This window comes from Camelus dromedarius, chromosome 22 (assembly GCF_036321535.1).
Source record: "Camelus dromedarius isolate mCamDro1 chromosome 22, mCamDro1.pat, whole genome shotgun sequence".
Taxonomy (NCBI): domain Eukaryota; kingdom Metazoa; phylum Chordata; class Mammalia; order Artiodactyla; family Camelidae; genus Camelus; species Camelus dromedarius.
This window is the reverse complement of record NC_087457.1, coordinates 7,944,060-8,088,238: the sequence shown is the minus strand read 5'-3', so window position 1 is coordinate 8,088,238 and position 144,179 is coordinate 7,944,060. Positions and strand designations below refer to the sequence as shown.

The 144,179-nt window shown below is 44.2% G+C and overlaps 1 protein-coding gene across 1 annotated transcript; it reads left to right on the top strand.

Annotated features, from left to right (window-relative positions):
* The first annotated feature begins 47,228 nt into the window (after positions 1–47,228).
* On the top strand, positions 47,229–107,080 carry LOC116157885 (trafficking protein particle complex subunit 9-like). The gene is made up of 3 exons (XM_064477378.1): positions 47,229–47,746; positions 83,576–83,976; positions 107,019–107,080. Exons 1-2 carry the CDS (start codon positions 47,532–47,534, stop codon positions 83,751–83,753), a joined length of 393 nt encoding a protein of 130 aa, XP_064333448.1. The 5' UTR covers positions 47,229–47,531; the 3' UTR covers positions 83,754–83,976; positions 107,019–107,080.
* Positions 107,081–144,179: the final 37,099 nt, after the last annotated feature.

Below are 144,179 nucleotides of genomic sequence, written 5' to 3'. Positions count from 1 at the left end.
TCACTGTGTGTGGACATGGCATGGAGTGAGAAATGAGAGATTGGCAGCCCAGAAAGGCCCTTGGGGAGCTTTGTGCCAGGAGGAAGTTTGGATAAGTGGACCCCAGGAAGTGACTTCACTTCCCTGGCAATAGAGCCCAACAGAACTTGGAACCGATGTCACCAGGCACCCACTCTATAGAGAAGTCCCTACTCAGCTCACTTGGTTTGAGACAGAAGCATGTTCTGCTGCATCCCAATATCCCGAGGGCGCAGACCCAGGAAAGCCCGCAGCGAGGGGCTGTACCAATGCTGCCGGCGCTGGGTCAGGTCTCACCCAAGGGGCCTCTGGCCTTTTGACCAGAGAGACCCAAAGGTAACACAGGGAGGCCCAGGGCAGGCCCTCCCAGCCCGGGCCACCACTCAGATCCCACCCAGGTAGAACCACGGCCCCTTCCTGGCTGGTGGACGTAGAGCAGTCACGTTGGGGATGGGTTTCTGCCTCAAGCAAGAGCAGGTCAGAGGCTTGGGGGACCGGTCACACCCACAGCCCAGGTCAAAGCTGGCTGGATGGGATGAGGAGAGCCAGGGAATTGTTCTGCTGCCCGAGGCGGGGCCCATGCTCTCTGGGTATGTCTTTTCCTCCTGGCAGTCTGAGCTGAACATGGTCCCAGTCTGATCTGGCAGCAGAGGGTCGAGTGGACAGAATCAGGAGTGGTCCTGGCCGGGCAGGCCTCTGAGACTTCCAGGCAGGGTCAGCTGCTGGTCACTGTCTTTGCAGAGCCAGATACCACATATTGAACAGAAGCTGATGAATAAGAACACCAACGCCCCCTCCCCAATTGAAGAGCTGCTGTGCCACTCTTCTGAGGGCCAGCGCAGCCCCCAGGTGGGTCTGGATATGGAGGGGTCCCCACCACCATGGCCCACAAATCAGTGGGGCAGGCCTCCGACACAGACATCACCCCGGGCTCTCCCCAGGGACCTGCCCGGTGCTGACGGGTAGCTCAGCACACCCGGCTCTGACCTGGAGCACCGTGCCCACCTCGCTGCAAGTCAGGTGGAGGACCAGGAGCCCCCGAAGCAAAGCCCGAAGGTCAGAAATGCAGGGCTGGTTCACGTGTGTAGATGAGGTAGGGGTGAGGGCTGGGCCACACAGGGAGGTGTCCCCAGAGGCTACTGTTGGGACCAGAGCAAAGAATGGCCTCAGACCACCTGTCTGGAAAAATTCAGTCACAGAACACATCCTGTGGGCACTTTCTGGGTGGGAGCTGTCTGGAAAGCTCTGGAAAGTTTTCTGTCCTTGAAGAGGCACATGGAAAGGGGGGCAGGTGGGTAAATTTTTCCTCTCCCACAACATGAGCTCTTCCACAAGACTTAAAACTCTCTCCACATCCAATAGTTACAGAGGAGGCAGGGGCAGGGGAGGATGTCAGAAACCGAAAAAAGGACGATTTGGATCCAGCAGGAGGCCCCGAGCTCCCTCCTGCCGCTCCTGCAGCTCCTCCTGAACCTGCATCTGCACCTGGACTGCTGGGCAACCGAGAACCAGTTCAGGCATAACCACCCCCTGGGGCAGAGCCCCCTCTGCACCCACCCACATCTTCTTCTCCAAAATCTCCAAAATCCCACCGTCAGACACCTCCCCCTCCCAAACTTGACGACCCTTCCGCTGGAGATGTTTTTGTTTGATTTTCTTTAATTTCCTTTGTTTCACGTCATTTATGGCATCCTTTATTTTTCTTTTTAGAGTTTCATTAATAAAATATAGACTTTTCCCCTTTTAAATTGTGCAACTCAGGAGCATTATGGGCATTCACAATGTTGTGCTACAATCACTACCATCTAGTTTCACACTATTTCTTTCCTCAAAGTGAAACCTTGGATCCAGAGCGTGCACTCCCCTCCCTCCTAACCCAGCCCCTGACAACCCCAAGTCCTCTTTCTCTCTGCGTGTCTTTACCTCTCCTTGTTGTTCCCTGTCAATGAAACTTTAGAAAAGTTTTTTTTTTTTGTCCCTGCCCACATGTTTTAAGCTGGGGCTGGGGATTTTTTGTTGTTTTCACTTGAAACTGCGTTTTTATCATTTTAAGGGGCTATCCAGGGGGATTAAAGATGTGATGTACAAAATGAAGCCCTTTTAGTAACTCTGTGCATAATCTCAGGGTAGACATTGCTGTTCCCCCTGTGACACCACAGCCAGAAGACAGAAGGGGGATGCTTAGCTCTTCCTGTGGCAAAAACAAAACCAAAGAAATAAAAAAAATTAGCAAAAGCCCAGAAAAGCTGCTTGAAAGTGAAACCAGAACCTGTAAAATGCATTCCTCATAACCCAAGGTTGGAGAAAGGTTTCCCATCCCTGAAGTCCAAAGTCCTTTTGAAAAGCAGTGTTCTAAACAGAAACAGAACAGGCATGGACAGTTCCAATGAGAGGCAATGCAGGTGGCCAGTGTGTGTTAGAGATGCTTGACCTCTCAGGTGAGAACACAGGTAGACGGAAACTGCAGAGACGGCACCGGTCACCATCACACTGGTGGGTCTTTAGTCAGGTGACAACCAGCCCTGGTGACAATGTAAGCAGGCAGAGGCTCCAGCAGATCTCCTGGAAGGAAGAGTGAAGGGACGCTCCTCTTCAGGAGAACAGGGGGCAGGACGCATCAAAGGGCCACAGATGCATCTCTTCCCCAGAAGTTCTGATCCTTAGAGTTCATCCCACTAAAATCCTCACACACTTATTCAAAGATGCCTTTTCAAGGGTGTTCATCACAGCACTGGTTGAAACAGTCGGAATTAAAGCAACACTAATGTTGATGGAGAGGAGATGGGGTCCACTCGTTCTGGTTCATGTGGATGAATGAATGCTGTGCAGTTGGAATAGTGGGTGTCTTGTCTCAACCCAATGTCAAGGGAGGCCTCAGGGTGGAAGTATGCAGACCCACTGTCTGCACCCAGGGTCCCATCTTCACGACCACATATGTGTGAAATCAATATAGATGTAAATTGATCTGATTGTGAGTGTGTGAGAGACAGAGATGGAGAGAGACATACTGAGAGACACAGAGACTGAGACATAAGCACCAAAACATTCATGACAGTCACCTCTGTGGGTGGGAATTACAAATCTCTTCTCTTTTAGGCAATATTTCAATTTTTTGTAATGTGTCTGTATTACTCTACTAATTCTAAAAGGATTAAAATCCTATGTTAATGTGACCCATTCATTACTCATCTATGGAGTAATTAAAGTACATTAATCCTATTTTTAAAAGAATTTAAAGCCTTCTTAGGACTCAGTTCCATGTCAACTCCGTGGCAGCAGAGGTTCTCCAGGTGGTCGTGTCTCTTCTGAATCAGCATCCAAAAGAGGTGAGGAAGAAGTACCAGACTTGGACACTGAAGATTACAATAGATGAGAGATTCTGTTGAGAGAAATTAAGACCTACATTCACAGAGAATAATCCCATATTCATGGAGCAGAATGCTTCATTCTACTAAGATGACAATAGTCCACGAATAGATCTAAGGATTCAAAAAAGCCTACCTAAATCCCAAGTGGTGTTTTGCAGGAATTGACAATCAATCTAAAATTCACATGGAAAATCCAGGGGCTCAGAATTCATGAGTGAATCTTGAAAAAGAAAACAAAGTTCGAGGAATGGAAAGTCAGATAAAACTCATGGTTTATACAAAAGCACTTTAAGCTGAAGACACCTGAGATTCAATAGATGTAGAAGAAAACCTGTCATGGAAGCCAATACTCTCCTCCCCCTTTGCCCTATTAAGTTAGGTTGATAAAAAAAAAGCCTTTAACTTTCACCATTTAACATGGTAATTACTTTTCTGGTTGGCTCCTGCGTGTGTATAAATAAACCGTTTCTCTCATTCATCTCCTCTTTACTTCTGTGGGCTCTTTGGGAAGGACTCTGGATGATGGGGACCTGCTCTTTTCTCACCTTCTTTAGTGACATCTTTTGTCCATGGTGAAGTGCTTAAAAAAAAAAGGCTCATTGGTTTTGGTTCAGATTTGGAACATGTATACCTTTGGAGACCCCCTGGAGGAACAAGGGGGTTCAATACTGCTGGGAGAATTTACTTGTCCAAATGTCTAACAAGACGCTATTTCATAGGTTTTTTTTTTTTTTTTAAAGATTCTTACCCTAAAACAAATACTCTATCTAAACCTCTTGGATGATCAAATAGAAAGAAAAAAGGACAATCATGTCTGGCCTAAGAACTCTTCCTTAACAAAACTGAAGGACAGAATCAGATTCAGAGCAAAACTTAAAATCCATTTATACCATCAACCCTCCCACTCTTTTGTGCACTGTCCTCATGTAATCTGCCAAATGGCGCCCTGGAGAAGGCCCTTTGCCCGGAACTCGTGCTCATTTTCAGAGCTCGGCCAAGCAGGAGGTTGGTCCCCAGGGCCTGAAAGGGGCTATTTGTGAAATCTTCTCCACTGAGACCCACCGGACTGAAGGGAACTGTGTGCTCTGAGGGAGGGAGAGCACACTGATCCTCTGTGGAGGCATCTCTGAGATCATCCCAAAGTGACACAGCTCTAACTCTGGACACGGGAATTTTTGATTGGCATCTTAGTTGGAAATCTCCTCCTGGATAGAAAGAAGCAGATTCAAGATGTTGCAATTGTATGGGCAGGTCGGCCTCACGAATTTGTCGATGAGAAGGACACGCAATTCACTGCAGAACTAGGGACACCCATCACTGCTCTGCTGACTTCATCTACACAGGAACAGAGACAAGGCTCTAGGGGGAATTCAACACCCACCAACCCTTCTTACCGACGTTAACGTCCCCACTTTATTCTCCTGTCAGGTCTCTGCACAAAAACTGTGGCTCAGCCCCAAATATCACATACCCATCACCCTGAAACACTCTGTGTCTGTGTCCAACTCGAGCATTAAAGCCTGTGACTGTTACTGTCAAATCGTGTCCCCTTTCAGCCCGTCTCCAGCCATCATCCCAGCCCAACCTCGGTGTCTCTCTCCAGGTCAGCAGCACTCTTCCCACTGGCTTCCCATCAGCTTACCTTGCCCTGCTTCCATTGCTTATTCCCCATATGTTACCCACAGCGGTTTTATTAAATTGTGAATCATATCAAGTTGTTCCCCTTTGCAAAATAGTGTTGTGATTTTCCATTGTATTCAGAAGGATATCCAGAGTCCCTACCAAGGCCCTGTGTGATCCGGTCCCTCACCCGCATCTGTAGCCTCAGTTCTCACCGTTCTGCTCCAGCCCATCTTCACCGCCCAGATGGTCCCCACCAGGAGAGCTGTGTTTGTAACTCCAAGTCTCGTACTTACACTTCTCCCGGCCTGGGAGGCTTTTCTTGTCTGTTACCTACGTGTCTTACACTTCTGCTTCATTCAGGACTTTGTTCAAATTATTTTACCCTCAGAGAGGACTTATCTGACCACATTTTTTAAAATAGCATGCACATATTTCCTATTCAATCATTTTCTCTCCTAATAAGTTTTATGTTTCTTTGTGGCAATTGTTAGTACCTGGCAGTATGTCATATAATTATTTGCTTACTGGTTTATTGTCTGTCTTTCTAAACTAGACCTATATTCATGGAACCACAAATAACTGTTTTAACCAGTAACTTTCAAACCGCCTTTAAATGAATTCTTTTATAAGTTGAGAATTTCAGATGCTTCCACGGGTTGCTTAGGGGAAAAAATATAAAGGATTCAGGTTGAACTAGGTTATTAAGGACCTGGGAGTTGGTTATTTATTTTATACATAGTAGTGTGTATCTGTTAATCCCAAACTCCTAATCTAACAAAAGACCGAGCTGACTACTATTTTTAAAAGATAATTTTTGTATTTTTAAACTTGGGTTGTTTGAGATCTCTTTTCTTATTTGTTATTTTTCTTTTATTTTAAACACTTTTTCTTATTATTTTTTTACATTGATGTACTGCGAATTGAACCCAGCACGTACTCTACCCCTTGAATTATACCATCCCCTCCAAAGACAATTATATTTACACTTTGACAATACCATGTTGAATTAAGATTTTTTGTTCCATTTTCCCTTCATAGAGTTTATAACTGAGGGAGAGAGTCAGAGGAAGCCCTGGGCCATCTCTTCCTTCCCAGCGGGTTACTACACAGCAGAGGAGCTTGGCTGTCACCAGGCCCAGCTCACCTTTCTGCTCTGAGGGCCATCTCAGGCCACTTCTCTAAACAGCGGCGTGTTAGAAGCAGCAGAAAGCCAACTAGCGGACAACAATCACAAAACTGACCCACCTGCAGTTGGACATCATCTGCTCTGAAACGAACCTCTTACATCTCTTCTTCCTATTAGTGGGTGAGTTTCAAAAATATTCCCAAGGAGAGGTATCTCACTCTATTTTTCTGGATTTCTTGGGCCTCTATGACTTTAACTGCAGGCTTGATTTTCTGCCGAACGTCTGCAGGGAAGCCAGGCAGAACACGTGAACAGACCCTGCAGGCCACGGCTGAGGCCTCAGGCCAAAACATCCTTGTTGTGCAGAGCCTACGTTCATGGGACCATTTTCATGACTGCTGTAATTAGTTCTCGTCCAAGTGTCCCACCGACAATGTTTCTAGGAAGAATGTGGCCTGATGCACATGAGCAGTGGTGATGTGGGGTGCAGATGGAAGACAGACTGAAAGGAGAGGCGAGAAATGTTTCTTCAGGCTTCAGTTTGGAAGATTTCTGATTTTTATATGGACATTAAACTTGGTCAGGTTGAAGCACCGCTTGCTGTAATACGGGGTGTTGTACACGTATCCCTACAACTTCTAAAACATATGTTGAAGCTGGATGTGACAGCCTAGGGGACAGACAGCTTAGAGTGACACCTTCTTTCCAGGATGCCTATGATCTCGGGCTCACAAAGAGGAAAAGAAGACACATATTTTTCCTCTGTAGTGCTATGTGAAATTATTTGGACCCTTGCCGGATGTTGTAAGTTCAGAAATCATGTAGTACTTCTTACGTCGCAAATACGACAATTCTTCTTGATGAGTCAGGAGACTTTTTCCGATGGCCCGGGGTCTGTGCCAGACATTAGCTGTCTAGACAAATACCACACAGCCACCCATCCCTCAAGGAGATCACAGTGTGTCGTGGAAGAGACAAATTTAAATAGGTTTTCAAAACAATGCGATAAGAGTCACTTGGCATCATGTATACTGTATGTTCAGAGGGGCTTTTGCACTGCCTGGGGCTGGGTTCTAGAAGGTAGGGAAGGTGTCAGAGAGGAAATGCTTTCTGCCCTGACATCTGAAGGATTCCAGCAAATCTCTAGACCAGGAGAGTCCGTGGTGGGGACGGGATTCTCAGCAGCTTGCGTGTCTTGTGCAGATGCCTGGTTGTGTCTAAGAGCACTTTGCACTTAGGGAAGGGAGGTCAGTGAGGCTAGAGGCTGTGGGGAACTAAGGGAAGCTGAGGCTGAAAAAAAGCAGCAACTAGGTGATGAGAAGGTGTGACGTTAAATCGGGGAGCATGGACTTCCTCACATACACAGCGGGGAATTCTTTGGGGTTTTAAGGAGGAGAGTGACACAGATTAGTCATTAAAAGTGAGCAAAGTGGATTGTTCACTCTAAAGAACAGCACTGGGGAGAATAGCAATGGGTGTGAATTAATGTAGGGGGGAGAGAGGAGCAGGGACTTAGTTTGGGGACATTAAGGAATAGAAATGTAGTACTGACAGGGGTGAGGGTGTGGAAAAGTAATGGAAAACTCCCAGATGTATGGCACGGAATACAGATGGAATAGTGATGCCATTGTTTGAAGAAGTAAACCTACTTCTGAGCGAGTGTAAATCCAAACATACAGAGCTTGAGATTTTTATGGGCTAATAAAATGGGAATGTCTACTTGTCAATTAGAAGTATATTTCTGGGACTGAACTGAGATGTCCATGCTGGAAAAGATTTGACAGTTAATCAGTAGACTGAGAGCAGTTGAAGCCACGGGAATAAATGCCACCCATTGACGGTTTACCAAAGAAAAGGGAAGGAGGGCACTTCTGGTTCAGAAAATATGGCAGACCAGAAACTTGAAGACCCACTCACTGAAGACACATAAAAACGTTGGACAAAATGCCGCCAATCTTTTCCTGTTTTTTTACAGGCACCTTTATTGTGGTATGATTCCTGTACAGTAAAATACACATATTTCACATGTAGTATTTGATGAATTTGATAAATGTCTACACCCAGAAAACCATCACCACGATCCAGATAGCTAACTTTTCCATCACTCCCCAAGAGGGACACTTTTCGAATTCCCATATTTATCCCTTCCCATCCCCTTCTCTCCCTGGTGACTGTAAGTTTGTTTCTCTATGTCTGTGGGTCTGTTTTTCTTTTGTAGTTAAGTTCATTTGTGTCTTTTTTTAGATTCCACATATAAGTCATGTCATATGGCATTTTTCTCTTTTTCTGGCTTACTTCACTTAGAATGACTATCTCTACGTCCATCCATGCTGCTGCAAATGACATTATTTTGTTTTTTTCATGGCTGAGTAGTATTCCATTGTATAAATATACTACTACTTCTTTATCTAGTCAGCTGTCGATGGACATTTGGGTTGTTGCCATGTCCTGGCTATTATAAATAGTGCTGCTCTGAGCATTGAAGTGCATGTGACTTTTTGAATTAGAGTTTTCTTCTGATATATGTCCAGGAGTGGGAAGGCTGGATCATGAGTTAAGTCCATTTTCAGTTTTTAAAGGAACCTCCACACTGTCTTCTCTAGTGGCAATGCAGCCCATTTTGGGAAAGCAGAGCCATGCTCAGAAAGTAACGGGTATTTCTAGGGGCCAGAAATGAAGTGCAGTGAGTGTGGCCTGTTCAAGAATCTGAGGGCAGTCTGCAAGGGCTGGAGGAGAGTGACAAGTGAAGTGTGGTACAGGTAGGATTCAGACCACGTGGGGACCTGACAGGCTGTGATAAGGAGCCTAGACTTTCAGTCATCCCTTGGTAACCATGGGGCACTGTTTCCAGGACTCCCCCCGACGTCAACATCCATGGATGCTGACATCTCTTGTATAAAATGACATAGGACTTGCACGGAAATCATGTACATCCTCCCATGTAATTTTTTATATATATTCAAACTTTTTTTTATTGAGTTATAGTCATTTTACAATGTTGTATCAAATTCCAGCATACAGCACAAGTTTTCAGTTATACATGAATATACACATATATTTGTTGTCACTTTCTCTTTCGCTGTGTCCTCCTGTGTAAAGTATCTCCAGATTACTCATGGTATCTAGTAAAACATGAATGCTATGTAAGCAGTTGCCGGTGTGTGGCAAATTCAAGTGTTGCTTTTTGAAACTTTCTGTTTTTCTGGAATATTTTCAATCCACAGTTAGTTGAATCTGCTGGATAGGGAGCCCCTAAATAAGGAGAACCCCCCAAGCTCCTCCTTCCCACCTCCTAAATTTCCACTGCAAGCACTGAAGGGGTCCAAACATAGAAGAGCACCATCTACCTGCTGGAAACCCTGAGGAATTCCGTCAGCGTATGTAGCGCAAGAGAGAAGGCTTAGGGCCAACTAGTGGGAAAGGGGGGCCTGCCTGGAGGGGAAGGAGGAAGGACAGCAGTGGAAGGCATCTCGTACTCTTACTGGAGCTAGCTGATAGCAGTGAGGGACCCCGAGGAACTGGGGACGCGTCGCGTGGGGGGCAATCCTGGCCGCCTGGTGCAGGGTTTGCATAGCTGGGACACAGTTTGCAAGATCAAAATAACAAGGGGGGAGAGGGGCTGACTCAGCCCCGGGATCCTGACAACGGCCACAGCGCCGTGACCCCAGCTAATGCGGCTCCCCTACTAAGCCAGAAAAAGGAAACTCTGAGCCAAGATATTGCAGATTCCACCTCAGCCACACGGATAACTAGATCTCTAACCTGACAAAATGTAACCACCAGAAACAGGAATCTTTCCTTTTCCCTTCCTTTGGACCTTTGGACAGGGAGTCACACATCTTTGATGGGAACCACATTTAAACCAATAGAGAGCTCACTTTTTCAGGAATAAGCATGGAGAAAATGAGTGGTGTGATGGTTTAAAGCGGAAGTCAAAGTGGAAGCCCATCAGAGAAATGAAAAAAACATGCTTCTCAATGAATTCGAATTATGGCAAAAAGAAGGAGGAAGGTTAAGGAAATCTCTATTAATATCCATTCACCATACAGGACTAGCCAGTCATAAAAAGACAGCAGCTTAAATTAAGAATTTTTTTTTTTTTGGTGATGAAAAAGAATGCCTTAATTTAAAACAAGGCTTAGGCTATCAACAACACGCTGAGTGTTGTTGATGAGGAGAACATAAATCTGCATATAGATATGTAAGTGTTCCAAGTCCACCGCTCGAAAAAAATTAGTCAATCATGTGTCCAGTTGATTGGGAAATCCCGATAAGTAAATAACTCAAAAGTGGGAAAGACATGGGAATAAATAATGGTAGTGAGCAATGAAATCCAAGATGTTTATACCTATATTTTCTTTGTTAATATAACAAACTTAAAGCAACTGTCGAAAAAGTAGCAACTGGAGCACACACACACACACACACACAATTTGGAACAGCAGAGAGGTAAAATATGCTAAATTTATCATTTTTGAGGAACAGGATCTAATAGATTATATCATTTTTGAGACTCATAAGAATACTGGTCCAATTTCATATAATGTTATGAACTCAGAGATGATTTATAAAAATTTAGAGAGAATTTTCATTGAGGCAATATAGCTTCCAAATCACTGAAGAGAAAATTAACAATAAAAAATTAATCTATGCAGGTAATATGGAGGAAAACAGACCATATTTACCACCCCAAAATAAACCACAAAATGGATAAAATATATGAAGCAATGATTTTTAAGACACGTGAAAACGATCATCCACTAGGACCTTGTCCTGCCACCTCTATACCAAGGCTGCTAGGCCTCCTACTGCCATCACGAAGGATGTCCACCTGGAGGCGACATTCCCTTCCTCTGCTCCTACTGCAGAGCCAGTCCTGAGCAGTCCTTTTCCAGGTTTTGGCAGGCAGCTGCCAGAAGTGCTCTCGTGGGCCTTGGTCCCTTTTGGCCACCAGCAAAGGGATCAAGGATGAGCAGTGAGCCTCCTTCCTCATCCAAGACCTAGGAACCTATCTGATTTCTGAGCAGCCCTTCACTCTTGTCTGCTGTCTGGTACTCTCCGCCCGGCTTCCCGAGTCCCCGGCTTGGGCAGCCTTCACGCTGGCCACAGCCCATCAGAATCCGTTCCCCCGCCAAGAGGCCAAGTGTGATCGTGAGCAAGGCTCCAGGCCTCTGGAGCAGCGCGGCTTGGACTGCGTCATGGTCCTGGGCTCGTGAGCTCCATGCCCTTGGTTGAGTCAGTTAACATCTCTAAGCGACAGTTTCCTCATCAGTAAAATGAAGACATAATCAATATGGGAAAAAAATCAGAATCTGAGGGGGACTAAATTTCTGGTTATTGAATATTATTTTAATTTTGAATTATACAGCAAAGGACATCATACAATTTTTACTACTTCATAATTCTAAATGAGAGCTTCTACTATTAAAACTAATGCATGCACGTACACACAAACACAAGTGCAGACACACTGGCTCTGCTCCACATACATCCCCACGCTCACACACACACAGTCATGTACCACACATGTCCAAAGGTGCGCGCGTGCTCACACACACGTCTTACAAACTTTGGCGTTATTCTAAATCAATTTACAATTGAGGGTCACAGTGTCCATTGTTTTATCCACTCAGAAGATCCTGACTTTGGAGCGTGAAGCAGGAGCCCCTCCTCTCTGGAGATGGTCTTTACTACTTACAGTCTCAGTAGAGCCAACATAACTGCTCTGGACCTTTGGAAGTGCAGGGCTAGATCATACCTGGGAGCTCACATCCTATACATGTAAACATGTGAAGTGCAGTAGGTTCTAAACTCCTGCCTTTACAAATATACATTCATTATAAGGGGGAAGGTCAGGTTCAAATTTAGAATTCCCAGACACAGGGGAGTCCGGCAAAGAAAGAGAGCGTGTGGGGAGAGCTGATTCCCAGTCTCTGACCAGTAGCCTGACCCTTTTCTTCCCAATGCTGGGTCCATCCCTTGCCACAAGGGGCCTTGGATGTGCACAGGGGGACACTCAGACCTCACGTCCAGGCTCTGCTCATACCCTCTATGCAAACAGCTGCCCTTTGGCCTCTCTGTGAGTCCTGGGAATCTGAACTCCAGGGAGAGCCAGTGCAGGCACTAGAAATGGGTCAGGGGCTACTGAGGCAGGACATTTGGATTCCTGAGTTTCTAGAGCACGCGATGGAGCCAATGACCGTGTCCCCTTGGGCCTGCTGACTCCACCCCATGGAGGGCATGGCCAGAGGAAGTGTCAGGGCCAGAGGGACCCTCTGTAGTGCAGGACTCATGGCAGCGTGTTGGGGGAGGGCCCCCTTGCCGGGGTCTAAGGTCAGAAGCCCTAAGGAAAGGCCTGAGGAGACTGTAAGCTATCTTCATTCCCATTAATTAAAAAAAATAAAAGTATACCACAGGCGTGGGTGGAAAGGGTTTTGTTAGAACAAGAGAAGGCACTTGCCAAGGTCTGGCCATAGAGGGCTGGTGGGTTTGCCAGGTTGATGAGGAACCAAGAGGCCGTTAGTCTCCACTGGGTCTAAACACCTCCTGAATTCCTCCGGGTGACACTGAACTGCAGTGAGAAACGGAACTCTCTTAAGTTGTTAAAATCTTCACGGTGAGACATTCAAATCTCTCCTCATTCTTGGCTACGAAAGCACGAAAAACACAGGCCAGAAACTCATCAGCCTGTTGGTTGGTTCACTATCCGTCTGGTGCTCCCTCTTGTAGGAGCCTTTATCACATCACCAGGGCTGACCCGGCTCAGGATTATAGCTGATTTTCAGCAGGTGGCATCACTTGCTGGTGACATGAAGCAAGCACGTTAGCCGCCTCCCAAACACTGAGGCTCCTCCTGGGAGGAGCCTGCAGACCCCCAGTCTAGCCTCTGCACCACGATGCTCCTTAGTGCCACTCCCGTCTTGCTGCCCTGGCCTCTATCTCTGGCGGGAACTTCGCCGGATTGTCGATAAATGTCACCCATATACCACGTCTAAGCTTGGGGTCCAGATGTGACCATGGTACTTATTTTCTTCCCATCGATGGATTGTTGGATCTTTGTGTAATCATGTCGGCAGGAAGGCCAGTACCGCCCTCTTGAGGCATCCCCGAGCCGCCTGTCTGTAACTGTCCTAGCGCCCCAGGGGATCGTGTCTAAAGCCTGACACTCAGACACGATGGCAGCTGGAGAGACAAGAATCCACTCCTGCTGTGGCTTCTGCTGAGGCTCAGTGTGGCCATAAAAACGGATCCCACAAGCACTGACGTCACTTGACTCGCTGCAGGGATGCTCCCACATGGCCCCGTTCCCCCCAGAGACCGAGTGCTTTCTGCTTGTTCCCAAAGGCCCCACCCCCTTGGGGGCACTGGGTCCAGTGGAGCATCCAACCTGGTTCCCCGCCAGCCCTTAGGGCTTTGGTGGGGTCTGGAACATCAACTACCCTCCCCTTAGGGGCCCGTTTGTCCTTTCCAGCCAACAGACCTAGGTCATAAGCACTTTAACTCACCTGAGGGTGTTTTCCTCACTTCAGGGGCAGTGAGGACGGGGCTTCTTCACACTCCAAGTGCCCCCGGTCTGGATGGAGACAGTCTGGCTCTCCCCCCAGTCCTGCAGGTCCCGGCCACACCTGCTGCTGGTCACAGTCTGTGCTGTGTTCTCTTCCAGGACACGGGGTGCACTCTGACCCCTGCCATGGCCCCTCCATCAGTGACAGAGGTGGCAGACAGGCAGGTGAGCTGGGGCCTGAGACCGTGCCCGCAGATCAGTGCCCCAGAGGCCGCTGGTGACTAGAGGGGCCACGGGGCAGAAGGCAACATGGGATGGGAGGAGGAGGAAGGTTCAGGATAAGGAGATGAAAGGGGGAACGGATAGCACTGTGAGGACCTCGACCATGAAAGGGAAGAGAAAAGACAGTGACAGCTGGAGCAGTGTTGGCGTTAAAAGATGCGGGCTTTCTCATTTAATTTTATTAATTACCATTAGATATAGTGACATATATTCATTTGATTAAAGATGAGGTGCCATGTCAAATAACAGGATATAGTATGTTATTATTTATTAAATAATACATAATAATAGATATACTAGCATATTGTGCTCTGTTTATTTATTATTAGATAGTATATAATACATATGTAGGTATTTATATACATAATATATAATTCATGCATCTATATAATATATAACACATAACAATGTAGGATTATGATTAATACATTTTATAACAAGAATACATAACAATAATGATGTAATATTACCCATTGTACGTCTTGGTTCATGACACATTCTCACCTTAGGTGCCTGTCAGAGGTATTTATGTATTAAAATCTATATTTTAAGAAACAGTTGTGAACCTTTCACCCAGCATCAGAACAGGAGTATTGACAGTGACATACTGTGTCCTATCCTGCTCTTGGCCTCTTCTCACAGGAAGTAACCAGCATCCTGAATCCTGGCTTACCCTTGCCTTGTGTTACTTTCACACACACAACATTTAATATCAGTTAAAACAAGTGAACAGCAGGTACATGCAACGAAGTGGGTGAATCACACACTCTATGTTAAATTGAAAAAGTAAGCCCTAGAAGGTAGCCGATAGTGTGCTATGCTTTTAACTGTGTATATATATGTCAACTAAACTCACTGAATTAAGAACAACTACAGCTAGCGTCCAGGTGGGAGAGGGACAGAGAAAAGGTGAGGTGAGCAGATTTGCTGCAGGTGAGTGAGTTCCTTTCCAGTGACATGCCATTCTCTCTGAAGCAAGAGGGAAGACCATCTTCTGGGAGTCAGGGAAGCGACAGAGGGAAGCTTAGAGGTGTGCAGAGAGCAGAGAATGTTGACACCACTGAGTGGTAAGTGGGGAAATGTGCTCACTAGAGAAATCCTGGAGGATTGCCTGGCAGTGGCAACACGGTGGGCATTGATTTGCAGTCTTGGAAATCTGTGCCTGGAGAGCCTGCTGCCTGCAGGCTCAGAACAAGTAGAGCTGGGTGAACCGAGATGGAAGTCGGCCTGGTGAGGAACTGAAAAGGTCAAGGCTCAAGGGGGTTTTGTCTGTCATAAAGAGAGTGCTGACTGTGGATGCAGAGCCGGAAGGTGGGGAAGTGGAAGTAAGAGGAACGTGGACAGGCAGGAAAGCAGAGGAGTCAGCACTTGATGCCCCAGTGAGGGTGAAGGAGGACCAGGGAGGCTGGGGGAGAAGCAGCTGGACGGCTAGAGGTGGGCACTTAAAGGAGAGAGGCTGGACCTGTGGTGGAGACAGGCCTGGGTATGAGCCCGGGGGTAGGGTGAATGGGGGGTGGCTGGCTCAGGCTGACGGAGAAGAAGACCCTAAAATGACCATACTGGGTGGAGGAGGGAGAATGAACTTTGGCGTCTTGATGGTAGGAGGCGAGGCAATACAGAGCTGGTGGTCCAGGTGCTCCTGACTGAGGCAGATGAGCAGGGAGGCCAGGGTGGCAGGCACTGCTAGGAAAGGATCTGGGTTTTCCATGTGCTCCCACGAGGGGAGGAGCAATCATCTGAAGGTGGAAAGTGAGCACAAGGAGGCCAACCCAGGCTCCTGATCAAACGGGGGTTGTGAAGGTGCAAAGCGTCAACTCCAGTGATGGTGGCCCAGGAAGCAGGGACCACGGGTGAAGTGAGGGGACACCCAGAGAAGAGAGGGAGAAGAGTCTTCTGGGTGTAGGGGGAAGAGAGGCCCCAGGACAAAGGAGCACAGAGGCACAGTGATGAGGATGGACAGGCTCTATGGTGACACTGCAGGGATGGCTGGATCTTTGTCCTGAGGGCTTAGGTTGGGGGGACTACTGGCCTCATGAGGATCCCCCTCTCAGCAGCCTGGACAGAGGCTCTCGCTCCTGAGAGCTGTGTGGCCACCACTGTTCCCGGAGGGGCTCTGCCTCCATCTTCTATCAGACTTTCCTGCCCAGCCCCTGACTGCCAGCGAGGGAGCCTGGGCCTCGCAGCTGTTTGCCGTGGAGGGACACAGGCTCGTCGGAGAAGCAGGCTGATCTTTCTTTTCTCTGTAATCCAGGGCCTAGCTAAGCGCCAGCCCATGCGTGGGCCAAGCAGGGGCTCGGATACTTACTAAACTAACTAAAAGCAGTAGAATAGCAGAGCTGGAGGAAGTGACCACTGAGCTCACATAGTTCACTGCCCACACCCCCATTCTACAGATGAGGAAACAGAGACCAAGCGATGAAGCAGCCTTACCCAAGGTCACGCTGCTCCTTAATGCTGGCCTGTGTCGGGCATGCCAAGTGATGAGCTGCAGTGAAGGGCCTGAGAGGGGGCTCTGGGGCCAGACAGCTTGTGTTCAAGTCCCAGCTCTGCCATTTACTAGCTGTGTGATTAATGAGTATCCTTCCTGTAAAGTGCAAACTCATTGGGTTCTCATGAACACAGAGTTCCTGGAACAGCAGGACAGAGTTTTTTAAGGGTTTGCTGTTGCTTTAGTTACTATTATTATCACCAAGTGAACCCTGAAATGAAGAACAAAGACAGCAAGAATTTTTATTTTAAAGGATTTTAAAATCCGATGATGAATGTTTGATTTAGTTTATTCAAGTTTGCATTTGACCCTTACTAACAACTACAGAATGGATGACTTTTGAGGAAATGTTGCTTCGTGTCTTTAATTCTCACTAACGACACAGGCTATTCAACAGGAAGCAGTTTCTTTTCCAGGAAGAGGGACAAAATGTTAACAATATATCGGTACCTCTCGGTCCCCAGTGAGTTGGTTGTGACCTGTCAACCCAACTTTGGGGAACTGCCCGCTCCCCCTGGGCTCGCTGTGCTGCCCCGTGGGCTCCAGGACACGCTGTTCCCCCACACAAGCCCAGTCTCTTGGTTCATATCTTTGCTTCAGATCCCTCAAGGACTGCCCATGCCCCAGGGCCCCATCTGCCTCGCCAGCCTCGCCTGCTGGACTCCAGGACACCATCCTGGGTCTCAACCATCCTCTGTTCCTACGCCCTCCCCACTACTCTTCAATTTGTCCTTCAAGTGTGGGCTCCTGTGGCTCGCCACCCAGCAGGGGTCTCGCCGTCCTCCACCTCGGGGAACTGCATTGTCCTGCAAGGTGCCTAGCGAACCCGTGTGGAGGCAGGAAAATTACAGAAGAACAGGTGTTCAGAGGGGCTGCCTTTCCCACTGCAGGGGCCCTGGAGAGCTTTCTCCCAGCTGGTTATTCACAGGCGCTGAAGCTGTGGAATCTCGATCTCACCAATTTAAAGGGCATCATCACTAATTACAAAGGCAATCATTTTTTCAGTAGCAAAAGGAGAAAAGACTTTGTGCCCTGCACCTCCAACTTTCTTCCTCCGCCTACAGAGGTGATTCTCACTCTCTGGGCAAGGGTAGAAAGCAACACACAGAATATTATTTTTCAATGTTTTTTTCCCACTCTGAAGATTGCTTTCCCAGAACCGATGAAGGCTATGATGGTTCGGCTTCCCGGGACTGAGAATACAGAGGCGCAGTGGGGAGGGGGTGGGGAGATAATTCAGCATAATTGAACCAAACAGACACATTAAAAGGTTCTACTCTAAAAAGAAAGGAAGCAGGATGCTATAGAAATGGGAAATCCATAGTTGAAAATGTAATAACGAGTTACAAGAGAATAAACATGAATATGTAAAAAAGAAAAAAGTACATCAAAATACAAAAAGGTGGGAATGGGAGACGGTAGCAAGAAAAGATAGATTTTTTCTCTTTCTTTTTTTTTTTCTCATTATTCTTAGGATGTGTTGGAGCCTACGTAATTACCAGTCTATAGGAAATAGATATAGTAATGGGTTGATATACTTAAAAAATAAGGTAACCCCAAATTGAAAGCATACAATTGAATCACAAAAAAAAAAAAAACCCAAAAAGAAACAAACTCAAAATGGCTTAAAGACTTAAACATTAGACAAGACGCTATAAACCTCTCAGAAGAAAACATAGAAAAACATTATTTGACATACATCTCAGCAACGTTTTCCTAGGGCAATCCACCCAAGAAACAGAAATAAAAGCCAAAATAAACAAATGGGACCTAATTAAACCTATCAACTTTTTCACAGCAATAGAAACCATAAGCAAAACAAAAGGACAACCTATGGAATGGGAGAAAATATTTGCAAAAGATGAGACTGAACATGGCTTAACTTCTAGACTATATAAATAGTTCATACAACTTAATAAGAAAAAAAAAAAAACAACCTAATCCAAAAATGGGCAGAACAACTAAACAGGCAATTCTCCTATGAAGATATACAAATGGCCAATAGGCATATGAAAAAAGGCTCAATATCGCTCATTATCAGAGAAATGCAAATCAAAACTACAATAACTTATCTTCTCACGCAGGTCAGAATGGCCACCATTCAAAAATCCACAAACCATACATGCTGGAGAGGCTGTGGAGAAACGGGAACACTCCTACATTTTTGGTGGGAATGTAATTTGGTGCAGCCACTGTGGAAAACAGTATGGAGATACCTCAAAAGCCTAAAAAAAGACTTATCATTTGATCCAGCAATCCCACTCCTGGGCATATATCCAGAGGGAACCTTAATTCCAAAAGATAACTGCACCCCAATGTTCACAGCAGCATTGTTTACAATGGCCAAGATATAGAATCAACCTAAAAGCCCACTGATAGATGACTGGATAAAGATGTAGTATTTAGATATAAAAGAATATTACTCTAACAAAGAAGGAATTTATGCCATTTACAGCAACATGGATGGACCTGGAGATTATCACAATAAAGTGAAATAACTCAGACAGAGAAAGAAAAGTATCATATGATATCACTTATATGTGGAATTTTTAAAAATGATACAAATGAACTTACTTTCAAAACAAAAACAGGCTCACAGCCTTAGAAAACAAACTTAGGAGTTTGGGATTAACAATTACAAACTACTATATTTAAAACAGACAAACAACAAGGATTCACTTTAGAACAAAGGGGAAATTGTTCAGTATCTTGCAACCTATATGGAAAAGAACCTGAAAAAGAATAGACTATGCATATGTACAACTGAATCACTATGCTGTATACCTGAAACTAACAAAACAGCTGTATATCTAAAACTAACAAAACATGGTAAATCAACCATATTTCAATTAAAAAAAAAAGATAAGCTCTAAATACCTTTATTCAAAGAAAATCTTCAACTCTTACCTGTTACAAAAAGTAAAATGGGAAGCTTGAGCAGGACCAATTTATACTGAATGAGAGGTTACATACCTTCTCCAGCACGTGGCCCATGCTACACACACATCGTGTTTTCCTTCAGCTAAGAATGGCTCTTACTGCCCAGGGAGAGAGTCCTGCTGGGACAAGGCCTCAGTGGCAGTGGCCTCCTTGTCACCGCTCCATCTCACCAGGAGGCCAGGGTTTTAAGAGGGGAGGGAACACAGAGCTCATACACTTCAGATCTATTTCCTGAGAAAAACTATGGAAAGACCAAATTCACCTGCAGTGCGGGAAACATGAGCAGGGCCACTAAGCAGACCAACAAGCCTGAAGCAAGACGGCCCGATGTTCACATCGGAACCAGAACAACAACCGTCTGGCCACAGTTAAACGATCACCATCTTACCTGCAGTGAACTGTTCATACTCAGTGTCAGGGATGTTTCTGTTGAGACTTGAGAGATCAAAAAGTCAGACCAGGGAATCCGGACCTGGTGGATGTCCAGGCTCTGCCAATGGTAGAGGCGGCCCCAAGGGGGTATCACCAGCACCGACTCCTCCATTTTCAGCAGGGTCTTCAGGAGGAAGGCGATGTAGATACAGACGCTCCTACAGAGGCTGAAGCCCTCTAGAGGGTTGACGTCACACAGAAGGTACCTGGCGGGGAGCAAAGGAGAGCGGGTCTTCAGGGCCAGGCCTCTGCACAGGAATCCCGGCTTAGATAGAACAGATAAAACGGGAATCCCTGCACAGCACATGGCCTAGACTCAAGACATGTTCAGCAGCTTCTGGTTTGTATAGTGGAGGCACTGCCCACCCGTCTCCATGTGGCCAATTACTTCGAGTCCAGGAGCACATGCAGAAGACATCTTGGCATCTGTCTAACAATGCTAAGCACCTGACTAGTACCTGAGCACCCGTTCTCCAGGGGCTCTCAAGCTTCTTGGTCTACAGACCCCTGTACACTCTTAATTACTGAGGACTCCAAAAGGCTGCTGTTTATGTGGGTTAAATCTATCAATAATTCCTGTGTTAGAAGTTAAATAAGAACTTTAAAAAATACTTATGAGTTCATTTAAAAATAATAACAACCTACTACCTGTTACCATTAATACTCTTAGGCAAAAAATAAGTATATTTTTCTAAACAAAAATCATTAATGAGAAGAATAGCAGTGATTTTAATTTCTGCAAATCTCTTTTGGACTGGTGAGAGCTGAATTCTTTCTGCTTCTACATTCCCTGTTTTGTGATATCACAGACCAGGTTTTCCCTGGAAAACCCCACAGGAAACTCGAGAGTGCAAGAGTGTGCAAAAGTAAGGTGACATACCGGCGTTTCTACGAAAATAGTCTTGCATCTCAGGGGCCTTGGACACACTTTGATAACTGCTGCCCTACCCTAGGCGAGACTCTCCTACACAAGAGCCAGGCAAGGGTCCTGGCTTCTTTAATGAGTTACGGCAGCCACACCCCTCCCTTCTCGGTGTTAATGTTTCCCACAATCTCCATTACTGCAGATGAGGATGTAATCCTCAACTGGGGCCTCTAATCCCAGAAGACTGTCAACCTTGAGAGGGAGGGCCCATCTACCATCCCTACAGCCCGCACAGTCTATTTTGAGTCAAGCCCTAGATAACTGCTAATCGGCACTGACCCTTGTCTTACTCCTGAGGTTTATTGAAGGAGCCAACATCTGGATGGAACTGAATTTCCCTGCAGATAAGCGAGGCTGATAAACCACCCCATTCCAACATCTGATTCTGGGGCTCTTCAAAACCCGGTTAAGGCCCTGATTCATAAAAGACGGATCCTCCGCCTGCCCTTCCCGGGGGTTCTGGGAGGCCGCTGCCACGCAGGTCTACCTGGACTCGTGGTCCCAGCCCCAGCGCCCGAGGGGGAGGAAAGCCCGAGGCTGTGCCCCAGCCCTGTCCCCCCCACCCCATCCCGCTCCCCGGCACCACGGCCCCTCCCCGGCCACCACACCAACCCGGATCCCACCCTGGCCCGTGTCCACCGGCCCCGGCAAAGGCGAGCAGTACATTTACCGTCTGTGGGACGCCGCCCCAGATAGGATGTCGGCCGCCGACTGACCAGGCCAGAACTAGTCGCCCGGCCGAGCAACCCGCCATCCCCAGCAGCAAGCACCGCCATGGTCCCGGGCAGCTGCACACTTCCGGAGCCCGCTGCCCGCCCCAGAAGCACAGGCCGGCCCGCGCGGAGCGCGGCGCATGTAGCCATGGCAACGCCGCGGGGCCCTCCCCTAGCGCTTGCGTCTGCGCCCTCCCGAGTCTAGATGTGCGAGGGCAAAACTTGCGGAGCCAATGGGAGCCAGGGCGCAGCCAGGACGGGGGTGGGGGGAGGCTTATGGGGCAGCTGGGTGGGGTCGCGGCGGACTGGGCCGCGCGGACATCCTCACCTGCAGGTGGCGCCGTCCGGAGGCTGGGGCGGTGCTGCCACCTGTGGGCGGGGCAGTGTGGCGGCCGGGCGCGGGGCAGCAAGGCAGCAGGGCAGCGGGGCGGGGGCACCCTCACCTGTCCGTTTGCGGGGCTCAGCCTGGGCTCCGCGGCCTCCGCTTGCACCGGACGTGGACCCAGGCTGCCGGTGGGCAAGATAGAAGACTGAGCCCAGGCACGCACGGCTGGCCAGATAGGGCACCTGAAGTGAAGATCTGCCAGGCCCGCTGCCGGCCTTGAGTTCGCGCTGCTGGGAAGTTTCCAAGAAGACGGGATCTGTCCCAAGAGGTGAGGTAGGGCACGGGTGCCAGAGGCCGGGTGCGGTGTGGTCTTACAGGAGAGCCACGGTGAGAGGGTGCAGAGCAGCCCTTGTGTTGGCGGTTCTAGGAATTTGGGGTATGGGGTGGGGATGGTGTGTGCCATGCTCTGGGGTCTCCCCAAGAACTCTCACCCCCAAGCAAGGGACCCTGCTCCTTCCAGCCTTCACTGCATCCTCTACCTTCCCCAGCACCACCGGCCCTGCCCCCGGAGTGTCCCATGACCTCTCCCCACACCGGGCACTGTCCCTGTTACAGGTACTGAGCTCCTGGTGGTTCTAGCCCGAGGGTGGTGGCTGTATGTGACCAGTTATTATGCCTGGAGACTTTGTATGAAACCTCAGACCATAATGCAGGCATGCACAGAGGCCCCTCAAACAGGATTCCCTGCATGGCCCACCCCACCACGCACCCACAGCGCAGCTGCCACACCGGGCAAAGCCTGCCAGAGGACCGCTGGTCCCTCTCCTCCTGTCCCTGATCAAGAGTGCACCGCCCACACTGCTGGGTATTTAGGGGCCTTAGAAGAGCAGCTGGTATTTTCATGGGCAAATATTTGCTCTTTAGGGAAGATTTGAGTGCAAAGGGATGTAGGGTATGCTTTTTTTGTTGCCCTGGAATTGGTGACTAGGATGCAAACTTAAGTCAAAGCAGTTTTTAGAGAGAGCCACAAAATATCTAACCCAAAGATCACTGTTCCCCAACAAAGGCAACACCACCTGGCGGGTGGGGGGCCTGGCCCCTCTTTCTGAAGGTTGGGGTTTGCACCCTCCAGCTGTGACAGAGCCCGAAACAGCTCTGAACACGCTCCAACAGGCTTTTCCAGCACAAACTGCCTTTATTTTGAATCTGGGTAAAGGAACCAGCTGAGAAATCTGCGTAAATCTCACTGGGTGTAACCATGTCATTTATGCTGAATGAAAGAGCGGCTCTCCACATGCTAATATCTTAGGAATGAATGTGTGTCGAAGCCTTCATGCATGTAGCATGTTGGGAACAGCGTTTCATGGTGAGGGGAACTATATAACTTACATGTGTATGGGGAAGCCCTCACTCCAACAGGCTTTTCCCGCGCAAATTGCCTTTATTTCGAAATTGGCTGTTGCTGAGAAATCTTGGTAAGCGTTCCTAGGTGTAACCATGCCCATTACGCTGGATGAAAGAGCGGTTCTACACTTGTTCACATCTCAGAAATGAATGTGTGTGGAAGCCGTCATTCACGTAGCGTGTTGGGAACAGAGTTTCGTGGTGAGAAGGACTATGTAAATTACATGTCTACGATGAAGCACTCGCTCGAACTGGGTATTCCAGCGCATACTGCCTTCATTTCGAAACTGGCTTCTCAGAAGACCTGCGGTCTCCACTGCAGGTCTGTCTCCAAGCCAGGAATGACCTGGGAGAGGTTTTATGAGTCTTTAAGGGAAAAAAACAAACAAATCTTTAGACAAATTACTGAAAGTAACTTCCAGCTTTCCAGGGAAAGTCCTCTTTCCAATGTTTAAGGCAAGTTGACAGGGTGTCAAGTTGCCTAATCACTCACTTCTGAGCAAGTGCTACCTCTCTCTCCAGCTCCCCGCAGCATCCACCTGTGGCAAATTGGCCACAAGACGGCATGAAAGCTCTTTCCCCAGGCCAGCGCCAGCGTGGCTTGAGAAGCAGTGGAGGCTGAGAGAAAGGGCCCAGCCCTGAGGTTTTGGGGGCCTGCAGCCACAGCCAGAGGAGCGGGGGTTTTCAGAATGGCCCAGCAGGGAAACCAGGCAAAGCCGCCTGGCCCAAGTCTTCCCTGCCCAGAGAGCCCCATGAACTGCTTTGGGCCCCACTCCACATTTGGGCCCCCTGCAAAAAGGTACCACGGGATCCACACCTGAGAAGGCAGAAGGACGGCCCTTTGGCCTGGGGTCCCATCAGATGTGTCCTGTGAGACCTGTGGCCACATACCTTCCTTGTCTCTCCAGGTCACTGAAGGGTCTGTGCTGGGCACCTTGGTGGTCAGGGACAATGGGAACAACTCTAAACTCTGAAAAAGGACAGAGAGACTCTTCCGGGAAGCAAGGATTCCAGGGAGACGCCTTGCCCAGAACTGGGGGACTGTGTCCTGAGTAGACCCCTGGAGGCAATGTGGGGCTGTGGGGTCCTCTTCAGAGAAGGGAGCAGGTGTGCTTGCCGGGGTTGGGTCCTGCTTTGTCCAGTTATGTCCTTGTGTAAGACTCATTTACAAACACCTCCCAGTCCACCTAGGGGTGGCCCCAGGGGTGGGGGAAGAGGAGGAGAGTGAAGGGTGCAGACTTAGGGCCCCCTGACCCACACAGGGAGCCAAGGGTCAGTGGGAAAATTTTGGGAGTCCAGTGCAGGTGTAGAGGACGAGCACTAAAAACATGCCAAGTCGTGCAATAAAGTGACCCGTGACCACGAGACACAGGTGACCGTACACCAAAGGAGGGAGATAGAAATTTAGACCCAGGCTCTGAGAATCTTGAGAGGGGCTGGAGGGTCCCAGGAGCCCTCAGGAACAGCTCTTCTAGGGGCACAGACATCCCAATACACACATTTCTCATGGATGCTTTTTGGGGTGCAGAGTGAGTTACCAGGATCCTGAACTTAGTATGGAATCCCACCCCCTTTTTCATCAAGGTTCCTGGCAATAAATTGCTGTCATTAGTCCTTGGACATGCACAGGGGGGCTGACTGCTGTGGGGGTCACTGCAGGACTAGAATCTTCTGGTGTGGGCTCTGTGACCACAGAAACCCAGAGGGATTTCTTAACGGGAGCACCTGGAGACCATGCCTGCAAGGACCACCCTCATGGGATGGCCAAGGAGCCCGTGGTACCCAGGTCACTAGGTGACGAAGTTGTGAGGTTGCCTGGAGTAACCTGGTGGCATGTAGATTTCTGTGGTCAGCACGTGGGCCCAGCACTGCTGGATGGTCTGCACAAAGAGGGGCCTGCCCTCCTGATGATGGCTCCTAACACCTGTAGGGAAACTGCTCCCTGGGCTCCTAGAGGTCCATATTGAGAGCGTCCTGCCAGGCATGTGGGGTCACCTTCCCCTGATGCAGAGGCAGACCTCTCCCCCTTGAGGCCCAGGGGACACGTGGCTCAGGTCCCACCTGTGTGCCCTGGACATGCACAGCCCCAGAGCTCTGGCACAGGCTGGAGTGTGGTCGTGTTGGAGTAGAAAAGGCCCAGAGAGGGGGCTCATTCAGGGACAGAGGCCACTCTGCAGGGATGCTGGACCTGGCAGCGATGCACTGCTTCAGAACTCCCCTGGGCTGGGTTTCCAAGCTGTGGGATGGAAGGGCCCCTCCTTCCAGCGGTGCAGTGGGGGAACTATATCCATCATCAATGTCAGCCCTGAAAATGGAGGCTGTGCTACCTCCATTCCTGGAAAGAAAAATCAGGCCCCTCCAGTCCAGGTGACTCAGAAAGACATTCAGCAATGTTTGGGGTCCCCATTTTAGGCTTTGAATTAGAGCTCAGTGGCTCAGGAGGCCAGATCCCTGTCCGTCGCTCCAGGAGTAGTCTTTCTGCTGGGGAACAGGATCCTCACAAGCATCTGTGTCTTTGTGGGACACTCCCCTCTGACCAGCTTGGAGGCAGGGTGCAGTTGTGGGAAATCATGTTTCCATGAGCAGAGGGCCACCAAGTGTTGGGGGCACAGGAGACTATGAGAATGAGTCCCATAGCCTTTATGAAATCAAAAAACTGGGAAATGTGAAAAAGTGCATAATTTGTTTTATTGAGCAGGCTGCTTGTGTACGTTTGGAGGGCCAGGTTCAAGGACTCTGCATCCCTCCAGGACAACAGCCTCAAGAGAAGAACAGACAGAGCAGGAGGTGATCTGGGGTTTCTCCCAGGAATGAGGCAGGACAGGGATTTCTGCAGATTTGCAAGGAGTCGCCGACCACTGAGCACGAATTTACAACCCCACGTGACCCCTGTCGTATTTGGCTTGGGTCTGGGTCTAGCCTGATCATGTATTCTTCCAGCTGAGTTCCAGAAACTCAGAGGGTGGACTTAGAGGGGCTGCGTTTGGAATCTAGTGAGGAGGTGGCGGGTCCTTTATCTTGAGTCCCTCCAGCCTAATCACCTTAGCTGAAGCTCAACACCCCCCAGGCCCCCAGGGTGGCCGTGGAGGGAGAGCAAGCCTAGCAGGCGACCTAGGGGTCCCACTGCTTTGTCCCTCCCTTGTCTTCATTCCCTTTCACCTCGGAAGGTGTGATTGTCTCGTGTCATGGTGGCCACCGCAGTGTCCCTCCCAGCAATCTCTCTTCTCCATCAGGTGGGGTTCCCACCCCCGCTCAGCCTTCTCTCTGCATGGGTGCTGAAGTACCAGGCCAACATGAATTTCTGAGCTTGAGCAGTAAGGTGGAAACAAAGAAACCAAAGGAAACAAAGAAGCAAGTGATTGTGGCAAAGCTCCCCACCACAGAGAAGCTGCCCTGAGTGGAAGAGAGGGTGTGGGCATGCCCATTTGTTTCCTATCTCCCAGTGCTCTTAGCTTTCTTATTGCAGACCTGCATGGTTACAACAAAATGATCTGCAAAACTGAAAATATTTCCTCTCTCGCTTTTACAGAAAAGGCTGGCCAGCCTCTGGTCCCGGTACCAGGCAAGTGATTGGAGTTCCTTTCCAGTTTGGAAACATCTGGGCAGGCCCAGGTTTGCAAAAGTCTTTAAGAGTAGTTACGGAGTTTTGCTTCTAAAATTTTTTACGGATGTATATAAGTCTGAGATGCGGTTGTGCTGTGTAATTCTGAGCAGGGATTTTCTCAAACTGTTTCTCATTTCTTATACCAGACATTCCTAAATTCCAAGGGGAACTGCATATTAAGGAAGGCATGGAATTTAGGAAAAGGATGCAGATCTCATTTCCTTTTAAGCATCGATGTACCTCCATCATGGCAGTATTGGTTATCTGTTATTAATAAGGGAACTAAGTAGTAACCAGATTAATAGAAAATTGTAGATTTTAGGTACACTGGTTCATCTTTTCAACATTTTTTGTAATGTTTGCAGTTTAAGATGATCATTCCTGGGAAACAGGCAGCCTCTTAGAATGAAATAGCATTTCCTCTGAACCATACTTAATTATTATTTCATAGACAGCAGGAAGGGTAATCACACATCACACATTTGGGGACGTCAAAGAGAAAATGTAACTTTCTGGGCGCACACCCACCTGTCTCCCACTGCTCTTTTCACTGTCCCATTCTCCCTGGAAGTCTCTTTCTTATCTTCTGCTCATGGCTCCAGTAACTCTTTCTTCCTCTTCGTCCCTCAGCTGGTAAGTTTACTTTTCTACTTTGAACAAACAAACAAGCCAACAGAAAAGAAATTTCACAAGCAACTCCCAGCACATCCGCTCGCCTTCTGATGTCTGTGACCTCACTCTCACTGCCCCACCTCTTATTACAAGTGACATCGAAAGCCAGATACTCCAAAAGGCCCCGGGGCCCCATCCCTCCCATCTTCTCTGGTTTATCACTCCCAAAGCCATCCTCTCTGTCACAACCTCATCTATTTTGTTCTGCTAGTTGGCTCCTATCAGTATATAAACGTCCATCCTCTTAAAAGGAACAAACAGCACTCCTTGAACCTAATTCACCCCCACCAACTGCCACCCTGTGTCTTTGCAGCAAATCTTTAAGGAGATGTTTAAACTCACTGTCTGCATCTTCTCTTGAGCCTTCCCCTTTTACACCCAGTCTGGCTTTTCCCCTGATCCCTCGCTCTATGGAAACTGCCCTGTCAAGGCCATCAGTGACCCCACGTTGCTAAATATAGTGGTCAATTTTCGGTCCTCATCATGCTTAGCCCCTCGGCACCATTTGACCCAGCTCTTCCATCACTTCTCCCCCGTGTTCCTGCTTCACTCAACCTCCATCCATCGCTCTGTCTGCTTTCTGCTTTTGCTCTACTGGCTGGTCCTTTGCCAATGTCTCCTCTTTTTTCCAAACATGTACTGTGGGTGTGCCCCAGGGTTGGTTCCTGGGCCTATCCTCTCTCTCTCTGCTATTCCTTTGGTGGAAACAACCCAGCCTTGGAAATTGGCATGCCATCAATTTCTCGATTTCTCCAAAACTCCCTGATTTGCCCTTTCCATCTGGACCTTTATCCCTGAGACTCACATTCTTTTTCTTTCATTCATCTTGCTTTCACATTCATACATATGTTCTACTATGTAATAATTTTGACAAATTTTGAATCAGTACATATATATCATGTAAAATGCTCAAATCTGTATTATTTCCACTAAGATGCTTATTCTACCTTAGAACATTTCTGCATTTCTGTATTTATGTGAATAAAGCGAATAGTATTTTTACAAGCCTCATAGTTAAACAGTGTGTTTGTTTGGGGCTGTTATGCAACATGAAATAATAATACATCAACATAGTCCTTTTTCACTTATTTTTATGTAACACCGAGATGAGGTTTTTGCACTGAAGACTGGTTTTATTGAAATTTTACTTACGTTATAGACAGTCAGTTTATGTGAAAGCCCTCATTTCTCCCCTTTTCTGATATATTTTCCATTTGGCTATATATAACATATATCTTGGCATGAAACAAAATTCCCAAATCATTCACATAATGCAATTAATACATTTAATTTATATTTTTTAAATGTTAAAAATAAAAAGAAAACAGACTCCTCTACCTATTAAGCATTTCTGTGGCAATATGTAATACAACACTTAACCATGACATTGAAGAACTGAGCTGATACCAGCACCTTTCCACCTGCTCAGCCCCACCTTGTCCCATACCCTGTAGATGGAGAGGACATCCCTCCCATTGTCCAGGTCCAGATGTTGGAACCATGTCCTTTCTCTCTCTTTCTCTTACACACACAGACAGAAAATCCAGCTTGTTAGAAAATTCTGGATACTCTGTCTACATTAACCACCTGCTCCCTGCACCCTGCCCTCCTAAGAGCCACCTTCAGCCCTTCCTGGACACCAATAGCCTCCTGTTTCCATCTATGCTTTCCTACAATCTCTCATCCACACAGAGTCAGAGGGAGCCTGTAAAAGCATACATTGAGGGGGGTGGGTGTAGCTCAGTGGTAGGGCGCATGCTTAGCATGCATGAGATCCTGGGTTCAATCCCCAGCACCTACATTAAAATAAATAAATTACCTCCCACAAAAAACACAAACACAAAAGCATAAGTTGGACTACATCACCCCTCCCCTCAAAATTCACTAAACGGGTCACCATTCCATTAGGGGCCAAAGCCGTCACAAAGGCCTTAGGACCCGGCGTGCTCTGCCTCTCCACCCACACTCTCCCCCTCACTCTGTGGGCCTCTGGCTCCGGCTCTTCCTTCTTCCTCTGGATCTATTCTGCTTCAAGTTCACTATTCCGTGAGATCTGCCAGGATTGCCTTATTCACACCTGCTTGCCACCCACCCCACCGCCATCACCCGAATTTGCTCATATCACCCTTATCTTTTAAAATTTTTCCAAGCTCTTGCTACTCCCAACATGCTGCCTGTTTCCTCTGCTAAAACTATGAGCCCCCAGTGATGGGGAGTCATGTCTATTTTGTTGACTGATAAAGCCCGAGAGCCTTGGGAACGGGTCTAGTTAGGAGATTCCCGTACATAGTAGGAGCTTATACATATTTGCTGAATGAATGTAGATGCCCTGGTCAAATCCGATGGAGCACTTCTGTGTCCTGCTCAAAGAATAACTCTCCTTTCCACCTGAGAGGGGGTGACAACTTCCTTGGTGATCAAAGGCAAGATCTTTTTGCTTTATGCTGTTAACCTTAGGCGGGGAGACTGGGGGATCTTCATATATATTTTTAAATTTGGTTCACTCTGCAGTTTTTCTTTAGTCTCTGTGTAATTTTGAGAAACTCTTTATGAGTCATCATTCTTCCATCAGATTGAACAGGGTCCAGGGGGAAGTACCAAGCCTGTCTCATCGGCCATCCTGTGTGTCATGTCCTGGGACCCAGTGGATGCTCAGCACGTAAGTGAATCGACAGGATTGAGTGAAAAGATGGGAGCATATCCTTATTGTGGTGGCTGCTTTCTGTCCGATGCCTTGAGATTTGGGGAAGGGTTTACAAGTGCAGAGGGGAGAGTTCAGGTCCTCTGTGCTCTTCCTGAGTGCCCTGGCCTTACCCATTCCCCCAGCCCCCTCTGGGCAGCCAAGCCAAGGAGCTGGGCCACTGGGGGTTGTGCTGATCAATAATCCACCTTCACCCCAAGTACGGGGGGTAGGTACACGTGGTTGTAGACTCTGGAGTCAGGTCCTTGGAGGAATTCCTCACTGAACTATGTTTTGGACATTTTATTTTTCTCTATAACCTCCAGCTGAAGAAGAAGATTGTCTTAGACACATGAAAGTTGAGGACGCCTACTGTCCCCTCCGAACCCAGGTGGGGCTGGGAGTCTGCTGTTTGTACAGCTGGTGGGCTCGTGTTGCTTTGGACATCTCTATGCCTGAATTCCTGCAGTACACTTGGTGGTAAGGACGGGGGTGCCTGGCAGGGAGGGAAGCGGGTCGGGAGACTGCACAGCTGGGGAGATGTTAACCTGGGGTGAGCGGGAGCCTGCTGATGCGTGGCATCTCAGTGCAGGGAACTCTCCACACTCAGAGGGGTTCCCACTCCCGCAGGGGCCCTTTGATCAGGGTGCTGGGCGGTCAGGGGACCGCAGGGGTCCCAGTGGGGATTAAGGTGCCTTCAGGCAATGGGAAGTGAGGGGTCCAGTGGCACTTAAATTAACTGTGCACCCAAACCCAGCCCCCACCTCTTTCAGCCTGTTTCCTAATCTGCAAAACTGGAATAATATTAACCATCCCGCGGGGTCGTTGATGGGCTGGGACAGACTAGACAGTCAGGAGCTGGAATTCCTCTGTCCCCTGATTGTTTTCCTTCTTTCTAACTATTTGCTCTCACAAGCTCAGTCTCTCTGTCTCTCTTTCTTTCACTTCTAACCTTCATGCTCTGGTTTCATTTGATTTCCAACCACCTCCCCTCCCCCTCGCTAATCGCTAGATGAGTGAACTTGATTTCTGTGTGTCAGTTCCAAATTCTTAGGAAAGATGCTCTGTCTCCCTCTGGATCTGTTGTCCAACCCATCAGTTGTGGCCAGAGGATCGAGTCCCTCTGGGACCAGCGGAGGGTCTCTGCCCAGCCCCCCAGCCACCACTGTGGGAGCACATAGCTCTCCGAGGAGGTACTGGCTGTGACCTTGTGTCAGTCAGTATGAATTTATGTCTCCTCTTGCCCCACCTTCATCCTCCTAAACAAAGATGAAAATTAAACACTCCCCGGATTTGTGTCATGGAACACTCAGGGTGAGGGCTAAGGGGGATGGAATCTCTGCTGCATGTAAGGGGCTACAGTGAATCCCCAACGAAAGCCTGCAAAGGGAACAACACCGGCCCTACCCGGCACTTAGGGCGCTGAGTCTGCATGATGTTGTCCTAGGATTCTTACCACAGCTCGGGGTTCTGGTCTGACCAGTTAGCCTTTGAAATCAACCAGCTTTGTATTCCTCAATACCTCCCTGAGGATTTACCTGAACCACAAGCTTCTGTATCTCTGAAGACAGATGATGGAGACCCTTCACGTAAGCCGTTCGCACAGCCCTTTGCAGGCCTTTGTGCTGCGCGGTCTGCCCGGCGAGCTGACCGAGGTTGGTATTTTACTGATGTTAGAAATAGTCTGGTTTCCCGATGCACTGTTCCACTGAACAAGCAACAGAAGCCACTTCTCGCTGATAAAAGCAAAAAAGGGACTTAATGAGAAGATACTGGGAGGGTGTGTGGGGTGGCCAGGACCAGAGCCAATCCAGGAGCTGTAGGAGGTGTTAGGGAGCCCCAGGCACCAGGCCAGGCAGGGTGCTACCGGGTCCCCTGCCACCCCAGAATGGACCCCCCTCCACCTGACCCTCCACCTCACTCACTGCAGGTTCACGTCCCGGCAGGGCCAGGTCACACTGAAGCCACCAGCACACACCTCAATGGGGGAGTTGGCCCCGTCTCAGCTGAAGGCGTGCCCGGTGTGGGGAGAGGCCCAGTTAGAGGAAGGCGGTTCTCCTACTGTTCTGAGTTAAGGTGCAAGTCAATGCCCATCACTCAGGAGAGCCAGGCTGGTCTGACTTCATTGTGGTGACTAGGCCGTCTGAGTTCACTTATTACTTTCTATGTTTGAAGGCCCTGGAGGGAGAAAAAGTGAAGGTTCTAGTACTTATTCTGTGTTTCCCACATACCAGGTGCGGTAACCAAGCCACTTCAGACAAAGCCCAGAACAACCACGTTAATAGGCCACGGAGCAAGTCGTGCAGTCAGGCCTCTGTGGTCCCAAAACACGTGTCCCCATCGGCTCCGTAGTTACCAGTGGAAACTGGGGGGATTTATGGGACTCTGTGCTCCTGTGGGGGCTGGGATATGTGTGTTTAAATCCACATCTTCAGAAACTCGGCTAGAACCACAGCCACTGATTGCACGGAGGCAGAGGAGGGGAGCTGGTCCACCTCATGTGGAGCTCAGAAGTTGCTCCTTCTGTCCTGAAAACAACACCAGGGCTGAGGGAGCTGCAAACCCACTGCTCTTCTTAGATCCCAGAAAACTAAGGGGAAAATCTGCTCCCAACACAGAGAGGCAGCCGGTCAGTCTTGGAGAGTCACAGCTCCCAGGGCAGAACCCGCTTTTGTAAGAACCCCGGCGGCAGGCAGATTTAACAGGTCCCTGAGGCCAGTGGGAGGCTCAGCATGGGGAAGTCTGAGTGTGACATCTCCAGGGGCCAGTCAGAGGGACCCCATGCTCTTTTTCATGCATTTCACCTCCAGGACCATGCCCTGTTCTCAGAATGAAGGTCAGAGAAAAACCCCTCATGCTTCCTGCCTGGAAAGGAGAAAATAACTCTATTGAAATATACACAGAACATTCTGTTTCATTGGGGGAAGTTGTTTTTTGTTTGTTTGTTTTTTTAATAAGAAATTATTTTACCAGAGCCTAACCAACCTGGGGGAAGGGAAATACCTTCTGTTTCACCCAAATTGGGGTGGAGGGAAAGAGACACACTTGTGGAGGTCACAGCTCAGGGCACAGGCTCAATGAGAACTAATCACAGGACTACAGATGCTCCCCTCTGTCCCACCACCCCATCGCCTTACCTCCATGTCAGTAGGGCCCCTGTGTAACAACAGGAATAAAACTGAAAGAAGTAAATGTCTCAGGAGTGCCTAGGGAAAACCCAAAGACAGCGGGGAGATGAAAACAAGGACACACAGGCTGTTTTAGCCTCTCACACCAATAGCTGTAGCAAATTACACACAACCCAGTCCCAGCAGATAAATAGAAAATCTCACAGAAGAAACTATTTATTTTGGTTCTCTTACCCAGGGCATCCCACGTTGCATGCTCGCCTAGTATTTAATGGAAGCAAGTCCATCTCAGAAGGGACATAACTGAAGAGGGATGGCTTTCCAGACTCTGACCGGCAGAGAGAGCAGCAGCCTGGTGAGAGCATGGTGAGGGGTGGGGTAGGGGCTGGGCTGCCTTCTTCCCCAAAAAAGAAACTTCCTGAGGCCAGCACAGTGGGAAGGAGGGCCATGGGGTGGAAGCATCCAGACTTCTTCCTGAGAACTGATGGGATGCCTCCAAGGGACCATTCAGTTGTCCAAACTGGGCCCTGAGGGTGGGAGCCAGTCTGTCAGACTCAGAGCCCAGGACTGAGGTGGGGGCACAGCAGGTCTTACTTGGCAGGGTCCATTTCACTTCCGTGAAGTCCTGTGTAAAACATGAAGCATGGAAGGCCTTGTGAGCACAGCTCTGCCCTCAAGAGCGGTTTCACCTCCTCTCTTCCTGGAAAACAGTATCTGTGAGCCCGTCCTGGTTGATGTCACAGAGATCACCCTAGTGGCCCGGCCTAGTGGCAGAGAACATATACTTTCTGGCAGGCAACCCCAGAGGTCCACTGATGCGTCATGTGCTGGCAAGGATATGAGTCCCTGCACGCTGATGCAACAGCAGAGGCTCTGCCACAGGCCCAAGAGATGGTGTGTGGGACATGCAGGGGTGCAGGGATGTAGGTGGTGCAAGGTGAAAGTTGTGCCAGTGGTGCACGGGCTGTGGAGGGTGCAGGCAATTCAGGGGCACAGGGAGTGCAGCGGTGCAGGAGTGCAGGGATTGCAGAGGTTCAAGAGTGCATGCAGTGCAGGGGCTGCAGGGGTTGCAGGGGTGTAGGGGTGCAGGGAGGTGCTTAGGCTCGTGGCCAGAATCAGAAGACAGGTGCACATGCTCGCAGTCACCCTGACCCCTGGAGGCAGGTGTGGTGCGTTTGGGGTGGCGCCGGCGGGAGGCGGCTGCCCAGGCAAGCCTGTTGTTTCCTTCTCTTCCCCGCAGCCTGGCCTGGAGGCGGCCTTGGCCGCAGGAGATTCCACGGAAGTCGGACTCCAGGTGAGCTTGCTCCTGGGAGGTGGGGCGGTTCTGTCAGGGGCAGCCGCAGCGGCGGAGGCAGCGGCAGAGGCGGCGGCAGCGGAGGGGAGCGGCACTGCCCCTGGCGAGCTGGTGGATTAGCTCCCGTCTCCCCGGAGGCCGGGCCTGGGTGCGGCCTCTGCTGCCCCAGTTCGCCTGATACACCTGTCCCACTCAGCTTGCTGAGGAGGGGAGCGGGGCAGTGCAATTAGGGTGCGGGGGCGACGTGGGTAGGGGGCCCGCCTCCTGGGAGCCGGCAGTTTGCTCCCCTCCTCCCCGCAGCGTGGCCTGGGGGCGGCCTTTACTGCCCGAGAAGCCGGACGCCCGTCTCCTGGTGAGCTTGCTGCTGGGGGGCTGGCGCGGTGCGGTCAGGGGGCGGGTAAGCTGGCGCAAATAGTTTCTCTCTATGGCTTCTCTTTTCATTTGCTTAGCAGTGTTTTGAAGAGCTTTGAAGAGTCTTCATTTTGATAAAGTTCACTCTATCAGTTACTTTTTAAAATAGATTATACTTTTGGTGTCATAGCAAAGAAATGTTTGCCAAACCCAAGGTCATATTGCTTAAGCCTATGCTTTTCCTCCTAGCTGTTTTATAGTTTTGGATTTCCTATTAAGATCTATGATCCATTTTGAATTAATTTTTCTGTATTTTGTGAGGTATGGGTCAAAGTTCATTTTTCTCTTTTGCATATGGATATCTAATTGTTCCAGCACGACTTGCTGAAAAGATCCTTTCTCCACTGCATCCTTACTGAGATTCAATTGTCCATCTAAGTGTTGATTTAGTTCAGAACATTCTATTCTGTTCCATTATTCTATTTTCCTGTTTTACAACAATACCGTACTTTCTGATTACTGTAGCTTTATTTTTAAAAGTCTGAAAATCAGATAGTGTAAGTCTTCAAAATTTTTCTTGTTCAAAGTTGTTTTGGATATTTGCGATGTTTTGCATTTTTATATGAATTTTAGAATTACTTTTAAAATTCCTTACGTCCTGTTCTGTCAAATTTCCACCCATGTCTTTGGCCATCTTCAAATCTACATTTTCTGAAGAAGTTTCTCTGGATCCCAGGTGAAAGGAATTTTTCTTCTTCTGTGCTCCACACACACTTCATAATATTTGATTGCATTTATTCATATTTAGCTGTATTTGTCTGATCTTTCCTGCCATATAGTAAACCTCTCAAGATTAGAAATCTTGACTTGGTTCCCTCTGTCTGCTGAGAAAACTAGTTCTGTGCTTTGCAGGAGTGAGCCCTGCATTCAGAGGCATCTGCAGCACACATCTATCTCATCCCTTGCATATTGTCAAGGAATCCTGCAGATTTAGAATTGTTTATTATTTGTTATCTCCAAAACAGCTCAGTGTTTATTACTTCTATTGCTACTGCTGCATTTTCAAACAGCAATGGGCTAATTATTTTCCAAATATCGAAACTTGCTACAATTGACTTGTGATGCTGATTATGTACTGCTGTGTCTTAACAACCTGCTCAGTGTTCATAGGCTCCTTCACTCACAAAACTTTTGGTAGGATGTCTGGCTACTTGAGCAGCACTATCTGAACTGACTCCTCCTGTATTTCCAGTGTCCCCTCGATCCCTCCTCCAGCCCTCCCTGGGGGACCAGTAGTTCTGCCCTCAAAAAGCTTGTTGTTTCTCAGGAAGAGTTTCCTGTGAAATATAATCATGTCCCTCTTGTGGGGACGTTCAGTCCAGAGATTTGGCGGCAGGGGAAAATGTTTAGTCTGCTTTTGGTAGAGCCTAAACTGTTCCATAATTATTAGAAGCAAATCCAATGAGGAAACTGTGCTGGCATCTAACAAATCAGCATAAATGTCTGATGAGGAAGATCAGCTTCATCATGTTGATGTGACACTCATCTTGGCTAATGTGTTCTCCTGTGTGCAACGTAAGTTTGAAGACATTATGAATGGCTTTTTGTTTTTCTTCCTTAGTCTTTCCACATTCAGTGTGTCTGGTGAAATTATATGAATCCTACTTATTTGCAGCCCAGCACTAACCTTTTTTTTTTTTTTTTTTAAGAATCGCGTGTTTAAAAGGCTAGTGGACAATTTGTTAGAATATAGAAGTCCTCTTCGATTTTGGTCCTAAATTCAAATCTTGGTTAGTGGTGAATGAATATTCCCCTTAAAATTTAAAATACAGTGATATAAAGTTTTAAAAATAGTTAAATTTTAGTCAATTTCATTAAACACTATAACATTTATTTACCTTTAACCTGTTTCTGGGGCAATTTTGCAATGATTCCCTCTCTTCATTGATTCTCTCTTTGTCAGAGCCCTTGAGAAGCCCCTGTCATCACTGTCAGTATCATCATCATCATCATCATGATGGAACGGATTCCTCTGGAAGATTCTAGGAAAATAAAGAGGTGGATTGGGAGACACGTAGGTGAGTGTGTGTGTATACACTGAGAAGAATTATTAGACGTTAGATGCACAATATCCATTCCATTTAGAGAAGAATGTGGTCATGAAATCCTGATGTGGTGAATGAAGGAAGCAGTGGGAACAGGATGGTCAATGGAAGGGAGAAGGAAGTGAGCAAAGCTGGGAGCATAGATCCTCTGTTAGAGACCAGCACGTTGGTGTGAATGAAGGGACTGTGGTGGCAGAACAATGTGTCCCCCACCCCCACAGGGAAGTCACCTGTGACATGTTACTGTAGACAGTAAAGGGATGACAGGCATTTTAGGACAAAAATCTTAAAAAATCTTAGAGGATTTTCCTTCTAAATTGGCTATTAGCCTTTTAAACCCATAATACGTTGTTAAAGATTAGTGCCAGGTTACAAATAAACAGGATTTGTATAATCTCACCAGACGTACTGAATGTGGAAAGACTAAGGAAGAAAATCAAAAAGCCGTTCACAAGTGTCTTGAACCTTTAATTGCTCACGAGAAGAAATGTTACCCACGGTGAGTGTCACAGCCACATACATAATGCCTGAATGGGATGGGACAAGGGGATCCTGAGATGAGGTGATAGGGAGAGTAGCCTGGATTTTCCAGGTGGGCCCATTGTAATCACAGGTGTCTTTACAAGCATAGGACATTTCCCATCTGAGTTTAGGATCAGAGGGAGGTGCAGCCATGGAGCGATGTTCAGAAAGGCTGCTGGCCATGAAGATGAAGGAAGTCGTGGGGCACAAGCTAAGGAAGGTGGGTGACCACTGGAAACTGGAAAAAAACAAACAAGGAAACATTTTCTTCTAGACCCTCTAGAAGGAAGGCACCCTGCTGGTACCTTGAATTTAGCCCAATGAGAACTGTGTTGGATCTCTGACCTCCACAGCCATAAGCTGATAAATCTGTGCTGGTTTAAGCTATTAAGCTTATGGAAATTTTTTACAGTGGTAATAGAATAATAACATAGTGAGCGGTGTTGTAAGGGATTAAAGGTCTAGGATGGGATGTGGTGAGGATTCTGACATTTACACCTAAAAAACAACCAGGTGAACTGGGAAGGTGTTTTAAGGAAGACCTACCTGGCAGGGCTGTTGAGCAGACTGTTTGGAGTGAGGAGAGAATTGGAGTAGAGGAATCAATTAAATCTCTACCAGAAAAATAAGGAATAAAATCTAACAGGGCTTCAGTGTTAGTGGATGTAGGAATGGAAATGGGCAGAGAGATATAAACATTACTTTGAAATTAGCTACAGGTTTGATGACTGCATGTTGGGGAGAGTTAGGCGATGTGTGGACTGAATGTTTGCATCCCCTCAAAATCTATATGTCAAAACCCCATCTCCCAGGGTTATGGTATTGGGAGGCGGGGCCTTTGGGAGGTGATTAGTAGGATAAAATGAGGTCAAGAGAATAGAGCCCTCATGAATGGGATTAGGGCACTTCTAAGGGGCCCCATAGTACTTGCTTCTCTCTGCTCTCCACCCCATGAAGATAGTGGGAAGACAGCCATCTTCAAGCCATGAAGGCAATCCTCTCCCAGATACCTTGATCTTGAATGTCTCAGCCTCCAAAACTTGAGGAATATGCTGGTTGTTTAAGCCACCTGACCCATGGTAATTTTTTACAGCATCCCAGACTGACTAAGACAGTGGAGAATGCCTCGGGGTGTGAAACTGATTGCCTGGAGAATGCTGAAACCCAGGGAAGTGGGCAGCACAGACGTTAAATCACTTAATCCTGCCAGCACAGTAGGAGATAGAGTCTACATATTCCTCACCATTTAAAGGTTAGGAAAAAGAGGCACAAATGAGTAAAATAATAACAACAACAACAACAATAATAATAAAAATTTCTCCAAGATTCACACAGAACCCCCCAGAGGCAGAGTGAGAATTTATACTCAGGCAGGCTGGCCCCGGAGACCCTGCTCATAACTACTAAATCAAATGGCCTGGCTTATGTGGATCTTTTTTTTCAACTGTGATATGACGGTACTATGTCCAGTAACTTATAACTTCAAAATACCTCACTATAAGGGAATCATTAGTCACGGGCATTACAAACCACAGAAAGCTAGACATACAAAAATAACCTGTTAGGGCAAGAAAACCACTAATGTTTCTAAACATCATACGTGCTAAGCCTTTGCTGTAAAATGTTTATTTATAATTTTGCCTGGCTACAGAATGATTTCATATTTCTGCATGTGGCTGGTGGCTCACATGTTGGACAGCACGGGCCTAGGGAACTTAAATGACTTGCCGAGCCTCACCCAGGAAGCTCATGGTGGAATCAGATCTACAATCTGGGACTTTTCCTTCTTATCCAGCAAGTCCTTCATGGAGGCTTAGAAGCTTCTCCTTTGGTGCCCAGCTGTCTATCCATGCTTATGACATCTTGTCAGGTGTCCCAGCCTGCTCCTGAACATCAGCCGGTACACACTTCTGCTCTTTTCTGACCATTTAATATCTCTTAGAAATTTTGGTGACATCAGTTCTTATCTGGAAGGGTAGTGGCTAGAGATGTAAATGTGTCCACAAGAGCAGACTGACAGATTTTTCATAAACATAGCAAGAGTGGTCAAGAAAAAGTCAGGAAGAAAGACCAGCAGAAGCAAGTCATTTAATATACCAAACCAATACTTTCAATGTTTGGTTGTGTTACTGAGTCCAAACTCATTCTGCTCACTGCAGGACAGGCCAATAAATTGGAAGACCACGTTCTGTGGCAAGAAATAGCGTCTTTAATTAGAAAGCCAGCTGACTGAGGAGATGGCAGAGTAATTGTCCTGGAGAACCATCTTCCCCTAGACACAAATCAGGCTCCTTTTATATTAAAAATGGGAAGGGGGTGTTCTTGGTTGTTGCAAACATCTTGGTGTAGGAATCCTTTGTTGTTGCAGCTGTCCACCTGGGTCAGATCCCTGTAAACCTCCAACAAAACAAATGTTATTTTCTGTTCTGCAACATGTTATCTTTATAAGAATGGAAAAGTGTTAATATCCTTAAAGGTCAAAGCCTTGAGAATAGGTTCTCCTGTGTATTTCAGGCTCTAGGCAACATTGTTTTATAAAAGGTGCAGAACCAACAAGACTAAGCCTCGGAAACAGAGCACAGGGTTAAAGTCAAAGAAAAAGATGTAATATGGAGTCAGATTTGTTCTTTCCTATTTCAATAGTGCCATGGAGAAACCACTTTGGGCAGCTTTTTGTGGGGCCATGGAGGCTTTCTCTGTCTCTGGGCATCTCTGTTGAAAACCCTTCCTAGCTGTCTGGCCTGCTGGAAACCCATTCCACCTGGTCTGCCCTGAAGATGTGTTCTGTTTATAACTCATTTATACTCCTTGGAAAACAACTCAATTAAATCTCAATTGGTTTTCCACCAGCTCCCCTGGGCAGGGGTCAGTGATAGCATGTTATTATTTTATAAAAAATATACATAATAAATGAAGTCATAAAACAGCACTGGGCACATAGGAGAGTCAATAAATGCTTCCTGGCTTAAAGCAAAAGTGACGGCTCAGTTTTCCGTGGCTGCTGTACTTGCTGAGCTAGTTTCTCCTTCCCTCCATTACACTTTTTTTTTAACTGAAAAAGAAACCCATGCATATGGTAAAAAAAATTCAAACAGCACAAAAATACACAAGGGAAAGGTTTCCCTCATCCTTTGTTCTCTCAGACCTCCCTGGAGATGCCACTGTTTACAATCTTTTGTGAGCTTTTCCAAATATTTTATGCACATTTCAACCTATGTATGGAAATTCCTTTAAAGTTTTACTTATTTTTAACCTAAAAGGATTTAAATCCTCAAGTGGCTTCTGCCTCGATAATAGCAAAGAACAAATCAGACTCTGTAGTAGATCTGTTCCTTTGACTTTAACCCTGTGCCCTGTTTCCTAGGCTTAGTCTTGCTGGTTCTGCACCTTCTGTAAAACAATGTTGCCTAGAGCCTGAAATAGACAGGAGAGCCTATTCTGAAGGCTCTGACCTTTAAGGACATTAACATATTTCCATTCATATAAAGATAACAAGTTACAGAATAGAAAGTAACATTTGTTTTGTTGGAGGTTTACAGGGATCTGACCCAGGTAGATAGCTGCAAGAAAAAAGAATTCTAACAACAAAAAATTCCTACACCAAGATGTTTGCAACAACCAAGCAAGTAGGAAAGGAGCCTGAATTCTGACTTGGGGAGATGGTTTTCCAGGACATTAGTTTGCCATCTAGGTCTACAGAATCTTGCTATTCCATGCCCCAACACCTTGTCTCCTGATTTATTGGCCTGTCCTGCATTGAGGAGAATGAGGTTGGACTCGAGAACTCTCCTGTCTACAGAGCAAGCTGGGCACTGGAACTGAGGACAGCTCTCCCACATCCAGGGACCTACTGTGAGCCCTTCATTGTTCCACTAGGGTGGAAAGTGGTTTACCCAGGAGAGATGGGGACTATGCACCGACACTCGGGCAGTCTGCTCTGTCTGGGTTTCTGAACTTGTACCTCCCACTCCCTGCCAGCCCAAAACCTGGGACAGTGCAGCTAAGGCAAAGATCATGCCTGCCTCAGTTTCCCAGCCTGTAAAAGGGGAATTTATACTCTTCCCAAGGTAGTTCTAAGCGACAACGCCTGTGGGTGTTTGGTTCCGGGAGCAACAGGAAGACCAGCTCCTCTTGGGGGCAACAGGTGTGATCCCTGTAGGGGTTCTGCAGGGCCTTGGCTGGGGGGCTTGACCAGGGAGGTGAAATTTGAGCTTCTGGCCTTGAGGGGCTAGAGAAGAGCATGGAGGCTGGACTGGCGCCTCATTCGGGGTGCCCTTGAAGGTAAAGTTTTTCTCTTCATCTCGGCTACTCCCCTCCCCCTTCTCCCTCTAGATCTCTTGCTTCTCCTTGCTCCTCCTCAGTCCATCTCTCTCCCTCCAATTTTTGCTTCCTCTCCTACTCCTCCCATCTTCTCCCCCTCCCATCTTCTCCCTCCCTCGATTCCCCAGTGTATCTCGCAGAACCCAGAGCCCAGAGCGGATCGCTGGCCCTCCCCCGCATGCCCATGGTTGGATGCCAGCTGGACCGTGGGACCGAAGCTCCAGCTCCGAGCCAGGGATCAGCCCCTGTGGCTGCTCGGCTCTGTCGCCTGGTAGGCCTTTGGCTCTTGCCCCGGGTCGGGGCCTCCGGCTGTGTAAGTGGAAGGTTGGGGGCTCTGGGAAAGGGGGTCCACGTGTCACAGCCTGCGAGGGCTCGAGTCAGTGCGTGTCCAGCTGAGGGTCTGGCGCCAGCCCCCTCTGCCTGCGCCACCTGCCCCGGCGCCCAGGCCACACCTGTCCAGGGCCGGGAACGCACCTGCCGGGGACATGGCCATCCCCGTCCAAACCGCGGCCCGCACCTGCCACCTCTCGCCCCAGCCGGGCTCCTCTGAGTCCGCGGCCGGCGCCCCCTTCCGCTCTCTGCCCGCGAGTCCCCTCCTCCAGGGCTTCCTCTCCTCGGCCGCAGACCCCGCCCCGCCCCTGGGCGGGCTTTCTCCCGGGCCGGCGGGGTCTGCGGAACAGGGCATGGGCGGGGCAGTGGCTGGGACTGGCCTCCGAGCGGGGCTGCAGCCCGCACCCCCCGCCGCTTTCCCTGCCCCGCCTCCCCTAGACTGCACTCCTTTCCCTTTCCCTGTCCCTGAGGTCCAGCTCAGTGGCATGGACGCTGCTTCCTAGGGCTGAGATCCTCTGGCTGTAAAACCCAGTTTCTCCTGGCAGAGACTTGGGAAAAGAGAGCGCCAACGCTGAGCATGCTTCTTTCTCCTCCCTCAGTGTTTCTGCCCCAGGTAAATAGCCTTAATACTTTTTCTGGTGTTAGGATGGGGGGTGCTTTTTGATGTCACGTGTTTTTATAGTGAGCGTGATCACAGTGTTGAAAGCAGGGCTTGGTTCATTTCAAAGTGAGCTGAGGAGTAGGGGCAGGGCTATACTTAATATGTTTGAGTTGTTCTGCAGGAGCTAAGGCCCCCACCCAGGTGGAGGATGGTAACTTCAGGCTGAGCACGAGATTCCTGGAACACGGCCCTATTACCTACCACCAACTAGTCAGAAGAAAGTCACACACCTGGAAGCCCTCAAGCCTCATTTTGCCTATTAAAAGCTTTACCCTAAAAAAAAAAGAAAAAAATTCACCTCAAAAACCATCAGAGAATTCAGGGTTTTTGAGCATGAGCCACTGTTCTTGTTTGGCCCTGCAGTAAAAAACTTTCTCTTCTCAAAATAAAGGGATGAGTGCATGAGGATGGAACATTCTCCATCCTCCCCTCTCCCAGAGTGAAACATGTGACCGTCGATTTTAAAAAGATATAGTTCTTAACTAGTCCAGCCCTACTAGTGTGTGTTAACAAAAGCAGCACCATCAGAGGCATTTTGGAGACCCAGGAACATTGCAGTCCTAAAGATCTCCTGGCAAATTTTTGTTTGGTTTTGTTTTTTTTTTTTTGTTTTTCTTAAATTGTGGGGCAGACTAGTAATATAGAGGGAAAAATAGTGGTCCAGAAATATTTTTTCATAGAACAGCTTTATTACGATATTATTCACACACTGTGAAGTCCACCCATTTAAATGGTACAATTCAGCGGCTTTTAGTATATTCACAGTGGTGCAACCATTATTATTCCAGAACGTTTTCATCACTTCAGAAAGAACAGTGGAAATGAATGATCCATCCACGCCTCCCCAGTGGTGGTTCTAAAGAAGTTTTCTGGCTGTTCCTGACCCTAAATTAACTTGTTACATTCCATAAAAAATCTGGTAGGAATTCTAATCAGAATTACGTTGAATCTACATATCAGAACAGGAAGAATTAATGTCTTTATGGCATAAACTTTTTCTACCCATAAATGTATCTGGGACCCCATCTTTTCGTTTGTCCAGAGGCTGGCCTATGGAAAGTCTTCACTAATTTGTTGGGTCTGTGAATAATGAGATTATATATACCGTTGGTTGCAACTGTAGCTTTTCACGAAAGAGAAAATAACCTCAGTGAAGCCAATTGACTCCCTAATGGTCAGAAAGAGTGACAGCCATTGCTGGAGTGATCGAGTGGACTTGGTGCTTGCAACCAGTGTTCTCCACCACCTACAGCTAAGGGGATTACAGTGTTCTTTTATTTATTTATTTATTTATTTTTAAAATTCTTATTTTTTAGTAAAGTGTAATCAGTTTACAATATTAGTTTCAGATGTACAGCAGAGATTCAGTTATATATATGCATATGTACATGTAAATTTTTCAGATTGTTTTCTGTACAACTCATTACAAGAAATTGAATATAGTTCCCTGTGCTATACAGTAGGTCCTTGTCATTTATTTATTTTATATATAGTAATGTGTATCTGATCATACTAAACTCCTAAACTGTCCCTCCCCCTTTCCCACCTGCTGACCACAGTTGGCTATGTCCATGAGTATTTCTAGCAGCATCCTTTTTGCTAGTAATATATGCTGGTTAGCTGCCTTCATTTTCAGTAATTCCATCTTATCTGTGGGCGTTTTTCTTCTGGTGGGCCTGCATGTGGTTTGCACACGTGTTCATAGAGATCTGTATTTGGGAGAACTCCAGGCCTCGTGTAGTGCCTGGCACGGAGCTCCCACTGACCTCATGCTTGAACTGGGAAAAACCATATAAAATTTGGAATTTCCACTGTGGTTGAGTCTTCCAGGTTTCTATAACCTATTTAGACACCTTAATGTTGGTGGCTCCCATATTGGATAATTTGGTGGAACTGCATGGTACGACGGTGTAGAGAGGACTTGTATATTTCTTCTCTTTCCTTTTTCTAACACTCATTCTCCTGGGCCTCCCACATCCTTCCCCAGCAGTGCCCAGGGCTGGCTTGGTGCTGCGCTGAGGCAAGATTTGTAAATAAGGCCCTTTCCTCATCTCTTCTGAGCCCCCGTTTCCTTCTCTGCACAATGAGGGCTTGGACTAGATAATTGTTTTTTGGTTTCTTTTAAACCCATGTCTCCTTTTGAGAAACAGAGAACTCAAATCTCTGCTCCAACCCTTATTCTTCAGATTTTCATACGTCCTCAAAGGGGTGACACAGCACTTTGTGGAAAGTTAATGTGACTTTGGTTCTTTCCAGGCAGCACAGAAAAGACTTAAGAGATTTATTGCAGGGAGGGGGCAGGTGGGGGCAGTATTTCACACTTTCTAGTGTGAGAAATGCAGCAGGGGCTTGGATTTAAATACAGCCTCTGATGTGGCTTCTCTCTAATCTTGCACAATGTGATAAAACTCTCTTTTCCTCTGTTTCTTCATGTGTCAAGTTGGAGTGATATTATTTTAGGTTTTCGTGAAACAATATACACATAAGCCATTTGTGTCTCAGTAGAAATCTGACCTGCTAGAGAATCAGGGGTTTCTTCAAAAAAAAAAAAAAATCTTGTCCATGGCAATCTGTCTATGTGTAATTTGAATTTCCTGGAGTGTGTGGGTTGAGACTAAATTTCATCATGGGACAGGTTGCCCCTGGGTCTGGGGACCCCAGTTTCCTCCTCCTCCCCAGTCCTCTTCCTCAGTCCAGGATGAAGTTCCTGCCATTAGAATTACACAGACTTCTTGTGGATATGGTTTTAATTTTATTGTTTCACTGGGAGGGCTGCTGTCATGATTTCCGTGGTCAGGTTTTGGTGACCTGAAGGCTATGCAATTGGGTATTCCTATTTAAGTATAAGAAAACAAAGTTACAAATACAAAATTAGACCTAGGGTGGAGGCAGGGGCTCTTGGAAGTGGGGACAATTATCTCTGTTAGCTGCAGGTGCAGTGGCCTCTGGCCATGAGGACCCATCCTTGTGCTCTGGAGTTGGAGGGACCAGTAGGTTCTGTGGGAATGTTTACTGAGTGTATATCATAGGCTGTGCATTGTCCTATTTGTACTGTGTGTTCCTTATTTAAGACAGTGAGCTCATTTAATCTCAATAGCCTCTTAAAAAAATTAGACTTTTTATCTTGAGATGTAATGAAGATTCCCATGCAGTTGTAAGAGCTGATACGGAGACAGCCTATGTACTCTTTGCTCAATTTTCCTTAATGTTTCCATCTTGCAAGGTTGGGGTACAATTCATTATTGACTCACTAACCCTTTGAGGTTTGTGTTATTACTCCCATTTCTATTCGTGAATAAACTGGGGTTTAGAGTAGCACACTGGCCTGCCCAGGTCACCCACATGGTTAGTGTAGAGTCGGGTGGAACGTGGGCTTGGGATTTCCAGGAAGTACCATTGTGATGGTCTGTGGCAGGGGCAGCATTCACTTGCGAGTTTATTCATTCATTCAACAAACATTTATTGAGTAACCTCTGTGGGTCAGATGCTATCATAGGGTTATCTAATTCTTCAGCAGTACTGAGAATCAGGTAATGTTTTCTTTTTTTTTTAATCTGAGAAATTTAGCTCTGAGAGGTTATAACCCCCCGCAAAGGAAATATAGCTCATAAAGGAGGGATAGTACATGTGTACAGTCCTCCAATTTTTATGCAGATTGTACCCTAGGCATTTTACATTTGCAAACTTCCATAATCCAGATATATTCTTGTAAGGCAAGGATTTATTTTTTAATTGAAGTATAGTCGTTTACAATGTTGTGTCAATTGCAAGGTCTTTTTTTGAATTTTGAATTAAAAAATTAATATTTGATGTGGGATAATTAGGTTTATCTATTTGTTGCACTTTTTTTAATGGAGGTACTGGAGATTGAACCCAGGACCTCATACATGCTAAGCATGGGCTCTGCCACTGAACTGTACCCTCCTCCCCAAGGAAAGTTTTCTTATCCATTTTTCTGCAGCTTAGGAGTTCAAGTAAATTGGAGTTGAAATCCAGATCTTTTGATCCCACTCTGGTTCTTTTCTTTATATTCTGCTCAAGGGGGTGAGGAAAGAAGTTCCTTTGTTCATTCTTGTATTCAGCATTTTTGAGCACTGACTTTGCATCAGGGCCTGGCTAGGTGTTGGAAACTGAAAACAAGAAATGACCCTTTACTGCAGGGGCTGGAAGCCTAGACCAAAAGATGGGTAATGTGATCCGAGCTATGGTAACTATGTGCTGACGCTGAGGACAAACTGTACCCCTGGCTTTGCTTGGGCTTCCCTGCCTTACGGCTGCTACACACCAGGTCACTGCATCCCAGAAGGGTCTGCAGCCCACAGAAGAGTGTGTACCTCAGTCTCCTCTCCCCTCTCAGCAGGGCCTGCAACATGGGCATCCCTACTATGTGCAGTGTGCTGAGGACAACCAGAATCTCCCCGTGGTGGTCCAACCTGTTGGGGATCGTCTCAGAGGAGAATTTCTTTTGCATCTATAAATGAATCTCCTCGGTGTGCCAGATCAGCCCGTGCGGCTCCCAGTGCACACTCTGTATCCACTACAGGCACCACTACGGGCCCAAGAATGGGTGGAGCAACTTCCAGGCCCACCACAAGGTCATGGGCCTTGTCACCATTACCGACTGCCTCTTGGTCAAGACCTTCTAGAAGCTCCACGTGCAGAGGAGCTGTATGGCACCACGATCTGTGACCCTCAGCTCTTTGCCTTTGGGTCTGCATGGAGAGGTGGTCAAGCAGCCACCTACTGATGTGGCCTTCAACCTACAAGTACTGCAGAGTAGTGGAGAAGAGGGTCGAGGACATCAAGTCACTCTTCATCGTGCTCGTGTCCAAGAGCCTGCACGGGGCCCCCGATAATTCTAGGGACAAGATCCCCCTCCCCTGCATCCCGTTTGAGAAGAAGGACTTGGTGGGACTGGACACAGACAGCAGGTAAGCCTACCCGGGGGCCCAGCTGCCCTGGCTGTGTGCCGCTTTGCTTCCCTACAACCAGAAAGGGATTGGCAAGGAGGAGGGCTGTCTTGTAGCCAAGGGGGGAGGGAGGTGCAGCCCGCCAGTTTTCAGATGTTTAAAAGTGAATCCGCCTTTGTTTCAGAGAGATCCTTTTAGGGTTAGTGTGGACATTTACTCTCCCTTTTCAGCCAGGACCCCTGGTGGGACCCCTGGAGTCGGAGTCCAATAGTCCTGCTGTCCAATAGAGTAGCCACAGCTACTGATGCTAGGAGCACTGTGGGTTTCTAATTTTTGCTTGTTCCTCTTTTTCTTTCTCTTTTTTCCGTTTTCTCTCGGAGCTCCCTGTGAGCATGTTGTTGGGTCTGAAAATGTGGTCTGTGCACACCCTGTGTTGGAAATAGCGAGATTGCCCTCCGTGCTGCCTCCATCGCTTTAAGAACCAAAAACTTTTGTTTAATAACATTTTTTATTGATTTATAATCATTTTACAATGTTGTGTCAAATTCCAGTGTTCAGCACAATTTTTCAGTCATTCATGGACATATACACACTCATTGTCACATTTTTTTTCTCTGTGAGTTATCATAACATTTTGTGTACATTTCCCTGTGCTATACAGTGTAATCTTGTTTATCTATTCTACAATTTTGAAATCCCAGTCTATCCCTTCCCACCCTCCATCCCCCTAAAAAGCAAAAACTTAATGGTTGCTTTGATTCATGTATTATCTCAGTTATGTTTTTATTTTCTAATTTTTTGGAATTTTTGTTTGTTAACATGTCACCTGCTGGTGTTTGATAACCTGGTAGAATCCTTGCTTTGAGAAACATGTTTGGTCCTCCTTACATTTGGTGACAAATGAGCCCTTATTAATTTTGTTTGTTTGTTTTGAGGAGGTGAGATGCGAATTGAATTAGGCGGCTTCTGAGGGATGTTTTTCATGGGTATTTTCACTTGGGAAGTCAAAGTCTGCAGCACCTTGCTTGATTCTTGCTTTTACACAAACGTGCTTGGCACGTGGTTCCTGGCTGTCGCTGTGTGACGTGCATGACGGCGCTTCCATGCTGGCGGTCACTGGTGAGGAAGCGGCCGGCTCGGGGGTGAGCAGCTGCAGGGGACGCTGTTGGAGGAAGCAGCCTCCGGGTTTGCTTTTGCTTTTGCCTTCCCCATGCCATTTACTTTACTTTGTCCTCATAAAAGGGCAGAAGCGGGTCTAAAATCCATGTCACTCTTTTACTCCCTTTACAAGGCTGGCTTTTCTGAGTATCAGGACAATATGGCCTTCTACTAAGTAGCTGGCTCACCTGGATCTGGTGGACACAGGGACCGCTAACAGGGACCGTAGCTTCCTCTCTGCTTCAGCCAGTGGGCATTCAGAGCCAGGTCTGTGGTTTGCCTCAGCAACCGTGAACACCTCCCTGCACCGGCCTTTACTTTTAACCCATGTTGGCAGTAAATAGCTGACTCTGTCTGTTGCAGCTGATGTCCACCACTGACGGCCGTGTCATTAGTTTGCGGTAGTGAGACTCCAACACCCAAGTCAACCGTGAAGGTAGATGCTTTGACCGACCTAGGACCTTGCATTTTCATCCCCCAAGCTGGTTCATCTCACCTGGGGGAAGGGTTTGGCCACCAACATCATGCTGGCCATGAGACCTTGTTTCTCCTTTCATGCTCTGGTCCAAATGAGGACACTTCATCCTTCACTGACTTGGTTTCACTTCAGACAGGCCAGACATTCTGAAAGAGTCCATCAGAGTCTGGGAGGGAACAGAACAGAAGTTAAGTGTCACAAGTAGAAGGAGTCTAGGCTGTCCGGGTTGGGAAATGCAGGCTGGGATCTGTGATGTCTGGGCTGTGCCCTGGACACAGGCCTTTCCTGTGGCTCCTTAGATCCCAGGGGTCGGAGTGAGAACAGACTTGCCTGGGTTCCTCCATCCTCACCTGCTCACTGGCATGTGTGTGTGCTAACAAGGAGCTCCCCCAGACCTCATGCCCTTCAAAGTTCAGACCACGAGAGAACCTTGAGTCCCTTCTCCTGGGCCTCCTTTGTGCAAATCCAGTGACTTCTGAGGTGACCTGTGCCAGGAGATGCCTCCCCCTCCAGGGAGCTCCCTTCAGAGGACTGTGACTCAATGCACCTTGCTATGAGCTTGTGGGGTTCCGGACGTGGTCTTTGCAGAACCAGACTTGAGATGGGCTTAGCGACGGAAATGACAGGACCAATTCCAGGGCAGGGCTGGGGTGAGGGAACAGTGGAAATTGAATGTGACCTCAAACACCTATGTGGGTGCTGGGGCTGTTACTAAAATGGGAACACGGGAGTTACCTGCAAGGGGTTGAATTCCATAGTAAATGGTGGACATGAGGCAATTTAAGATGCCATTTGTCATCCGAGTTATGAATTCAAACAGGCACTCTGGTCTATGAGACTGGGGCTCAGGTGAAGGAGCCATACTAGAGTTACTCGTTGGGAGTCGTCATTCTTAGCTGGTGTTCATAGCCTTGCATGTGGATGAGCTCATCTCGAGATGTACAGTCTGAAGCTGAGGGAGGGCAGGGCTGTGCCTGGGCTGGAGGAAAGCCCAGACCATGCTGCTTTGGTGTGTCAGTCAACAGCGTTTGGGATTTTCAGAGCAATGCCACTTATCCTCAAAGGGCCGGGGAGGGGGCGGTGCCGCCCAAGAAGAAATCAGAAGGGAGGGTCATGACCACATGTGCATCTCAGGAAGATGCGGAAGCCGCAAGATCTGGGCTGGACACCTCCTCAGAAGCTGGAATTGCAGCGGGGAGTAGGGAGAAGGTAGTCACACTCATCTGTGAGGGAGGGAGGGAGGCGTGGGGAGCCCCCACCCCAGCGGACTCGCTTTCTGCTTTCCATGTACAAAACGCAATCATACAGAGGATCTGAGGTGAGAGAGGATGGGGGTTGGGAGGGGACCTAACCTGGAGAATGGTGGCTGGACAGTTCTCGAATATTCTCTCTGCCAAGTAGACCTAAAAAAAAAGAAACTCTTAAGAACACGGATAGTGACTAGGGAGGAGGCAGTCCTTTTTCTGGCCTCCTAAGGGTAAGGCATGTATCCAGGGATACACAAAAGAATCGGGCATTCTGTCCCGGGGACTTGACCCTTACCGGGGTAACAGTGCAAGTTTAAATGGGGAGAAGGGCAGCAGACGGAAACTAGCCAGGCCCCGTGTCAGGTACCAGTCGGCCACCCTACTTGCGTGTTGCATTCACCTCCATGCCTCCCAGGTGGGCGGTGGCAGCCCCCTTTTGCAGATTGGGAAGCCTTCTCAGAGGGGTTAAGGAATTGGTCCATTTAGCGGCTAGTAAATGCTGTAGCAGGATTCAAGCAGGACATTGTCAGACTTCAAGGGCATGTTTTCTCTACTAATTCTGGTACCTCCCTGTTGTACGTGGAATGGTGAAGTGGGTCAGTTTTGGAGCCTTTCAGAAAAAGTGTGATTTAAGTGCCTCAGGACTGTTTCACAAAGCTCAGTGATCTTCGATGGTTCGGAAGCACCGCAGTGCTTTTCGCCCCACAGAGGTAAGGTCTTACTCCTTTGACGATGACGTGGTTGCAAATGACGTACAGGTGCAAAACCAGACTTAGCAGCTTCTGAAGAGAAACTCTCCAGTTCTCCCTTGATCAGCTTTCTTCCGTGGGATGTATCTGTGCTGCAGCGTTTGCCTGAGATTTCTCTATGGAGTGAGGATTTGGTATCCAATGTTAGCATAAAATGATCAGATGGAGAAAATTGACGTTGACAATTTATTTTCGGGTTTCATTAGACAAAATGCACTATCAGTTAATGGCCCAAATAGCATATGAAATTGAGTAGAGAACATTGCATTTCTTCCTTTCTATTTAGAGTTCTCTTACAGCATAAGGCTGCCTGCTTTGGAACATCAGCTCCACCACCAGGGTGCCTGTCAGTGTGTTGGTGTGATTGCATTTATACAGTGCATGTAATCTGGGCTTCCTTGGTCTCAGATACTCCAGTGCAGAATCAAGGGCTATAGTCATCACTTAGTCATGCAAATACTTCTAAAACTATATGATGCCAAAAAAAAAAAAAAGGAGATAGAGAGAAATTACCTTTATCAAATTTCCTTTGGATTCTAACTGTAAACTTTTGTAGAGCAGCTCTCGTTTCCTTTGGATATGAGTGCATACATTTCTTTGCTTGTAACTTGGTTTTTGGACTAGAACACCAAGCTCTGGCTTTCCACAAGCCACAAAAATAGTAGCCAAATTGCACACGTGTGAAATATTTTATTCTTTTTTCTGAGAAAGTCTCCTTGAATTTGGGACTTGGGCTGTGATTTTTGCTTTTTGATTCTCCCACCCCTCTCATCATCCCTCACTCCTTCTTCCCACGTGGCCTTCAAGAGTTCGTGTTCTCCAAGGAGCAGGTGGACAAACACCCAGTTGGTCATTATGAAGTGCTGCTGTAGAGGGAGCCCAGCCAAGAGCTAAAGGACATTATCAGAGAGGACTTCCTAGAGGAAATGGACTCTACATTCAGTTGTGAGGACAGAGTAAGAATCAGCCAGGAGAAGGGGTCAAGAGGGTGGCTCAGGTGGCAGGAGCAGCCCGGGCAGACGCCTGGAGGCTTGTTGGTGGGGACTCGGGAAGAGTGCCCTGTGCGGTCCAGGGTGGAGGGTGCCCCTGCTGGGGAGGACCCTGGAGAAGGCCTGGGGTGGAGGGCTTTGTGGGAGCTTGCTTTTTACTAGAATTGACAGAGGAGGCGGTGAAGTTTGTCAGAAGGAAGTGACCCTCAGGAGAGGTACTTCTGGTTTTGCTTCTGATGTTCTAAAGGTGTTGGGACGGGTGAGAGCAAGTCTGTCTGTCCGTTTGAGACCCACCCCTTCATTCCTTTATTTATAACATGCTCACTTATAAGTGTCTAGGGGAGAGGGGTGAACCGACAGTAGTAAGCAAAATGTACTTGCTTCTTGCGAGGTTAGCAGTGTCAGAAGTTGATTTAGCTTGGAATGTTCTAGGAACACAGCAGGGAAACCTAAACCAAAGTGCGGGGATTGGAAGCAGGGAAGGTTTCCTTGAGAAACAGAATCAGAATGAGCCCAGAGGCAGGTGGGAAGTAGCTAGGCATCAGGTCAGGGGCCCCCTGAGGTCACTGGGGACCTGGGTACTGCGGTGAGGCTGGGCGATGAGAGGCAGGGGCGGGGGTGTGGCTAGAACTGTACCAGCGAACCTCCGAAGTGTTTCAGTGGAGGAGTGATGTAATCAAATTTGTGCTTTGGGAGAGCTGCCCCTGCTCTCTCTCGCTCTCTTGCTCTCTCACTCTGGCTCTTGCTCTCTTTCTTGTGTGTGTGTGTGTGTGTATGTATGTGTAGCGGGGAGAAGGGGGTGGGTGCCACTGAGTGGGAGGGTCATTAGAAGACCACTCGCAGGCTGGGAGGCGACCAGTGGGAGAGTGGCGTCAGGGCTGCGTGGGGACAACAGGGACAGGGTGGATGTAGTATATCCTTATGGGGAGGGCTTGTTAGCGGGGCCGCCCTCGCGGCGTCTTGTGGCTGGAAGAAAGCAGATGGTGGCAGCCAGCCTGACTTTCCTCTTCTGTCCTTCCTTGCCTTGTGTGATGGTCTTAGCTCAGCCAATATTTGGAAGAGAAGAGCTAAATTCCAGGGTAGCCCAGGACTTTGTTGAGCTCGTTCAAGTGAGATCTGATAGGATTTAAGTTTGTGTTGAGATCTGCGTGTTCATTTAGCTAGAAATTCACCGTCTTTTGCATTTCCATAAAGGTATTTATTCTTGATAAAGATTGCTTTCTTGGTGAAAGGAAATTGAATACAGCTGCTGTTTTTCTCAAAAATATCTTATCTTTAAAGAAATTTAATATTCAAAAGAATAGGAATATTCTGAAATGATAAAGTAAGGCTTCGGTGTAGTTTCTTTGGTTTCAGAGTTGACACGGAATTAGAGCCTTTGCATTACTTAATAGCACATCCTTGTCAGTATTTAAAGAGCTGTTAGTGAGCTCCCCAGGCCCCAGCTCTCAAAGCATCATTAAAGCTTGCTCTGAAATTGTGAATTTGTAAAGATCTTGTTTGCAGAATCCAAACAGTTTGTTTATAATATGCAGCATAGCTCTTTTTATAAAATAATAGGTTAAAAGTTAAGAAAGTAGAAGATAGATATTAAAGCTGAAACGTAAACATTCTTGTGCTAATGTTGTGATTGGAAATTTTGAAAAGAAAAAATCCTTCTGTAATGTCATCTACATGAGATACTTATATGTCTATGACATTTGAAAAATAACTACGCAGTGTTTTTCAAAGTCAGGGCCATTCCAGCTCAGATACTGACAGTGATGGTTGCTGGTTTTCAATTGTAGAGTCTAAATTTGCCTTCTTTGCTTTTTGGGTTTTTTTTTTTTTTTTTTTTTTTTTGTAGTGAGAGGGTTGAGTAGTGCTTTGCCAGCATGCTTTCGGGGCAATTTTGAGGCAGACGTCGTGCGCCAGCAGTGAGACATTTCTGTGCATTTTACTTTCTGGACATCACCAGGGCACATGCAGAAACACGAGGGGGTTTGTGCCTGCAGGCTGGGATGCTTCAGGGCTCCCTGGTCCATCACCATTTGTTCTGGAGCTGCTCCGGTCAGTGAATGACTTTCTGTGGCTTGGAGGTAAGGTGGTCTGATGGAGGTGATCAGATGTGTAGTTAAAGTGCTGTTACTTGAAATAAGAGAAAACCTTGAAACGCAGCTCTAAAAATACAGGATGAGGGAGGAGAATTGTCTGAGCTGCTTGCAGTGGGGAGTCTTCTCAGGTGACTCCCTCACCGTGATTCCTGCCAATATCCGCCCCAGCCCTGCACGGTAGTCTTGCCGAATCAAGCATGCCCTTTGCTCAGAAATGCACTGAATTTCCTTGTGCCTCTGTGTGTTGGCTTTTTTAAAGCACATCTTGCCCTTTGCTTTGAATGGAATTCTTGTTAGGAACCTCTTACACTCATTCTTCCAAACCTTGTCCATATGTAGCGGCTGGGTGGATGAACAGAATACAATATCTCCATGTAGTGGAATATTATTCAGACATAAGAATGAATAAAAAAGAAAAAAAGGAGGGGAGATGAAAAAGGCCACCTGCTCTGGGAAGTCCACCCTGATGGCTCAACCCGCCCTTTTCCCTTTGAAACCCCACCCCTTATACTCCTCTCTATTTGATAGTATTTACCACCTTCTAATAAACTATAGCCTTAAAAAAAAAAAGATGCTAATACCACTTTGAAATGGACAACCGTTAATAACAGCATGTTAAGTAAAAGGAGCCAGACACAAAAGGCCACATATTGTTGATTTCAGTGATCTGAAATGTCCAGAATAGGCACATGCAGAGGCAGAGGGCAGATGATGCTAGCGAGGGGCTGGCTGGACAGGGGGATGGGGAGTGAATGCTAATGGACAGGGGATTTCTTTTGGGGTGGAGTGTTCTTGAAACAGATGATGGTAAGGGCTGCACAACCGTGAATATACAGAAAGCTGCTGAATCGTACCCCTTTAAGTGGGTGAGTTTTATTATATGTGAATTATATCTCAATTATAAAACACTGGAAAAAAAAACTCACTCAAAGGACAGCCTCTCCTGGGCTTGCCCCGCAGTGAGGTCTGTCAGTCTCCCTCTGTGCTTGAGATGCTTGTGACATGGTTTTCTCCTGCAGGGACTGTCTCCTGGAGGTGGGAGTGGGAGGCAAGGTCCATGTGTCTCCATCATCTAGCGTGTTGTAGATGTTCCCTAAATGCTTGTTAATAAATGCCCTGGGAGTAAGGACTAAAATGGGGCTCTTTCCTGGAAGAAGCTGTCAGCTCAGAGGGCCTGCCAGACACTTAGGATAAGTACCGGTCAGAGTGAAGTAACAAATTTCTCTGATAGAATTTTAAAAACCAGCTGTAGTACACACTAAGTAGAAGAGATTCTTGAATGGACTTACATTTCCTAATATGGCTTCTTAAAGAGTAGAGAGAAATAAAAGTGAGAAGAAATCAATGCAAAAGAAAAGAGAAAACATGTAAAAATAATTAAGCTGAATGAGAAAAGGAAATGATGGGAGCTTGAGTACGTTGTATTGAAGGAGAAGTCTGTAAATCCTCGTGACTGATGGCTGGAGGGTAGCTGTGAGATTGGGCACTTCTCCAGGATGAGAACCCACCCGGGACCCTGACCCACATGGTGGTGACAGGCTGTCAGCTTCCTGCAGAGAACGGGGTCCTGGGTTCTTGGCCTCTCACCTTCAGTCCGTTGGAAAGGTACAGTGGAGCTTCCCGGGGGCTCCACGACGTGAGACACCACAGCAGACGGAGGGCAGAAGAGCTTGTGGGGACCCGGCTCACTTGTGTTGAGCCAGACGGTAAGGAAATTTGTAGAACCATAAAACGAGGCCACTCTTCTGGAATTTGTTTTGGAAAATAATTATCCTTCATAAAAATTTAACATTTAATGTGCTTATTATTTTGATAGGAATGAATACATAAAGTTTTAAATCCTTCTCTATTTTTCTTCATTTTTTTTAATGGAGGTACTGGGGGTTGAACCCAGGACCTCTTGCATGCTAAGCATGTGCTCTATCCCTGAGCCATATCCCTCTCCCCTAGTTTTACTTTTGAATATGGTAAGTATCTGTAAGTGTAACCTGCACACACACACAGAAGCACTCTTTGAGATCCTCAGTGATTTTCCAGAGTGTCAGGGAGATCTAAGACCAAAAAGTTGGAGGCCCGCAGAGCTAAAGAATACAGATTGAGACTGTAGCCCAGCTTGTCAGGCGTGTGGCTGCGTAAGGTTCTCAGGGTGGAACTGCCAGTGAGAGAAGAGCAAACGGTTGAAGCTACTAACTGTGGCCGCCTTAGAGAAGGAGGCAGGCCAGTTAGATATTTATTCCAGGTGGGGCAGATGAATTTAGGGTGAAGGAGGTGGAACGGTATTCTGGTCCTGCTTCAGGTGGTATTATTTTAAAACACTTTCATTTCGGGGGTCCTTCCTGCTCAATCCATCTCTCTGCAGTGGTAGCATCTGGCCCAGAGCCTGCCACAGAGCGCACATTAGATTCTTGGTTAAATGAAGGACTGGATGGCCTGTTTCACGTGTGGGCTTAGTCCCTCAGTGGAACCCTGAGCATCGTGAGATTCTTCCGTGTTGCCAGTCTTGACACGGGCGTGCAGAGCAGAAAAGGTGGCATGTTCCTGTTTGTAACAGAACCAGAGATCTGTGGGTTTGATCTTTGGGGGAAAAATTGGCATTTCCACGTAATCAGACTGTCCAAATCATTCTTAGTCACTGCAGTCTGAGATGAGGATGGGCCGTAATTTTGTTCATTGTACTTTCATTTTAACGCCCAGCTGAGCCTGAGGGGCTGTGTTCGGCCTCTGTCATCTGTCACTATCCTGCTGAGACTGGTTGCCAAGCTGGGGCTCAGAGGTTCCAGGGCAGCTCACTTCCTGCCGAGGCAGCTAACAGACACCGCCCAGGTAAACTCTGCCCATGCCTCTGTCCTGGGCTCGTTGTTAGTCCTTCAGCAAGCAGGAGTAATTTGTTATTTTCCCCTCTGAGTTAAGCTTGACTAATGTTTAAATAAAGTATAAAATCCGTTGCGTCAGGAATCCTACACATGAGACATTTTCTTCTGATTTTACTGAATATGCATTGATCTTATTGAGTATAATTGAATGATAATAATGGATTACAGTCATTGGTTGATTTCTGGAACAGATACATAACATTTCATGGTAGATCGACCTTGAACTTCTGGGTTCTTTTCATTCTGTGTATTTGCTGATGTTAATCCCAGATGTCAGTTTTAACAGCTGATTCAGGGCCTGGGAGCTGCTGCTTTTTTTCCTGGTTGACGAATTTCTCTTACTGAATGAAGTTAGACTTGGTTATGTTCATTAGCAGCTGCAGACAGCAAAGAATTTTTTTTCAGGAGATGACCTGCAAATGATTGCTGAATGACTTTGACCCTTTGGGCCCCTAATGAATGAAATTGCCTTAAAAGTTTCAGGACATAGCTGTCATATCGCACAGGTTGCAAAGGTAATAACAGAATGCGGAGATCCAGGTGGGACACAGAGCTGCCAGGTGATTTTTGATCCATGAGTTTTTATTTTTATTTTTTTTATGGATTATTCCCTCCAAGGAGAAAGCCTCTGGTAGTAGATGTGTATTAGATGAGGAAATGCCTTAAATTTCCTTCTCCCTGATTTATTCCATCCCTCACCACCACCAAGTGGTGCAGAGAACAGAAGCCGCGCGGTCTGAACCTGGGTGCACTCTTTGTACCCAATGAATCTGATGGTTCTTGAAGACAGGTTCATCATTTTTCCTCAGGCCATTCTAGTGCTTTCAGTGGGGTCTCAGCTACTGGAGAGGGAAGAGGCAGCCTGAGATGTGATAGAGGAGATCAGGTCTAGATATCTCTGTTCCCCCTTTCCTGGGCTTGATTCTGACCTGAGGTCCCTCCCGTCAGTGTTCCCCCCACTGTTTTTATCCCTTGCCGTCGTCTCTGCTGTCTGTGGGAGGATGTTCCAGCTTTCTAAGCCCCCGGTCCTCTGCTCCCTCTCTCTGGGAGTGCCTGTTGCTGTGGGTGGCTTTGTTTTGTTGTCACCCTGCAATGTGAAGAGTCCTCATGTGTTGAGGCTTTTCTACTCATGTGAGCAGTGAGGCTCAGTGATTTTGCAGTCATGTTTCTTTTTCCCCCTTGCTGAGTGTACGTGAAAAAGGTTTAAGCTAGAGAAAGGGCTCTGTCTGCAGAAATGTCCTTATTTAGCTTTGCATGGTGTAAAAAACTTGAGAGCTTTTTAATCATTGAAGACAGTCTGTTGGGGAAACAGTCAGTGAAGCCCAGGTGAGACCTGGAAGAGCCGCACTTCCCTCACTGCCATGGGTGGTGACTTCACCCCCCTTCAGGCAGTAAAGGGCCCAGACCAGTGAACGGAGGTGAGATCATGAATACATATGTGTATCCGCTGCTTCATCTTGGGTGTTAATTTCAAGCTGAGGCAGTTTGTGGCGGCAGCCTCATCCTACATCAGGAATTTATGAGGAAGACCAGACAGACTTGATTAGTGCAGTATGAAGTTTTCATGAAATTAATGTCATTCTAGTAAGATAGGGACTAGTTGAAGTGTCTTAAGCAGACAATCTTGAAGATTATTTACATGAATGTGCATTTTTAAAACTCAGAATTCGTATTACCATGTAACCATCCACTAGAACTTTTAAATTTGAAGGAATCTGACCAGAACCATTAATTTAGAAAAATCAACATTAAATATTTTCAGGGAATAACCTTATCTCTTTTGTGATTGAAGAAAATCTTGACTTTTTTTCTGTACTCTTAATAGGTTTTTAAATAGCAAAACATTGATTTGACATGTCACTTTTTAAATAGAGAGAATAAAGTTCAAGCTGTTTTAATATGTAATTAAATATTTTTGTATTTCAGCAAACTGGTGTGATTTCCTGACTCTTTGTGAAGTATTTTGCAAGACACTTAGATTACCTATGTTGGAAAAATACAGAAGTGACTTTTATGAATATAGGACTAGTACAGATCTGTTGGTTTTTGATATAGTGCAAGACATGAGGACTAGGAGAACTTTGCTGCTGATTGCCAGAAGGACAGATGCCGGGCCTTAGTCTCCCTTCCTGTAAAATTAAGAGGCTTAACTGGATTCTTTCCACTACTAAGCTGAGTTTCCATGAGCCTATGTCTTTTCTTTAGATTCAGGAGTATTGCCAATTTCAGATTAAATGCTGAATACCACTCTCTTCCCCGAAGCAGAATTCAGTGTGTGCTAGATAAGCATTTAGTTATCTGATTCTTCTTTCTTTTTTAAAAATTTTATTTTACTGAGTTATAGTCATTTACAATGTTGTGTCAATTTCCAGTGTAGAGCACAATTTTTCAGTTATACATGAACATGCATATATTCATTGTCACATTGTCTTTCACTGTGAGCTACTACAATATCTTGTATATATTTCCCTGTGCGATACAGTTTGTTCTTGTTTATCTATCCTATATATACCTGTCAGTATCTACAAATTTCAAACTCCCCGTCTATCCCTTCCCACGTCCCTCCTCCCTGGCAACCAGAAGTTTGCAATCATTGTTTATGAGTCTGTTTCTGTTTTGTATTTACATTCATTTGTCCTTTTCTTTTCTTTTTAGATTCCACATATGAGTGATCTCATATGGTATTTTTCTGTCTTTTTCTGGATTACTTTGCTTAGAATGACATTCTCCAGGAACATCCATATTGCTGCAAATGGCATTATGCTGTCATATTTACGGCTGAATAGTATTCCATTGTATAAATATACCACATCTTCTTTATCCACTCATATGTTGATGGGCATTTAGGCTGTTTCCCTGTCTGGGCTATTGTAAATAGTGCTGCTATGAATATTGGGGGCAAGTGTCTTTTTGAAGTAGGGTTCCTTCCAGATATATGCCCAGGAGTGGGATTCCTGGGTCATATGGTAAGTCAATTCCTAGTCTTTTGAGGAATCTCAATACTGTTTTCCACACTGGCCGCACAAATCTGTATTCCCACCAGCAGTGTAGGAGGATTCCCTTTTCTCCACAACCTCTCCAACATTTGTCATTTGTGGACTTTTGAAAGATGGCATTCTGGCTGGTGTGAGGTGATACCTCATTGTAGTTTTGATTTGCATTTCTCTGATAATTAGTGAAATTGAGCTTTTTTTCATGTGTCTATTGATCATTTGTATTTCTTCCTTGGAGAATTGGTTGTTTATGTCTTCTGCCGATTTTTGGTTTTGTTTTTTTTTTTATATTAAGCCATATGACCTGCTTATATATTCTGGAGATCAAGCCTTTGTCGGTTTCATCATTGCAAAAATTTCTCCCATTCCGTAGGTTTTCATTTTGTTTTGCTTATGCTTTCCTTTGCTGTGCAGAAGCTTGTACGTTTAATTAGGTCCCATTTGTTTATTCTTGCTTTTATTTCTATTGCTTGGGTAGACTGCCCTAGGAGAACATTTTTGAGATGTATGTCAGACAATGCATTCCCTAGGTTTTCTTCTAGGAGGTTTATTGTATCTTGTCTTATGTTTAAGTCTTTGATCCATTTTGAGACTATTTTTGTGTATGGTGTAAGGGAGTGTTCTAGCTTCATTGCTTTACATGCTGTTGTCCAGTATTCCCAACACCATTTGCTGAAGAGGCTGTCTTTGTTCCATTGTACGTTCTTGCCTCCGTTGTCGAAGATTAGTTAATAAAAAGTGTGTGGGTTCATTTCTGGGATCTCTATTCTGTTCCATTGGTCCATATGTCTGTTTTTGTACCAATACTTTCTGTTTTGATTACTGTAGCTCTATAGTATTGTCTGAAGCCTGGGACGGTTTTTCCTCCAGCTTCTTTCTTTTTCTTCAGTGATGCTTTGTCAATTCTAGGTCTTTTGTGGTTCCATATAAATTTTATTATGATTTGCTGTAGTTCTGTGAAATATGTTCTGGGTAATTTGATAGGGGTTACATTAAATCTGTAGATTGCCTTGGGTAGTGTGACCATTTTAACAATATTGATTCTTCCAATCCAGGAACATGGGATATCTTTTGTTTTTATTTATTTTAGGCTCTATTGAGCTTAACATTCCTTGATTGCTTTTCCCCAAACCTATAGCAGGCAGGTAGCCTTGATGTGCCATCATTGCTTGGCTTATTTGACTAGATTGGGAGAGGAATGTAAATTTTAGCTTTCCATTGTTTTAATAAGCTTTTCCCCCATAGATTTATCAGCAAGTCAGCAATATAAAGTTGTATCTTAGCTGTCTGACCATCAGAGCCTTGACAATCAAGGATCAGACTGCTACATTTTAATCCCTGGGTTCTCCCTAGACCCACAACATCAATATTTGCTGGCTGTGTTGGCCATCGGTTCGGCAGTGAGTAGAATTAATGATAGAAATGTCTGCTCCAGAATCAAAAAGCCTCTGAAAGATTTTTCTTGTATTTTCTCATTACAGACAGGATGTGAATCCAGAATCTTTTTGGTTAAAAACACCCCTACCTTTCCTGTCCTTCCAAACCCTTCGTTTCCTAGCACACTGTTGCTGACACCTGCAGGGTAGTGTGGCAGCAGCGGCAGCTGAGCGGTTTTATTTCCTTTTTCTGCTTCTCATGGCTTTGTAGATGACATCATAACCTTAATTTCTCCTGTATAGTCACTATCTGTCACCCCAGTATGAACCTGGACACCTTGAGAAGTTAAACTTGATCTTCCTAATAACAGGCCCACTGTCCCAGGAGGAAGAGGTCCATACATTTCTGTTTCTATTAATGATGGCTCCTCTCCTGGCATAAGAATAAGTGAATTTAAACAGGGGATATCGATGGAGGCACTCCCTGTGGTTGCTGGGGATAACTCCATGACATTGTGCTGTAATCTTTGTTTGCGCTGGCATGTACAGGGAACGCTCCCTTTTGTCATGGGGCTGGGAGCAAGCCCCTTTTGAAGCTTTCCTGAAGCATTGTCCCATCCTTATGCAACAGAGACCTACATTGATTTGCCCAGTGATTTCCTTTTTCACATCTTGGACAGACTCCAGGAGATTTTTCCTTTTTATTTCTCATAAGATTTTCTGGTGCAGCCTTTTGTTTTGTATTTCTTCATTCCTTTTTTGTATGACCAATTTTTCCACAATTAAAACATTTGCCTTGAAAAGTTTTTCCCAATTTCAATCCTGCCATGGCTTGCAACATCATATTGGCCTTAAAACTTTCTGTTCCCACTCTCTGGGACAATTTCATATATTCAGTCAATGGAGCCTTCCCTTTAAAGGGACCGATAGCTTTTTGCCATCCTCCTTAGCATTTTCATAAGCAAGAATTTGAAGAATTGTGTTCGCAGACTCTAGGCTTGTCTGAGTGGGAGATGGGAGCAAGATGACCAGAGCAGAGTATACTGGGCAGGTCCCATACACCTGCCTCTGTCACTGCCATACCCCCCGGCCCCTGACCTCACCACACAAGCCTCCTGGGAGCAATCTAACCAGGAGAATTGCATCCCTTGAACCTGGGGAAGCAGATGCTGCCCCCAAGGCAGGCCTCAGGGGAGATGGAAACCAATCCAGGAGCTCACACCCCACTTCTTATGCACATACTGAGAGTCCCTGCTGTGATAATGATTACAGTGGGGGTTGGAGGTGCCCAAGACCATACTGGGCACAGTACTCAGTAATTACTTCATTTACTTTAACCCTCACAAGCCCTTTATGAAGTTGGTGCCTTTACTGTTTCCCTATTTGACAGACAAGGAAGCTGAGGTTGGAAGAGGAGTGACTTTTCTAATACAAATTACCGATGATGGAGGTGGGGCCCAGGTCATCCATCTCCAAAGCACAAAGATCTTAACACACAGAGGATCTAGGAAAATGGGCATAGAATCTGATGGGAGACCCTTTTCCACTTGGTTATTTCTTCATCTTGTTTACCAAGGTGTTTTCACGTTCTTACTCGAAATGTTGAGACTATATTGACCTCTTTGCAAATTACCAACTGGATAGAAGAAGGTCAGACACCAGATGGTCCCGAGGTCCCTCTGACTCAGTGACATTTTGAACTGCTATAAATAACGGCCAGATACCCTTCAATCTTTCACTTCAAAAGGATAAGCCTGCACGTTATGTTCAGTCATTGACTCCTGAAAGTATAGGCTGTCTTCTCCCAGCTGACCTCCCCTTTGGTGGATACGTACAAAAATGATGTACATCCAAAACCAGGAGCTTGGGCTCCAATAATGACATACCTTATATGAATAGTATTTACATATTTTACATGCATTTCAGTAAACTGGTGAGTTTCCTAAACTCCAGGTGGTAGAAATGAAAACTTGCAACATAATGAAAAACTTTGGCACTGAAAAGTTGACTCACACTCCCCGTCCTACATAAAATTCTGTGCTGCTCAGGAGACGATGAGGAAAACTGATGATGCAATAAATGTAGTTCCTTCCCTGAAATCACTTGTGAATTCATCGATGAGATCACATATATAGAAGAAAGCAAAAAGCCAGCGTTAATACGTGAGTGCTGTGATAATATCTGTAGGGATTGTCTCAGGCTGAGCTCCCCAGGAAGCAGATCCTCAGACACAAATATGTGTGCAAGCCTGTTTCGTGTATGTTCTTAGGAAGCTCCTGGGGGGAGGCAAAGTGAAAAGTGCTATTTCAATTGAAAACAAAAAAAATTCACTATCCTCCACTTAAACCATGTAGGCTGGCAGAAAAAGCCACCTTTCATATGATTTCATTCATAGGGAATATCCAGGAGAGGTAAAAACAGGCAGAGAAGAAGAGGACTTGGGGTTGTCAGGGACTGGGGAGGAAGGAAGTGGAGTGTGTGCTTTGGATCCAGGGTTTTACTTTGAGGAAAGAAATAGTGAGAAACTAGATAGTAGTGATGGTCGCACAGCATTGTGAATGCACCTAATCCTCCTGAATTGCACAATTCAAAAGGGAAAAGTCTATATTTTATTGCAAGAAACTAAAAACATAAAAATAAAGGATATCATAGAAGATGTGAAAGAAACAAAGGAAACTAAAGAAAAACCAAACGAAAACAACTCCAGGGGAAGGGAAGTCAACTTTGGGTGGGGGAGGGGATTGACCGTGGGAATTTGGAGAAGAAGGTGTGGCTGGGGGCAGAGGGGGCTCAGCCCTAGGGGGTGGTGATGTCTGAACTGGTTCTCCGTTGCCCAGCATTCCAGGTTTAGGTTCTGGAGGAGCAGTAGGAGCTGCAAGCCGGAGCTTGGGGTCTCCTGGTGGGCCATGATCGTCCTTTGTTTGGTCTCTGGCATCTTCCCCTACCCCGCCTGCTCTGGATCTGCAACTCTTAGACTTGGAGAGAGCTTTGAGTCTTGTGGAAATGCTGAAGCTGTGACAGAAAAACAATTTACCCACGTGCCTCCCTTTCCATGTGCCTTTTCAAGAACAGAAATCTTCCTAGAGCTTTTCAGACACGTCTCACCCAGGAAGTGCCCACAGGATGTGTTCTGTGACTGAATTCTTCCAGACAGGTGGTCTGAGGCCAGTGTTTGCTCTGGTCCCAACAGCAGCCTCTGGGGATGCCTCCCTGTGTGGCCTAGCCCTCGGCCCTCCCTCACCTATACACATGCACCCAGCCCTGCCCTTCTCACTTTCAGGCTAGGCCTCTGTGGGCTCCTGGTCCTCCACCTGACCCATAGGGAGGAGGGCACGGTGCTCCAGGTCGGAGCCGGGTGTGCTGAGCTGCCCGTCAGCCCCGGGCAGGACCCTGGTGAGAGGCCTGGGTGATGTCTTGGCAGGAGGCCTGCCCTGTTCACCTATGGGCCGTGGTAGTGGGGACACCTCCATGTCCAGATCCACCAGGAGCCTGTGCTGGCCCTCAGAAGTGTGGCGCACCAGCCCTTCACTCGGGGATGTGGAATGGATATCCTTGTCCACCAGCTCCTGTGGTGTCTGGCTCTGCAATGACAGTGACCAGCAGCCACCCTGGCCCAGAGGTCTCAGAGCCCTGCCCGGCCAGGACCACCCCTGCTTCTGCCCACTCGACTCTCTGCTGCCACATCAGACTGGGACCTTGGTCAGCTCAGACAGTCACCCGGGAGGGAAGAGACACACCCAGAGGGCATGGGCTCCACCTCGGGCATCAGGGCCCTGCCCTGGCTCTCCACATCCCAGCCAGCCATCTTGGACCCGAGTTGTGGACGTGACCGGCCTCACAGGCCTCTGACTCTTCCTCAGCCTGCTTTTGCTTGAGGCAAGACCCTCCCACCCCAACATGACGGCCCCATCTGCACCAGCCAGGAAAGGGCTGTGAGGCTACCCAGGTGGGATCTGAGTGGTCACACAGCCTCAGTAAGCCTGCCCTGGGGCTCCCTGTTTTACCTTTGGGTCCCTCTGGCCAAAAGGCCAGAGGCGCCTGGGGTGAAGATTCACCCAGTGTCAGCACCGATGATACAGTCCCTTGTTGCAAGCATTCCACAGGCCGCGCCTCGGGTGTTGAGATGCAGCAGAACATCTCTGAGTTGCGCTGAGTTGACCAAGTGAGCTGAGTAGGGGGCTCTTCTACAAAGTCGGTGTCTTGGAACTTGGAACTAGGTTCCAAGTTCTGTTGAGCTCTATTGTGAGGTCACTTCCTGGGGTCCCCTTCCCCAAGCTTCCTCCTGACACAAAGCTCCCCAAGGGCCTCTCTGGGCTGCCGATGGCTCACTTCCCACCCCATGCCATGTCCACACGCAGTGACACCAACTCAGCTCAGCCCTTAGCCCTGGGGAGACCTGGATGCAGCCAGGACACCAGCTCTGGACACACCTCTGTGGACACAGCTGGGGTCAGACCCGGCTCCCCCGTCACCAGTGCTGTCACCCTGGACAAGCCACGTGCCTTTCAGTGTCTCCCCAGTCCCCCATCAGTGCAGAGGGCATCATTCAGGCCCCTGATTCCTAGGTAAGCCATAAGACTGTAGACACATAAATGTCCACTGCATATGTCACCCCCATGGGCTGGGATCACAGGGAGCTTGTGCACAGACCTAGCAAATGAAGGACACCACACAGGGCTGGCAGAGCACAGAGCACACCCTACACAGGCTGGGGTCTGCCCTGAGGAATGGGGAAAGTCACCCTTCTTGCCGCCTGCTTCCCAGCTCCCTGTCCCCACGTTGAAATTAAATACAATTCTGAAATTGTCCACTCTGGCATACAACCTCCTAAGTCATTCTTTCATGTTCAGATTCAGGCTCAGTGTCTCATCTGGGCCTCTAGGGTGAACTGCCCCACAGTGTCTCCCTGCTTGTTTGCCTTCTGGTCACACGTCCTTGTGTGATCCCCACACCCTCCCCTGCAGGGTGGATGAACATTGGGACCAGGTTCTGACATGTAGACTGACTTGTGAAAACGTGCATGACTTCCACACATTCCCAGATCCAGTGTTCATTCTTTCTCTGTCTCTCAGTGCTTCTCTGTCTGTTTTGTCTCTGTTTCTCTCTCTCCCTCTGCCTCTCTGTTTCATCCTGTCTGTCTCTTTCCTGTATGTATGTGTGCATATGTTTACGTGTATATGTGTGTATTCGTGTGTGTGTTTTTTAGGACCCAGGGCAGATCACTTCTGAAAATGCCTTGATGACATAATATGTGGTATTCATGTTACTGAAGAAAAAAAAATCTTTGAAAGTTGTGCAAACACTTTGGTGGGATCAGCTCTAAGGATCAGTACCACTGGGGAAGGGATGCATCTGTGGCCCTTTGATGCGTCCTGCACACTGTTCCCCCAAAGAGGAGCGTCTGTTCGCTCTTCCCTCCAGAGGACCTGCTGGGGACTCTGCCTCCTCACGTTGTCACAAGGCTAAAGACATGCCAGTGCGATGGTGACCAGTGCTGCCTCCACAGTGTGTCCGTCTGCCTGTGTCCTCACCTGAGAGGTTGAGCATCTCGAGCACACTGGCCACCTGCACTCCCTCTCATTGGAACTGCCTGTGTGAGTTCTCTTTCTTTTTAGAACACTGGGTTTCATGAGGTTTTTGGCCCACAGGGATATGAAATCTTTCTCTGACCTTGGGTCATGAGGAAAGCTTTTTCCACGTTGTGGTTTGGCTTTCCAGCTGTCTTTCTTGGCCTTTGTTTGTTTTTTGGTTTTGTTTGATTTGTTTCACCACAGGAAAAGTGAAGCATCTCCCTTTTGGCTCTGGTTTCATAATTAGAACAGCAGTGCCTACCCCCAGACAATGCACAGAGTTATTAAAAGGGCTTTATTTTGTACATATCATCTTTAATTCATCTGAATTTTTCCTTTCAAAATACAAACATGCTAATTCATGTAAACACACACAAAAAAATCACCAGTCCCCTCTTAAGTTATGTGGGCACACACAAAAAGTCACCTTTTATATGATTTCATTAACAGGGAACCTCTAGGATAGGTAAAGACACAGAAAGAGAAAGGGGATTGGGGTTTTTCATGGGCTGGGGGAGGGAGGATGTGGGCTGTGCTTTGAATACAAGTTTTTACTTTGAGGAAGGAAATAGTCTGAAACCAAACAGTGGTGTTGGTCTCACAGCATTATGAGTGCACTTAATGTTCCTTAATTGCAGAATTTTAAATGGGAAAAGGCTAAACTTTATTCTTGTAAACTTAAAACATATAACTAGATGTTACTCTAATAGAAAAGAACAAACCTGACTCCATATTAGATCTGTTCTTTTGTCTTTAACCCTGTACCCTGTCTTCTAGGCTCAGTCTTGCTGGCTCTGCACCTTTTGTAAAACAATGTTGCCTTTAGCCTCTCTGGTAAATGAAAGAGATTGTTCTCAAGGCTCTGACCTTTAAGCATATTAACACTTTTGCACTGATATAAAGACAATAAGTTGCCAAGTAGAAAATAACTTGTTTTGTTAGATGTTTTGCAGGGGCGGCATGACCTGACCCACGTGGACAGCTATAGACCAAGAAAATGGTAGACTATGTCCTGGAGAACCATCTTCCCCATGTCAGACTTCAGGTTCCTTTTCTATTGAAAAGGGGAGGGGCTGTGGTTCGTTGCTGCAAACTTCTTGGCGTAGGATTTCTTTGTAGCGGTCCACGTGGGTCGGATCATGGTATACCTGTAAAACCTCGAAGAAAGCAAAGGTTATGTTCTATCCTGCAACTTGTTATCTTTATAGGAGGGCAAAAGTGTTAATATCCTTAAAGGTCAGAGCCTTGAGACTAGGCTCTCATGCATATTTCAGGCTAAAGGCAACATTGTTTTACAAAAGGTGCAGAGCAGGCAAGAATAAGCCTAGATAACAGAAGACAGGTTTAAAGGAAAAGGAACAGACCTAATATGGATTCAGATCTGTTCTTTTCTATTACAGTGCCTTTTGTTGAGAGGTAAGAGGAAGTTTTCAGGTGGGTCCTCCTCTGCCCCAGGCTGGGGTTCAGGCAGGAGTCCTTCCAGGTTCACCATGAATGTGGACTTGATCTCCTGCAGAGAAAGTAACAATTATTGGTGATTAAAATTGCAGTGAAAGTCCCTTCAATTGCCTGTAAACCATACCATGGCAAGAGACATCTCATAGGCCAGTCAATGGTCAGTCTCCCCTGATGCAAGGGACCAGCAACATGGTGGGTTCCATGGTGTCCTGGCCATCGAAGCTGCCTGCTTTGTTCTCCAGCCTTGGCTTCCTAACATGAACACTTTAAAAGCTCCCATCCCTCTTCCCTTTTGCCCAGTGTGAATGAACAAGGTCCCTGCACCCACATGGGCTGAGCCCACACCATGCACACAGCCCTGTGCACACAGCCAACTGCCTGCTCTCCATCTCTGGGCTTAGCTGCAACCTCCAAACTCCCAAATCCCTGCAGGTCCACATTCCCAGTGCTTCTGCCCTAGGGGTCTGGATCACCATCAGGACCATCAACCACCCCAGGTCCACAGGCGAGTTGCGGGCAGCCAGATATCACCCTGACACTCAGACTCAGATGAGGCACAGCGTGCAGGGTTCAGGACACCAGGGCGGGAATTGTATCTGCCTCCAGCTTGGCCCGCCTCGCCCTGTAGCCTCAGACACTAGCTATGCAGGTGCACGCTAGGCCAGAACCCTCGCTGGTGGCAGTCACCATGGGGACTGGAGTCCGGACTACCAAACCCCAACCACGGGGTTAGTGTTGAGAGAGTCATCTCCAGGTAGGGATGCACTAGGAGTGAGGGGGGAACCCGCGGTGAAGGGGATACAGGCTGAGAGGTGACGGGCTGCTCAGAAGGAACTGACCCAATTGAGGGGTGAGGGGGACCACTTCGGGATGTTGGAGGTCCTGTGGTGAGGCATGAAGGGTGAAGTTGGGGTGTAGTGGCCATAAGTTAGGACCTAGCATGATGGAGTATGTGGCAGGGACCTCAGTGTGAGGAGAAGGAGCCCCATCTTCGGGGTCTGGTGGGAGACTGGGCCTGTCCAGGATGGGAAGATAGTATCGGGAAGGGAGAGGCTAGCAAGGGGAGTGGGGCTGGGGCTGGGGCCCGGCCCAGGGCTGTCGTGGTTTTGAGCGCCAGGACCCCATTGGTGGCGGTATGGGGGCACTGGGGATGGAGATCTGGGGAATGGCGGGCAGCGGTGTGGCGGGCAGGAGGGTAGGCCCGCAGGAGAGTGGGCCTGCAGAAGGGTGGTGTCCCAGCCCACCACCCAACCGCAGGGCCCCACCCAGGTCCTCCTGTCCCCAGGCGCCACTTCCGGTACAGCAGGAGCTCCAGCCGAAAGTCCCGATGCCAGCGGGACGGGGTGGGGGAGGGCGCGCATGCGCAAACGCACAGACGCGCGGACAGCGGAACCCGCCCAGAACGTGTGGCAGCCAGGTGGGAGCCGGGTGTTCCTGGAGCAGCTCCCTGAAAAGGAGCGCGACCTGGAGTCTGGGCCGACGCTTACAGTCTCCTCCGCTGCCGCCGCCTGGGAGGTGAAGGGGCGCTGGATGGGGCACGGAGCCGGCGAGTGCGTTCTGAGCTGCGCAGCTGGGGAGGCGCATGGGTAGGGGTGCTTAGTTGAGTCCCTGGCCACGAGGCCCATTAGGACCCTGAGGAGGGTCTGAGGCCGCCGCCTGGTTCGTGGTGCTGTCCCCTCTCCTTAGTAGTCCCTGAACCCCGCGTCTGCCCTGACTCTTATTCCCGGGTTTGGGAAAGCGGGTGTGGCCCCGGAACATCTCCAATCGGCCCTCAGACCGTGGCCTGCTCCCTGGAGGCTGGTGCGGTGCAGTCAGTGGGCGGCGGCTGAGAGGAGGGGTGCCTGTCCTCAGGGGGAGCAGGTGGACTTGCTCCCATTTCCTCCAGGGCCTGTTCTCGGGGCGGCCTCTGCTGCCCCGGGTTCGGAGACACATATTCATGCCAGCCCGCTCCTGGGAGGAGGGTGCAGTGTTGTCTAGGGCAGCGTCAACAGCGGGCAAGGACTTGTGGAGGACCGGGCTCTAGCCCAGGGTAACTCACTCTCCTTTCTTCTCTTGCTTCCTCAGGTGGTGGCAGTAGCGGCTTTTCCAGTATAGGTTATTGCCAGATATTGAATGTAAGTTTGTGTGCTATAGAGAAGAAACATTTTTTAAAAATCTATTTTCATATATAGTGGCTAACATTTGTAAGTCTCAAACTCCTAAATTTATCCCTTCCCACCCCTTTCCCTGGTAACCATGAGATTGTTAACTATGTGTACGAGTCTGTTTCTGTATTGTAGATGAATTCATAGTGACCTTGTTTCTTTCTACTTTTTCTTTAAGATTCCACATGATATCATGTGGAGTGATATCATGTGGTATTTTTCTTTCCCCTTTTGGTTTGCTTCACTTAGAATGATATTCTCTGGGTCCATCCATCTTGCTGCAAATAGCATTATTTCATCCTTTATTTAATGGCAGAGTAGTATTCCAATGCATAAATATACCACAATTTCTTTATCCTGTCATCTGTTGGTACATTATAGGATGCTTCTATGTCTTGCCTGTTGTATATAGTGGTGCTGTGAATATTAGGGTACAGGTCCCTTTTCGAATTGGAGTTCCCTCTGGATATATACCCAGAAGAGGGATTGCTGATTCATAGTGTAAGTCTATTTTTAGTTTTTTGAGGCATTTCCATACTGTTTTCCATAATGGCTATACCAAACTGCATTTCCCAGTGACAGTGTAGGAGGCTTTCTTTTTCTGCACAACCTCTCCAGCATTTCTCATTCATGATGGCCATTCTGACTGGTGTGAGGTTATACCTTATTGTAGTGTTGATTTGCATTTCTCTGATAATGAGAAGTATTGAGCATTTTTTTCATGTGCCCATTGGCCTTATGCCTTCATTGGAGAAATGCTTGTTTATATCTCCTGCCCATTTTTGGATTGGGTTGCTTGTTTTGTGTTATGAACTTGTGTGAACTGTGCATATACTCAAGAAATTAGGCCTTTGTCAGTCGCATCATGGGCAGATATTTTCTCCCATCCCGTAGGTTGCCATTTTGTTTGCTTAAGGATTCATTTGCTGTGCAAAATCCTGTAAGTTCAATTGGGTCCCGTTTGTTTATTTTTTGCTTTTATTTGCATTGCTTGAGTAGACTGCCCTAGGAGAACATTGCTGAGAAGTATGTGAGAGAATGGTTTGCTTATGTTTTCTTCTAAGAGGCTTGTATTGTCTTGTCTTATATTTAAGTCTTTAAGCCATTTTGGATTTGTTTTTGTGTGTGGTGTGGGGGAGTGTCCTAACATCATTGATTTGCATGCAGCTGTCCAGTTTTCCCTGCACCATTTGCAGAAGAGGCTGTCTTTACTGCAGTTTGTGTGCTTGCCTCCTGTGCTGAAGACTAATTTACTGTAGGTCTGTGTTTATTTCTGGGCTCCGTGTTCTGTTCCATTGATCTATATGTCTGGTTTCATGCCAGTACCACACTGTTTTGATTATTGTATCTCTGTAGATTCATCTGAAGTTGTGGAAGGTCATTCCTCCAGCTTTATTCTTTTTCTTCAATGTTGATTAGGCAATTTTGGGTCTTTATGAGTCCATAGGAATTTTAGGATTATTTGTTCTAGTTCTGTGAAAAATGTCCTGGGTAACTCGATAGGAATTCCATTAAATCCGTCGATTGCCTTGAACAGTATGGCCATTATAACAATATTAATTCTTCCAATCCAAGAGCATAGTATTTCTTTCCATTTCTTTAAGTCATCTTTAATTTCTTTAATCAGTATTTTGTAGTTCTCCATTTATAAGTCTTTCACCTGCTTGGTCAGATTTATTTGTAAGTATTTTATCATTTATTGGTTGTGATTTTAAAGGGGATTGTTTCTTTACTTTCTTTTCTTACTATTTCATTGTTAGTGTAAAAAATGCAACTGATTTGTTCATGCTAATGTTGTATCCTGCCACCTTGCTACATGTTTTTGTAGTTCTTCTCTGTCCTTCTTTCATACTCTTCCCTTATGTGTAGTTGATTTTCTTTATTGTTACATTTGTGCTTCTCACTTGTTTTTGCATATCTAATGTAGGTTTTTGATTTATGGACACCATGAGGTTCATATAAGTTGCTTTGTTACAATATCTGATTGTTTTAAAGTGATTGTCATTTAAGGTTATATAAGTTCAAAAAAGATCTGCTCTTTTACTCCCTCTCCACTCCTTTTTTGATTGTATTTTTTCCATCTTCATATGCATCCTATAAGTGTTTATTGTAAGTATAGTTTTTACAAATTTTGTCTTTTAGTCTTTGTAGTAGCTTAAGTGTTTGATTCACAGCCATTGCTCCATTTTTCCCTTTAAAGTGGGATTTCCCCCTTCACATAAGTTCTTACTTCTTGTTCTTTTTCACATAATGAAAACTTTTTAATACTTCTTGTAATGTCAGTTTAGGAATGATGAACTCTTAGTTTTTGCTCATCTGAGATGATTTTTAATTCTCTTTCAATTCTGATTAATAACTTTGCTGAGTAGGTGGCCTAGATTCCAGGTTTTTTCCTTTGAGTACTTTAAATATATCATGGCTGTTCCTTCTGGCCTGCAGTGACTCTGCTGAAAGCCAGCTGATAGGCTTCCACTATTTGCCTCTTCTCATGACTACAGTGAAACTACAACTGACTGCTAAACAAGCATCAAAAAAAAAAAAAAAAAAGAAAAAGACTGGATCCTAGCAAAAGAAGATATTCAGTGGAAACACAGAGATGGAACCACAGCAGGATGGTAGGAGGGGCATTCTCATGATATAGGTGGACCCCATATCCCTCACTGTGGGCAACTCACAAGGTGAAGAATAAGTCACAACGAACCTCCAACAGGAGTGGGAATTATAAGCCCAGCATCAGGTTCCCCAGCCTAGGGTTCTGGCATTGGGAGGAGTAGGGGACCCCAGGACAACTTTCTTTTTTTAAAAAATTCTTTTTATTTTATTTTTTTTATTGAGTTATACTCAGTTTACAATGTTGTGTCAATGTCAAGTGTAGAGCACAATTTTTCAATTATACGCTTATTCATTGTCACATCATTTTCCACCATGAGCTACCACAAGAACTTGTATATATTTCCATGTGGTATGCAGTATAAACTTGTTTATCTATTCTATATATACCTGTCAGTATGTACAAAATTTGAACTCCCAGTCTGTCCCTTCCCACCCTCCTCTCCCCTGGCAATCACAAGTTTGTAATCTATGGCTGTGAGTCTATTTCTGTTTTACATTTGTTTATTTGTTTTTTGTTTTTTAGATTCCACATATGAGCGATCTCATATGGTATTTTTCTTTCTCTTTCTGGCTTACTTCATTTAGAATGACATTATCCAGGGACATCCATGTTGCTGCAAATGGCATTATATTGTCATTTTCATGTCTGAATAGTACACCATCAAATAGGTATATCACATCTTCTTTGTCCAGTCATCTTTCTATGGACATTTATGCTGTTTCCATGTCTTGGCTATTGTAAAGAGTGCTGCTGTGAACATTGGGGTGCAGGTGTCTTTTTGATGTCAGGTTCCTTCTGGATATATACTCAAGAATGGGATTCCTGGGTCATATGTTAAGTCAGTTCCTAGTCTTTTGAGAAATCTCCATACTGTTTTCCACAGTGGCTGCACCAAACTGTATTCCCACCAGCAGTGTAAGAGGGTTCCTTTTCCTCCACAGCCTCTCCAGCATTTGTCATTTGTGGACTTTTGAATAATAGCCCTACTGACTGGTGTGAGGTGATACCTCACTGCAGTTTTGATTTGCAAATCTCTGATAATTAGTGATATTGAGCATTTTTCCATGTGTCTATTGATCATTTGTATTTCTTCTTTGGAGAATTGCTTGTTTAGGTCTTCTGCCCATTTTTGGATGGGATTGTTTGTTTTTTTTTTTCATATTAAGTCGTATGAGCTGCTTATATATTCTGGAGATCAAGCCTTTGTCAGTTTCATCTTTTGCAAAACTTTTCTCCCATTCTGTAGGTTGTTGTTTTGTTTTGCTTATAGTTTCCCTTGCTGTGCAAGAGCTTGTAAGTTTACTTAGGTCCCATTTGTTTATTCTTGTTTTATTTCTATTGCTTGGGTAGACTGCCCTAGGAGAACATTTTGAGATGTATGAGAGATAATGCTTTGCCTAGGCTTTCTTCTAGGAGGTTTACTGTATCTTGTCTTATGTTTAAGTCTTTGATCCATTTTGAGTTTATTTTTGTGTATGGTGTAAGGGAGTGTTCTAGCTTCAGTGATTTACATGCTGCTGTCCAGTTTTCCCAACACCATTTGCTGAAGAGCCTGTCTTTGTTTCATTATATGTTCTTGCCTCCTTTGTCAAAGATTAGTTAATGAAAAGTTTGTGGGTTCATTTCTGGGCTTTCTATTCTGTTCCTTTGGTTCATATGTCTGTTTTTGTACCAATATCATGCCATTTTGATTACTGTAACTGTAAAGTATTGTCTGAAATCTGGGAGGGTTATTTCTCCAGCTTCTTTCTTTTCCTTCAGTAATGCTTTGTCAATTCTAGGTCTTTTGTGCTTCCATATAAATTTTATTATGATTTGTTGTAGTTCTGTGAAATATGTCCTGGGTAATTTAATAGGGATTGCATTAAATCTGTAGATTGCTTTGAGCAGGGTGACCATTTTAACAATATTGATTCTTCTACTCCACGAGCATGGGATATTTTTTCCATTTTTTTAAGTCTTCTTTAATTTCCTTAATCAGTGTTTGTATAGTTTTCCATGTATAAGTCTTTCACCTCCTTAGTTAGATTTACTTCTGATAGTTTATTAATTTGGTTGCCATTTTAAAGGGAATTGTTTCTTTACTTTCTTTTTGTGTTGATTCACCTTTAGTGTAAAGAAATGCAACTGATTTTTGAATGTTAATCTTGTAACCTGCTACCTTGCTGAATTCTTCGATTATTTCGAGTAGTTTTTGTGTGGACCTTTTAGGGTTTTCTATATGTGGTATCATGTCATATGCATATAGTGACAATTTTACCTCTTGTTTTCCAATCTGGGTCCCTTTTATTTCTCTCTCTTGCCTGATTGCTGTGGCGAGGACTTCCAAAACTATATTGAATAGGAGTGGTGATAGTGGCCAGCCTTGTCTTGTCCCAGATTTTAGTGGGAAGATTTTGGGCTATTCACCGTTGAGTACTATGGTGGCTGTAGCTTTTACTATGTTGAGATATGTTCCCTCTATACCCACAATGGTGAGAGTTTTTATCATAAATAGGTGTTGAATTTTATCAAAAGCTTTTTCTGCATCTATTGAGAAGATCATTTTTGTTCCTTCCTTTTGTTGATGTGAGTATTACATTGATTGATTTGCGTATGCTGAACCATCCTTGTGTCCCTGGGATGAACCCCACTTGATCATGATGTGTACTCTTTTTAATGTGCTGTTGGATTCTATTTGCTAGTATTTTGGTATGGATTTTTGCATCTATGTTAATCAGTGATAATGGTCTGTAATTCTATTTTATTTTTGGTGGTGGCATTGCCTGGTTTTGGTATCAGGGTGATGGTGGCTTTATAGAATGAGTTTGGGAATACTCCCTCTTGTTCAGTCTTCTGAAAGAGTTTGAGGAGGACTGGTATTAGTTCCTCTTTGTATGTTTGGTAGAATTCCATTGTAAAGTTGTCTGGTCCTGGACATTTATTTGTAGGGAGGTTTTTTATTGTTAATTCAATTTCATTTCTAGTGATCAGTTTGTTCAAGTGGTTAGTCTCTTTTCATTCAATCTAGGTGGACTGTATGTTTCCAGAAACTTGTCCATCTCTTGTAGGTTATCCATTTTGGTCCCATACAGTTTTTCATAATATTCTCGTATTATACTCTGTGTTTCCATGTTTATTGGTTGTAATTTCTCCATTTTCCTTTCTTATTTTGCTTATTTGTGCTCTCTCTTTTTTCTTCTTTGTAAGTTTGGCCAGAGGTTTGTCAATTTTATTTACTCTTTCAAAAAACCAGCCTTTGGTTTGATTGATTTTTTTTCTATTTTTTAATCTCTATTTTATTTATTTTCTCCCTGAGTTTTATTATTTCCTTCCTTCTGCTGAATTTTGGGTGTTTTTGGTCTTCTTTTTCTAGTCCTTTTAGCTGGTGGATTATATTGTTTATTTGAGATTGTTATTCTTTTTTAAGGAAGGCCTGTGTTGCTGTAAATTTCCCTCTTCGCATTGACATTGCTGAGGCCCATAAGTTTTGTGTGGTTGTGTTTTCATTTTCATTTGTCTCAAGGTATTTTTTAATTTCAACTTTGATTTCCTCAGATATCCATTGGTTTTTTAATAGCATGTTGTTTAATTTCCATGCTTTCCTCTTTTTCTTCTTTGTTTCTCTGTAGTTGATTTATAGTTTCAATGGCATTGTGGTCAGTAAAGATGCTTGAGATAATTTCTTAAAATCGTTGAGGCTTCTTTTGTGCCCAAGTACATGATGAATCCTAGAAAATGTTCCATGTGAACTTGAAAAGAATGTATATCCTATTTTTGGGGAGTGCAATACTCTGAAAATACCCAACAAATCTAATTTTTCTATTGCATCATTTAATTTCTCTGTTGCCTTCTTTATTTTCTGTCTGGAAGATCTGTCTAGTGATGTTAATGTGGTGTTAAAATATTCCAACAATGATTGTATTCCCGTCAATTTCCTCCTTTATCTCTGTTAGTAGTTGTTTTACGTACTTAGGTACTCCTATGTTGGGTGCGTATATATTAATGATTGTAATGTCCTCATCTTGTATTACTCCTTTAATCATTATAATATGTCCTTTTTATCTTTCTTTATGGCCTTTGTTTTAAAGTCTATTTTATCTGAAATCAGTACTGCAACACCTGCTTTTTTTGGCTTTTCCATTTGCATGGAATATCCTTTCCATCCTTTCACTCTCAATCTATATGTGTCCTTCTCCCAAAAGTGTGTCTCTTATATGCAGCATATTGAAGATTCTTGCTTTATTATCCAGTCTGCCACTCTATGTCATTTGACTGGAGCATTTAGTCCATTAACATTTACAGTAATTAATGATAGATGAGTATTTATTGCCATTTTTAACTTATTTTTGCATTTGATTTAGCATTTTCTCTTTGTTACTTTCTTCTTCCTTTTGTGATTTGGTAAGTTTCCTGTGTATTATCTTGGATTTCATTTAGTTTGTTTGACTCACTTGTAAGCTTTTGGCTTGTGGTTACCCTTTTTTGTAAGTCTATTAACCTATTACTCTAAATGTTTGTACTAAACAGATAGTAACATTAGCTCAAACCCATCCTACCAAGAACACATACTTTTTTAAAGAAGAAAGAAAAACAAAATGCTGTATGTTTTCTTGCTTCCCTCTCCCACTCTTAATGATTTAGATGTCTTCTTTTACAATTTTGTATTTATTATATTTGTAATTCATGGCAGTCATCTCCTTTCCAGTTCTGAGTTTCTCATTTTTGTAGCATCCTGCTTCTTTTCTATTTAGAGTAGACCTGTCAATATTTCTTTTAGCATGGGTTTAGTGTTGTTAAACTCTTAGTTTTTGCTCATCTGTGAAGTTCTTTATCTCTCCTTCTATTCTAAAGGATAGCCTTGCTGGATAGAGTATCCTAGGCTGCATATTTTTTCATTCAGGAATTTGAATATATCTTGCCACTCCCTTATGGCCTGTAGTGTTTGTGTGGAGAAATCAACTGAGAGCTTTATGGAGGTTCCCTTATAACTCACATTTGTTTTTTCTCTTGCTGCCTTTAGGATCATTTCTTTATCCTTGACTCTGGCCATCTTGATTAGGATGTGTCTTGGTGTGAGTCTGTTTGGGTTCTTCCTGTTTGGGACCCTCTGAGCCTCCTGTACTTAGATATCTGATTCCTTCTTTAGGTTTGGGAAGTTTTCAGTCATGATTTCTTCAAATACCTTTTCAATCCCGTTTGTTCTTTCTTCCCCTTCTGGAAACTCTATTATGCATAGATTAGCATGCTTTATATTATCCCATATGTCCCTTTATTGTTTCCATTGTTTTTTATTTGTTTTTCTCTCAGCTGTTCTGATTGGGTGGTTTCTGTTGTCCTGTCTTCTAGGTCACTTATTCATTCCTCTGCATTATCTAGCCTGCTATGTACAGCTTTTAGATCACATCTCATTTCAGCCAATGAGTTTACCAAATATAGTTGGTTCTCTTTATAGTTTCTATTACGTTTTTGACATATTTTATATCTCTAAACACTATCTCTTTTAGTTCCTTCAGTACTTTGATCACTTCTTTCTTTGAAATCTTGACCTATTAGGCCATCAATGTCTATTTCCTTGATTGTACTTTCAGGGGATTTCTCTTGCTCTTTTAATTGAGAGTGGTTCCTCTGCTTCTTCATATTGCTCATACCTCTCTGGCACTGTGACTTAAGGAGTATCAGTTATCTATTGTGGTCCATAAGGAGTGTATTTATTTATCTACCTAAAGCCTATGCAGGAATAAAACAGATTATTTCACTTCTTTGTCTTTCGAAGAAGGTGATGTTCTGTCTGCATTAAGCAGGTGATCTGGTTGGCTGAGTGGGTCTGTAGATGTGAGTTTTGGTGTATTTGTTGGAGAGAGTGAGCTACGAGCATTCTTCCACTCCTCCATCTTGCTTCTAAACTCCAATATCATGTGTTTTTATAGCGAGAGGTATTACAGTGTTGAAAGCAGGGCTTGGTTCAGTTAAAAATGAGCTGAGGGCATGAGGGATGAGACATCCTCCATCCTCTCCCCTCCTAGGGTGAAACATATGACTGTCAATTTTGAAAAGATAGTCACAGTCCCTAACTAGCCCAGCTCAACTAGTGTATGTTAACAGGAGCAGCACCACCAGAGGCATTGGAGACCCAAGAATATTGTAGTCTTAAAGATCTCTTGGAAAATTTTTGTTCGGCTTTGGTTTTTTGTTTTTCTTAAAATGTGGGGCATACTACTAGTATAGAGGGAAAAATAGTTGTCAGGAAAAGTTTTTTTCATATAACAGCTTCATTGCAATTTTGTTCACACACCATGAAGTCCACCCATTTAAATGGTACAATTTGGCGGCTTTTAGCATATTCACAGTGGTGCAACCATCATTATTCCAGAATGTTTTCATTGCTTCAAAAAGAGCTGTGGAAATGAATGATCCATCCAACCATCCCCAGTTCTAAAGAACTTTCTTGGCTGTTCCTGAGCATATATTAACTTGTTACATTCCATGAAAAATCTGGGGGGAATTCTAATCAGAATTGCATTGAATCTATATATTAGAATGGGGAGAATTAATGTCTTTATGACATAAACTTTTTCTGTCCATGAGTATATCTGGGACCCTATCTTTTTATCTCTGTAGAGCGTGGCTCATGGGAAGTCCTTACTAATTGTTGGGTCTGTGAATGATGAGATTATATACATCATTAGTTGTGACTGTAGCCTTTAACAGAAGAGAAAACTAACCTCAGTGAAGCCAAGTGCCTGATGATCAGAAAGAGTGACAGCCAGTGCTGGAGTGATCCAGTGGACTTGGTGCTTGCAAACATTGTTCTCTCCCTCCTACAGCTAAGGAGATTACAGAGTTCTTTTAATTTTTTTAATGGTGTTGCTTTTATTTTTATTTATTTATTTGTTTCTTAAATTCTTATTTTTTATTGAAGTGCAGTCAATTTACAATGTTTGTTTCAGGAGTACAGCAGAGATTCAGTTATATTTATGCATATGTACACATATAATTTTCAGAGTGTTTTTAGTACAACTCATTACAAGAAATTGAATATAGTTCCTGTGTTATACAGTAGGTCCTTGTCATTTATTTATTTTATATATAGTTATGTGTATCTGTTAATCCTAAACTCCTAATCTGTCCCTCCCCCATTTCCCACCTGCTGACCACAGTTTGCTATGCCCATGAGTATTTCTAGTAGCATCCTTTTTGCTAGTAATATATGCTGGTTGGCTGCCTTCACTTTCATTAATTCCAACTTATCTGTAGGTGTTTTTCTTCTGGTGGGCCTGCATGTGGTTTGCACATGTGTTCATAGAGATCTGTATTTGGAAGAACTCCAGGCCTCGTGTAGTCCCTGGCACGGAGCTCCCGCTGAGCTCATGCTTCAACTGGGAAAAAACATAGTAAAGTTTGGAATTTCCAGTACAATTTAGACTTCTGGGTTTCTGTAACCTAAGCTTAGCCCACCTTAATGTTGGCTGCACCTGTAGTGGATCATTTGATGGAACTTCATGGTATGGCAGTGTAGAGACAGGGCTTCCTTTTTTCTAACACTCACTTTCCTGGGCCTCCCAGATCCTCCCACAGCAGCGCTCAGGGCTGGCTTGGTGCTGCACTGAGGCAATATTTGTTAATAAGTCCCTTTCCTCATCTCTTCTGAGACTCCAGTTCCTTCTCTGCACAGTGAGAGCTTGGACTAGATAAGTGCTTTTTGGTTTCTTTTAAACCCATGTCTCCTTTTGAGAAACCAAGAACTCAAACCCCTCCCCCACCCTAACTCTTCAGATTTTGATACGTCCTCCAAGGGGTGACACAGCTATTTCTGGAAAGTTGATGTGATTTTGGTTCTTTCCAAGTGGTGCAGAAAAGAATTCAGAGATTTATTTCAGGGAGGGGGCAGGAGAGGGACAGTATGTCAAACTTTTTGGTATAAGCGCTGGAGCAGGGGCTTTGGTTTAAATACAGCTTCTGACATGGCCTCTCTCTAATCTTGCACAATGTGATAAACCTCTCTTTTCCTCAGTTTCTTCATGTGTCAAGTTGGAATGTTATTATTTTAGGGTTTTCATGAAACAATATACACAGAAGTCATTAGTTTCTCAGTAGAAACATGACCTGTTAGAGAGTCAGGGATTTCTTTAAAAAAAAAAAAAAAAACTTGTCCATAGCATGTTGTCGATGTGTATTTTGAAGTTCCTGGGGGGTGAGGGTTGAGTCTAAAGTCCATCATGGGACAGGTAGCGCCTGGGTCTGTGTGCCCCAGATTGCCCCCTCCTCCCCAGTCCTCTTCCTCTCAGTCCAGGATGAAGTTCCTGCCACTAAAATTACATAGAGTTCTTGTGGATATGGTTTTTAATTTTATTGTTTCACTGGGGAGGGCTGCTGTCATGATTTCCGTGGTCAGGTTTTGGTGACCTGAAGGCTATGCAATTGGGGGTTTGTATTTAAGAAAAAGAAAACAAAGTTACAAATACAACATTAGACCTAAGGTGGTGGCAGGGGCTCTTGAAAGTGGGGACAATTATCTCTGTTAGCTGCAGGTGCAGTGGCCTCTGGCCAGGAGGACCCATCCTTGTGCTCTGGAGTTGGAGGGACCAGTAGGTTCAGTGGGAATATTTACTGAGTGTATATCATAGGCTGTGCATTGTCCTATTTGTACTGTGTGTTCCTTATTTAAGACAGTGAGCTCATTTAATCTCAATAGCCTCTTTAAAAAAATTAGACTTTTTATCTTGAGATGTAATGAAGATTCCCATGCAGTTGTAAGAGCTGATACGGAGACAGCCTATGTACTTTTTACCCAATTTTCCTTAATGTTTCCATCTTGCAAGGTTGGGGTACAATTCATTATTGACTCACTAACCCTTTGAGGTTTGTGTTATTACTCCCATTTCTATTCGTGATTAAAGTGGGGTTTAGAGAAGCACACAGGCCTGCCCAGGTCACCCACATGGTTAGTGTAGAGTCGGGAGGGAAACGGGCTTGGGATTTCCAGACAGTACCATTATGATTGTGGCAGGGAGCAGCATTCACTTGCTTGTTTATTCATTCATTCAACAAACATTTATTGAGTACACTCTGTGGGTCAGATGCTTTCATACGGTTATCTAATTCTTCAGCAGTACTGAGAATCAGCTAACGTTTTCTTTTTTCATCTGTGAAAATTAACTTTCAGAGGTCATAAAACCTCCCAAAGGAAATACAGCTCATAAAGGAGGGATTAGTAAATTTGTACATCCCCCCTTTTTATGCAGGTGGTAACCTAGGCATTTTGCATTTGCAATCTGCCTTGATCTAGATATATTCTTGTAAGGCAAGGTTTGTTTTTTGTTTTGTTTTGTTTTGTTTTGTTTTTAATTGAAGTATAGTCAAGTTTAGAATGTTGTGTTAATTGCAATGTTTTTTCCTTTTAATTTTTAATTAATTTTTATGGGATAATTAAGTTTATTTTTTGTTTCATTTTTTTATTGGAGATACTTGAGATTGAACCCAGGACCTCGTGCATGCTAAGTATGTGCTCTACCCCTGAACTGTACCCTCCTCCCCAGGGCGAGTTTTCTTTTCCATTATTTTGCAGCATAGGAGTTCAAGTAAATTGGAGTTGAAATCCAAATCTTTCGATCCCACTGTGGTTCTTTTCATTATATTCTGCTGAGGGGTGTGGAAGCAGTTCCTTTGTTCATTCATTTATTCAGCATTTTTGAGCATCAGGGCCTGGCTAGATGTTGGAAACAGAAAACAAGAAATGACTCTTTTCTGCAGGGGCTGGAAGAAAGAGCAGGATAATGTGATCCTAGCTATGGTAGCCATGTGCAGACTCTGAGGACAGACTGTAACCCCAGGTTTGCTTGGGCTTCCCTTGCCTTCTGGCTGGTACACACAGGTCACCGCATCCCAGAGGGGCCTGCAGCCCACAGCATAGCGTGTACCTCAGTCTCCTCTCCCCTCTTGGCAGAGCCTGCAATATGAGCATTGCTGACTACGTGCAGTGTGCTGAGGACCACCAGACTCTCCCCATGGTGGTCCAGCACGTGGGGAATATCTTGGAGGATAATCTCTTATGCATCTATAAACAGATATCCTCAGTGAGCCAGGTCAGGCTGTGCAGCTTCCAGCAGTCATTCTGTATCTGCTACAGGTACCACTATCCACACAAGAATGAGTGGGTAGACTTCAAGACCCACCGAAGGGTCATGGGCCTCGTCACCATCACTGACCGCTTGGCCAAGGACTGGCTGCAGATCGAGGAGCTCCCTGTGCAGAGGAGATTTGTGGCAACACGCAGGACGATTCGTGGCTCTTCGTCTTTGTGCTGAAGGGCGAGCTCGCCGAGCAGCTGCGCACTGATGTGGCCTTCTACCCCAGCTATGAGGACTGTGGGACGGTGGAGAAGAGGATCAAGGACTTCATCAAGTCGCTTTTCATCGTGCTCGAGTCCGAGCTCCTGGTCAGGGCCACCAACAATTTTAGGGACAAGATCCCCCTCCTCTGCATCCCATTTGAGAATAAGGACTTGGTGGGACTGGACACAGACAGCAGGTAAGCCTACGTGGAGTCCTGGCCGCCCTGGCTGTGTGCCTGGGTTGCTTTCTTACATCCAGAAAGGGATCAGCAAGAAGGGGAGCTGTCTTGCAGCCAAGGGGGGAGGGAGATGCAGCCTGACGGTTTTCATAGTTTTAAAAATGAATTCATCTTTAGTTCAGAGAGATCCATTTAGGGTTAGTTTGGATACTTACTCCCCCTTTCCAACCAAGACCCCTGGTGGGACCCCTGGAGTTGCTGTCCAATAGGGTAGCCACAGCCAAAGAGGCTGGGAGTGCTGGGGAGGAGGCTGGTCTAAGCTGAGACGTGCAGAAGGTCAAATGGACATCAGACACTGAGACTTGTCTAGAAAAAAGAATGTAAACTATCTTGATAATTTCTATAGTTACTACATGTCAAAATGATACTATAATACATATTACATTAAATTAGATCTGTTCTTAGAATCACTTTAAAGTATTTGTTTTTCTACTTTTTAAAAGTGGCAACTGGAAAACTTTCTTTATGTGACTCTCATTGCATTCCCGTTGTCCTGGGACAGTCTCGTCCATTTGATGTATAGGTTAGGGGCTAAATCCCTAGACGCAGCAGATCGAGGCACTAGCTGAGCTGGGGCTGGAGCCCATGTCTCCTGCCTCCCAGGCTGTTCTTCCTGCCCGACAGCCAGCATGCCAGGTAGGACATCAGAAACACCACCAGGGATTTCCGAAGGAGCTCCTTACGCAGGGGAAGGCGTGTCATGGAGTATGGGACAGAGTATGGAAACGTTCATTCTTACTTTGTCCCTGTGATTAGGTCAGTGGCCCCACTTTGCCCTGGAATTGCAGACGAGCTCTTCTGGGCCATCTGCCCCCTCCGTCACCCTCTGCTCTGCTTCCCTGTGTGGCCATCGTGCCGTCCCTCGGGAAGAAGAGGCGAGATGCCTTTGCTGAGAGGTGGTCGCCCTTTGCTGCAGAGAGCGAGGGAAGCTGTGTCCTCCAGCCTCGGGCCTCAGGCCCTGAGTCTGCTCTCCCTACGCTGGAGAGCACGCAAAGCGGTCTCATAGGTGACAGTTGGTGGTCCTTGCACATCCTACCGGGCCCGCTGTGGAGTCGAGGCTCCGTAATTCTTGGACTTATCTAAGGTCAGACCATACTTTCTGGGTTTTGGTAAGTTAGAGGAGAAGACACCAGAGAACTGACAAAAAGAATGTCCCGGCCAGCCCTGCGAGTGAAAGGCACAGGGGACCAGAGTCCCAACTGCGTGTGGTGCCTGGCGGGCTCTGGATGAATTTTCAGTTCCTCCCCGGACATGCCTCTATGGCTTAAGGAAATGGCGAGACATGTTGTGGCCATGATGTGTACTTGTCCTCGCAGGGCTCTGTGATCTACACATCTAACTCCCTTCTGCTCCTTGGGGATGAGGTGTCACGTTTAGGGTCCTGGGCACTGCTGAGGGCACAGATGCCAGCACCAGGCCACTACCAGGCTGGCTCTGTCCACCTCACCTGTCACCTCCTGCCGATCCCCCAGACTTTAGGCGAGAGAGGTACATCGGTGATGCATTAAGGTGGGGCTGCAAGTGCGCACAGTGCTGCAGCGTCAGCAGGGACCACCTTCTCCCCCTGGACAGACTGGTGGGTGAGCGGTGGAAGCCTGGAGCCCTGCTCCAGCCCCCTGGCCAGTGCCTCCTCTTTTGTCATAGGAGGCGCTGGTGACATTTTTGCTCAGCAACTGCTTGGCTATGAGTCTGCGGACCCACCAGAAATTGCCAGCTTGTTTTTGCCTTTGGAAGTCTGTCCTCGGGATTTGGCGGAGGAACTAGTTTCAGGACAGTGTGCTTAGTGCATAGTGATTGACACTGTCACCATTGTTTACCCAGAACCTCGTCTACCAGGCACAGCTCTGGGCATCAAAATACAGCAGCACATTAAACCTCCCTCCTGTTGGATCTGTCTGTTCTGGTACCAGAAGCACTCGGCCAGCATCTGAACGTCAGTGAGATAACGCAGCCAGTGAGCTCCAGTCAAACACGTTCTCCTCCCATCACTTTTACTCCATTGTTGCTTTTATTTCATAGTCACCGAACTTTTAAAATAATGCTTTGTTGCAGGAGCAGAGCCTAATTCTCTCCTGCTACTCTTGGTGGGAGTGAGCAAAACTGTCAAGCCTGAAATGCGACCAAGTATTGTAGATCAAAAGCTGTCGAGGTGCATGTAGGTGGAGTTTTTGTTTGGGGCGCTGACGACGTTGGGGTCCCCATGGCAGTGACGCTCCTCTCCTGCCCCTGGCTCCCCCGGAGCAGGAGGTGAGGGTAGGTCTCACTCTCCCCCGTCTCTAGCCTCACCACACTCATGTAAATTCTTATATTCATGCTGTCAAAATTATTTTGGTTGTTGTGTATTTCTAACTTTTGCTTGTTCCTCTTTTCCTTTTACTCTTGTACCACCCTGTGAGCGTGCTGTTGGGTCTGAAAAGGTGGGTTGTGCACACCCTGCATTGGAAATACCTACATTTCACTTCGTGCTGCCTCCATCGCTTTAAAAAGCAAAAACTTAACAGCAGCCTTGATCCATTTGTTATCCTAGTCATCCTATTATTTTCTAAAATTTTGGAATTTTTGCTTTGTTAACACATCATGCACTGGTGTTTGATACCTGTTAAAATCCTTGCTTAGAGGAGCCTGTTTGGACCTCCTTATATTGGTGACAAATGAGCCATTATTAATTTTGCTTCTTTGTGTGTTTTGAGGAAGTGAGATGCAAATTTATTTAGGTGGCTTCTGAGGGAAGTTTTTCATGGGTATTTTCACTTGGAAAGTCAAAGTCTGCAGTACCTTGCTTGATTCTGGCTTTTACTCTCACGCGGTTCCTGGCCGTCGCTGTGTAATGAATCTGACTGGGCTTCTGGGCCGGCTGTCAGTGGGGAGGACGTGGCCGGCTGGTGGGGTTAGCAGCTCACAAGGGGCGCTGTTGGAGGAAGCAGTTTTCTTTTGCTTTTGCCTTCCCCATCCCATTTATTTTACTTTGCCTTCATAAAGGAGCAGAAGTGGGTCTAAAATCCTTGTCACTCTTTTGTTCCCTTTATGACACTGGTTTCTCTGAGAATCAGGAAAATGTGGCCTTCTGCTAAGTAGCTGGCTCACTTGGATCTGGTAGACACAGGGACCGCTAACGGGGACCGTAGCTTCCTCTCTGCTTCAGCCAGTGGGCATTCAGAGCCGGGTCTGTGGTTTGCTTAAGCAGCTGTGCAGGTCTCCCTGCACCGGCCTTTACTTTTAACCCATGTTGGCAGTAAATAGCTGACTCTGTTTCAGCTGACGTCCACCACTGACGGCCGTGTCATTAGTTTGCTGTAGTGAGACAACAACACCACAGTCAGCCGTGAAGGGAGATGCTTTGACCGACCTAGGACCTTGGATTCTCACCCCCACCCTGGTTCATCTCACCCGGGGGAAGGGTTGGGCCACCACCGTCATGCTGGCCATGAGGCCTTGTTTCTCCTTTCATGCTCTGGTCCAAATGTGGACACTTCATCCTTCACTGACTTGGTCTCGCTTGAGACAGGCCAGACTTTCTGAAAGAGTCCATCACATTCTCGGGGGGAACAGAACAGAAGTGAGAGTCGCAAGTAGAAGGAGTCTAGGCTGTCTGGGTTGGCAAATGCAGCCTGGGATCTGTGATGGGTGGGCTGTGCCCTGGACACAGGCCTTTCTCATGGCTCCTTAGAGCCCAGGGGTCGGAGTGAGAACAGACTTGCCTGGGTTCCTCCATCCTCATCTGTTCACTGGCAAGTGTGTCTGCTTATTAGGAGCTCCCCCAGACCTCGGGTCCTTCAAAGTTCAGACCACGGGAGAACCTTGAGTCCCTTCTCCTGGGCCTCCTGTGTGAGAATCCAGTGCCTTCTGAGGTGACCGGTGGCAGGAGATGCCTCCCCCTCCAGGGAGCTCCCTTCGGAGGTCTGTGACTCAGTGCACCTTGCTGTGAGCTTGTGGGGTTCCGGCCATGGTCTCTGCAGAACCACACTTGAGATGGGCTTAGCGACAGAAATGACAGGACTAATATTCCAGCCCAGGGCTGGAGGGAGGGAACAGGTGAAATTGAATGTGACTTCAAACACCTAGGTGGGTGCTGGGTCTGTTACTAAAATGGGGAGCCTGCGAGGTACCTGCCAGGAATCGAATTCCAGAGTAAATGGTGGACATGAGGCATTTTTAAGATGCCATTTGTCATCAAAGTTAGGACTTCAAAGAGGCACTCGGGTCTATGAACCTGGGTCTGAGGTGAAGGAGCCGGACTAGAGATACAAGTTGGGAGTTGTCATTCTTAGCTGGTGTTCACAGCTGTGCACTTGGATTAGCTCATCTTGAGAGGTGCAGGCTAAGGCTGAGGGGGGACAGGGCTGTGCCTCGGTTGGAGTAAAGCCCAGACCATGCAACTTTGGTGTGTCAGTCAGTGGCGTTTCTGATTTTCAGAGCAATGCCATTTATCCTTCAGGGGCCGGGGGGTGGGCAGGGCCAGCCAGGAAGAAATCTGAAGGGAGGGTTGTGGCCACGTGTGCACGTCTTTGGACGATGTAAAGGCTGCAGGGCCTGGGAGGGGAGACTCATCAGAAGCTAGAGTTGGAGTGGGGAGTGGGGAGAAGGTAGTCACGTTCACTTGTGAGGGAGGGAGGGATGCCTAGGGAGTCCCCACCCTACCGGACTCGCTTTCCCATGAACAGAAGGCAATCAGACAGAGGATCTGAGGTGAGAATGTATGGGCACTGGGAGAGGAGCCAACCTGGAGAATGGTGCTTGGACAGTTCTGGAATAGTCTCCCTGCAAATAGAGTTTAAAAAGTCAGACTCTTAAGAACAGTGATAGTGACTGGGGAGGAGACAGTTCTTTTTCTGGCCTCCTAAGGGTAAGGCATGTATCCGGGGATATACAGAAGATTCGGGCATTCTATTCTGGGGGCTTGATCCTTACCACGGGGAACAGTGCAAGTTTAAAGGGGGAGAAGGGCAGCGGAGGGAAACTAGCCAGGCCCCGTGTCAGGTACCAGTTGGCAGCCCTACTTGCATGTTGCATTCACCCCCATGACTCCCAGGTGGGCGGTGGCAGCCCCCTTTTGAGGATTGACAAGCCTTCTCAGAGGGGTTAAGGAATTGGTCCGTTTAGCGGCTAGTAAATGCTGTAGCAGGATTCAAGCAGGGCCTTGTCAGACTTCAAGGGCATGTTTTCTCTACTAATTCTGGACCTCCGTGTTGTACGTGGAATGGTGAAGTGGGTCAGTTTTGGAGCCTTTCAAAAAAAGTGCGATATAAGTGCCTCAGGACTCTTTCACAAAGCTCAGTGTTCTTTGACGGTTCGGAAGCACCGCAGTGCTTTTCGCCCCACAGAGGTAAGGTCTTACTCCTTGACAATGACGTGGTTGCAAATGACGTACAGGTGCAAAACCAGACTTAGCAGCTTCTGAAGGGAAACTCTCCAGTTCTCCCTTTCTTCCACGGGATGTAACTGTGCTGCAGCGTAGGCCTGAGCTTTCCATATGGACTGAGGGTTTGATATCCAAAGTTAGCATAAAATGGTCAGATGAAGAAAATCGAAGTTGACAATTTATTTTTGTGTTTCATTAGACAAGATATACTATCATTTAATGGCCCATATAGCGAATGAAATTGAGTACAGAACATTGCATTTGTTACTTTCTATTTAGAGTTCTCTTACAGCATAAGTTTGCCTGCTTTGGAACATCAGCTCCACCACCAGGGCGCCTGTCTTTGTGTTGGTGTGATTGCATTTACACAGTGAATGTAATCTGGGCTTCCTCAGCCCCAAACACTCCAGTGCAGAATCACGGGCTGTAGCCATCTCTTAGTCACGCAAATACTTCTAAAATTATATGATGCCAGAAAAGAAAAAAGAGAGAGATTGCCGTTATCAAAATTCCTTTCAATTCTAACTGCAAACTGTTGTTGAGCAGCTCTGGTTTCCTTTGGATATGAATATATACATTTCTTTGCATGTAACCTGGGTTTTGGACTAGAACACCAAGCCCTTGCTTTCCGCAAGCCACAAAAATAGTAGCCAAATTTCACAAGTGTGAAATATTTTATTCTTTTTCTGAGAAAGAATCCTTGAATTTGGGATTTGGGCTGTGATTTTTGCTTTTTGCTTCTCCCACCCCTCTTGTAATGTCTCACTCCTTCCCACGTGGCCTCCAAGAGGTCGTGGTCTCAAAGGAGCGGGCAAACACCCAGTTTGTCATTATGAAGTGCTGCCGAAGAGGGAGACCAGCCAAGACCTAAAGGACATTATGAGAGAGGACTTCCTGGAAGATATGGGTTCTGCATTCATTTGTGAGTACAGAGTAAGTGTCAGCCAGGAGAAGGAATCAAGAGGGTGGCTCAGGTGGCAGGAGCAGCCGGGCAGAGGCCTGGAGGCTTGTGGGTGTGGGCTCGGGGAGAGTGCCCTGTGTGGTCCAGGGTGGAGGGTGCCCTGCTGGGGAGGACACTGGGGAGGGCCTGGGGTGGAGGGCTTTGGAAGAGCTTGGGTTTTACTAGAACTGACACAGGAGTCAGTGAAGGGTGTCAGCAGGAAGTGACTCTCAGGACTGGTACTCCTGGTTTTGCTTCTGATGTTCTACAGAATGAAGAGTTCTGGACAGGAGATAGCAGCTCTGTCTGTCCCTTTGAGACCCACCCCTTCATTAATTTATTCATAACATGTGCCCTTCTGAGTGTGTAGGGGAGAGGGATGGACCCACTGTAGTAAGCAAATCGTACTTGCCTCTTGCGAGCTTAGCTGTTTCAGAAGTTGACCCAGCGTAGAATGTTCTAGGAACACAGCAGGGACACCTAACTAAAAGTGCGGGGAGTTGGAAGCAGGGAAGGCTTCCTTTACATATAGTGAAAATGAGCCTGGAGGCAAATGGGAAGAAGCAGGTGGTCAGGGGGCCCCTGAGGTCACTGGGGACCTGGGTACTGCAGTGATGCTGGGCAATTAGGCGCAGGGGGGGCTAGAACTCTACTAGGGAACCCTTGAAGGGCTTGAAGCAGGGGTGTGATGTAATCAAATTTGTGTTTTGGGAAGGCTGCTCTGGCTGTGTCTGTGTGTGTGTGCAGTTGGGAACAAGGGGAGGGTGCCACCAAGTGAGAGGGTCATTAGAATACATTTCACAGGCTGGGAGATGAACAGTGGGAGAGGGGTATCGGGGTTGCCTGGGGACGGCAGGGGCAGTGCAGATGCAGTATCTCCTTATGGGGAAGGCTTGTTAGCGGGGACACCCTAGCGGCGCCTTGTGGCTGGAAGAAAACAGATGGAGGCCACCAGGTGGACTTTTCTCTTCTCTCCTTCCCTGCCTTCTGTGATGATATTTGCTCAGCCAACATTTGGAACAGAAGAGCTAAGTTCCAGGGCAGCCCAGGAGTTTGTTGAGCTCGTTCAAGTGAGATCTGATAGGATTTATGTGTGTGTTGAGATCTGCACGTTCACTTAGCTAGAAATGCCCCGTCTTTTGGATTTCCATAGGGGTTTTTATTCTTGATAAAAATTGCTTTCTTGGTGAGAAGAAATTGAATACAGCTACTGTTTTTCTCAAAAACAAAATCTTATCTTTAAAGAAATTTTATATTCAAATAATAGGAATATTTAAAAATGGTAAAGAAAGGCTTTGGTGTAATTTCTTTGGTTTCTGAGTTAATGTGGAGTTAGAGCCTTTGCATTACTTTATAGCACATCCTTGTCAGTATTTAAAGAGCCGTTAGTGAGCGCCCCAGGCCCCACCTCTCAAAACATCATTAAAGTTTGCTCTGAAATAGTGAGGTCATAAAGGTCTTTTTTGCAGAATCCAAAAAGTTGGTTTATAATATGCAGCATAGCTCTCTTTATAAAATAACAAAAGGCTCAAAATTAAGAAATTGGAACATACTTGATTTTTTTTAAAAGCTGAAACATAAACATTTTTGTGCTAATGTTGCGACTGGAAATTTTGGAAAGAAAACTCCTACAGTAATATTATGTATGTGAAATACATATATGCCTTTCATGTTTGAAAAATAACTACGCAGTATTTTTCGAAGTCAGGACCATTCCAGCTCAGATACTGGCAGTGATGGTTGCTGGTTTTCAATGGCAGAGTCTAAATTTGCCTTCTTTGCTTTTTTTTTTTTTTTTTTTGTAGTGAGAGGGTTGAGTTGTGCTTTGCCAGCATGCTTTCAGGGCAATTTTGGGGCAGACGTCTTGCACCAGCAGTGAGACATTTCTGTGCATTTTACTTTCTGGACATCGCCTGACTGGGATGCTTTAGGACTCCCTGGTCCATCACCATTTGTCCTGGAGCTGTCAGAGACAGTGAATGACTTTCTGTGGCTTGGAGGTAAGGTGATCTGATGCAGATGATCAGATGTGTAGTTAAAGTGCTGTTACTTGAAATAAGAGGAAACCTAGAAAAATGGCTCTAACATACAGGATGAGGGAGGAGAATTGTCTGAGCTGCCTGCAGTGGGGAAACTTCTCAGGTGACTCCCTCACTATGTATCCTGTCACACTCCCTCACAGCACTGCACAGCAGTCCTTCTGAAGCAAGCATGCACTTTCTAAGAAACGCGCTGAATTTCCTTGTGCCTCTGTTTGTTGGCCTTTTTTAAAAGCACATCTTGCCCTTTGCTTAAATGCCATCCCTGTTAGTCACCTCTGACACATATTGTTCCGGACCTCATCCATATATAGCTCCTAAATTGATGAACAGAATGTAGTATCTCCATGTAGTGGAATATTATTCAGATATAAGAATGAAAAAAATGAAAAAAAAAAAGGGGAAGATGAAAACAGCCACCTGCTCTTGGAACTCCACCCTGACTGCTCAACCCGCCTTTTTCCCTTTGAATCCCCACCCCTTATGCTCCACTCTACTCTTTTTGATAGTATTTACCACCTTCTGATAAACTTTAATATTTTCAAAAAAAAACAAAAGAAGAAGATGCAGGTACCACTTCAACATGGACAAGCCTTGATAACAGCATGTTAAGTGAAAAGAACCAGACACAAACGGCCACATATTGTTGATTCCAGTGATCTGAAATGCCCAGAATAGGCACATGCAGAGGCAGAGAGCAGGTGTTGCTTGCAAAGGGCTGGGCGGAGGGGGGGTGGGGAATGACTTCTAGTGGACTGGGGGTTTCTTTTGGGACGATGGAGTGTTCTGGAAATAGATGGTGGTGAGGACTGCACAACCATGAGTGTGCAGAAGACTGCTTAGCGCTGTCTCTGGGAGTGCCTGTTGTTGGGGCTGCTTTATTTTGTTCTCACCCTGCAATGTGAAGAGTCATCTTGTGCTGAGGCCGTTCTACTCGTGTGAGTGGTGAGGGTCAGAGACTTTGCAGAGTCATGTTTCTTTTTCCCCCTTGCTAAGTGTAGGCAAAAAAGGTTTAAGCCTGAGAAAGTGCTCCATCTGCAGAAATGTCTTTCAGTTTGTATGGTGTAAAAGACTTGAGAGCTTTTTAATCATTGAAGACAGTCTGTGGGGGGAAATAGTCCGTGAAGCCTGGGTGAGACCAGGAAGAGCCGCACTTCCCTCCCTGACACGGGTGGGGATTTCACCCCCGTTCAGGCATTGAAGGGCCCTGACCCGTGAGAGGAGTTGACAATCGTGAATATTTATGTGTATCCGCTGCTTCATCTTGGATATTAATTACAAGCTGAGTCAGTTTGTGGCGGCAGCCTCATCCTACATCAGGAATTTATAGTATCTGCTCTTTGAGGTGAAGACCAGACAGACTTGATTATTTAAGTCTCTCTTGAATTGTATCTCAGATTACTTTGTCAAAAGCAAAACAGCAGAAATACAGACGTCCTTTAATGCCGATGTGACCTGAAGCAGGTTTAGTCTCTGTGCATCAGTGGCCTTATCTGCGGGTGGGGAAGATGATAACAGTGCTTCCCTCAGAGGGCCTGGTGAGGGGGGAGTGAGAAGCACAAATGGAGGACTTACACAAGATGCTCATGAATGACTGGATTTAATGATCTCAGTCTGGTGAGGCCTCAGGGGCAGAGATGTCAGAACAGAGCAGTCCCAGCCAGAGCTCGATCCATGTTGGCAGCTGTGATTATGATCCGTATCACCACTGTGGGTTATCAGGTAGTTTTAAGACTTGGTAATATGAATTCATGAATAATGTTAAAAGACTAGACATCTCAGATCCGGTTTACCTAGTTTTCAAGATTTCCTCTGAGAAAAGGGTGTCTTTTTTCCCCAACTTAAATCTGAGTTGAGTCTGCAAAAGAATTCTGTAGTCCTCCATCTTTGTGCTTTAATTCTCCATTTCTTCAAAAAACGTTTTTAAATGGAGTTACTGGGGACTTAACTGAGGACCTCATGCATGTTAAACACATGCTCTCCCAACTGAGGTATAATCTCCCCCCTATTTTTTTTAACTTTACTTTCTTAGTATTCAGAGTTTAGAGGCCTCTAATTCTTTTTCTGGAGACTTGTTCATGAACCTGGAAGTCTATAAATAATGGGCAATACTTGGCTTATTAAAAAAAATCAATAGAACATTCTGCAATCCATCCAATAGGAAAAGCTCATTGACTTAAAATGTTTCTCATTTATGGTGATTTCTACTTTTTGATCTAGCTTAATTTGTTAACAGCCATCCTCATCATCATAATGACCAAATTCGCCCTGAATGGGCACCGACCAAAGACTAAAATGCTTTCCTCATGTTTTACTTCATAGCAGGTGTTTGAGGGTAGGCACCAGTGTCTCCTTTTTTGCAGCTGAGGGATTGAGATATGGGGCAGCTTGTCCCAAATCACACACAGCTGGTGGTGGCAGGCTCAGGGCTGGAACCCAGGCTGCACAGGATGCCTTCTCAATTGCTCCTCTAATCAGCCTCCTGATGAGTGGTTTCCCAAACCCCTGTGAGTCCATAAATGGCCAATTTTAGTGATCTCAGCCTGATGAGGCCTTCAAAGGAGAGACACCAGTGAGAATGTGAGACTGAGTGGCATAAATTAAAATTATACATTTTCACAAATGTTTTATTCTCAGCTAATGACTTAAAAAGTTAGTGTTATTTATTCTAGAGTTCTGCAAGCACTAAAAACAAAATATTAAAAATGATTATAATGCAAAAGAAAAGTGAACTCTGAAAGTCCAACCACTGCTAATGACTCATTGCTTGTTTTTCTCTAGGGGCGCTTATTGAGAGAAAAATTTACAAAGTCTGAATTGGTTTTATGTAGTTTTAGTATGGAAGAAAAGATTGTCAGTGAATATTGAAAGTAAAATCTTGACTCTTTTCTTTCCTGATGATGAATATGTAAGTTGTTTTTCATGGCTTAAGTACATTTCCTCATTTGTAAAATTTGAGTAATGCTGTTTAACTTGTCTTGACTGTGAGAGTTCGACGCCTTGTATACAAAGCACCCAAGTGGTGCTCAATAAAAAAATGTGCTGTCACAATGACAGTTTAGGAGAATCAGCTCTGAATACTAAAGAGGGTGGCTTATTCCTGATACATATTCGATATGTATAGATATGATATATATGAATATGATTTACAGTAATAAAGATTCAGTTGTTTTTTAGTGCAGTATGAAGTTTTGATGAAATCAATGTCATTCTTGTAAGATAGGGACTAGTGACATTACCTTAAACAGACGACCTTGAAGATTATTTACACTGAATGTGTATTTTTACAACTCAGAATTCATATTGCCGTGTAACCATCCACTAGAACTTTTAAATTTGTAGGAATATGACTAGAACCATTAATTTAGAAAAATCGACATTAAATATTTTCAGGAAATAAGCTTATCTCTGTTGTGATTGAAGAAAATTTTGATTTTTTTTCTGTACTCTTAATAGGTTTTAAAATATCAAAACATTGATTTGACATGTCACTTTTTAAATGGAGAGAATAAAGCTCAAGCTGTTTTAATACATAAATTAATCTTTTTGCATTTCAACAAAATGATATGATTTCCTGACTCTTTGGGAAGACTATTTTGCAAGACACTTAGATTACCTACTTTTGGAAAAATGCAGAAGTGACTTTTATGAATATAGGCCTAGTACATATATGTTGGCATTTGACATAGTGCAAGACATGGGGACTAGGAGAGCTTTGCTGCTGATTGCCAGGAGGACAGATCCCAGGTCTCAGTCTCCCCTCCTGTAAAATGAAGAGGCTGGACTGGATTGTTTCCTCTTTTAAGATGAGTTTCCATATGCCTATGTCTTTTGTTTATATTCAGGAGTATTATCAATTTCAGATTAAATGCTGAATACCACTCTCTTCCCCGAAGCACAATTCAGTAAATTCTAGATAAGCTTTCAGTTATCTGATTATTCTTTATTTCTTTTTTTAAATTTTATTTTATTGAGTTATAGTCAGTTTACAATGTTGTATCAATTTCCAGTGTAGAGCACAATTTTTCAGTTATACATGAGCATGCATAAATTCGTTGTCACATTGTTCTTCACTGTGAGCTACCACAAGATCTTGTATATATTTTCCTATGCTATACAGTATAATCTTGTTTATCTATTCTATATATACCTGTCAGTATCTACAAATTTCAAACTCCCCTTCGGTCCCTTCCCACCCTCTTCCTCCCTGGCAACCACAAGTTTGTATTCTATCTCTATGACTGTTTCTGTTTTGTATTTATGTTCATTTGTCCCTTTCTTTTCTTTTTTAGATTCCACATATGAGTGATCTCATATGATATTTTTCTTTCTTTTTCTGGCTTACTTCACTTAGAATGACATACTCCAGGGACAACCATGTTTCTGCAAGTGGCATTATGTTGTCATTTTTATGGCTGAATAGTATTCCATTGTATACCACCTCTTCTTTATCCAGTCATCTGTCAATGGATATTTAGACTGTTTCCATGTCTTGGTTATTGTAAATAGTGCTGCTATGAACATTGGGGTACAGGTGTCATTTTAAAGTACGATTCCCTCTGGATATATGCCCAGGACCGGGATTCCTGGTTCATAGGAAGTCTATTCCTAGTCTTTTCAGGAGTCTCAATACTGTTTTCCACAGTGGCTGCATCAAACTGCATTCCCATCCCAGTGAGGGTGGTACCATTTTCTCCACAGCCTCTCCAGCATTTGCCATTTGTGGACTTTTGAATGATGCCCATTCTGACAGGTATGAGATGATACCTCATTGTAGTTTTGATTTGCATTTCTCTGATAATTACTTATACTGAGCATTTTTTTCCTATGCTTATTGATCATTCATATGCCTTCATTGGAGATTTGCTTGTTTAGGTCTTCTGCCCATTTTTGGATTGGGTTGTTGTTTTTTTCTTACTAAGTCATATGAGCTGATTGTATATTCTGGAGATCAAGCCTTTGTCAATTTCATCTTTTGCAAAAATTTTTTTCCCATTCTGTAGGTTGTCATTTTGTTTTACTTAGGTATCCTTTGCTGTGCAAAGCCTGTAAAATTAATTAGGTCCCATTTGTTTATTCTTACTTTTATTTCTATTGCTTGGGTAGACTGCCCTAGGAGAACATTTTTGAGATGTATGTGAGATAATGTTTTGCCTATGTTTTCTTCTACGAGGTTTATTGTATCTTCTCTTATGTTGAAGTCTTTAATCCATTTTGAGTTTGATTTTCGTTTCTGATCCTACAGGCAATTTTTGTGTTGCATCTTTCCCGGCAACCTGGAAAGGCTTTTTAGCCATAGGTGGCGCTGTTGCACCTTCTTACAGTCTTAATTTTCCTGTTTGTAAAAGAAGGCTTAAATAACGTTATTTTATTTTGATTTCTTTGCTTAATGCTTCAGGATAGCACAATGTCCATTGTGTCTGTCTACCTGGAAAAATTATTCTACTTAGATCTTACTTTTATTCTGTCATCTCACTGTGAACATTTCAGACTTGCTGTGCAAACAATGGCAAAATCGGACTTTTTTTCCAGTGTTAGAAACCAGTGAGCCAGGATTTTATTAAACAGCTAGAAGCAGCCTCTGGGGCACCTTAAAGCTGAAAAGTGTACTGAGTTCCCTGAGTATTGACCCCGCCGCTGTGTGTTAATTGGGAGGTGATTTGGTATATATATGAAGGGGTGTAGCTTTGTTTTCATGCACGCGCTGCCATTGAGCCACGTGAATCCGAGTGAGTTCGTTCTGTTTTTCCCTCGTCCGTGTGATGGGGACGCTCATATCTGCTTTGTAGAATTGTGAGAATTAGAAATTATGTAAAGAGTTTAACACAGTGGGTATCTCAAGAGGGCTCATAAACTTTAGCTCCTGTTTTGTATGAAACCATCATTTTATAGTCTTTGGCAATTTCTAAGAAATAGGAAAATAAGAAAGCTGGTTTTATGATGAAAGATATTTGAAGAGGTTCCATAGTTCCTATACTCATAATTTAGCATCAGCAGAGTCAGGACCATTACACGGTCACCCTGAACCAACGTTAAGCCACAGAATTTTTTGTTAATTAGTATACATTGGGGCTTAAGGGAACCCAATACTTATACACATGTTTTCTCCAGCAGCCAACTGAGAGATGACACAGAAAAGCAGGCAGGCGATTAACATCTCCTATATTACTGAGGAAGCCATGTTCTCCATGAACTTCAGGGCTGTGGGAAAATGGGTGTCATGGTACTGTGTCCCAGAACTAGAGACTCACCCTGTCCCAGGTAGCTCTGGGCCACAGCGAACATTCCCTTGAGAGGATCTGCCCCATCATGCACAGGGCTGTCCTGCCTTGGAGCTGAGCATCCCGGGTGCTTCCCGAGGGTGGCCAACAAAGGAGAGAAAAGAAGGTTTTCACATGCCCTGCTTGTCTCCCGGATTCACAGCTCACTCTTTTAGTGTGACAAAGCCTAGCTGTGGGCCAGGGGTCAGGGGTATGAAGGGAGAAGCACTCTCCATGTCCCAGTGGAGTGGGGAGGAGGCATCCCCTCCCTCAGTTTAAACAGGTGGTGGTATGGAACAGAAGGGTGCTTGCTCCCCAGCAGTTTATAAAAGGAGAAATAAGGATTTCTTTTGGGACTTTGTCGAGCCGGGAAACACTGACGATGATTAGAAGGAAGACTTGTAAATCACTTTAATATTAAGTTAACATTTGTTGAGCACCAAAAATATGCTACATTCTTTTCTGAGCATTTTATAGAAATGAATCCTTCAATCTTCAAAACAAGAGAATAAAAAAGGTTTGATTGTTATCCCAGTTTTACAGTGTGGAAATTGAGTCACACAGAGGGTAAGTAATTTGGCCAAGGTCACAGAGCTAGTAAGTGGCAGAGCTGGCATTTAAACCCTGGCTGTCTGGTTTCCAGGCTCCCAGAGATGGGCTGTGAGGGTTTAGAAGTATCTGCATGCCTGGGTCTCTGTAACTCTGTACATCAGTTACCCCAGAAAAGACAGGGGAAGTAGAGTTACACAGGGGCTCACAGTTGTGTCTCAGCCACTGTCCAGGAGAGTGCACCGTGATTAACGTTGTTTTCCAGGCAGCATGTCTGTTTGTATAACATTGAGTTAACCTAGAAGCCCTCCCTGCATGCTTCTGTCCATGCTTGCCATATAACCAACTGCCCATGATTGAGCTGTTGAGGAGAAAATGTACTGATGGTTGAACTCTGATATTTCAGTCTGGTTCATAGTTTCATGTCTCCTGTTACATTAATAAGTTAAAAGTCTGGTTTTCTTGCATCAGTTTGGTTAATGTGAGACCAGTCCATTGGAGCCCAGGGATGCTGATGGTATAATTTCTGAGCACGTTGTGGCACTTCTACCCATGCAGACCTGGCTGGAGAATGTCCCCCTTCCTCACTGATTTCTCCTGACAGCAGCGTCCTCTCCCAGCCCTGCACGTGAGGCTGGGAGCTCTCTGAGTAGGCCAGTCAGAGGCATACTCTACAAATCAGAAAATGATGAAGTACCTGGAAGTGGGTTTAATATATGAAAAGGGCTTCCAGGTCGTCTGATGGACTCTTCGAGGCCGTTTGTTGAAAAGCTGTCCACTGTTTGTGGTTAAGCTGCCTCTTTGCTGTTGAAAAGTCTGGATTAGATGAAAGGATTATAAAAAGCAGAAAGGAGTGATTTCAGGTGGTCCATCCACACTGGTGAGAAGTGATGGGTGACCGCCTGTGTGAGGCATTAACAGAGTCTTACAAACTTCATATAACAGCTTTAAAAGCTCTGCCATCTGAGTGCACTTCATTTGGGGTCTAGTTCATCACTGGTCGTGCTAAGAGAGCAAAGAATTGATGATGGCAGAAAGGACATGGAGGCATCAGAAAGGTCTCAGTCGTGTTCCCTGTTTAAAGGATGTGGCACAGTGTAATATATTTGAGCTGGTTTTTCACTGAACAATTTTTCGTGTTTTCTGGGACTCCCAGCTCCCGAAGTTTCCACACAGCTGCATGTCCCCTCACTGCAGCTCTGTCAGCACTTGTCCTGGGCTGACGTGGTGTCACGGGGAGCAGGACGGTCAGCGTCCCAGGCTCCTCCGAGCTCCGTCTCCTCATCCGCAGTGCTGGGCTTCTCATCCGTGTCTATTTAGAAGGGTTGCTGAGAACCACACGTGATGGTTGTCAGGGGTGATTTGTGGTTGTCCCTGTGTTTGACATAGAGTAAGTATTTGATAGAAACACATGTTTTTATTATAGTTCTGTCTTGTACATTGCAGTGGTTTTTAGTCTGCTTTTTTTATAACTTTTTTCTTATTTTTAAATAAGGACTTTTTTTGGGGGGGAATTACTGGGGATTGAAGTCAGCACATTGTGCATGCTAAGCAGGTGCTCTACAACTGAGTGATAACCACCCTCCTTGTCTGCACTTAAAAATAAATATTGCAATACACAAAATAGCTCTTAAACACCATCATGGGACCTATTTTCTGTATAGACAATTGAATACATATGCTATTTCAATAAGAGTAAATGTTGGGACATACCTTTCTGAATCTGTTTACGTGTTTAAAAAAGATCATAGCTAGTGATAAACACGAGTCTTGGATCCAGTACTTCTTAGGGTCTGCTTTGACATCATGGGAAATTACATCCTACAGAGAAGGCAAATTGGGTCTCGTTGATATTTGGATGATTTAGCAGATGATCAAGTCTTTCAAAACTTGACAGTTTTGTATTTTAAACTAACTGCAAAGTTATCTTCTAGAAGTTGGAATTCCTAAGCTTGTGAAGTGCTCAGTAATTCAGTGTGTATGTGTTTGTGTCTGTGTGAACGTGTTTGTGTGTGATTTCAGGAAGGTAGAAATAAGTTCCATGTAGCCCTCTGATACCTTCCTCCTCCAGTTCAAGATGTAGGCATATATTTACACAAGTAAATTGATATTCTTTAGTCATTTGACATATTGGTGGGAATACGAGGTTCTCACACTTGTTTCAGAAGGGTTGGGGAGCATCAGGTTTGAAAACAGGAGGGGAAAGGGGCAGGGAGGCCCTTCACACTCTGTGCAGGATTTGAGGAACAGTAGCTTTTCTTTTTTCTTCTAAAGCAAACTGGCGCTGAATTGTAACCTACTATGACTCAGAATTGCTTTTCTGATCAGATACAATTGCCCCAGAGTTTTCAAGGCAACATGAATGATGAAATCCGTTTTAGGAGTTATCTTTAAAGTAGTGTTAATTTTGAAGTAAAAGGCTATAGCCTGTTCTTTCTTCGAAGCGTAAAAGAAGTTCTCATTGATCCAAGTGCATGATCAATGTGCTTAGTTTCTTTGGGTTTTTTTTTTTCTTTTTTTTTTTAAGTGCTTGTTTCATTGTGGTTTGAATGAATGTTTAAAATTTCTGAATTTTGTTCTTTAGAACATGCTGATTTATCAGAACTGTTAAAAACCTGATTGATCTTTCGTCTTTGTTTGGAGGGGCACCCTTTTGATTTCTGTTGTCTGTTAAAGAGGGAAATTCTTCCTCTAGCCTGCAGATCATTAAGTGAATGGTTTGCAGTGTGCCTTTAAAATTCTTTGAATGCTTTGAGCATGCTTGTCCAGTGAATTTTGAATTGACTCATAGTAATGACTTTGCTTTGATTCTGTGGCTTTTGCTCCTCTCCGCAAGAATTTGAATTCTCTGTTGCATTTTGTATACGTGTTTTTAACAGGGGAAGAAATTTTACATTTTTTACAAAGGTGGGTTTTCCTATCCCCTCTGAATGCCTTCTATAATTGATACAACAAAAATCTGTTATTGCAGTGCTTAATTATTTCATAAACTAATTTTTGGCTTAATCAGAAGCAATGAGAAATAGTGATAATAAAAAATATGAAAACCTTCCTTCCTTTGAAGAATAGAAATCAGGTGGTCAGGCTCACTTATGTTTTGTGCTTGACACACTTACTTTCATGTCATTGTGTATCATGATTCGGAGATGGAGTTGCTTCAGGTTTTATAGATTTTTGTTTTAACATTTTTGTTGAATTCTTTCTCCAGGCTGATGTTTCCTGTTGGGTTTGTGGAAAGCGTAGAAGGGAAACAAATTCTTTGTTTTATTTTCAGGAGGCCTGAGTTGCTGATGAGAAAAGAGTTGAGGGTGGGCTGAGGAACAGAGTGACACTCCCTCTCCTCCCGGCTGAAACTGATGAACAATGAAATCAATTAAGTGTATCAGTATTTGACCAATAGAATTCGGCGAGCCCAAACTGGCAAGTTATGCCCAATGGAAAGTACTGAATTCACCTGCAGAATTAGGTGCTTTGCCAATTAGAAGCAGCTTAGAGCAATCAGAAAAATTAGTTCATATGATGAGATATAGAAGAATGTAATATCTTCTATTTCTGAAACTTTTCTTTGTTAAGTTGTGTAGAGCTAAAATTAAGTTTCAAGCACCAGGAGTTAAGAGTCTGGGTTGTTCTGTGGGATCGTTATTCAGGGATGTGTCTAGATCCTGCTAGAGTGTCTGAAGCTGGCAGGAAAAGACCCAGAGCTAGGATTTGTTATCCTAGGTTGTCCTCCATAATGGTTCCATAATGGTTACATGTGGGAGCCCAAGATTAGGTTAACAAATTGTAACAGACCCCAGCCGCCTGTCAATGTTCAGAAGAAAAATGTGTGCTTAGTAACTGCTTTGCAAGCAGGAGCCTGTGCATCCTCACTCCTGTCTCCTTGCCTTAAAAAGCAGAGACAATGCTTTGCTTGCATAGTTGATGCTTTAGATAGCACTCTGCTCATTTCAAAGCAAGGACCCAGGCCCTCAGCTATAAAAGCTGGGCTTGTGTGCTTTTAGATAGTCTATTATCCCCAAAACAAGGACCTGGCTGGTCTGGTGGTCTGCTTTGTAATTCACATATCTAAAGAATGTATCTTATTCCCCTCACCCCATGACTTCCCTAAAGATACACTAAGCCTTTGTACTCATTGTGGATTCTACAATCTCTGTCTCCTCCCGTCTTTCCTCAAGTTCCTGCTTACTATCACACAACTGTTAATGACTTTTTCCTTTCATTATACACAGTAAATATAGGAGCATTTGAGAGGCTCGTGGAGTTGGCTCCCTACTCCTTCTCTTTTTCTGGACTTTTCCCACAGAGTCTTGAATAATCATTCCGTGTCGGTACGACTTCTGCCAGCCATAACCCACAGTTCTAGGTGAGAATGATGCAGGCTTTATCTCTCCTACCCAAGGGAGAGAGAGAAGAGAATTGAGATCTGCTCCCTTGTGGTCCCTTCCTTCCCCAGGGCCACTCCAGTTCACCTGCAGCCTTCTGGCCTCTGCTGTCAGGACCTCTGTCCCAGGACTGACTGCAGCCATTTTTTCCCTTGCCAACATTTCCTGTGCCTTTCAGAAGTTGGTCTCTTCTCTGCAGTTCAACCCTGGCAGATGTGATGGTGGTTGGCGTGCTGGTGGGCAGTCACTTGGGGACTGCCAGGAGCCATGCTGATTCTCCTGAGTCTCTCATTCGGGGTTACAGAACTGTCGAGCACCGGAGGAAGCCCATTCACGTGAGGCCAGCACAGCATTGCATCACTTTCATTTTATTTTTGAAATTTCAGTGGAGAAATTATTTATAGCAAACTGTTCCAGATTTTCGGCGGCCTGCTTTCCTCACCACCTTGTTGGCTCTGGTGCTCGTTTTAAGAACCAGATTTCTTCTCTGGTCGTTTGTAGCAGCTGGGCTTGCCGAATCCTTGATCTGCGTTTGAAGCAGAATTCTTTTTCGTGATGTCAAACTGATTTCCCTTGTCATTTCTGAATATTTCGTGTACACTCAGCAACTGTTTCAAGTGAACTGCTCTTGTCCAATTTCGGTTAACTCACATTTGCTGATCTCCTGCTTTCATGCTGAGGGCAGTTTCTTCTTCCTGTAATAAAAGTTAGCAATTTGCATCTACTATGGGAAGGTACTGGCCCGAGGTGCTTTTGTTCTTAACAATTTTAATACAATTCACCCATTAATATTTACACCAGTTTTTACTCTATGCCAAGAATTGTGCATCCCAGTCGATCTTAGAATATTTTCATCCTCCTATCAGGAAACCCCGTATGCATAAGCACTCATTCCCATCTTCCCCATCCTCCCCCAGCCCCAGGGAGCCACTCTTCTCTCTCTGTGGATTTTCCTGTGCTGGACATTTCATGTAAATCGAGTCAATTCATGTAAATGGAACCGTCTATTGTGACTGACTTCTTTCACACTGAGTAACGTTTTCAATGTTTGTCCACGTTGTTGCCTGGGTCAGTACTCCATGCTTTGCTATTGCTGAATAATATTCCACTGTATGGCTCGGCCCCTCTGTTTACCCATTCATCAGGTGATAGGCATTTTGGTTGTTTCTGCTTTTTGGCTGTGATGAATAATGGCACCCTGAACATTCCTGTAGGAGTTTTTATGTTGACATTTGTTTTCAGTTCTCTTACGTGTGTGCCCACAGTGCAGAATTGCTGGGTCATTCAGAAACCAACTGTTTAACTCTCTGAGGTCCTGCCAGGCTGTTTTCCAAAGTAGCCACGCAGCGTTACATCTCACCAACAAGGGCTGCTATCTCTGATTCCTGTGTGTCCTCATTAGTTCTTGTTATTCTTTTTTTAAATATAACCTAATTTAGTGAGTGTGAAGCAGTTTCTCCTAGTGGTTTTGACATGATTTCCCTTACAGCTAATGATTTTGAACATCATTTCATTGTGCTTATTGGCCATTTGTATATTTTCCTTGAAAAATACCGTTTCGGATCCTTTATTCATTTTTTAATTTAGTTGTCTTTTTTGTTGAATTGTAGGAGCTCTTTTTATTTGGAGATACAAATTCCTAATCAGATAAATTATTTGAAAATATTTTCTCCTGGGTGTTGTTTTTTCACTTTCTGGATGGTGTCCTTTGAAGCAAAGTTTTAAATTTGATGAACTCAAATTTATCTCTGTTTTCTTTTTTCCTTGTGCTTTTGGGGCAATATTTAATATCTGAGGTATTTTATTTAAAGTTTACATATAAAATATCTTAATTTTTAGGACCATCCTAGGAGACGGGTGCTGTTGTCCCCAGTCTATGGGTAGGAGGCTGAGATGCAGAAAATTTCACTGACTTATGAGTGTCAAAGCTACCCAGTGCTGTGGGAGTTCAGAGCCTCATGATTGTCCCAAGCATCTGTGCTCCTCACCACCATGCTCCACTACTGCCTGGAATCGTTAATGAAAATGTATTTCCTTTTTTGGTTTCTTGTTTGTTTGTTTTCTCATTGGGAACCTCATCTCCTCATTTTCCTGTCGGATATCAGTGTAGGTTTATTTTAGATCTCATGTAGGCAGAAGCATTGCTATCAGTTAACTTCTTTATTACTCACTCTCTGGTGATGATTGTTGCAATTTGACCTAATCAAGTCATGCTTAAGTCTTTCCTGCTCATGACACTGAAAAGAGTCATGACTTACAGAATGCTCAGAGAAGAAAATAATTGATTGATTTTATTTTGCTACCCAATCAAACCAATCAAATAAAAACCCCGGTGTTGACACAGATGGTAAGCCCTCCAGAATAGGGTCACTGTCTTCCTTGTGTTTCATTTGTTTGGTCACAGTGTCTGGATAGTGACTTGCTGTCCAGCAGTTTTGTGAGGATACGGTGCTCGTGAATCATTGTAAGGACAGAATTTTGACAACAGACTCTATTGGTCATTTAACGAGGGAAAAGATAATATAGAAATACTGCTCAGATCTATTTTAAAATTAAGTTTGGAATGTTGAGAAGAGTTCAAGAAACCATACAAAGATCTTTTTCACTTATTTTAGATCTATCTTAGACACATTATGATTACATAGCAGAGTAACTTATCAACTAGATTTTACAAGAGGGGTGTATTATTGATTATTTGTTTTAGTTGAAATATTCTACCTGGGAAAAAGTAAACAGTGCCCATAAATGAACAAATATGTTTGTATTTCTATGTAACATGGGAGCAGACTTCATATGTTTCTATATTATATATATGACTGTGTGTTTTAATCTGTCTGTCAGTGTATTTATAGTTTTTCAGCAATGTTCTAACTTTAGAATTCTCCTAAGAAAATCACCCCCGATTCTAGCGCAGTTTGTAATGTGTATCCTGTCTTATGCATGGGATTCCACTGTCTCCTCAGTGAGGAATTTCCTCCCCTACTGAGGTAGTAGCAGAGTTAAAGGAACTGTGATTTCTAGGCCTTTGCTCTCTATATGTTAGCATTTGGCTGTCAATCGCGATTTTCCCTTTCTTGAATATTCATTGTTCAATTAGAATTTTTGAAAATAAGTGTTAATATGTTGTATTTGTCTCCCTAGAAACTTGCTGTGTTTGTGCTTTTCAGTTTTCAATTTCTTAAAAATGTAAATGCACTCTTGTTTTTAAGTAGTCCTTTTTCACTAGATATTTGTTTACCTCTTTATAGTTAAAATATTTTTTTCCATTGAATGAATCGGTGTGCATGTTTTAAAAGATACCTTACTTTTTATTTTCCTTATTATAACAATTATATTCATTCTAGAGAATTTAGAAAATAATGATAAACACAGTAATAACTTAAAAATGGCCTCTAATCTCACCTAGAGATACAGTTGTAAAGTTTCAAATTGAGAATTACAAGTCGTCTCATGTTGTTCTTCTTTTTCAAGATCGTTTTGGTTACTGAGACCCTCGAATTCCCATATGAATTATAACAGCAGCTAATCAGTTTTTGCAGAGGAGCCCGCTGGGATTGTGATCGAGACCACGTAGAATATACGGATCACTCTGGGGAGCACTACCATTCCAAGAGCACTGTCTTCTGATCCAGGAATGTACGTGGCGTGTCTGTCCAGGTATTTAGGTCTTCTTTAATTTTTTTTTCAGCAATGCTTTGAGTTTACAGAATATTATTTTACTTTTTTTCTTTGCCTTTATACTGAGGACAAATGTGCAAGGTACCGGGATCAGAAGTGTATTTTAGCCCTGCCCCTTGCTGCCAACATGGTCGCTGCGCTCTTGCTTTGCCTTGTGTACAATCTTGCACAAAATAGGACCTCAGTAACTCTCTCTTGAATGAATGATTATATGATTGTAGGATGATGCTTGAGAGTCCTTGTGATGATTTTTTCCTCCAGCCTTTCCCCAATTCTTAACTATGCCCTTTCTCTTCCTAAACTCCAGCCTGGGTTTCAGCCTGCCTGTGGCATTGATTTTCCCTGTCTGTAGACTCTTCCTTTCACTGGTTCACAATAATGTTACATGTGGGCTGTGGAAACTTGCTAGATATCAAGAAAGAGCAAATCCATTGCATGCTAGTATTTTTACAGTGTGGTATTTTTTATCGATTGAAATTAAATCAGGCTGACCCCATGAGCCCTCCCGTGAGCTCTTTTCACTTTCCTACATCTGATACTGCTCTGGTTGCTACATGTGCCCTTCCCCCAACCTTGGTTTTTGGGTTGAGTAAGTCATCATCAGTGGAGCCCTCTCTTTAAAAGATGAAGAGAACATTGGCTCCTTCTCCCTGGTTGGGGACTTGGATGAGATGAGATACCAGATAAAGAATGGAGCTCCACCTCATTCTGACCCCCGCTCTTTCCGTTCCATTCTCCAGAGGAAAAGAGAACAATTCAACAGTATAAAGATTGATTGTGAGCTAATGAGATAGACAAGACAATCAATCATTTATTAAATATCCTTTCATGCCAGAAACAAATGTATTATACACACAAAAATCACACAAAGCATGATAATATCGTGCTTACAGACGTGTGTCCGAGTTCGAGTCCTGCTCTGGAGTGACCAGTCCTGTGAGATGGAGAACTGGTAGGTCGGCTTAGGCTCTCCAGGACTGGTTTTCTGTCCTGCAGAGATGGGGCTCGCTAGGCTTCCCTCCCCCGTAGAGGTGCTGTGGGGTGTAACTGTCACGCATGCACAACTGCTCGTTCCTTGTAAGTGTAGGATAGCATAGATTTTGCGATGATGGCTTTATGACCGCCCTGTGTAGACTCTCAGTGCTCCAAAGGGATGCCTTGTGGTTTGGAGATGGGATTCTCATTTCTGTAAATACCCAAGGATTGTGGTATTGGGCCCTGCTGATTTGAATCTATTCTTTAGAAGGTACATATTGTAGATATATTTTTCAAGCATGTGTGCTTTTTTTCTTTTATTATTTATAGTTCTACCCTCTCATCTCTTGGTGTGACTTTTCACGGAATCCAGGAAACAGTCCTAAGTTACCTGCCTCTTCACTCTTCTCCGTGGTGGTTTCCTTCCCTGACTAGAAGAGGGTTTTGCACAGGAAATTTTATTTGTTCCCCTTTTCTTGGAGTCTCTCTTTCAGTCTGCCCATCTTTCACCTGTTCATCTGTCCATTTATCTACCCACTCATTCTTCTGAGTTGTTCCAAAAAGCATTTCAGGCAGCTTACAGAAGAACAGATACCAAATAAACAGGTTAGAAAATGGGGCCAAGTTCAAACTGTGAGGCTAGGAGGCGAGCCTGTGTGAGGGTTGCAGCCGTGAGACACACGCCTCTGCCCTGTGACTTATAAGATCGACAGCAAGAGTGTACCTGATGCTCCCAGCAGACACAGGGAAACAGGGTTTGTGGGAGATGCTCACTGGCTGTGAAATAAATAAGTGGCTTAGGAGAAGCCCAGCCTTTCCTGCTACTAAGGCTTAGGAGAATATTTTGAGTGTGTTCCAAAATCAGGGTATTGCATTGTTTCTTTTGTCAGAGTTCTACGTATAGTTGGTTACATTCTATACCTGGAAATTTCTCCAGAACTCCTTACCAAGTGAGTGCCATTGCTCGGGAATGGGGTGGTTCTGCTCATTGACGGGGGTTGGCCAGAAACCGAAAATGACAGCTTCAATGGAGCCTGGGATTTGTCAGTTATGTTTTGTCAGTGCTGTAGATTTCAGGAAATGCTTTCACACTTTCTCTCCATCTGAGGCGGCAGCATGCTCTCTTAGCAGCATCAGGAGCTCAGAGCCACGGGATGTTTGGGGCTGACTGCACTGCCGTCAAGACAGCCAAGCTAGTCACTGCAGGCGTGGTCCTTTCACATAGTGCATTTCATGTTCTATAGTAGAAGGTTTCAACAGGGAGTTAATTAACTGAGTTAATTAACATTTAATAAATATGAAGCTTTGATGAAAAGACGGTTATAGGCAGAATATAAGTTGTGAACACTTTGAAAACGGTTTCATTACTGAAATTTCAGTAGGGAAGATACACAGTTTATCTTATTTATGCCTCTCTTTTAAAGTAACAAAGAAACAAGACACAAAAGGCAGAGGATGATTTCTGTTATTCCTCTCGGCTTGCAGGTGCCCTCACATCCAGTGGCATCCATCTAGACAACAACACTGACACTGGCCATGCTCAGAACTGCCTCAGCCCTGAAGACACAAGTGACAAATAGAAGGGGGCCACGCCCTGTGCCAGCAGGTGCTCTCACTTTGTGGGTCCTTATGTAACTGCGCGGTGTTAATCAGGATCGCCCGTTCTACATTGTGTGGCGCTGATGCGGTGTCTCCTAGTTATTTGTTTCTGTAAGTACTCGTGTATTATTCTCCAATGTGTGGTACTACACATCTAAAAATGCTTTTTTCAGATGAAAAATAATGTATATTTAATATAATAAGTCTGAAAAAAGGGACAAAAAAGGCTATCCAGGTCCCACTACTCATAAATAATAACTAACACTTTAACATCTACTTTCTGTTCTTTTCATCAGTGTGTATCAGCTCTGTCATAAAAACCAGTGAGCACTCTGTGCCTGTTTACTGTGTGGAGACCTCCATTTTCCATTTGGCATATTACATGTTTTTCTACAATATTCTATCTCCCCTGGCATGATTTTTAATGACCAGTAGAGCATTCTGTCTTGTGGAGGCATCGTCCATTTTACTTCGGGCTTAAATAAACTTTTAAATTCCAAGTGTACTTAACTGAAATACTGAAAAGAGAACTGTGGTGGTACCAAAAGAGCCTTACCTCCCTTCCCCTTATTTCCTGAGTGTAAAAGCTGTTGCCAATGTGGTGTATATATTTCATGACCTTTATGCCTATGACATATATTTATACCCATACATACATACATACATACATACATATGTGAAATCTATGTATATGTGTGTATATATGCTTTTTTGAAAAATAAGGCCATACTATATGTTTTCTGCAGCTCGCTTTATTCACTCAGGGGTATATCATAGACATCTTCCCACTCCAGACTCACCCGGTCCTTTCAGATAGAGTGGAGGGGTCTCCTGATGTGCAGGTTTGGTCTCTTGTGCAAGGACACGTTTGGTGGGAGAGTGCTGTGGACAAGGCCCTGGGCCACGGGGAAACGACGGCCCCCTCAGTGCCCACAGCTCACCGTGATTTACCGCATCATTGTCTTGATGGTGGACACTTAACTTTTCTCCATTTTCCACTGTCAGAAAGGATGTTTGACTGGCATCTTTCTTTAACAGACATTCCTGTGATCTTGTATGAGCATGCCTTTAGTTAAGTCTTCTGGAAATTTAGTCCCTGGATGTGACATTTACGTTCATCACAGGCTACTTTCAAGTGACTAGAAATTCCTTCTCCAGTGTGGAATGAAAAATGTAGAATTACTTATGTAACCAATTCTCTATCGCTGGATATGATTTCACTTCAGCTTTTCTTCCCACCAGTGTAAACAGTACATCTATTTGAACTGATTTTTTTTCTAAACGAAATGATTCCTAGAAGTGGGGTTGAATCAGTGTGTACACACGTTTTTCAGAGTTTACATATCCATTGACATGTCATCCTCCAAAAATGTCGCTCACAGTTTTTTCTCCCACAGATGGACACTAGCTACAATATCTTTTAAAAATATTTACCAATAAGATGAGCAAAAGTGCTTTTTCATTGTTTTAGTTTGCATTTGATGACCAGTGAAGTATTGAGCATTTTTCACTGATTAGCCATCTGACTTTTGAAAAGTGAATGATCCATTTTGTCCTTTGCACAAATTTAAGTGAGGAAGCTTCTTTTTGCTTTGTGACAGCTCTTTGTATGTTATGAACATTAATCCCTTGTCTTCATCAACATCTATCACAGAGTTTTTCCTTGTCATTTCTTTCGTTTCATTTTGTTCAGTAGGTTTATTTTTGTTGTGGCTCAAAATATTCTTAAGGTAGTAAATGTCTTCCTTTTGGGTTTTATCTTTGGTATTATCCTTAGAAATACTTTCTTATAATGGTATAAATCTCTTATGTAGGTTTATTTAATGTCTAAGATGGAGATGATAATAGTAATTGTTATAGTGAAGAGAAGTTGAATTAATGTGAGCAAAGAGTTGTATTTGCTCTTATTAGTATTTTAATATTTACATCACTATCTGTAATTTTTTTTTTTTGGTCATTATGACAGGAATAGAATTTGTTCTTTCCAGGTGATTCTCTGATTGTCCCAGGACAATTATTGAATTCATACTTTGCTCTTTGATTTGAAATCCCACATGTACAAACACTTATGTACACTAGAGTCTCTTTTTGAGCTCATGCTTTATTTCTGTCAATCTTACTTCCTTACTCCAGCGCTATATCTTACATATTGTAAAAATTAATTATTATCTGACAGTGCGATTTTTTTTTGTTCTTTTCTTCCATCCCAAACTTTCTTGGCTATTATTATGACTTTATTATTCCTGAAGAATTCTAAAATATATTTTTCAAGTTAAAAAATCAGATAAGAGTATTCATGGGATTTTTATTAAGTTTTGAATTATTTTTGGGAGAACTTCCATATTTACAAAACTGCTTTCCTCCATGCAATATGTTGATGTCTCTACATTCACACCTTTTATTTACCCCTCAGTACAGTCCTGTAGTTTTCTCCATGTACAACATGGGCATTCATTTTGAGTTTATTCCAGATTATTGTTGATGCTTTTGTTAATTTTGTAAGTGAGAATTTTTTGCTATTATATTTTTTAACTGTTTAAACTGACACCTAGGAAGGCAGATTCGGTTTGTAAATACTCACTTTGTAACAAATCATTTAAAATTGTAAGTATTAAGTAATTGTTCCAGGATACTTTCTTTTGTGTTTTTAAAAATTTGTTTCCAATATTATCAAAATGGTCATAGCTAAGAAGTATAGGTGTGGAGACAGATGGAGAGAGGTAGTGTGGCTCATGTATAAACTGTGAGCAGTTTCATGGCTGCCTTTAGGCTGGAGAAGCCCCAGAAGAGCCCAGGTTAGAACAGGGGTGGCTTTGTATGCACTTGAAAGCCAGCTTTCCTGCCTGTATGGTGAAGCCTGGTGGGCGTGGCAGGTAGATGATCAAGGTCTGATCAAGGTCATTGGCTGCACAGAGCGCTGTGTCTGTGAGAACTGGAGTCCATCGCCATGGGAAATGCTTGGTGCCAGGAACACTGCAGGGGAGCTGGGGAGTCTGTGTGTTAAGGATTTTCCAGTCCTGGGAGTGGGAAGATCAGACTCTGCATTCAGATCTGAGTTTGAATTCATCCTCTCTTGTTTACTGGTCCTCTGACTTTTGTCAAGTTATCTACCCTCTTTGAACTCCTATTTTCTTGTCTCTCAAAATAGGAGAATTACGGCCTGCTGCTAGAGTGTTTGATCAGGATAAATGATTTATTTCTATAAGATGCCACGTACAGTCACAAGCTCAGTGAGAAATGGGCTGTCACCTCTTCATCTGCAACTCAGTGCTCAACAGGACATTGGGGCAAAGCCAGTCCGTAATTTGTGTGTGATGCAAGTAGGAACAAAATTAATGTCTTGCCTTTCCCTTGCAGTATTCTTACTCCTTTGCTTCATTTACTTCTTTCCTCCTTTCCTTTCCCCTCCTCCACCAAAAGATCCTGAGACTCTCTCAGAACACTAGATTCAAATTAATTTAAAGGGTGTCTCATCCTCATGAAATGACAGTAACTTAAAAAAAATCTGTACAGATCCCAGACATCATTGTATTTGATTTACACACACACACGCACACCCACCCACACACACAATCAGCCTACCTCCCACTTGCTGAGGGAGAAGGACCAATTTTTCTGAGTTTTCATTCACTGAGCGTGAGAGCAAAGTCTCTTACGCAGATTTTCACCTTGCTTAGTGCATGGTGTTTTTAATTGGATTTCTGCTTTGTGGCCATAGAACTATTCTCCTTATAGAAGAGAGGATGTAGAGACATAGACATTCTGCTGAGATATTGGTGTCAACATATTTGAGTTGGAAAGGACTTAGGACAGCATAGAGTCGTAACTTTTTATGGGTGAGAATTCATGATAGTGTAACTTGGACAAGAACCTAGGTCTTCTGTCTTTGTGTCCACGTGGATGAAGAGGCAACAGGGCGGGAGATGGCAGGGATCCTTCTTGCTTGAGTTCCAGGGTCTTGCTAGTTTTCATTGCTCAGCTGACATTAGTTTAGGTCTGTGTGGCCTCTCATGGGAAGGTCACTCTGTCTTGATAGACTGAGTTTCTAATCAGCAAAAAGCCCTGGACCCACTCATATTTCCCAGAGTTTTTCTGCTGTCCTGCTGACAGTTTATATAAATGATACCTAAGAAACTACTGGACATAAAATCCTTATTGTTATCATTTGCCCTCAAGTTCCATAGGAATGGGGTGCTGTCTCAGGCTGTCTAAGGCTAGATCTGAACAAAGATAGGGTGATAGGCTGTGCTGCTGGACCCTCCCCAGTCATAAGGGATTTCCACCTTAGTTTTAGAATCTGACAGATGAGTTCAAATCTTACCTTTACCAGTTATTAGCTTTGTGAACTTGGGGAAGAAACTGTACTTGTTTGTGTCCAATTTTCTTTATCTGTAAATAAGTTCAGTATTTACTTTAGGGTTTTTGTTTTAGAATTGAATGAGCTAATTCCCTCATTTATACCTAAATTACTGATAGCGTGTTTCTATGCTGGTGCCTTGGTAGAAGATTACTAAGGGACTCAGCAGTGAGAATGCAGGTGGGGGACCCCTGGATCATAGAGCTTATATTCCAGGATATGCTTGTAAAAGACTGGATGTGCAGTGGATTTTTAGTAAATGTCCATTCCTTTCCTTATCCACATTGATTGTGTATATATCTTTGTACAATTTATGAACAATTTTTTATTGCAATTTAAATCTCTTTGTAGTATTTAAATTAAGTAGCTATAACAAAATACGTGAAATAAAATGATTTGTCTTTTATTTTCTTTTCAATATGCAAAACAAAATAAAATAGAAAAGAAAAAAAGGTTTTGAAGGAGTAGAAATAATTTTATTTCTGTGGAATCAATTCCCTATGTTAGGTTTTTTAGTTGTGTTGTTAAACAGCATATAAAATTGATAGGTTGTGACTTCAGTGTTGATAGCTAGGTGAGTGTAGTTTCTTTTTGTGGTTGTCTTTGATGAATTATTTGCACTAGATCATAAATGATGTGCATGTTACATATTGGAAACGAGGGAAGAGTGGAGACATACTACCTCCAATGCAGTCATCTTGTTACCAAGTCGAAACTCGTACTGCTTGCTGCATGACAGGCCAATAAATTGGGAGATTGAGGTGTTGGAGCAAGGAATAGTGACTTTATTTGAAAAGACGGCAGACCCAGAAGATGGCAGAATGACATGCTGGAGAACCGTCTCCCCCAAGTCAGAAATCAGTCCACTTTTATACTAAAAAGGGGCGGGGGTCTGGTTGGTTGTTGCAAACTTCTTGCGGTACGAATTGTTTCTCCTTGGAATTCTTTGTTCTTGCAGCTGTCCACGTGGGTCAAATCATGGTGCCCCTCTAAAACCTCCAAAAAAAAAAAAAAAAACAAAGTTGATTCTCTATTTTGAAACTTGCCATCTCTACATAAGTGCAGAAGAGTTAACATCGTGAAAGATCAGAGCCCGGAGAATAGGCTCTCCTGGATATTTCAGGCTAAAGGAAACTTTCTTTTACAAAAGGTACAGAGCTACCAAGTCTGAGCCTAGAAAACAGCAAAGGTTTAAAGCCAAAGGAACAGATCTAACATGCAGTCAAATTTATTCTTTTCTATTACAATTTCTTTTTCCACCTCATAAATAATTTTAGTAAGAAACATGAGCAATTTTTTTACTTTTGCTTCTTAGTAACGGATAAGTGGGCCAAATTCATTTATGAGAGCAGGGATGCTGTGCGGGCATTGGGGTCACAGCAAACTCTTGTTGGGGGTGGTCGACTCTGCAACATGTCTGATGCCCCGTGAGTGTTGGTGAGAGTCCCCCTAACCAGGGGCTTTCTTCAGGAAACAGCATATGGGCATTGACCTCTGGAGAACTCTTTTTCAGCTGCCGGAAATTTTTTCAGATACTGTGACTGAAAAACCACTTCAGCTGGTGATAATTAGGGAATAAAGGAAGAGGAAAAGGGCTTGGATTAGATTAGAAGAGAAGGACAGAATATCAGGGAACCTGGGGGCTTGGCAGTGTGTCCTTGGGAGAAAGGGGAGCAGACGTGGGGAGGGGCACGGCTCTGGAACCAGCTCCTGGCCCTGTCCCAGGGCCCAAGTCACACAGTTTTTAATTGGCCCAGGACGCTCTCCTGTCTGGATGTCACCCTGGGCAGGACCTTGAGAATCGAAGGTAAGGGGTGGGCAGCACTCACCTAGGGGATCACTGAGGACTTCATTCAAGTCCACGGTGCCTTTTCTGGTCATGTGTCTTCACTTGCCCTTTATCTTAGGATCTGAGGAGCAGGAGCAAGGAACGCAGGGAGAGATCCAGGAAGACATCTGACTGTGTTAAGAGACGACAGTCACAGCCACACGGGGAGCGAGGACACTTGCAGCAAAGTAAAACGACTTCACAACTATTGCATCAGAGCTGCCGGTGTGAGAGAGCCTAAGCCTGTCTCAGAGTGCAGGGGACAAGCGGAAAGGAATGGTAAATTTCCACTGACAGTTGAAATTTTGTTAAATAGCCTGCTACTGTTGCTTGTATCACTTGAATGAATGCAGGCATATTTCTATGGGCATTTATATGTTCACTCAAACCCACCAGCCACTCTTGCCCCCATCGGGAATGGGCTTTCTCAAGCACAGTGCACCTCCTGCTTGGGTGGGTCACGCTGCGGGTCCTCGCCTGGGGCCGGGCTGCTGCAGGGCACTGAGTCCCCGAGGCAAGGCCTGTGAGACAAGACAGGAACACCTCTGCTCTTGACTGAGGGCCTCCGTTTCCCCCTGCAGTGTAAGAATGTTGATGACTGAGTTAGAAGCATGCTTCGAAGCTGTCCGTGTCCTTGCCATCCAGAAGCAGAGCCTGGGAACTTCCGAATTTCTCCAGAATGCGGTTTACATTCATCTTCGACAGGTGAGTTTATGTCCTTTTACAAGTGGAGGAATTACTGCCGTTTTCCTGGAACTTACTCACCACTAGTCCATCTGATTTTTCTGTGCTAGGATTCAATATGGCATGCTAAAAATTCTGGAGTCAGATCTTGAAACAATGATGAAGAGGATTATTTTATTTCTTTATATGATAGTATTTTACTTTCAAAATTCAGAGTTTTTGGTTCTTTCAAAAATTTTATTAGGGGGTTGGAGAAACAAGTTTGCTCTTACCATCTTTGTGACCTGTTGCTATATGCCTCTCACCTGTCTTCTGTCACTTGTGAGGCGGTTCCATTTGTGACCCTGTCCGGGTTGTTCATGGTATAAAACATAAAGTCTGTAAAAGTACAGTCCCTTTTACTCCGAAGACATTCCACAAGTACTACTTAAATCTGGGTGTGGTTTTTAGAAGACAGAATCATTAGAACATGTACTTGCAGGTTGCTAGTGCAAAATCCCCAAATCAATATTCTAGCTCAACATCTAAAATCTTTCTAATCTACCTTGGATTTATATGGATAAGTGAAGCAGTTTGCTAAGAACACAAGACCAGGTTTAGAATACAGGATGGTGTAGCTCAGCAGGTCCTCCCATGCTGATGCTCTGCCAGAGGGCTGGGCCGAGGAGAGAGGGCGTGTCCTGCCCTCCCTGAGCTGACAGTTTGATGGCAAAGACCTTCATCAGGTGAAGAACAGGGAGTTTCTTCTAAGAACAGTGGGATTGAAAAGAGTCCTATAAGCGCGGGACTGACAGAATCCCATTTGACTCAAGTAGGGGAGATCGGTTGTGGAGCCAGTTGGGAGACTCGTGAGTCCAGGTGGGCAGTGTTGGTGGCTTCCACTTGAGCGGTGAGACTGTCAGTGGGTAAAAGCGAACAGATTGAAGACATGTTTAGATGGTAAAAAGAAAGGATGAGTGCTGTCTGTGAAGGTAGGATGGAGTAAGGCCCAGCTTTCTCGGTGGATTAATCAGGTAAATGATGGTCCTGCTGTGCTATTAGGAGGGAAACTTGCAGAGGGAGTTCGGGGGGAAAACTGTTGAGTTCAGTTGTGGGTAAAGTGAAAGGCTGCTCGATGTGTGGTCTGGGAACTCAGGTGAGAGCCAGTAGTGAGTAGAGGGAGGGTTGAGAGACTTTCAAATCATTTTGTCTTGTGAACATACAAATAAGCATGAGTAATGACACACAAAACCTCTAAATTCTGGATTTAAAACCCAATAACATTTTGTTATATTGAGTGCAGAGGTTCTTAATTTTTTTAATAGAAATAAAACAAATAGAAACAAAATAGTGGAGTTAACCAACATCTTAGAGTTGATGTGTGTCCTTGTATGTATTTTGATACCTCATCTCTTTATAAGCATAATCTACAAAAGCTTGTTTAGCATAAGAGTTAAAAAGAGGGACGGGGCACACAATGTTGTGGGTTGAGGCTGATCACTTTGGGCAAATATTGTAGCCTCTCTGTGCCTTAGTTTCATCTTCTGTGACTGCCCCCGGACCCCTCATCACAGCTGATTTCCTAGACTAGAATTTGGGAGGGAGGCTGCTGAAGGGATTTAGAAGTGGCAACTGCTAGAGATACTGAAGAGAGACAAAAAAACAGATTAAAGCCTATAAACTTAGTACAAATACCCTCAAAATTGAAAGAATCCCGCAGTATTTTGAGCCACTTAGCGTAAGGGAAACAAAATCACGTGGACCCAATTCTCTTGAGCATGTGAGTATTGTGGGTGGGAGGATGTCATCAGAAAAGTGTTGAGAAGTGGACTTTTGGTTTCCCTTGACGTTTCCAGTAAGAATGGGGCAGAGGAGCGAAAACCCCCTCTTCACAGTGGAAGCTGCTGTTTTGTGTGAAACTGACCAAAGGTTGGAGACCAGTCATCAGCGATGCTGGCAAATGAAGAGACTTCAGGATTGGGTGGGGCACTTGGTGTGACTTCCAGGTGACCTGCTGGCTGGTGGCTGTGAGGCGGGCAGTAGGTTTGCAGGGTGACCCGGGCATAATCCCTGGCTCTGAGGCTGCTGGTCTGACTAGCAGACCTGGGCACCCGCAGTCCTAATGGGGCAGCTCGTGATGTAGCCTGGGACACCTGACATTCTGAGGGCGAGAAGAGGGCTCCTCTGAGGGGGTGTCCCTGTGGAGAGTGGAAACTTCCTCCTGCAGGGGAGGAAGTGCCTCTGAGCATGGGGCCGGAAATACAGGCAAGACCAGCCTGAGCACGGAGGGTTTGGGAACCCGGAAGTCATACAGTGGCCCGAGCAGCCTTGTTCCTGAGAGACTGGAGGGAAAAGATGCTGAAAAGTCAGGCAAGTGTCCGACCCTGTGGTGGGTTATGAGTGACAAGAAAGGACTGGTCAGGCAGGCATGAGAGAACCCTGTGGCCATCCCAGCTGGGGCGTCACGCCGGAGGGAGGAGCAGAGTTATAGACTTTGCCACTTATTAGCTGTGTGACTTTGAGCAATATCACTCCACCTCTCTCTACATATATCTTGATCTGTAAAGTGACAGAGTGACAGGCTCGTGTCATCAGAAGGCTTAGTTTAGCTCTGATCCTCTTTGTCCAGTCCTGTCAGTGCTGCCCTGCAAGGTTTTGCAGCAGCTGCTCTTACCCTGAGATGGGAGGGCGTAGAGGGACATTGTAGCGCCTGAGGGCAGGAAGAAGTTGCTTTAAAAGCAAACATGTAGCCGCCTGAATTTGCAGACCTTCAGGCAGTTTGGTTGAAGTTAGTGGAGAGAACTTTAGAGGCCTTAGTATTGTCATAAAACTAGTTTTCCCTTGGGGACTGGATTTACCTTTGCAGATTCATGTTGAAGATTTGGGCTTCTGGCAAAGCCGTTTTCAGAGATGGGTATATACGTAAAATATGGTATAAAATAAAATGCTTTTATTTAATGTGTGGGACTTTGCAGGTCTCGGGAACAGCTAAGTTGGCCTGGTCTCCACGGATGACAGTAGGGGTCAGCAGAGTGTGTGGGAGGGCAGGCTGACCGCCTTGCTTCTGCAGGGGGTTCTCCATAGCAAGGCATTCTGTTGAGTTGACTCTTCTCTAAGTTTGGTCTGAGCAGACAGCAAAGTAATGAGTTCTGGTGGGATTGTATAATGACAGGAAGAAAGAGGAACCCGTGGTTTTCGGGACTAGAACACGCTTTTGGTTCCTGATCCAGTGTGTTCCAGTACAGAATTGATGAGTTGTGTCTATTCTGGGACTTGATTGAAATAAACATTCAGCCTTAAAGTTAAGAGTTATGTATTATTTGGCGGGAGGAGTTGAGCCGGGATGACAGCCTCTCAGATCACTCAGAGGGACTGCTCCCAAGAGGTAGGGAAGGAGCTGGGATATATAGGAGCTTTACAACAAAGACCAGGTAGTTGGAACAATAAAAGATTGTTATCTAAGAAAGCCAGGTATCTCAAGTTCAAGAATTTAGTGCTTTTCTATGTATGGGAGGATGCAAACATTTTGGTCATTGAATTCAGTTCTTTGACAAGCACCTGGCTATCTAGGGCCAGTAACCTGTTGTTTCTTACTGTGAGTCCATTCAGAGGGCACCACTGTGAGTGGCTGAGAGGCTAGGCTGCAGGCTTGTACTCGCTGGGGGGTGGCAGCAGCTGCTGATAACTTGGTTTCAGCATTCTTTGTTTACTGACATGGATGCAGTATTTTCATTCACATTGTAGTATTTTCATTCACAGTGCTCCCCCTTGGTCCTAAATTCGACCAATATTTTCAGAGACATTTCATGACCAATTTTGTCCCACTGTGCTAGGATGGCTCATTCCTAGTTAAGTTGAAGAATATTCTGAGCTGCCATTCAAGGTGTTAGGTTTTTTATCAGGACCTGTTGATACTAAAATTTCTCTGGACCGCCTGTCTTACTAGTCTATTATGATGCAGGAAATGTTTACCCTTCGTTGCTCATTCCCATACCTAGAATCACACTATTACAATTATTTTATACAGGGTTATAAATTTTATCTATTTCTTCAAGATGTTTAGCCATCATCAATCTTGTAGGCCTAGTTACACATTAGGAAATGTAACAGACAACAATTTTATTATATAGACAGGGTATAAGTAATAAAGCTAGTAACGTTAATAAAGTCATGAATAAGAATTTAATAGTCGAGAAGTTATATTTTTTGGTTAAAATTTTGCTTGTGTTTCCGATTGAGTTTGAGTGATCTTATGAGAAATTTCATATTTATGGTCAGGGTCAGAGCAGGTATTAATTAGCCAGGTGAGGTCTCCCACCTTGTAAGATCAACAGTGGCCTAAACAGAACTAGAATTTCCTTTTTAGAATAACGTTTCTGAGGGCTATCTAGTTAGAGCCTTGGAGTAGGGAAACCCACCAAGGTAACACAGAAGTACTAGACATAGGTAATTTACCATAAACTTAACAGTTGGAGTAGTTCATAATCAAAGGTAGGAGAAATTATCAAAGTAATTGGCATACAGGCCTGGTTCATTGTCTTGGGTCAGCTGTCTTACCTCAGATGTCTTTGTCTTCTCATCCTGGCCTGGGTAGATTTTTATTCATTTGGGCATTGTTTTAAGGTGAGCAGTGCTCTATAGGCCAGTGCACTGCAGGGGCTGTTTCTGATAGGAAATGAATCTGAAAGTCCGTTTCCTTCAGCTTTGGTGTGTATGGTCTAGTTAAGAGTACCTGATAAAGGATCCTTCCATTCAGGTTGGAGACAGTTCTTTAATTCATGCCTGTTCCAGTATGTATAATCCCCTGGCTGCAGGTCATGGGGCATTGGAACTTTACCCAAGGATAGATTACTGAGCTTCAGAAACAAATCTAGAGTATTCTTTTCATAATTCAATTAACCTTTACAGCAATGTGGCATAACAGCAAGGAATGATCTGGGAAATGTCTTAGTAAATATAGACCTCAATTAACAAAACTAGAATTTAATATCCACTAAAATATAATCTTTTTTCTCTCTAAAGTTACCCTCATTTTTCTCAAATATAGTCAAATATAGTCAAATCAAGATTAATTTGTTTACAAGTTAAGTCTGATTATTTGATCACATAGGCTATTTTAAATTGGCTGTGTTGGAACTTTTAATAAAGAGTCTCAGGGTAGAATGTTAATAAGGTTTTCTAAGGCCAGGAAAGCCACATGAAGGTCTTGTCATGGTTTTCTGCCTTACAGATTTAGGTAAATTCTTTTCTCTTTAAAATCCTTAAAATACCTTGAGATTCCTATATCTGTTAGGAGATGATCTTCCTCATTTGTCTGATAGAGCCACTGGGGACCTAAGAGATTTTAGTCTCTTGAGGGATCAGATAGAGAGAAATGATAACTGTTCCAAGTCTGCTTACATAGGTATAATTTATCAAATTTCTGTGTATCATAACTAGTTAAGGAGAAGAGTTTCTTTATGTCAGGGAAACAGGTTAAAAGCCAGTAGTATTTCAGACAAAATAAAAAATTATTACCATATTCACCAGTTTACTCAGTCCTATATAAATAATTTTTTAATCTGTTTTCATTAGACATTTAAAATTTCTTACCGAGTTTAGTTTAGTGCTATAGTTTGAAATTTATTAGAAACCAGTAAATCTCCTTGAAGAGAAAGCATTTTGCAAAATCATCAGAAGAAAACAATTAACTGTCTATAAATGACAAAAATTTAATAGCATGGTTAAACACCATTACACTATAATCGATAAATAAACCTGGTCACTATAACCAGAAATATGACTGGTAACATTTTAGATATGCCAGAATTTTAGGGAGTCCATATAATTTCTAGAGTATCTATATTAATAATGTTTCCTCATACAATATAACCTTAGAAGATTTATTATTCATTTGACAATACCATGTATTTAACATGCCAAATAAATTTACTAGTTTAAAATCTCTCTTTGGGATGTTTCAGGGGCCCTCTGTAGCATCCCAAACTTAACTGGAGATTAAAAGATCTTTAATTAGAAATTGATATTTGGGGAGCTTGTTAAAAGATTTCAAAACACTTGGTCACATAAACATATAGATCACTGTAAAGTAGTACTTATTCATTAAGAAAATACGTCAAAGGTAAAGGCAGAACAGATCAGGTAAGTGGTATAAGAAGCTTTACAATTTGTTACTGAAGGTGGATTAACATTTCAAGACAATTTTGTCCTCTTAACAGAGAGTAAACCAAATCTACTCTTGTACCAGTTTATGTCTAAGACTCATTTACTTTGCCCAAGTTGATTCTAAACTTAGCCAATTCCGACCACGTACAAATCCCTTTCTTCAGGGTTCCTTTTCCACAAGCCTTCCACAGCTTTCTATACTTATATTAGTTTGTTCCTTATTTTCTATTCCATTCAGAAGTAACCAGCTTCAGGAGAAAGTCACTATTTTTCATTAACAAAATATAATTCCATTCTTATATCTTCCTTTACACATTTATCTTACTTTCCTAGGATACTGAGATCATTCCCTTAATAATAGAGACTATTTCAGGGTGGCACCAACCATTTATTAATATTTCTAAACACCTTTATTTTCTCTGTAAGAGGAAGTTAAATGTTAAGTAATTCATATTTCAATCTAATTTTATCTGAAAATGGCATAGCTATTTAATAAAATCCTATCATTTAACTTAATGTAGCACAACTCTAGAATTTAAAGATATCAAACATTTAGAGATTATCTTAAACATACATTTTAAAAATATATTTTAAAAATTTACCCAAAGCTCTCATCTCATTTGCATTTAATTTATTTAAATTTTAGCACACCACATTACTATTATTTATTTTTAACAAATCTGCACCAGATATAACAGGATCTTATTTGACTTTCATTAAACCTAGGTTCAGTAAAAGTAGTATACTTAATATTGGTGACTTTAAAGATGTCTATATTAATTAGAACATACTTAAACTAAACAATATCAAATATTATCTTAATATTGAATATTTTCCAGTTCACGTGAAGCTGAAGGTCAATTTGTTCAGTTTTTATTTTAAAACTACTTAATTTGTAAGCTCTTATTTTTTACGCCAATTAAGCAGAGCTCTTTGACTTTGATTTTTATTTTTTCAGCTGTAGAATTATTTCACATCTACAATGTGTACGCAGGCTTATAAACAGACAAAATCTAGAGATTTCATAGCTTCACTTTAAAACTTACTTATGAGATAAGTATAATAATAGTTGGAGTAATCTGAATTTGCTTGCTCAAGTCACTAAGGCTTACTATTTATGAAACCGACATTTAAGATTTCTTGACAAAGTCTTAAGGACCCATCAGGGTTCTGAGTTGTAAAATGGCACAAGTTTCTTTGGCCCTGAGTTTTATCTCGTTGAGCTAATTAGGCTCAGTCCTAGGTCACTGCTGTATTTACATTTCTGATCTTCAAGACAAAGACACACGCTTCCAGTTTCCCAGAGAACTTCTCTGTCACGCAGGCCGAATTGTATCTCCTTAATTTGCTTCTTTGTATCAGTGAGAAGAGCTGTAAACAAAGAATTCCATGTTTAAAACTTTAAGGTTTACTTTATCTTGCCTTTGAAAGCTTGCATAAGGCATTTAGTATGGTCTCTTTTCCTTGAGTTATAAGTTAAACCCAGGGTAAACCTCTTATTATATTTTTTATTAGCTACTGAATATTAGTTTTTAGTTTTACGTTATATTGGACCGCTCATGTAACTCTATTGGTTTCCTTTACTGTGTTCAATTAATATTTTCTGAGGGACAGATACGTGCCCAGCCTTGTAATACCAAGAAGAGGAAGCGTTTTTCCATTGAAACATATCTATCCCAAAACATAATTAAGCAAGATGTTTATACAAAGCCCATTTAATATACCAATTTTACAAACTTTTATCTCAATTTTATTAAATCTTATACCTTTAATTTTTATATTTATTATGTTTAATCAATAATTCTTATTTCTAGAAGGAGTGCCAAAAGCCTATTTTTTTTCCGTGCATTGTATCTAATTTTATAGAAAAGTCTCTGGGATCCCAAAGTTTGAGCCAAAGAGCTTAGGCCCTTGTCAATTTTAATTTCATTAATTGGTCTGTTGTCCCAATCATTGATTAAGTATTTCAGTCTATATATATTTATATATATATATATATATATTTTAGCCCTATAAATACATATATTTTAAACTGTGGTAAATAAAACAGACTTGTTTGAACTTTAATGTTGTGGGTAGTAGGTGATATCTTTGGCTCTTTTTTTTTAACTTTACTTAGTGTAGTATCAAAACCTTGTATGTAAATGCAAAAATGTCCATTTTATTTATCTCATTCAAAATAACCATATAAAAATATTTATCCATTTGGGATAAGCCCCTTATCTTTTTTTTTCCTACATCTTTACAATCCTTTTTCCAGTTATTCAACCTAATTAACATTAATTATTCTAAGTTTTTATTAGCATGTCTAAAACCATTGATTGGAAAGGAAAAACACAAATGTAGCTTTTGAAACCAGTTTTTTTTTTTTAACTAAGTTTTTAGGTTAAACATTAGATATATTTTTTGAACTTTAAACTTGATTTTAATAGGTACCAATAAAACAGATGTTTATAAAGAGAGCTCTTTCAACTTTCACCAATTTAAAAGTATTTCCAAATTAAAGGATCCAACATATGGCCATCAATTTATATATATTTATTTATATAAAATAAAATATATATATATATATATTTTAAACCAATAAGATGAAGAGGATTTTCCACATGAGAGTGGGTGTGTTGCCTAAATAAAATTCAAAAGTTTACTCTCCAAAAGCTAAAGGCCTTTGTGGTACATGCTGATGAAACAAAGGTTAAGATGGCAAAATATCTGAAAATTGGTACAAAGGATTGTTGAGAATCCCAATTTATTTGCGTGGCCACCATATGTACACAATATTTCTACCTTTTGTATTGCAGATTCCAAGGTTTCCTTTAAAAAAAAAGGAAACACATATATATATACGTACACAAAAATAAAATACCCAGAGAAAGATAAAACATTTTCATTTCAAGGACATAGGAAAAAACATCCAAGTTCCCCCTAAAGGGGATTGTTTTATAAGTTCAAAATTCCTAAAAATGTTTTTAACATTCCTGGTTAGTTACTTTCAGAGTGAGGTATTTTTTTTTTTTTTTTGCAATTAATTTTGTAAGATTTGTACGTATATAAACTTTGCTGTGGTATTAGATGGAGGCTGGCAATCTGTCATTTCTTTTCCTTTTCTTTTCTTTTCTTTTTTTTTTCTTTTTTTGAAAGTTCTATTCCCCATTCTAAGGTCGGGTTCTCAAAATAAAATTGCTAGTAAGTTTTCCCACAGGGACAACTATATGGCATGAAGTATTTGCCTCTACCAATCCTGCAAGTTTCTCTGTCACTGGAGAAAGCTGTTACCAGCCAGGAGGAGGGTCCCATTTTTGCAGTTGAAAGTTTCCTCATAAGAGTTTTACTTTTATCCTGAAAAATTCAGTAGAGGTAACCAAATTGAGGAAAACGTTAGACCAGCCTCTTACCTAACCACTCATTCCTGAACCCAGTGTCTTTCAACTTGGACCAACTCGGGACGTCTCCACTGGGTGAGTATTTTCCTGGTATGTTTCCACCAGCCCCACTTTGGGTCTCCTCAAGGTGGGTGTTTCCTGTTATCTTTCAACCAGGCCCCATCCAGCATGTCTCCACTGGGTGGGTAATTCTCCCCCAGTATCTTTCAACTGGAGGGCCAGGTACCTGGATACACTGCCAAATAAAACTCAGGATCATCAACCAATATGGGAGATCCTAGAACCAGGAGAGACTCACCCAAATTCATCTGGACTCCCCGAGGAGGCAGACGGGCACAAATGGCCACTGCTGGTACCAAGGCTCCAGTTCCTCGGAGAGTTCAGCTGGAGAGAAGTCAGATCTGGGTCCTTTCATGGTTTCCAAAACTGTTGACTGAAATACATGTGCAGCCTAAAAGTTAAGAGTTATGATTTATTTGGCAGGAGGACTTGAGCTGGGATGACAGCCTCTCAGATTGCTCTGAGGGACTGCTCAGAAGAGGTTGGGGAGGAACTAGGATATATAGGAGCTTTACAACAAAGACCGGGAAGTTGGAACAATAAAAGATTGCTTGTTATCTAAAGAAAGCCAGGTATGTCAAGTTCAAGAATTTAGTGCTTTTCTATGTATGGGAGGAAGCAAACATTTGGACTCACTGAATTCCTTCTTTAGACAACCACCTAGCTATCTAGGGCCAGTATCCTGTCCTTTCTTATTCTGAGTCTGCTCAGAGGGCACCGTTGTGAGTGGCTGCAGAGGCTGGGCTGCAGGCCTGTCCTTGCTGGGGTGTGTTGGCAGCCGCTGATGACTTGGTTTCAGCATTCTATGTTTACTGACATGGTTGCAGTATTTTCATTCACATTGTAATAATTTCTTTCACAGACTGACTATGGATAATCTGCAACTTTGGAAAGCAACCGAGATGGAATTACTGCAGGTACCTTCTACTTTAATAAGCTTTGTGCAAACATAAACATGGAGGAATGATACAAAAGTATTTGGTGGTGTAGGTAAGGCTTTCTGCACATTACAGGAGAAGGCAAGGCAGAATTCCTCTCCTTTGTGGGCAGGGACGTGATTCCACCTTTCTTTTCTGTAGTGGTTTCTGAGAACAATTTATGGTAATTAACCAACATTGACAAAAGTTGGAACACAATGCATTTAAGAGCTGGCCAGCTGGAAATTCTGTATTGGACAGGTGGATTTCATAGGCAAGTGGTCAGGTGGATGGGAGAGAGATGGAGCCCAAGTCTGGGCCCAGATTCAGGTTTAAATCGCCATTTCCTCACCATAGGGCCTTGGAATAGAATGTAACCTCTCTTAACATGTTGGTGATTCTGTGAAATGCGCATGATAATATTCGTTTGTTCCTGGGATTGTTGTAAGTTGTAAAGAGTATTAGAGCACACATGAAGCACTTAACACACTGGCACTTAGCAGTGTTCACTGTGTGAGGCCGCCCCGCTTCGCGTGTGTCAGAGCCGTAAAGGCAGCATGTGTCTGTTGAGGGCGCACTGGTGGCCCCTTGAATACGTTGTGAATTTGGTGATTTCTATTAATCCTTGTAACTCTGTGTGCCATGGGCAGTTATTTTCATGGACAGATGAGGAATCTCAGGGTAAAGAAGACTGTGTAATTTGCCCAAAGTCAGACCATAATTTTGGGTGCAGGGGCCTCAATTTGGCATGGGCCCCTGGGCCTTCTACCCTCTTCGTTAAGCACCAGAGCCAGATGTGGGGTCGACTGTCACCCAGCACAGAATATCCAGCAGGGAGCAAGACACACCTGGCCCTGTGCTGCTTGAGCAAAACTCCGGAGGGGAGGCAGTTACAAAAGTGATAAACATAAAAACAGATGACTGCAGACTGTGATCAGCTCTGAGAAGGAAAGGAACAGGCCTCGCTGTGCAGCGCAGGGATCTTTCTGTCGGGGCTGCTCTGGAGGCGTTCATCTCAGCTAAACAAGCTCTGCTGCTGCACCAAGACAGGAAGGCATGGTGCGTGTGACCAGGTAGACTGGGCCTCGATGATCATTCTCATTCCCCATTAAGTGGCAGCTGTCACGGTCACTTACCTAGTAAACAGATGTTGGCCATAATCATCATGCATTTTGCTAGGTAGTTTTATTGGCCCCACCTTTGAGATTCGGTACTTGAAGCTGGGAAGTTTGCTGCATGCCCGTGATCACCATGGAAATAACCCCGCTTGTCTTTCAACTTAGACTGGTGTGGCTGTCATGCCCCAGCTCTGTGAATGGCATCATGTAGCTTCTCCCAAGTGGCCCAAATGACTGACATTGATTTTCTTAATTCATAGGAAATGGTATGTGACAATAGGAGAAAAAGATAGTAAGAAATTTTTTGGAAAAATAGAAAAAAACCCAATTCTTCCCCAGCTGGGGGAGCGTACCCTGTGTCACTCACCCCACTCACTGCCTGGCACCTCCTCCCTTCTGACTCCGTGTTCAGAAGCCACTCTGAGCCTTTGAAGAACATTTTGCCTCATGACACTGTTGACTATGACCTACGACCTCTCTGTCCCTGGTTAACTCTCTCTTCAAAGCCATTTAAATTTTATGCAGGCTCATCTGCTCAGATGTAAGACTAGCCTCTTTAAACGTCTTGATGCAGCTCCTTAATGAAGATCTTGAGAAGGAAACCTAGCCAAAAGCAGGGATGTATGCACATAGTGACTGTAAACTCAGCACTTTGTGAAGTTCAGAATCAGATGGGTGGGAGACTCAGGAAAGACTTTTTTAAGGTAGCAAGGGTAAAGTGAAAGGACGCAGGTTGTGTGAGACTGAAACATCCAGGTCCCAGCCAGCAAGACACCTGCGTTCACGATGGTGTGTGGGGAGTGCAGAGTTCTCACAAAGAAAGAAGTGGTGGGATCGGAGGGAGGACCGTTAGGTTTTTACTGGGGAAGGAAAATGTGGGCTGAACATTTCCTGGTTGAACAAGAGGACTGTGACATGATGTGCTTGTATTTTGGAGAGAAGGTTTTTGTGGGGATAGGCCTAGGGAGAACTCTCTCTGGCTGGGGAGTCAGCACAACAGAGAACCACAGAGAACTGAGCAGACCACAGGCCCCTGCTCGGGGAGGGGCTGCCGGTCAATTCGAGCCCTGGGGGCTGCTTCTGTCCCTTAGCTGGTGCCTCAGAACTCCGTTCAAAATCCAGTCCTGTTGATACAAATAAACATGGGGCATGAGAAGGGCTGTGCCCCAGGCTTTGGTTGAGCCCCTGGAATGTGCCCCGCCAGATGTGGGTCCTTGGTTTCATGCAGGAAAGAATTCAAAAGCAAGCCACTGTTGAGCAAAGGTAGATTTATTCAGATAGATACATTGAAAGGCAAGAGAAACACCACGAGGTTTTGGGGTTTGATGCTCAGATTAAAAGTAGGTACTGGGATATCAAAATTGTAGAATAGATAAACAAGATTATACTGTACAGCACAGGGAAATTTACACAAAGCGTTACGGTAACTAACAGAGAAAAAAGTGTGACAATGAATGTTAATATGTGCATGTATGACTGAAAAATTGTGCTGAATACTGGAATTTGAAACAACATTGTGAAATGATTATAAATCAATAAAAAATGTAAAAAAAAAAAGAATGTGATGAAGTTTTCAAGGAATGGTTCCAGATATAAAACCCTTTATGAGCATTTTCTCTATTTTGTGTGAAATGCATTTTTACTTGAAATTTGACTATAGTTGATCTTAATTCTTTCAAATATGGCAGGGTTTTTTATTTTTTCAATTTCTTCTTTCTCTCTATCTTTTTTTTTTTTTTGAGCATGAAATCTGTTAGAACTAGGGCTAAAGCGTAAACAAAGCGTTGCTGAATTTTAAGTGTCATCTGTTGGCTGTAATGCTTAGAAAACGTCTGTATTTTGAAATAAAAATCTTTAATGCTAACAAAAAAAAAAGTAGGTACACACTCCACAGACAGAGTGTGGGCCTTCTCCAAAGAGGGAGAGGGAGGGGTGCCCGCGAGGTGGCGCTGTGTTGCTGGTTTTCATGGGCTTGGTGGTTTCATATGCTAATAAGTAGAAGGACCTGCCTAAGGGCAAGGGGTTGGAATTCCCAGGGAGATGACCATTTCCCACCATTTGACCTTTTTTGGCTAGCCTTGGGACTGCCATGATGCCTGGGGTTGTGTTATTCACCATGTTACTATTACAGTGGGTGTATAATGATGCTCAAGTTCTGCTAGAAGTTAAATCTCTTCATCCTGAGCCTCAAGGCCTATTGGGGTTTGAATGCTTCACCATTTTGATGTTAATTACTGTGGCCTTCCTTGAATGGCTGTGCTCTGCTCCCTCCCATCCTGTCTCACTGTGATGACACAGAGAGAGCAAAGGCCAGGCCCTGCCTGTGCTCCTGCATTTAACAGGGGGAGGGGTGGTGTGGGCTGAGTATGACTCTGAGTGGTGAGAAGGATGTTTCAGATTTTCCCACGTGAGACATGGGGACTTGCCAGCAGCCACCGCAGATTTATCTCACGGGCATTATCGCTTGTGTCACTCATCTTTTTCTTTTTTTAAGTATTTAATCGAAATTTAATATCAGATTTCTTTCATAAAGAAATTTCTCTTTTCCTTTTCTTTGGGGCTCTTTTTGGGGGGGGGGTAGGCAATTAGGTGTATTTATCTGTTAGTGGAGGCCCTGGGGCTTGACCCCAGAACCCCGTGCATGCTAAGAACTCGCTCTACCACTGAGCTCTACCACCACCTCATCATCTTTTTCTTTTTGCTTTAGCTGCCAAGAATCTTACAGCTGAATTTCTAGTTGGCCTTTAACACTTACCCTGACTTCATGGCATCCATTTTTATGACTTTACCTCCCCCTGGTTTCATTTAAGTATTGAATCTCCATTTTCTCTTCACTCTTACTTTTGTCTTTTTGTTGTTATGGTTGTTAAGCTGTGTTTAAAAAATTGTTTAAATTCTCTTTTAGCAGGAAGTTGAAAGTAAATATATATGTAAACAAATTTATCACACTTAAATGCTTTTATACATTGTAAGCTGTTTAGTAGTTACTTAAAAACCGAATGGAATATTAAAGGGATAACATTTTAAAATCACTTTTTAAATTTTTTATAAAGGTATAGCTGATTTACAATATGATATAAGTTTCAGGGCGTTAAATAGATGCACAATTTTTAATGTTATGCTCCTTTTATAGTTTTTGTAAAACATTGGCTATATTCCCTGTGTTGTAAGATACATCCCTGTAGTGTGTTTATGTTACATGGAGCAGTTTGTATAAGAAAGCTGGTTATCGCAGAGTCTGGGGCGTGGCTGTGTCTGACCCAGGTTCACGCTCACCCTGCCTGTCAGAGCCCAGGCCCTCACTCCTGCCTGCAGGGCAGCGAGTGGAGGCAGGTCTCATCAGCGCTGACACCACCCCCTGAGTGGCAGTGACAGCAGTGACTGTCTGTGGACATGCAAATTGTTGTTCCAGGAGCTTTACATGCATTCCTGCATTTAATAATTAAAGCCATCCTGTGAGGAATCGTTTTATCTTTTTAATGAATAATACATTTTATTTTGATTTTGATAGAATTCAAACCTCCGGAAAATTTACAGGAATAGTACAATAAACGCTTAGATACAGTTCACCTAAAAGGGCACAATTAGCCCTTTTGTGTCTGGCTTATTTTAGCATAAAGTTTGAAGGTTCATCCATGTTGTAGCCTGAATCAGTACTTTATTCTTTTGGTTTGATAATATCCTTTTTCTTTTTGTTCGTTTTTGGTCTATTTAAACATATTTTAATTGAAGTCTAGTCAGTTTACAATGCTGCATCAGTTTCTTGTGTACAACACAACACTTTAGTTATATAGGAACATACCTGTATTCATTTTCACACTCTTTTTAAACATAAGTTACTATAAGGTACTAAATATATTTTCCTGTGCTATACAGTATAAATTTGCTGTTTATTCTATACATAGTCGGTATCTGCAAATCTTGAACTCCCAATTTATTCCTTCCCATACCCTCTCCCCTCTGGTAACCATAGTTTGGTTTCTATGTCTCTGTGTCTGTTTCTGTTCTGTAGATAAGTTTATCTTTTTGTTTGTTGGTTGTTTTATTTTTTTTTAGATTCCACATGTGAGCGATCTCATATGGTATTTTTCTTTCTCTTTCTGGCTTACTTCACTTAGAATGTCATTCTCCAAGTCCATTCATGCTGCTGCAAATGGCATTAATTTATTTTTTTATGGCTTAATAGTAGTCTAATGTACAAATATACTAAAACCTCTTTATCCAGTCATCTGTCAGTGGACATTTAGGTTATTTCCATGTCTTGCTATTGTAAATAGTGCTGCTCTGAACATTGGGGTGTAGGTGTCTTTTTGATTTAGGGTTACTTCTGGATATAAGCCCAGGAGTGGGATTTCTGGGTCATATGGGAGGTCAATTTTTTGTCTTTTGAGGAACATCTATAGTGTTTTCCACAATGGCTCCACCAAACTGCATTCTCACCACACTGTAGGAGCGTTCCCTATTCTCCACAGCCTCTCCAGCATTTATTGTTTGTGAACTTCTGAATGATGGCTGTTCTGACTGGTGAGAGGTAATACTTGATTGCAGTTTTGATTTGTATTTCTCTGATAATGATATTGAGCATTTTTTCATGTGCCTATTGGCCATTTGTATGTTTTCATTGGAGAAATCTTTGTTTAGGTCTTCTGCCCATTTCTGGATTGAATTGTTTGTTTTTCTTTCTTATCAAGTGTAAAAGGTGTTTACATATTCTGGGAATTAGGCCCTTGTCAGTTTCATTCATTGCAAATATTTTCTTCCATTCCATAGGTTGTCTTTTTGTTTTGCTTACTGTTTCCTTTGCTGTTCAAAAGCTTGTAAGTTTAATTAGATCCCGCTTATATATATTTGCTTGTATTTCTATTGCTTGAGTAGACTGCTCTAGGAGAACATTGCTGAGATGTATGTCAGATGATTTGCCTATCTTTTCGTCTAAGAGGTTTATAGCGTCTTGTCTACATATTTAAGTCTTTAAGCCATTTTGAATTTATTTTTGTGTATGATGTGAGGGAGTAGTCTAACTTCATTGATTTACATGCAGCTGTCCAGTTTTCCCTACACCATTTGCTGAAGAGGCTATCTTTATTCTATTGTATGTTCTCACCTCCTTTGTCAAAGATTCAAAGACCAAAACTTTGTGGGACTATGCTTGGTAATTTTGTTTATACATTCATTGATGGATGGATATTGTTTGTAACTTTTGGCTACTATGAATATTGATGTACAAGTTTTTTGTGAGAATATGTTTTCATTCTTTTGGCTGTAGAGTTGGCCCACCTTATGTGTAGTTTCCACTTCATGGATCCAGATGGCTGATTGTAAAGAGACTCGAACATCCTTGGATTAAGGTATCCAGGGTGGGGGTTCCAGAAATCAACCCCCCGAGGATACTGAGGGATGGCTCAATATGTAGGAGGGGAATTGCTGAGCCATATAACTCTAACCTTTTGAGGAAACACCAGACATCTGCAAAGAAGCTGCACCATTGTCCCTTTCCAATGGCCACATATAAGGTATCTCTTCCTCCTGAATGACACTTGTTATTGTCCATGTTTGATTATAACCATCCTATTGGGTGTAAAATGAGATCGCATTTTGATACTGATTTGGCTAGTGATGCTGAGCATCTTTTCATATGCTTATTGGACATTTGTGTATCTATTTCAATCCTTGGCAAATTTAAAAATTGGGTCGATTTTCTTTGTCTTGTTCAGTTGTAAGCATTTGTTATATATCCTGGATACTAGTCTCTTATTAGATATATGCTTTGCAAAATTTTTCTCGTATTCTGCAGATTGTCATTTCACTTTAGTTTTCTTAAACATTAAAACAATTTCTTTATAGGGGAGGTAATTAGCTGTATTGATTTATTTTATTTTTCTTGCTAAGCATGCACTCTATCCCTTAGAAACAATCTTCCCCTGTAATTTCACTTTCTTGATGATGTCCTTTGTAAGAAAAAGGTTTTAATTTTGATGAAGTCCAGTTTATCTGCCTTTATCTTCTGTCACTTCTGCTCTTGGTATTGTATCTAGGAAACCAAAACCTATCCTAAGACCACAAAGATTTATACTGCATCTTCTTTTAGAAAGTTTATAGGTTTAGTTATTATGTTTCTGTCTGTGATCCATTTTGAATTAATTTTTATTTGTTATATAAAATATGGGGGTCCAGATTCCAGATTCATTCTTTTCCCTGCAGATACCCAGCTGTCCCTGCACCATTGTTGAATAGACTATTCTTTCAATGGAGTGTTGTTGGCACTCTTGTGGAAAATTGACTGTAAATGTAAGTTTTTCCCCTCTGGGTTTTATTGTGTCTCATTGATTTATTTATCCAAACTTATGCCAGCACTATACTGACTTGAGTACTATAGCTTTTTAGTAAACTTTAAAGTGAGTCCTCCAACTTTCTTCTTCTTTTTCAAGATTGTTTTGTCTGTCCTGGGCCGCTTGCACTTCCATATGAATTTTGGTATCAGTTTTTCAATTTTTGAAAAGAAGTCAGCTGGAATTTTGATAGCGATTCCACTGAATTTGTAGATCACTTTGGGGAGTCTTAACATTTTTAACAATATTGTCTACCATTCCATGAACATGGGATGCCTTCCATATATGTAAATCTTTTAAAGTTTTCTTCAGTGATACTTCAAAATGTTCAATGTACAAATCTTGTAAATTTTTGTTAAATGTATCTCTCATTTTATTTTTAATGCTGTTGTAAATGGAAAGGCTAAGCTTCTTAAGGCTGGGACTATATATCAATTTGTTTATTTCTAGGATTCCTACACAGGAAATACTCTAGGTTTAAATTTGCTACATAAATCTATCCACATCTTTTCCCACCCCCGTGTTATAAGAAACCAAGACCCAAGTTAGGCTACCTGAACACCTATGTGGAAGTGAGAAATGAGACCCTTGGGTGGGGCTTTGTGTAGATGATACTGACAGCTTATTCAGGATGGCTTTATCTTAATTTCTTTTAAACAACCCTTTCGGTGTATTTAGTCAGATACATTAAGAACATGCCCTTTTGATGTGCAGAGGAGCTAAGATTATCATTTTCAAATAATTTCTAGTGAGAGTGTTGTACTTGAAACCCAATTTGCATCAATCTTTGAAGATTTATGTTTCAGGAGCTTTGACTAAAGAACACATGTCTTTATTCAATAATGACAACTAAATGCTCAAGCAACATGTAAGAGTTTGAGCAAACTGCCCCCGCCCCATAGTGCTGGGTGGCTGCAGCTGTAACTGGAGTCAGCGCTTACCTTTCCCAGTATGCTTCTGCTGATCTGCTCAAAGGGTTTCGTCCAACAGTTTGTCTGTAGTCTGTTGGACAAAGCCATAAAACATTGATTTAAGGTTGCTGGAATGCAATATATTCTTATTAATATTAAGTAAGCACATATTGAGTGCTTACTATATGTTGGGAATTGTCCCTCAGCCTCACATGAATATTATTTCTCTTAAAACCTCACATATTTCCTTGTTATTCTCACTTTACAGATAAGGAGACTGAGAAATAAGTCTTCTCTCTTTTGGGGGGAGCTCATTATCAATGACGGGAAGTTGTGAGGAAAAAGATATTGATTCATCCTGAAAAAACATTTTTTTGAGAGTCAGCAATGAAGAGGGTGACCACTGAAGAAGGTGATCATTGTTTGAGTGAGATGAGCCCCAGGTTGAACGGAGTCAGCATCCTTGTCCTGGACACGGCCAGTGTAGAGCTGCGTTGTGGGTGAGGCGGCGTGGCCGCGCAGGGAATGAGGATGCCGGGCCATTGGGCTGTTCTCAGGCCCGGTGGGGCTTTCTCTTAAGGGCAGTGGATCGTCATTGACAGATTTTAAGTAGGGGAGTAGGGTGCTCTCATAGATCACTTTTGTATTGTAGAATGCTTGGAAACATTTAGAAGGCTCGGCAGGAGGTGATGTGATGAGTCAGAGTAGGGTGGCTGCGAGGTGTAGCAGTGTTCAATTTTCAAGTGGTTTTCAGTCCCATGTTTGTGGCTCAGTAGCCGTTTCACTTTGGATGATGCACTCAAGGAAGTGAAACAATTTATCTAATCAATTAAAGCAGTGACGTACCGACTTCCCAGGACTTCTGTGGAGATCCAGTGAGATAACTTGTTCACAGTGTGCAGCATGAGCCCCAGCACAAAGTCAGTGCTGAGTGAGTGCCAGTGAGTACCTGGTTGGACAGGTGTGGGTGGTGGGGCTCGGTGACTGAGGAAATCTGGGCCCTGAAGGATGGATCCAGTCACATCTGTGAGTGATGAGCCCGAGCTGGGAGGGGCAGAGAGACCTTGCCCCCCAACCAGGGGCCCTGGGCAGGACGGCTATGGGAGGAGATCCGTGAATTCAGCTCTTTGCAGGTGGAGTTGGAGGTGCCCATGAGACATCTAAGTGCAATGTCACGTGCTCAAAGAGGAGGTCTGGGCTCAGGCTGTGCATTTTCCTATAATCTCAATCCCTGAGGACACCGATGTATTGATCACTGAATGTGAAGACATACTTTACAGGACAAGTGAATAGTAGTATCATCTCTGTCATCAAAGCTCACGTCTCTTTATTCATCACCCACTTTCCTAATTGGGTACTTACAGGGCGGTTCTTCACCGCCCTCCCCTGGGCTTTGGCTCCACATTAAAGAGCTGGTGAGCCTCCCTCTTTTCCAGAAGAAGACACATTTAGCTGGTAGCCTTCTGTACCTCCCCAGACGTAGAATTTCAGTTTGTTGTTTTAATTCTATTTTCTGTTGGCCATCACCTGACAGGAGAGAAGTTTTACCTCATGGTCATGTTTCAATTAGCTGTTACTGAGAATTGCTGCTCTGATCCATAATGTATGTATTTTATTAACTTTGTAGAGTATTTCTCATTTTTCTGTCTTTGCCCTTTAATTTTGTATGCCATTTCAAGGTTCTATCCTATTTGGGGCCTTATTTTTTTTAATTAAACAGTATCTGTTAGTTAAGAAAAGAAAAGCAAAGAAACAATGCACATGATACCTAAATTTAGAAAATATCTATTGTGTTTTCTGTCTCGGCAATGGAGTGATATAGAAACTCGTTAAAAACTTCATTACATAAGTTCCTTAAAATGCTGATTAAGAAATAAAACCTTCCTTCCTCATCTTTCCAGCTGCACAGCTAATTGCCAAGAAAGTGAGGGGAAATACTCAGAATCCCAGACAAACAAGAAAGGGATTCTGGGCAGTAAGCGAGCCTTAGAAGCGCTTGGGGGGGCGTTTGGCTCCTGAGCTGGGTTTCAAATGCCCTGACAGGAGGGCAGGAGTTAAGCCCCAAGCCTCTCACAATGGGAGTTGAGTGGCTGATCTTATGTAAGGCCAAGCAGATCCCGAGAAGCCTGGTTTACTAAAGGGTGAACTAAGAAAAAAAATTCCTCAAGGCAAGAAAGTAAGGAAAGTCAATTTTGTTGGGAGAGGGGAAAAATAACAAATCCAAAGTAGGGATATAATTTAAAGCTGTTCTGGCATGAGAGTGACCACAAACTCCTGGCAGAAAAACCCAGCTACTCCTGGAATGAGAAGTTGTGTTTTGAATGGATCAGTGAACAGCCATTCCGAAAAAGGCCTCCAGAGTCTTGTGGATCAAGATACTGGACCTCAAACACCTCTCTTCCAAGGTCTCATTCAAATAACCAGAAAGGTTTTAAAGGAAAGAAGCCATAATCATAGTTCTATTTATTGACATTACTATATGCTAGGAATTCATAGGTGACTATGGAGTCACCTCTTTTATGGACCTCACTTTCTGTTTGGGGAGACAAACTGACATAGTTGGGGAGCTTGGTGGAGTGAGTTGTTAGTCTGTTGCAATTAGCTAGGAAAGGAGATTAAGAAATCAGTGAAGAGTGGGTGAACTTTTTAGCTGAGGAGAGTCTTGTTCAGTTGGCTTTTAATTGCAGGCTCGATGAGTTTTCACTGGAAGGAATAGATCTTATGCAGGATGGACTTAGCTCAAGCCTCTTTAGAATGGACAAGTGAACCTGGACAAAGACAGTCAAATCTGTGCAGACATTGAAGTTCACTTGAATGAGCTCCATCCCTGAGCCAAAAATAGGACAAATATGCAGCACTCCTTGAGGACAGAGGAGTGGTTTTTAAGGTTCTCCAAGAATGAATCCCAGGGAACTGTGATGGCCAGTTGTCAAACTGTGACTTTGTTCTTTGGACGGTGTACCCACCAAGTGTATTGGACTTTTATAGGTTTCCATTTCTCTTTAATTCATGTCAGGTGATGAGGTCTTGGGCACAAGCATTTGACACCTTGTCGTGGTGACTTTGGTTACCTGCCTAGAAGCGCTGGCACAGCTGAGGATGCATCATACGTCTTGCCGCCCTTCCCGTTCCCTGGCTCCGTGATCACGGCAGAGTGGTTCCTTGTTGACCTGTCCGTCTCCTCTGTGACATCATAACCCATGAAAAGACTGGAGCGTATTAACTTGGCTTTGTTAAAGTCAAAGGAACAGATCTAATATGGAGTCAGATTTGTTCTTTCCTACTTCAGTAGTGCCATGGAGAAGGCACTTTGGGCAGCTTTTTATAGGGTCCTGGAGGCTTTCTCTCTCAGCCTCTGGGCGCCTCTATTACAAACTCTTCATAGATATCTGGCTTGCTGGAAATCACTCCAACTCTTTTGCCCTGAAAATATGTTCTGTTTATAACTCATCCCTACAACTTGGAAAACAACTCAATAAAAACTCAGTGGGTTTTCCACCAACCAAGGGCAGGAGTGAGGGATAGCATGTTATAATTTTATAAAATAATAATAATAATAATAATAATAATAATAATAATAATAATAATAATAATAATAATAAAGGAATACTTAAAACAGCACTGGGCACATAGGAGAGAGTCAATAAATGCTTCCTGGCTTAAATCAAAAGTGATGGTTCAGTGATTCCATGGCTGCTGTATTTGCTGTTCTAGTTACTCCTTTGCTCCATTACAATTTCTTTTACTGAAAAAGAAATACGTGCATGTGGTTAAAAAAATTCAAACAGAGCACAAAAATACACAAGTGAAAGAAGTTTTCCCTCATCCCCTGTTCTTCCAGCCCTCCCTGGAGATGCCACTGTTTACTATCCTTTGTGTGCTTTTCCAGATATGCTATGCACATTCCCACCTATGTATGTAAATTCCTTTAAAGTTTTAGTTATATTTAACTTAAAGTGATGTAAATACTGAAGTGGCTTCTTCCCCGGTAATAGAAAAGAACAAATCTGTCTCCATATTAGATTTATTCCTTTTATTTTACCCTCTGCTCTGCCTCCTAGGCTTCATCTTCCTTGTATAAAAATGTTGCCTAGAGCCTGAACTATACAGGAGAACCTATTCTGAAGGCTCTGCCCTTTAAGGATATTTAACACTTTTTCATTCATAAAAAGATTACAAGTTGCAGAATAGAAAATAACGTTTGTTTTGCTGGAGGTTTACAGAGATTTGACCCAGGCAGATAGCTGCAAGAACAAAGGATTCTAAAAACAAAGAATTCCTACACCAAGAAGTTTGCTACAACCAAGCACGTAGGAAAGGAGCCTGAATTCTGACTTGGGGATTTTTTTTTCCAGGACATTAGTTTGCCATCTAGGTCTACAGAAACTTGCTATTCCATGCCCCAACACCTGGCCTCCGAACTTATTGGCCTGTCCTAAACTGAGGAGAATGAATTTGGACTCGGTAACACTCCTATCTACCTAGCAAGCTGGGCACTGGAACTGAGGACAGCTCTCCCACACCCAGGGAACTGCTGTGAGCCCTTGATGGTTCCACTAGGGTGGGGTGTGGTTTACCCAGGAGGGATAGGGTCTATGCACCAACACTCAGGCAGTCTGCTCTGTCTGGGGCTCTGATCTACCTACCGCTCCCCACCAGCCCAACAACTGGGACAGTGGAGCCAAGGCAGAGATCGTGCCTGCGTGTTTCCCAGCCTGTAAAAGGGGAATATGTACACTTCCCAAGGTAGTTCTGAGCGACAACACCTTCGGGTGCTTGGTTCCCAGAGCAACAGGAAACCCAGCTCTGCGTGTGGGCAACGGGTGTGATCCCCGTAGGGGTTCTGCAGAGGCCTTGGCTGGAGGGCTGGACCAGGGAGGTAAAACTTGAGCTGCGGGCCTTGAAGTGTTAGAGAAGGGTACAGAGGCAGGACTGCCTCCTCCTTTGTGGTGCCCCCAGAGGTAAAGCTTTTTCTCCCCATCTCCGCTACTCCCCTCCCCTCTCCAGATCCCTCCCTTCTCTCTGCACCTCCTGTCCATCTGTCTCACTCCGATTTTCCCCTCCTCCCCTCCTTCTCCCATCTTCTCCCTCCATTGTTTCCCCAGCTTTTCTCGCAGAACCAAGAGGATCCCTGGCCCTCCTGCGCATGCGCAGTCGGTGCCCGCTGGACCGCCGGGTTGGAAGCCCCAGCTCCAAGCCGGTGATCAGCCCCAAAAGTTTTTCAACTCTCTCTCCCTGTAGGCTTTGGCTCCTTCCAGAATCCTGGGCCTCTGGCTGTGGAAGTGCAAGTTGGGGTCTCCCGGGAAAGGGGTCAGGCAGCTGAGGGATAGCTGTCCACGTGTCACAGCACACGAGGGCGCGAGTCAGCGTGTGTTCAGCTGAATCCCTTGGACCAGGCCCGTCTGACCACGCCACCTGCCCCGGCGTCCCGGCCACAGCTGCCCAGGGCCAGGTGTGCACCTGCCGCCACTCACCCCAGCCGGGCTCCCCTCAGTCCGCGGCTGGCGTCCCCTTCCCCTCTCCCACTCACGAGTCCTCTTCTCCCAGGCTTCCTCTCCTCGGCCGCCGGCCTGTCCCTGCCCCTGGGAGGGCTGTGTCCCGGGCCGGCAGGGTCTGTGGACCTGGACGGGAGCGAGCAGCTGGGGCTGGGTCTGGCCTCCGAGCGGGGCTGCAGCCCGCGTCCACACACCGCCGCTTTCCCTTTCCCGCTCCCTGAGGACAAGCTCAGCAGCGTGGGTGCTGCTCCCCGGGCTGAGTCTCCAGCTGTAAAGTCCAGCTTCTCCTGGTGGAGTCAGAAAAAGGGAGCGCCAGTGCTGAGCGAGCTTCCTTCTCCTCCCTCAGTGTTTCTGCCCCAGGTAAGTACCTTGAACACTTTCAGTTGTTATGATGGCGGTGCTTGTTGATGTCACGTGTTTTTATAGTGAGAGGGATTACAGTGTTGAAAGCAGGGCTTTGTTCAGTTAGAAATGAACTTAAGGCATGAGGCTGCGACATCCTCCTTCCTTCCCTCTCCCAGAGTGAAACATGTGACCGCTGACTTTAGGAATACAGTTACAGTCCCTAAGTAGTCCAGCCCAGCTAGTATGTGTTAACAGGAACAGCACCACCAGAGGCGTTGAAGACCTAGGGACATTGTAGGCCTAAAGAGCTCCTGGCACAGTTTGGTTTGTTTTGGTTTTTTCTTTTTCTTAAATTGTGGGGTAGACTAGTTGTATAGAGTGAAAAATAATTGTCAAGAAATATTTTTTCATATAACAGCTTTATTGTGATATTCTTCACACACTGTGAAGTCCATCCATTTAAATGGTACAATTCAGCAGCGTTTAGCATATTCACAGTGTTGCAACCATTATTACTCCAGAACGTTTTCATCACTTCAGAAAGAACAGTGGAAATGAATGACCTAACTACCCCTCCCCAGTGGTGGTTCTAAAGAAGTTTCTTGGCTGTTCCTGACCCTAAATTATCTTGTTACATTCCATGAAATATCTGGTTGGTATTCTAATCAGAATTGCATTGAATCTGTCTATCAAAACAGGAAGAATTAATGTCTTTATGGCTTAAACTTCTACGCATGAATAAATCTGGGACCCTATATTTTCATCTGTCCAGAGCCTGGCCCATGGGAAGTCCTCACTAATTTTTGGGCTTGTGAATGATGAGATTCTATACATCGTTAGTTGCAACTGTTGCCTTTCACAGGAGAGAAAAGTAACCTCAGTGAAGCCAAGTAACTCTCTGATGGTGAGAAAGATTTCAGTCAGTGCTGGAGTGATCCAGTGGACTTGGTGCTTGCAACCAGAATTCTCCACCACCTACAGCTAAGGGGATAAGAGTGTTCTTTTATTTTATCTTAATGGCGTTGATTTTATTTATACTTATTTTTTAAAATTATTTTTATTGATGTGTAGTCAATTTACAATGTTAGTTTCAGGTGTACAACAGAGATTCAGTTATAAACATATTCATATGTATATACATATGTTTTAGATTGTTTTTAGTACAACTCATTACAAGAAATTGAATATAGTTCCCTGTGCTATATAGTAGGTCCTTGTCATTTATTTTATATTTATTAATGTGTATCTGTTAATCCCCCCTTTCCTGCCTGCTAAACACAGTTTGCTTTCTATGTCCATGAATCCATTTCTGGCAGCACCGTTTTTCCTAGTAATATATGCTGGTTGGCTGCTTTCAGTTTCAGTAATTCCATCTTATCTGTGGGCGTTTTTCTTCTGGTGGGCCTCTATGTGTTTTGCACACGTGGTAATAGAGATCTGTATTTGGGAGAACTCCAGGCCTAGTGTCGTCCCTGGTATGGAGCGCCCACTGAGCTGATGCTTGAACTGGGAAAAAAGCATATTAAATGTTGGAACTTCCACTATGGTTGAGACTTCCAGGTTTCTATAATCTGTTTAGCCCACCTTAATATTGGCTGCACCCATACTGGGTAATTTGGTGGAACTTCATGTTATGGTGTTGTAGATACAGGGACTTGTATGCTTCTTCTCTTTCCTTTTTCTAACACATATTCTACTGGGCCTACCAGATCCTCCCCCAGAAGTGCCGAGGGAAGGTTTGGTGCTATGCTGAGGCAATATCTGTTCATAAGGCCCTTTCCTCATCTCTTCTGAGCCTCCATTTCCTTCTCTGCACAATGAGGGTTTAGACTAGATAAGTCCTTTTCAGTTTCTTTTTAAGCCATGTTTCCTTTGAGAAACAGAAAATGCAAATCTCTCCTCCCATCCCAACACTTTAGATTTTGATAAGGCCTCCAAGGAGTGACATAGCTCTTTGTGGAAAATTGATGTGATTGTGATTCCAGGTGTCATAGAAAAGACTCTTCAGTGATTTATTGCAAGGAGAAAGCAGGAAAGGGTCAGTATGTCACACTTTCTAGTGTGAGCACTGGAGTAGGGGCTTGGGTTTAAATACGGTGACTGACGTGACCTCTCTCTAATCTTGCACAATGTGATAAACCTCTCTCCCTCAGTTTCCTAATGTGTCAAGTTGGGGTGATAATATTTTAAGGCTTTTGTGAAACATTATACACATAAACCATTTGTGTCTCGGTAGAAACAAGACCTGCTAAGGAGTCAGGGATTTCTTCAGAAAAAAAAAAAAAATCTTGTCCATAGCAATCTGTCTGTGTGTATTTTGAAGTTTCTGGGAAGTGAGGGTTGAGTCTAAAGTCCATCATGGGACAGGTGGCCCATGGGTCTGTGTGCCTCAGATTGCCCCCTCCTCCCCAGTCCTCTTCCCCTCAGTCCAGGATGAAGTTCCCTAGTATATTTACACAGAGGCCTTGAGGAAATGGCTTTTCATTTTATTGTTTCACCAAGAAAGGCTGCCATCATGATCTCTGTGGTCAGTTTTTGGTGACCTGAAGGCTATGCAATTGGGGTTTTCTATTTAATAAAAAGAAAAAAAAAATACGAATACAAAATTAGACCTAGGGTGGTGACAGGGGCTGTTGGATGTGGGGAACATTAGCTTTGTTAGTTTCAGGTGCAGTGTCCTCTGGCCACGAGGACCCATCCTCGTGCTCTTAAGTTGGAGGGACAAGTGGGTTCAGTGGGAAATTTAACTGAGTGTATCTCATGGGCTGGGCATTGTTCTATTTGTACTGTGTGTTCCTTATTTGAGACA

Excerpts from the sequence above, each read along its gene's own strand:
- LOC116157885 (XM_064477378.1), top strand. The coding sequence starts at position 47,532 with ATGGAGAGGTGGTCAAGCAGCCACCTACTGATGTGGCCTTCAACCTAC. Across the intron at positions 47,747-83,575 it reads GGACTGGACACAGACAGCAG|GTACCACTATCCACACAAGA; the intron begins GTAAGCCTACCC and ends TATCTGCTACAG.